This window comes from Cuculus canorus, chromosome 2 (genome assembly GCF_017976375.1).
Source record: "Cuculus canorus isolate bCucCan1 chromosome 2, bCucCan1.pri, whole genome shotgun sequence".
In the NCBI taxonomy this organism is placed as follows: domain Eukaryota; kingdom Metazoa; phylum Chordata; class Aves; order Cuculiformes; family Cuculidae; genus Cuculus; species Cuculus canorus.
The window spans coordinates 20,041,673-20,185,851 of NC_071402.1; the positions used below are offsets into that span (position 1 = coordinate 20,041,673).

The 144,179-nt window shown below is 38.6% G+C and overlaps 1 protein-coding gene across 3 annotated transcripts; it reads left to right on the forward strand.

Annotated features, from left to right (window-relative positions):
* The first annotated feature begins 7,424 nt into the window (after positions 1-7,424).
* On the forward strand, positions 7,425-117,621 carry RSPO2 (R-spondin 2). Of its 3 annotated transcripts, XM_054060400.1 has the most exons (6): positions 7,757-7,870; positions 54,446-54,623; positions 60,623-60,811; positions 74,479-74,622; positions 75,264-75,452; positions 113,354-117,618. In XM_054060400.1, exons 3-6 carry the CDS (start codon positions 60,730-60,732, stop codon positions 113,461-113,463), a joined length of 525 nt encoding a protein of 174 aa, XP_053916375.1. In that variant the 5' UTR covers positions 7,757-7,870; positions 54,446-54,623; positions 60,623-60,729; the 3' UTR covers positions 113,464-117,618. The 3 variants fall into 3 exon arrangements, with proteins under 3 accessions (XP_053916374.1, XP_053916373.1, XP_053916375.1); XM_054060399.1 differs by lacking the exon at positions 54,446-54,623 and having other exon boundaries at positions 7,425-7,870; positions 75,267-75,452; positions 113,354-117,621; XM_054060398.1 differs by lacking the exon at positions 54,446-54,623 and having other exon boundaries at positions 7,433-7,870; positions 113,354-117,616.
* The last annotated feature ends 26,558 nt before the right edge of the window (positions 117,622-144,179 follow it).

Below are 144,179 nucleotides of genomic sequence, written 5' to 3' on the forward strand. Positions count from 1 at the left end.
GTATTTCTTCCATCTGATGTACAGGTGAAAAAGAATCATGGGAAACGCAAAGTAGAAATAAAAACTAAGCATACATTTTAAGCAGAATATACCAACAATATATAAATATAACTCCATACATATATGTGTGTGTATATATATATATATATACAAACAAACCTATAAATATATACATAGATATGAGAGGGAGCATAAAAAAAAATTGGGTGCACAGAGAAAAGTCAAAGGGCAACGGTCACAGCTTGCAATTAGGAATATTCTCTCTGGATATAAGGAAAAATTTTCACTGTGAGGGTGGACAAGTACTGGGAGAGGTCATCCAGAGAGGCTGTGGAATCTTCCCATCTTGAACGTTTTCAAAACAGCTGGACAAGGCCCACAACAGCTTGACCTAACTCTGAAGACAGTTCTGCTTTGAGCAAGAGGTTAGACAGATGATCTTCCAAGGTCCCTTCCAAACTCAGTTACTCTACGATTTTGTGTGGGTGAGTTTGTATGTGTATGAGCGATAAAGCAGTGATTGCATAAATCTTAGGACAGAAGATGCAAAATCTATGTAATAGTATGTAAAAATCTGTTTAAAAAACAGTTCACATTTCTTCTTTGCATTCCACAGGTCCTTGTGAAGCCATTTTTCTGAGGCCCTATTAGAGCAAACTTAATCTCATATACACACATTGCAGACCTCTGCTCTACAGTTAGAGTATGATGAAAATTGTGAAACAGAACACATGAACTGGCCTGGCATACACTAATTTTCTGATCAATATGCTGGCAAACTGAAATCACTGTTTTCCAAAAGAAGTGGATTACCTGCAGCTGCCAAGCTGGAATTTGAACTCTTCAGAATGCAAAATCTACACAGGAGTGCACTGGCTCTTGCACACTCCAAAGGAAATATGGTATCATAGCTGGCAGGCAGGAACTGGTTTTCTTGTGCCAGTCCAAACTGAGAGAGGAGGATACACATAGTTTGAAGCGAACCTTTCTTCTTACTTTTTCTGGGTTTTTTGTTTGGTCGGTTGGTTTTGGTTTTTTTTTAATAGAAAGAACTGGAAATTAAACTCAAGAGAGCTACAACAGTTATTTTAGAGATGCTACCACTTCTTTCCACTTGCTTCCCTGACCCATTACTGAAAACATACAGCTTTAATGAATTTGCTCTTCTTCAGGCAAAATGCCCATGAATACTCCTGGAACTGTTGCATGAGCAAAGTCTTCACAAACAGGTCAAAAACTAAGAAATGTGATAGTGTTTCAAAGAGAGAGGAGAGTCAGAAGGAAGACAATCTTTGATCTCCTTCTCAGTATGAAGAACTTAGTTGGGTTTCTTCTAATCACAGTCTCTTAATATCTACAGTTGCCCTCCATAAGACAGGTTGCTGAGACAACACGTTTTTTAAAATTAGCCTAGGATTGCCACTGACAATATTGAATATTGAAATCTCTGTAGACCAACAGAACACTTTGGGATAGTTGTACTTCACTGGCTTTGCACAGGAAATAGTGTTTAAAGACCATTGTTGCTTAAAATTTCAAATAGAATTATTTCTTCAACTATTTTACTGCTTCAAAACAGAGACAATTTTATGAGAGTTTGGTTTTCTTGTGCACTGTGGATGTTGCAGAGATACCAGGCGGCCAGACAGGGTTTGAAGGGAAGCTACATGGTGTATAAAATGTGGATGGGGCAGTGTTCTCACCTTGTGGTGGGAGGTCATGGTTTCTATATCATTGCCAAATCATCCAAGTTGGCAGGGACTTTAGGAGGTTCCTAGTGCACCTTTCTGCTAAAAGAAGGATCAGCAGAGTTCAAGGCCAGTTGCTCAATGCCTCGTCCGACGAAGGTGAGTCCACACCTTCTCTGGGCAAACTTCTTCCAGTGCTTATTAATCTTTACAGGGAAAATTATTTTCGTTATACCCAGTGTGAACCTCTCCTGTTTCACTACATGACCTCTGTAGGGATCCTAACTCCACCTGCTCAGTAACCTCCTTGTAGGTATAGGAATGAGCCATGAGGTCTCCCCAAAACTGCATCTTCAGGACAAACAAACTCAGCTCCCTCAGTCTCTCCTCACAAGAGCAATGTTCCACCTCTTTAACACCTTGGTAGTCCTCCAGTGGTCTTGCTCTGGCTTTGGGAGGCCCCAAACAGGGCGTAATATTCCATTATTGTAACTTACTATTTTAGATCATATTTTGAAGAATTAATGGATAAAATACACTTTAAAAACATTAAGGAGGTAAAGAATTACTTGGAAATAAAGACTTGAAATCTGGGTTATGTATAAACTTATTTGTTTATGAAGTTTAGGTATAAAGCTCATCAGGATCACTCATTTATTTCACTGAAAATAAAGATACATCTCCTCTACTTCAGTGTAAGGCTATGCAGACTTACTATATTATTGCTGAGGCTCTGGTCATATGAAAGAGCATGACTTCAGTGCAAAATATACAAATCACCCAACTATAGGAACGTGGAGAATTTTCTTTTAAAATGAACTTCGGTATTGTTCATTTTAAGATCTCTCTCTGCTATATAATGAAGTCAGGATACTTACAGAACACATCCTATGGAGCCCAATAAAGAATGGGGAGATTCAACTACTTTATATTGCAAAAGCATCAGCATGTTGGCTTTAATACAACCGAAGTGTAGAAACTTAGATATTTTACAGTCAGTGAAACCTCTGTGAAGCACAACACATAAATCTGAATTTTCAATGAACAGTTCTATAAAATAATATGATTTTGGAACTTTATAAAATTAATCATCTCAGCAATGTTCAAAAGTGCATTAATTTGGCTGCTGAGACTTTTGAATAACTCAGTCAAAACACACCCCTTCCTAGCTATTCCCACAGCTAAAGCTGTTGCCCAGACTTTCATCACATGGTATTTCAATCATTGCCACATCATCTTCTTGGGCCTTGACTAATGTGTTATTTCTGTGACCATGTTCATTGAACATACTATTGCTCAGATAATTTTTCCAGTTTCTCACTCTTGACAAAGCCCCCCTGTAGAATGTGTGCAATGTTCATTACTGCCCCAGTGCTGCACCATCGTACACGCGCTTAGAGTGAACTCCTCTCTATTGATTTCTGTTGGACTACAAACACAAAGGTCTACCACATCCTACAGAACCCACCCCAGCACTTCCCCTTCCTCTGCTCTTTAACCTCTCAAGCCCCCTGACTCTTTTCCCTCTGACCATAAACACATTCTGACTGCTGCAGGCTCTGGTTTGGCCTCTGATCCACTGACACCAGTCTCCCTAAAATCTTTAATGACTTTTTCTCAACAATTTCTCAAGGTTACCTTCATCCTTCTGGATTTATCAACCGTCATACACAGCTAGCTATGAGCTTGAATTGCTGTGCTCCACTAGCTCTGTGGTTCTTGTTCTCCTCTGGCTTTCATCATTCCTTCAGAAGCTCACCCAAAGGTGATACTCTGGTGATCCTCATCCACCTTCCAGCTGCCTGACAGGGGCTGACTAGTTTCTTCAACGTATCTCTTCTTTCCCTCTTCTACCCTCTGTCTCTGGGTATTCTTCTCTGAAAACACAAATTCAGATATTACTTCTGTAATGGCAACTAGTCATCACCTGAAACTTACTTGGAGATTTGGCAACCAGACTATAGCTATTAAGAAGATTCTTTCCAGGCCACCTATTTAAAAACATCAATTTTCCATCCATCATAGTGTCAAAACTGTCATCCAGATTCTTCTTGCCAAATATCTGGCTTTTTGCGACATTATATTCTGTGAATTTAAATCAAATTGGGTCTGCTGTCTACCTAGTATTGTTTTCTTGGCCATTAACTTTGATCATAATGCTCTTTTTCTTGCATAGTTCCACTTATTATTAAATGCCTTTAAAGTCACCATAGCTGTGTTTCCTACTAAAGTCTTGAACATGCCACTCCAGCTCAGCTGCCTGCCTGTTACAGACCAACAGTGTTTCACTGTCTCCAGAAGTTCCCCATTGGAGTTCTCTTGAAATCACATCAAGCAACCCCAAGGAAGTAGGTTTGTCCTGTACTTAAGTGGTATGATGGGATGCTCGCCCAGGGCTAGTGCTGCCAAGCATTACCAGAGCTGCCTGAAGGTGGTCTAGCCTGCCTGCCTCGAACTGGGTGTTGAAGTCCCAGCCAGCTCCTGAACCACAGACTGCAGGCTTCTTCCACAGAATTGGCTCACACCTGGGCTACTGCTTCCCCCATTACATACAGTAAAAACTCAGTGCTGAGGCTTGCTCCTGCTCTCAAAGACTAGGAACTTCACTTGGAGGTACTTTCCTCATCTTTATTTCCTGGGTCTGGGAGACCTTCAAAGGAGGCCAGGCTGGAGAAGGGTGACAGGTCATTCTCCCTCAAGAAGTGAGGAAATGTGTGAGACCTGTTTCCCCTGAAGCCCAGTACTGCACACTGAGATACCTCAGTCATCTTCAGTGTTGGCAGGGCACCTTTCTGAAAGTCCATTTGTGCTTTTATAAATCTCAGACACATCCAGAATTTGAGCTGTATTAGCAGGAAGGTCCTGATATCACTCTTTACACAAAGGACTCTAAGTCTCATCTCCAGGTAATTGCTGTAAACTCGAAGTCCCATGACTATGGGTTTGTAGACCTGAAAACAGACAAGGAGATCAGTTCCTGGAGTCCCCTCACAGGTGTTGATAACACCTCTCCTTCATTTCCCCTTCCTCTTGTAGACTGATTTCTCTGTCCCTTGAGTTGCAGCTTGGAAGGATCTGTGGGGTGGTGGTACAATGTTATTTCTGCACCACAAAATTGTAACCATGTACTCTAAAGATACTGACAGTACAAAAAGCCTCAGTCTCAGCTGTCTGTGGCACACAATCTGTCATATGGAGTTAGGGTGGATATGGGGGCTACATGCCTTGGAGAACTCCAGTTGCCAGTAAACATCCTCTGCTAAAATAAATCATGGCCTCTGTAGAAACAAGTTTATACACACACACATATATATATCTCATTTGGAAAGTTTTGCTGCATAAGTAGATCTGGGAAAATAAAGACCACAAATCACATAGACATACGCCTTATTTTTTGCAGCCTTTTCCATAGCATCAACTCCAAATCTACTTGGAGACCCCTGACGCTGAGCTGGAATGACCTTGATTGACTTAGTTCTTAGGTCTGTGTTAATTAGTTGACAAGTCACATCTCCATAAATGGGGTCACCAGCAGGTCCAGGGAGGTTATTCTCCCTCTGTACTCGGCACTGGTGAGACCGCACCTCGAATACTGTGTTCAGTTCTGGACCCCTCACCACAAGAAGGATGTTGAGGCTCTGGAGCGTGTCCAGAGAAGAGCAACAAAGCTGGTGAGGGGGCTGGAGAACAAGTCTTACGAGGAGCGGCTGAGAGAGCTGAGGTTGTTTAGCCTGGAGAAGAGGAGGCTGAGGGGAGACCTTATTACTCTCTACAACTACCTGAAAGGAGGTTGTGGAGAGGAGGGAGCTGGCCTCTTCTCCCAGGTGACAGGGGACAGGACAAGAGGGAATGGCCTGAAGCTCCGTCAGGGGAGGTTCAGGTTGGATATCAGAAAAAAATTCTTCACAGTAAGAGTCATTGGGTACTGGAACAGGCTGCCCAGGGAGGTGGTCGAGTCACCTTCCCTGGAGGTGTTTAAGGAACGGGTGGATGAAGTGCTTAGGGACACGGTTTAGGGAGTGTTAGGAATGGTTGGACTCGATGATCCAGTGGGTCCTTTCCAACCTTGTGATTCTGTGATTCTGTGATTATTACAATACTGAAAGGTAGTGGTGCTCTGTGTAGCACAGGGGGACCTCATAAACTGCAACCCCGTAATGACTGCTATAATAAAGATTTGACATCAGAAGATATTATATACTGTAATGTGGCTTCAGAAAAATCTTTACATTTCATACTAGCAGTTAAAATATTGTCATACCACTACTGTATAGTAGATAAGTATAAAGAATGGCAGCCCAGGGGTTACACTACTGCCCAAGAACTTGGGAAACTCTGGACCAAGTTTTCACTCTGTTGCATACATCCCTTTTGATTTCAGGAAAGTTATTTAGCCTCTCTGTAACTCAGTCTTCCAATTGAAAATTGAGGATATTGGTGCTTCTCTGCTTCAGAGGAATAGCGTACTGATAAATACAGTAAAAAATTCTGAGGTCTCAGGGTGGCATGGTAAACACCATACAGTCAGGCTTGATTATCTGTGGTCAGATTGTCTGGGCCATAGTTGAGAAGCCAGCTTGGGTCTAACGTGATTGATTAGCTCAGGCACAGTGCCACATGAATGCAGTTGTGCTCTTTCCAGGGCCAGCTCTGCTCTGGAAAGAGTACATCTGCTTTTGTGAGAATCTAGCTGGCTCCATCCCGAGGCAGCTCAGGTTTTTCAGCACCACATTCTCACAACCAGAACTGTTCGTGTGGTGGAGAGGAGCAGGAACACCCAGTGCAGAGTGAGCCTGGATCCAGCTGTGTTTATGAGACCTGGCTTTGTGCCACCTGTGCCAGACCCACACGACCTCCTGAGCTTTTGCACCTGCCCCACAGTGCCCCACGTCCTCTGGGGCTCATTAGGTCAGGCACAGCATGTCCAGCACTGCAGCCAAGGAGCCACGGTCTATCAGTACCTGCGGGACTGGGAACAGGCTCTGAGTGAGGAGCAGAGGAATCAAACGGCTCTCTGAGGTCAGTGTACGATGCTATGAGGAACTGACAGTCCCTCCCGCATCAGAGGTAAATTCACCTGGAATGTCTTGCGTGCTCCCTTGTTCCATCTTCTTATCTATACTACAGGAGTCCCGTTTTATCAGCTCTTCAATACCTTTGCCAAGTAGAGATGAGGCTAGAAACAAGTAAAAATCACTTACTGAAGTTACACTGTAGGACTTCACGAGCTGTCTTCCCAGGACAATGAAAGTAGTGCTTCAAAGAAGAGGCTTTGAAATGTGCACGATCAGATTTTAGGAAGCCAGAAGAAAAGGAGGGGAAACAAATAGATCAAGGTCTTAAAACCAGGAATGGAAGGAAAAGAGTTAATTGTCAAAGACTGCGGGAAGAAAGAAAAAAAAAAAGGAAAAGGAAAAAAATAAAGGTAAGCTTCACAAAGTTTCCCAAGGCTCTGAGCAGCGCAGGGAAGCGGCGAGGGGGCTTTGCGGGGAGCGACTGCAGCCTGGCCAGGAGAAACCTCAGGCGAACGCCTCGGCGTCTCCCAGGGCGGGGGTCGCGGGGCGGGCGGCGCTAAGGCCCCGCGGCGGGGCGGGCGGCGCTAGGGCCGCGCGGCGCCACCTCCGCCCCGCGCAGCCCCGCGCAGCGCCCGGCGCCCCCCGCCCGCACGTGCCCCGCGGAGCCGCTCCTCGCGCCCGGAGCGGGCGGGGGGGGGGAGAAGGGGGGGCGGCTCCGCGACCTGAGCGGCCGTGGGCGGGGAGCGCCGCGATAAATAGCGGGTGCGCGGGGCTGACAGCCCGGACCCGGGCGCACCGCGGCGCGAGCGGCAGCGCTGCCCGTGCCCGCTCCGCTCCCCGCCCCGCCGCCACCGGTTTGTTTGTCTCTTTTTGTTTCTCGCGGACAGCCGGAGGAGGGGGAGGATCGGGGAAGCCGGCGGCCGAGCCTTTCCCTTCTCTCTCCCCGCGGCGCTCGGGAGATGCTGGAAGCGGCCGGGAGTTGGCGGCGCCCGAGACCAGGAGCGGGAGGAGCGTGAGCCCCGGCCGGTCCCTGCGGCGGCCGCCGTCCCGCTGGGGCCGCGGGAGGCTGCAGGATGCGGTTTCGCCTCTTCTCCTTTGCCTTCATCGTCCTCAACTTTATGGATTACGGCCACTGCCAAAGCGGCCGCTGGAGACGCAGCAAGAGAGGTGAGCGGCGCCGGCGGGGCAGGAGCGGGGCAGGTGATGCGGTGGCGGCGCGTGGGGACGGGGATGCTGGCCGCCACCCCTCGGGCGGCAGCGGGGACGCGACCCGCGGTGGGAACGGAGCGGGAGGAGCGGGAGACCCGACCTGAGGTGGGAACGGAGCGGGAGGAGCGGGGACCCGACCTGAAGTGGGAACGGAGCGGGAGGAGCGGGGACCCGACCTGAAGTGGGAAAGGAGCGGGGACCCGACCTGAAGTGGGAACGGAGCGGGAGGAGCGGGGACCCGACCTGAAGTGGGAAAGGAGCGGGGACCCGACCTGAAGTGGGAAAGGAGCGGGAGGAGCGGGAGACCCGACCCGCGGTGGGAACGGAGCGGGAGGAGCGGGGGACCCGACCTGAAGTGGGAAAGGAGCGGGAAGTGCGGGAGACCCGACCCGCGGTGGGAACGGAGTGGTCGGAGCGGCGCGGCTGCCGGCGGTGGGTGTGAGCATCCCGGGGGCTGCAGGGTCTGCCCGGCACTGCGAGTCGCCGTCGCCCCTCAGCGAACAGAGGGCAGAGGTTCGCCCTTCTACGCGTATCCGTAGGGCGGTCTGCGCGGTTCCTCCCGTGGAACAGCTTTAGAGACCCCGTTTCCCAGGCGGAAAGGCGGCGTCGGCCCCTCCATCCCGGCGCGGGTCCCGGGGCGCCGCAGTGCCGGCAGCGCCTGCCCGGAGCCCGCCGGCCCCTCCGAGGGAAGCGGGGCGTGAGGGCTCCGTCCCTGTTCCTGATGTGCTGGTGTCGGCACTAGCAGAGTTCAGGAGCCGGAGCGGTGGGATGTACCAGTACAGCACCCATGTGGACGGAAAGGTTACTGCAGCTACTGCTCTTCCCCGGCTGCCAGGGCTGCCTGACGGTTGTTTTTATTTCGTCCCCCCTTTTCTTTCCTCCTTTCCTCTTCCCCCCTTCTTTTTCCTCTTCCCCCCTTCTTTTTCCTCTTCCCCCCTTCTTTTTCCTCTTCCCCCCTTCTTTTTCCTCTTCCCCCCTTCTTTTTCCTCTTCCCCCCTTCTTTTTCCTCTTCCCCCCTTCTTTTTCCTCTTCCCCCCTTCTTTTTCCTCTTCCCCCCTTCTTTTTCCTCTTCCCCCCTTCTTTTTCCTCTTCCCCCCTTCTTTTTCCTCTTCCCCCCTTCTTTTTCCTCTTCCCCCCTTCTTTTTCCTCTTCCCCCCTTCTTTTTCCTCTTCCCCCCTTCTTTTTCCTCTTCCCCCCTTCTTTTTCCTCTTCCCCCTCGCTCTTTTTTTACAACTCCAGTCTAAAATGCTTTATTATCCACATATTCTACATGATTTTTCCTTCTTTTTTTCCTGTTATTTTCTGTGCCATGTCTCCCATCCCCATTTCTAAAGTTAGCTGAAAATCAGGTTGCTCAGCTTCAAAGAAATTTGTATTTCTGAAATAATTGCACTTTTAGTGCAGTTATTTTTTTGGGGGGGGGGGGTGGTGGTGAAGGGAGAGGAGAAGCTAATATCTCCAGTGATAAGCCAGTGCAGATAGTAATAGAACTAGAATAGAATAGAAAGAAAAATACCTTGCACTTTCATGCATATATCACCTTCAGAGTAGGTACAAATAAAATCGTAAAGCAAATTAGTTTTGATGGTTTTTCAAGAGAGGGTTTCCAGAATTATTTTTTTTGTGTTTGTGGCTAAAATGATAGCAGTCCTTTAAAGTGACCAGACTATCTGTGCTAACAAAGGGTATACTGTGTCTTTAATTAAATGTGGAACTACTTAGAGTGCTGGCTAGACAGTGGAGGGTGATAGTGGTATTTCTGCTTTACAACAGAGCTTAAGGATTGCATTGTGGGAGTACTGAAATGAATAGACATCTAACTGGAGTTGTGTGAATTGTTCTCCTACAAAAACTTAAGCTGGTTTTAATTGATCTCATGTTCGCTGATTGATCTTAGACCAATTGTTGTGCTTGTTGAACAGTTGGCTTTTCCAAAGAAGATTGATTTAAATTAGTTTTTGGTTTAGTTATTGGATAAATACCCTCAGTATTGATAGTTGACTTACTGGCACTGTTTTGTGCTATCACCTAAGGGTTTTGTTTTGTGCTTTGAAGAATGCAGTCTTTTTTCAGTTAATAATTCTAAAGAAGTAAGCATAGCCAGTTCTAAGCACTGAAAGCAAAATCTAAGAATGTATTCAAATTATAATAGACATTTACCATGACACATGCAGTCTGAAGTAATACTTTCATTCAGGACCCAAAATTCCAATAATTTCACAATTTTTCCATATCCCATCTGCAAATAATCAGGCATTCACTGTGGGGTACTGGCAGTTAAAATTTCTCTGGCATTCTGTTTTGTCTGTTACATGATCTCAGATGCTCCATAATATCATTTTCTTAATGAAATAAAACTTTTGGCGTGGATTAAGTCTCCTGTGCAGTAGAAATCAGTCTGGAGATTTTTTTTTTTTAAAGCAGCTAAATGTACAGTAAACCTTAAATATATATGTCTGTATTGGAGTTTGCATGGATTTGTAGCTGATTCAGAAAACTCTAGTAAACTCTAGTAAATTTGGGGGGTCATTGCCAGATTTCTTCATTCTCTTTCCACTTTCAATCTTTTCCCAAACCAAGACATGCAGTGCTGCAGTAGAAGTGGAATGAAAAATTAAGGTTTAGAATGTCATTTCTTCCTGGCATCGATTTGTGGCTTTAGATAATGTCACTTCATTAAAAATTCTTCAGTAAATTTGTTATAATCAACAGATTCCGCTAACTCCGTGGGTGCTCAGATTAGAATATTGCTTTGCCTAGGTAGCTCAGACTAGAACCTTTCTTGCATTGAAACACTCCAGCAAATTCTCCCTTTGGAAGTCTCTGTCCTGAGCAGGTGATGATAATTACCTGCCTATTCTGCAGGAGCTATTCTAAAACATATTTGAGGATTACATGGCTTAAAGGTCAGTGATGCAATCTCAGAGCTGGCTTAGCCTACTATGAAAGCATCTCCTTTCTCTTCCTTGTTTAATTGTATAACTTGATTTTTCATTTCTCTTGGATACCTACTCGTTCATTTCAATGACAATTTTTGTCTTTCCTTCAGATTTCTCTTTAGTGGTCAGTATAAGATGAGCATCTTCATATCTTATTGTTGCACTGAACATGACAGAGCACTTGAAAGACAAGTGGGTTTTCCCTTCTCTTTGAAGTGTGATAGGAACAACGTTCCCAAAGAGTTCCTCAAATCAAAATGGGAGAATGTAGAAATGAAGACTGTCAAGCTGGCTTACCTGGAGGAGTGATGATATTCTGCAAAAGCAGTGACAGAGGAGAATATAGGGTTCATTGTAACCAGCCATCAAAAATAAGATGTTAACAAAATTCCCTGAGTAGAAAAAGAAAAGTGAATGTTATAGCAGTGCCTGCATAGTTGGGAACGCTTAACTGTGGTACGGAGAGACTCTCTGGAGTTGTGACCAGTGGTGGAATAAAGAGTAGAGATGAATGGGTCGCATTCACATTGGGAAATTGGAAGTTATGAATATCCAAGAACTGCAATAAAAACTGTGGGTGTAGAAAACTTGTCCTTCCTTTAGTCCACAATTTTTCGTGTTCAAGGATTGCAATAAGGACTATGGTACATGCTCATCTCCTAGGTGCTCTTACTTTGTTTGTATTAGATGTAGCCCCTTTCTTGATGTACATCTGTGACAATGAGTCAATACCAAGCAATAGTTGTAATGGCAAAGTATCCATAGGTGGAAATAGGAGGACCTGGAAAAAGCAATTTCCCCAAGTGTGAAAGTGGCTCAGCAAAGCTCTGTGTATGGTGTTTATAGGAGTATGCACATATATGGAGAAACATAGTAGCTGAAATAAAAAAAAATGTAAATTACATCTGTATTATCTGAATGTAAGGTGAGTATCTTGACCACAAACCAGTTATTAATACAGTAAGCAGTTACATGGATTTTTGGCTACAAGATAAACCTGTTCACATACTGGGGATTGTGATTTGGCTTTCCTGACTAGACACTTACCTAACAAGGAATTATCTTGGAACCTTTCTCAGTTGGATTGTGCAGTCAGACTTGGGGAAAACCTGATGATTTAAACGTTAGGGAAAAGGAACCTGTCCTGAAAAATACTTAATTGAGGTAAATACCACATCTACTTTTACAAGGACTGTACTAACTCCAAAAGGGTAATTTACTCTTAATTTACCCCCGTCCCCTAAGGACATACCACAAAGAATGCTTTTTAATTGTCTGACAGTATTCAAATATTTTACCTATTCTACCCTCCTCTTTGCACTTGAAACATGTTTTATATTTGGAAGACAGCTAAGGTTTAGTTTGCTGGTTATGGCTTAGAATCTTACAAGGAAGTTGTACTTAGAAATATGTTTGTTTGTTTGTTTTACCAGGGGTTACATTAAATGCTTGTAACAGAATTTGTAAAAGAACTGAGACATGATAACATTTTTTTGGATTAATTTCCCAGGTACCTGTGATCAGTAGTAAAGCTTAGGAGAGTAGCTTCTGTTCCTCAGCCCCCTACTGTTTAGGATAATTAGTTATTAAACATTCTTGATATACATAACATTACTACAGCAGTAAAAGTATCCCAACACTGTAACCATGGAAAAGTTCAAACTTTTAAACTTTTGACTACTTATCCCGGGTTATCTGGTAAGTCAGAGGGAGTATCTTAAATTGAAATACCAGCAGAAGTGAAAACTTTTGTGTGAATGACTGAACCAAACTAGCTCATGATGCAGTGTCACTGACAATAATCAGTGTTGAAGTGGGGTGCAAGGATTTGCAAAAGAGATGCTGAAAACACCAAGACCAGGATTCAGCATGAAAACGGACGCCTAGGTTTACGTGTTTGGTTCACAAACAGCGATCCAGCCTGTTCAGATCCCTTTGAAGAGCCTCCCTACCCTTCCACCCAGCTTAGTGTCGTCTGCAAACTTGCTAAAGGTACACTCAATGCTTTCATCCAGATCATTGATAAAGACATTGAACAGGGCTGGACCCAGTACTGAGCCCTGGGTGACAGCATTATGACCAGCCTCCAGCTGGAGTTAACTCCATTTACCACCACCCTTTGGGCCAGGCTGTCCAACCAGTTTTCAACCCAGGAGCGTGTGTGCCTGTCCAGGCCAGAGGCAGTTTCCTAAGCAGAATGCTACGAGAAACTGTGTCAAAGGCTTTACTGAAGTCCAAGAAGACTACATCCACAGCCTTTCCCTCATCCAGTAGTCGAGTCACTTTGTCATAGAAGGCAATCAGGTTAGTTTGGCAGGACCTGCCTTTCATGAACCCGTGTTGTCTGGGCCTGATCACCTGGTTCTCTTGCATGTGCTTTATGATAGCACTCAAGATCACCTGTTCCATGACTTTCCCCAGCACTGAGATCAGACTGACAGGCCTGTAGTTTCCTGGGTCCTTCCTCCAAGCCTTCTTGAAGATGGGCATAACATCAGCCAGCCTCCAGTCCAGTGGAACTTCCCCAGTCAGCCAGGACTGATGGAAGATGATGGAAAGGAGTTTGGAAAGCATGTCTGCTAGCTCCCTCAATACTCTTGGATGGATCCCATCCGGCCCCATAGACTTGTGAGTGTCTAATTGGCCAAGCAAGTCTCTAACCACTTCCTCTTAGATTTGGTGCAACAGTGTGTTGAGCACATGAGAGACTCGAGTGAAAGAATGAGTGTGCCAGACATTCTAGTTAATGTCGCCTTTCTAGTGTACTGTTCCCTGTATCCCCACTTTCTGCAGTGGAGGTGGGGAAGAGGAAAAATTACAAGAAATTGATGTTTGTACAGAATCCAATTTCAAAATACTCAGTTGATGTGAAAGTTGATATTCTGACCTGGACTGGAGGTGATGACTGTAACTTATCTAAAATGATGGAGTATCACAATACTTTCCTCTGTAGACCTTCCTCTGAGACTAAAAGGCTCTAAGACCTTAATTGTATGTCTCTAGTTTGGGATTGCTCCCTCTTAGCACTTTGATTTCAAACGATGCCCATCTCTCATCTTTATCAAAAAGTGGTCCATGGAGCAGGTGCTAGCATTTTCTGGACATGTACAGTTCACACTGCCTTATCCTTGTGTTTGTACTTAAATACTCTTAAATGCGACATTCTAATGAATTTGTGTTCTGCTTTAATCTTACTCTATTTTAATGCAATTGCTTGTGGCTTAAATGTGAAGTTGTGCTTCAGATTTCTTTTTAGGTGATAGCATGCAAAAGATTGGTGATTAAATTTCCTGGCTTTCCTCTCATTTATGGACTTGAATATACAAGCTGTGAAGAGAAAAAGGACAAAAAAAAAGAAAAAGGACAAAAAAAGGACAAAAAAAGTGAATAAAATTGTGAGATGGGGCAGAAAGTGATTTTTTTTTTTTTAAAAAAAAGCAGGCAAGCAACTGGTAGCTTAGGAACCTTGTTATGCGGTCAAGGGAAGGCTTTTAAGATCCCATGTGTTAAGGTCTGGTGAGCTGTGAAAAAAATGCTCATGCTCTCTGTTTCACTGTGATAGGAGAAACATCTTTTGATAGCAGGCAGTTTGCAAATCTTGGCATGCAGTAATGAATCAGGTATGTGTCTTTTTGAAATACCAGTTTCAGTAGGGCCAAGTACCCGATGTATCTGTAAGACTGTCCTTCCATGAGGGAATAGAAGATACACTGTCCACTTTTTCTTTTGGTTTTGTTCAGTTTTTATGTGATGGTGTTTATGTGACTGTAACAAGGAAAGTTTAAGTAATTATGAGTAACATTTGTTGGAGACATGCAGTTCTGTAATTACATTTCAAAATAAACACTCTTTAAATGGTGATACCCCTTCATAAAGAGGGTAACAGCAAATCTGATGTATCATTAACGTAGATCCAAATATTATGATAATCCTTCTGGTATGATTTTTTCTTTCTAGGATTTAAGAAAATGAAAATCCAGATAATCCAGAGCATATGCTTTTGGAATTGAGTTTCAAATTAACCTTGCAGAAACTTTTTGTCTATTTTTTTGAGAGTTGTCGATATTTTCTCCTTGTTGATGGAAACCAGATCCAAACATAGATGCAGTGAGATAGAGGAAGAGACCTAAAAGATAAATAGCAATGCTGGCTTACGGTACTACCTAAACTGGTGCTTTTTTATTTAATCACTGGGCATTTGCCTAAACACTAACTCTCAAGTTGAACATATGTGACAGTGAAGACGTCTGAGCCTTTTTATGTATTTGGAGAAACTTGTACAAAATTTACACTGCAAAGGGACAACAGTATTTGTGTTAGTGAATTGCAATGATGTGACAAAATATAAACTTCCTGATCTAGACATGTTATTTTCTTCTTTGAATTGAAATGCTGGCTGAAATATGTTACACACAAGTTGTGCTAATGTATAGTTTCTTCAGCCGTATGGTTGCCACCTTTGAAATACCAAAGAAAGCCCCCAAACTATCCACATCAGACAAATGGCTGTTGTGCATGCAGAGATTAATCTGCACATGTATAGCAGTGCTGACAGCACCCAGCTTGTCCGTACTAAAATTTGTTGGGCGAGTTGAAAACCATTGAAGCAGCAACTATGCTTGGGAAAGATAGATGTTACAGAGCTGCTCTTGCTTCTTTCTTTAATTACTAAAAAAAAAAAAAGTTGGTAGATGTGATATGTTTTTGTTATAAACCTGCCTAATTGCCTGGTGAATCCACTGACAAGCATATAGCTATGACTCTTCCAAAGTTTCATCATCTTTCACTTTACTTATATTGAGGTAGTACTTAAGGATCCAAATTGAGGTGAGGTCGTGTAGTGCTGGTGCTGTTTAGACAATAACCTACAAATTAAGGTTGCCAGAGCAGAATTTATCCCAGTTTTCCCTGCACTAGGAGAAATGTCCTTTGGCCTTTCATTATAGCTAATTCAGGCCTGGTTTAGATCTCATTTTACGCACTACATGCTAATAATGTGAAGGACACCGATTCAATTTTGACTTACTGAGAATAACAATAACTCTGCAGGACCACTGCAGTGCATCCAAGGTGCATTAGGTTTTGCTCATAGCACACCACCACAGCATCTACTTGGTTTTAGTTTGTTTAAAGCTATGGCAAAATATTGCACGATACTTACAAATGATATCTGATCTGAGACGCCTCACTCTTGCAAGGCACCTAAAACCAAAGAACATTTTATTGAGTGTTTACTTATTTATCTGTCATTATAGAAGGACACGTTTTTATACTTCCATCAGGAGCATTCTCAGGAGGTGGTTTTACCTCTAAGTTTGATCTCCTGTCCTCTAAAAAATGGTCAATCTTCTCTCTTCTACTTTATTGAATGGTCACTTGTGAGGGGAAAGTTGACTTTCTGAGGGACATCTGAGGGAAGGCACCTTTTGGAGTAGAACTGTTGTGTGCCTTTGCTGTTGTGATCTGCTCCTGTAGCAAGAACCAATGACAGGGCAGTTCTTCAACTTAGCTCCTTGCCTGGACCATCAAAAATATACCAGGACTGCGTGCATCTCTCTTGTTGATTTTTAAGGTGTTCAGCGACCATTGATTGTACGTGGGCAGATTGCTGGTTTTGTGTCTATGTTGTCTACCTAACATGATTTAGCACTGGAAAGTCTGCCTTGTTGGTAAGAGGGTACCTTGAGGAAGTCAGAGGAATTGCTTTCATTGTTAGTCTTTTGGCATGTAAAACTTTTGGTTAATACATGTATGCATCAATGGCAGTGGAAATAGAAAATACATCCCTGTTTTATCTAAATGCTAAACAACATTTTAGTGTGAATTATTAATATTATGGGAGTATATATGTTAATAATGGAAGCATTTAATTGAAGTGGTGCTTCTCAACAGGTGCTTTGGTTTCCAACTGTTTTTCTCACAGAATTACTGCAGTATGCTGGACTGCAGTTACTTCACTGAGTCTGAGGTGACAATGGGTCATGGTTTCTCTTTTTAGCTAAAGAGACTGCAGAATTATAAGGGCTTACATAACTCTTAGTCAGTCTCACATTTTGCTGAACTTCACCTGTTGCACTTGGCCTTCAAAGGTTTTTTTTGGTGTTGAGTTTTAGGACACATTTATTGGTGTGGTTGGAAGGTAAAACGAGGAAAGTCCCCAACATTTTTGTAGTGTTTAATGTTACTATTATTTTTTCACTATAAACCTTACTTTGATTCCAGTTGATTGTGTTGTGTTTTGTGGGGGTTTTTTAATTTTTTTTTTTTTAAATGCAGATTATTGCAGAAATGGAAAACTATCAACTATTTCAATGCAATTCGTGTTCTGTGAAAATGAGAAATGAATCTTCCGGAAAACCTTGTATTTAGGTGAACAGAACCTGCAGGCCATGTAGTGTTTCACAGTGTGTATCTCTACTGCTGTATAGATATATAGTAAAAATATATACTATTTTGAAGGGTTTAAGTAAGCAAACATGTCACAAGGGAGGAGAGGAAGAGGAGCACAGAATAACCTTGTGATTAACCGTTTCAAACAAAGTTCAGTATCTGGTCTCTTGTTTTGATTCTCGGACTTGTCTGTGTTCACTGGATTATGTGGCTATTCTGTGTTGAGGGAATAGCACAAAAAAAGAAGTATTCTTTCCATTTCAAATAACAGAGTTCAGCCTCATCTGTATCTCTCTCAGCAAGACAGTCAACAATTCACCTGTTATCTTCCCAGGTTGTGCTGCGTACGCTCTATTAATCACTTTAACATAATTTCTATAATCCAATGGAGATCCTTGTTTTGTGTACAAGGGAATGCAGTTTTGCTGAATTTTGGGTACAGAAGAAGATGATATTGTCCGTTATTTTGCTAAAACTATCTTGTTATTTGCATCTTATGCCAGCAGTATTCTGGGCATGTTCCACCCCTGCCTCCCCTAAAACCTAGGGGGACATCAACAGATAGAGAACTGGACTGACATTAGCAGAAAAGGACCTGCAAGTCCTAGTGGACAACAAGTTAAACATGAGCCAGAAATGTGCCTTTACAACCAAGAAGGCCAGTGAAATCCTGAGCTGAATTGGAAGGACTTTTGCCAGCAGGTGGAGGGAAGTGATCCTTCTGTTCTGCTCCACACTGATAAGGCTACACCTGGATTAATATGTCCATCTCTGGGGTCCTCAGTACAAGAAAGACATGAACATACTGGAGAAAGTCTGATGAAAGGTAAGAAAGATAATTAAGGAACTGGACCGTTTCTCATATGACAAAAAACTGCGACAGCTAGGGATGTTCAGTCTGGGGAAGGCTGAAGGGGAATCTGCTCTGAAAGGAGGGTGCAAAGAAAACAGAGCCAGGCTCTTTTCAGTGGCTGCCCAGTGACAGGATGAGAAGCAGTGGCCTCAAACTGAAGCCCTCTGATCATGAAGAAAAACTTTTTTTTTTTTTTTTTTTTACTACTGTAAGGGTAAATAAAAATTTGCACTATTTGCCCAGGGACCTTGTGGAGACTTCCACCTTGGAGATATTCAAAAGTCATCTTGACAGGATCCTGGGCAACTGTGTCTATGGTCCCCTGCTTGAGCAGAGGCATTGAACAAAATGACTGCCTGAGGTTCCTTTCAACCTCAACCATTGCGCAGAAGGTGGTTTGGGAAAATATCTGATACCTAGCTTATGCCTGCTTGGTTTTAGTAATAGTCAGTTGTGGAGGAAACATGGAGAGTCCAATGCCTTCATGAATCCCTGGGATGTGGCCTGAATAATTTGCAACTGTGTTAACCTTAACTTTGTTGGAGTATTGAGGTCAACCCAGAGGAACTTCTTGGTATTCAGTGGTGACACAGGACTTCCCAGCTCTGTTCCATGCTCCTGAACAAGACTCCCAGTCTAGAAATTTTGCAGTAGCACTTGCTTTGCCTCTGCCTCTTACTGTCCTTCTTCCTTCTATGCATACTTCCATGCAAAAGACATTGATGTGATGCACAGTGGAAATGAAAGGTAAGAGGTGAAATCAAAGGGAAGACTAAAAACTAAATTTATCTGGGTGATCTGGGCTATTTAAAATTATCATAAAATTAAGATACGTGATCCCTGTCAGTGTAATATGCGTTCCTTTCTCATTTTTTTTCTTTCCAGATATTTACGAATACCAAAGAATCATAGAATCATTAGGCTGGAAAAGACCTTAGAGATCATCAACTCCAACCATACTTGTCTACTACTAAATCATGTCCCCAAGCACTTAATCTACCTGTTTTTTAAACACCTTCAGGGATGGTGACTCAACCACATCCCTGGGCAGCCTCTGCCAGTGCTTGACAACCCTTTCTGTGAAGAATTGTTTCCTAATATCTAATCTAAACTTCCCCTGATGCAGCTTAAGGCCATTCCCTTTTGTCCTATCACTTATCACTTGGGAGAAGAGACCAGCACCCACCTCTCTACAACCTCCTTTTAGGTAGTTGTAGAGAGCAATAAGGTCTCCCCTCAGTCTCCTCTAGGCTAAACAACCCCAGTTCCCTCAGCTGCTCCTTTTAAGAATTATTTTCCAGTCCCTTCACCAGCTTTGTCGCTCTTCTCTGGACACGCTTGAGGACCTCGATGTCTTTCTTGTAGTGAGGGGCCAAAACCAAACAGAGGATTTGAGGTGCGGCCTCACCAGTGCAGAGTACAGGGGGAGAATCACTTCCCTGGCCCTGCTGGCCATGCTATTTCTGATACAAGCCAAGATGCTGTTGGCCTTTTGGCCACCTGGGCTCATGTTCAGTTGTCTGTCAACCAACACCACCAGGTGTTTCTCTGCCAGGCGGCTTTCCAGCCACTCTTCCCCAAGTCTGTAGCGCTGCACAGGGGTTTTGTGTCCCAAGTGCAGGACTTTGCACTTGGCCTTGTTGAACCTCATCCCATTGGCCTCATCTCATTGATCCAGCCTGTTCAGACCCCTATGTAGAGCCTCCCTACCCTCCAACAGATCGACACTTTCTGCCAGTTTAGTGTTCAGGGTACACTGTGTGTGGAACAATTAAGATATTAGATCTGGGAGTAGTGTCAATCTGTCTCAGGTACAGTGTGTATTTCTGAAGTGGTGCTTGCTCTGGTATCTTGATGTCTCATGCAATATTACTGTCAGATCCTACAGAAAGACTGGAAGTCAAGTACTTCTCTTTTTTAAGAGCTCTACTTCACCTTGCTAATGCTATATTTGAGAACACAAACTCTTTTTCATTACTTTCAGTTCTTTCCATCAGACTCCTGGAAAAAGTCTTGCTGCTTCCAACTTTTATTTCAGTTATTGTAACATTAGCAGTGGCATCAATATGTAGGCCTTTTTCAGCTTTTGGAAAAGGGTTGAAATGTGACTCTATTAAGCCTGAATCTGAAGGCAGACTTGGTTTCATATTGTTTTCTCTTAATAGCTTTCCAAGCAGCCACTAAGTGAAACTACTGCATATTGAGCTTGATGTAATATGAGGCTCATTGGGTAAAATAACATTAGTCTGTGCTACTTAAACACACTCTGGAAGGCTTAAGGAGGAGAGGAAGGAAAATATTTGAAGAGATCAACTAGATGTGTTCTAATACAAGTAATGTCACCTGAGAAGGATTAGAATTCGACAAAGCTTGACCTGAACGAAAACGTCCATTTAGGGCTTGTGTTCCTACCACATCAGCTGCAGTGTTTTTTCCATGCATAGTTTTCTACCAGTAGTCATGCAATGAAAGAGTCCAGTGATTTACTCGGCTTCTGTGTCTCAGCTGCAGTAAAGGGTTTTTGTTTTGTTTTCTTTTAAAAAAATCGCACTTTAATATTCTTTCTTCTTATTAGCTGCAGCTGGCTTTTTCTAATTACTAATGTCTTAACATTTTTTTCATCTACATTCTGTTGCTTTTAACCTCAGTGTATGCACTCTGGCTGATAAACAGCTACACATGTAGTTCGTATCCTTAGATGTGGATAGCTTCAAAAAAATACATCCATTGACACTTCATAATCCAGGAGAAGACCCAGTGGAATGGTTATTAACAATGGTACTTCATCCACCATGGTCTTTGTTTTCTGCTTATGTGGGGTTAGCGAACCCAATGGCCTCACCCTTAATAACATGCCTACTGTGACAGTGTCTTTGAAAATCATTGAATTCATTGAATTCTTCTGTTTAGTGATTGTGTTTTGGAGTGCTGAGAATGCTTCCCTGAGCACCTCTCTGAGGAGAGGGGTATCTCTTATAAGTGTAGAAATTGAGTTCTGGGGTTATAAAGGCCTGAGTTCCTCCGTAGGTAAAAGAGAATGAGGAATGGGGATCATGGAATCATAGAATAGTTTGGGTTGGAAGATACCTCAAAGATCATCTAGTTCCTGCCATGGGAAGGGATACCTCCTGTTAGATCAGGCTGCCCAAGGTCCAATCCAACCTGCCCTTGAGCACCTCCAGGGATGGGACAGCCACAACTTCCGTGGGCAACCTTGTCCAGTGCCTCACCAGTCTCATAGTGAAGAAATTCTTCCTTATGTCTAGTCTATATCTGCTCCTCTTCAGTTTATACCCATTCCCCCTTGTCCTATTACTACAAGCCTTTGTGAACAGTCCCTCCCCAGCTTTCTTGTTCTCCCCCTTCAGGTATTGGAAGGAAGCTATAAGGTCTTCCTGGAGCCTTCTCTTCTCCAGGCTGAACAACCCCAACTCTCTCAGCCTGTCCTCACATGGGAGGTGCTCCAGCCCTGTGATCATTTTTGTAGCCCTCCTCTGGACTCATTCCAAGAGCTCCATATTCTTCTTGTGTTGAGGATTCCAGAAGTGGACACAGTATTCCAGATGAGGTCTCACAAGAGAGGAGTAGAGGGGCAGAGTCACCTCCCTCGACCTGCTGGCTCGCTTCTTTTGATGCAGCCCAGGATATGGTTGGCCTTCTGGGCTACGAGCACACATTGATGGCTCCTGTTGAGCTTCCCATCAACCAGCACCCCCAAATCCTTCTCTGTAAGGCTGCTCTCAATCACAGCATCCCCCATCCTGTATTGAAATCAGGGATTGCCCCCACCCAGGTGTAGGGACGCTCAGCACTTCTGAAAAAACAAGTCAAGTTATTTTTCTTAGTCAACACTGCTATGAATTGGGGTAAGGACAGAATGAAACGAAGTGATTGATTGTGCCTACATCATGTGACCAGGTGGGTGTTCACCAGAACAGGCCACTGTAGCCATTCCTGCTAAATCTGGAATTTGTTCATTGCAGGCTTAAATGGGAAATACTTTTATATGGAAATAAAAAGTAAATAAGCTTATTAAGATTAGAATTTTTCAGATGAGCTACTTAATGTTATGCATCTAGGTCTATACTTGAGTATCACAGCCTGGAAGTACTCTTATTTGCCTTTACCAACAGGAGGTTTCTTATAGCTTTCCCTATAGCTTTATTGGCTAGTGCTGGAGTGGGCAATGCTTTTGCTCAGTGTATTAATTGGCATGAAAAAATTTAATTCCAAAGCTTCTGTTTCTACAGAATATGGTGCTTGATTCTAGATTTTTGTGAGGTTAGTCCATCCTGTGCCTTTTTGGGCTTGATCCTTCTTGAAAATACCTCAAGTCACAATTAAGCCTGGCAGATATGAGAAAAAGTGCACAACAAAATGCAGTGCTGTGGAGAAACAACATGTCTCTCAAGGGGCTCGTATTGAAGTGATTTAACATCAGAACTATTTAGTGTCATCCTTCTTTTGTATTTGCATGTCACACTGCTAACTTACAAAATTGTGACTAAGCATTAACCATTTTGCTTGGCCACAAACATGGTTGACTTTTTTTTCATCGCTGTTTGTTACCGTGTTAATTTGTTTCTTGAGTTTTGTCATTCATGCTTAGTTTGTAACAGAAACACTACACCCCTCTCCTTGTAGAAGCCATGTAGAGATCCTCAAGATATTCTACTGTATGGAATAATTTCTCTTTTGTTTACATATGTTTAGCCAAGGAGAAATCTGATTAACTGAATGTTCTTGATAGTATTCAAGTACATCCTAGAGCTTTGCATTTGCTGTTTGATGTTCCATTTTACAGCTTTACTTAAATGCTCTGCATGGATTGTGGTTTAGTGGTGAGAGCATGAAATCTGAATCCAAGGTCCTGGTTCTCTTACCAACAGAGCTGGTCAGTATATTTAAAACCAGATTCTTCTACCCCACCACCCCCATAATGGATTTTTGCATATGTGTCTGCAAAGAGGCTTTTGTCTTAAATGTTGAGCATTCACATCTTAAGCAGACACTCCCAGTCATCTTTCACTTCTGTGTCTCAGTTTCTCTGATGCAGAGGGGAGCGTTTTAACACAGTGCATCGGTGACTTGCATGGCTAAGAGGACCTAAGAGTGTTGCTCTCTAGGCATGTACATGGTTACTATGAAGGATAATAAACACATAAACGAGTTTCCTGCCTCCCAAAGTTTATAGACTGAGTACACACCTGCATGTAGAACATTGCATTGGTGGCAATGATCTAAGAGATTTAGGAAGCGTTGGCTCTGTCCGATGTGAAGTCTTCTGTGTTCTCATGTCTCCCAGAGGTGAGATAGCAAAACCTTTGATTCTTTGTCAGTACTCTGTAGTGGGTAGAAATTACTGCTATTGTTTCATTACAAGATATGTATCTAGAAAGGATTTAAGTAGGGGTTTATTATCTAGAAAGGATTTAAGTAGGGGTTTATTCTGACACTTTATTGACTTTCAGATACAAATGATGGAGCTCTTATGTGCATGTAGGCATTTGCAGTAGGCTGACTTAATTGCTACAAGAACAATTTATGCATGCATAAAAAACAAATCGTGTTTTATTTTATTTCATACCAAAGTAAGATAATTATATCAGAGTTTTGAAATGACAAAAAACTTCAGACACGGGCTGTGAAAGTCAGATGTTTCAAAGAGGTCTGCATTTAGAGATTCTTCGAACACCTTACTGACGAACTTATCTGGAAGTGCAAGCATAACTTTAAAAATCTAGGCTTTCTCAAAATTAAGAAATATACATTTCTTATGTTAAGAATAAAACCCATGTATGTAGCATATTTGTTTCTACCTCCTCAGAGATGCTGGCGTCTTTCCTTTAATTCTAGAGACTCTCATTATTCATATTACAAACCTCATCTATGTAATGTGCGCCAAGTAGCTTCTAATTTTTTTTACAAACATATGACTTCTCTGTTTTTAAGACTGTATTTGCATTCCCCCAGAAAAACAAAAATAACCACAACCAGTAGCCCCTTGCCAAATACTGATTTTAATTTCTGCTTTAAATGTGCTGAATGCTAAGTACCCAGAGTACACAGGTAAATTTAATTAATTTTTATTTTTCATCCTCTTTATGAGTGAATTCTGATCTGGATTAAAAAAAGCCCTCTGGCCATTAAGTGTTGTTCTTTCTGGATGAGACCCAGTCTGCTGTGATTTAAGTGGATCTGAAATACAGAAGCTACTTCATTTATTTCCATTTTTAATGGTATTTCTGCAAGATGAGGAGATAAAGCTGTACATATCTGAACAGCAAATGAGCTCCATCTGTTCTAGCTGAAGATTTCTAAGTGTGGTCCATCATCACTGTTTGATGTCTTAAACTCTGATGCCTTGGGCTGAAAACAGGGAGGATGACAGAAGATTTGGTGGATGTTTTGAATGTGCTAAGTACATGCAGGGTATAAAGCGCAGTGCTGTTGGATTGAATTAAAGTGACATCCTGCAGCTAAGCGTGTATTTGTATAGTGTGGAAACTATACTATATTTGTTCAAACAGCTCTATAAGTTCTTTAAGGCAAAGATACATGCAGAATTCTGGCCCAATGTAATGAATAGCTCATCTTCTGTTGTCTTGAGTGGAATAAGAATGTTCACAAGTGTTTAATTGGTTCACAAGTGCCAGGTGAAATGCTGTGGCATTTGGCTACATCTGTGAACTAATGTTGCTTATCCAGTGATTTTTCCTTGGTTCTGGTAGGAATGTGCTCCTCTGCTTATTTGCCCAGTATTTTTCGTGTCTTAAGTAGATTATAATGAGGCCTTAGGTACCTTAGAAGTAGCTGAGGTGAGCTGGAAAACAGGCTGTTTCCAGTAGAGAGCCAAGCTTGTTACTAATGCTCAATAAAAAATAAGAAAATGGGATTTCCTTTAGTTGTTTGTTTTTTTTTTTTTTTTTTTTTTTCCTTTACCAGCACAGTCTTAGCATCTAATATCTTAAGGGCATGAATGAGATTTAGGAGCATATGCTCTTGTTAGCATTATTTCAGATTTGCCCTTTCCAGCCCCTCAGTAGATAAATGCTTCATATTTTATTAGAACAATTTGGCTCCTGACCTGAACTGTAGGCCCATTAATCCTGTAATATAGTGGATAATACTGGAAAAATACAGGACGTAAATATGTTCTTCATTATGGACTTCTAATACCAACCAGATATATAGTGTGCATTCTAGAACATGGTAGTCAGAGTGTACTAAGCAACTAGTAAATTGTTGACAAGGGTCATCTGCTTTTGGTTTATTTTGGGGTTAAAAGCAAAAAGCCTTAAAATATTTCAACTGTTTGACATTATATGTTGATGCCTATCACATCGTGCTGGACATAGCTTAAAGAGATCTGGCTTTCTTACCTTCAGCTCAGTAGCCTCCCTTGAATCCAGAAACAAGACATCTTACAGAAAATGTGAAGAGTTCTTCAATCAGTCTTAGAGAAGAGAAATACTCCTCAATTATGAGAGTGGTTACATTTTTTTCATTGGGGATAATAATAATAAAGTAATTATAGTCAATGAAGCAGTAAGTCCAGGCTCTTCTATTTTACCACAATCATTTGAGACTGGTTTCCTTCCTGAGTTTAATCTGAGAGTTACTCAGATCACTTAAGAATTAGGAAAGGATAAATTCCTGTTGATATTATAGCATGTACTGCTAGAATCTTGGAAGTGATGATCCAAATGGTCTCAGTGGCTGTACATTCAGTAAATTAGTTGGTATTATTCAGTGGGGAAAATGGACCTCCAAACATTGGGATCCAGTCAGGAAGGTATATTCTAGCATATAACCTGTGTATCTTAACTGTAGCTCATCCCTGAGGAGCATGCAAGTGGAAAGGAAGCTTGAAGGTCTTTGAGAACAGTTTTAATTTTCCCATGCAATCTTTTCCTCTTGGATTGGCATTAGCACTGTGAAGGTGCCAGACTTCTGCTTAAAATTTGCGAAGGGCAGAATATTGATCAAGGGCTTTCATTATATGTGATGTTTCAACAGTGTTTGAAGTCTGTAATTCCTAGAAATGGACCCACTGTGTACTGCAGAGTTTCATATTGTTTATATTGAAAGCCATTGTGTTTTTCATGACGTTTCCATTTCTTCCCCATGGAGTTCATCCTGAAGATATATCAGTGTGTTGGCTTCCAGGATGTTAGCAGACTTTCAGTACATTTGTGTGAGTGAAAGGATAGTTCCTTTATAAATGAAAAAAGAGACGTTCCTTAGGACTACCTAATTCATGCTTAATTGCTTACTTATATATTACTGCTGCAAAATTGCATTAGTGTGCTTCCATATTACTTCCTTCCTCTTCTTACAAGACAGCATAGCAGAATTTTCAGATCTTTAATAATGGTAATTGTAAGAACAAGTCAGGTTTCAGGACACTGGCAACTGAGCAGTAAAAGGTGCAGTGAAAGAGAATTTGTAGCCTTACGTTGTCCCTTCCTTAAGTGTCAGACATTTCCTTTAGGACCAAGATCACTATGCTTCCGCAGCACAGAGATGCTAATTTGGCAAAATCAGCGAAGGTACTGGTGTATTTGGTAGAGAAAAACAAATAAATGTTTTCTAGTGGTGGGGGAGGCTAGGAAGAGAACTAGGAGAAAAACCTCAACCTTTTTCATGAAAAGTAGACAGATTTCATTGAAAAGTATCATTGTAAAAAGAAAAATAATTGCCAAACAAGATGTCAGTGTAGAAGCTTACAAGCAGCCACAGAAAATGGTATCCAATTCATTAGTATGGGATTGTAGGGTGCAATTTTTATTAGATCTGAAAAAGTGCGTTGTGATCTCTTTGGAATGAGACTTCATAGAAATGTACTAACAGCCTGTGCACAGATTCAGAAAACATTCCTGTATTTGAAGTGGTTTAACAAAATTCATTTATCCATTAAATCAAGAATTGTGTTTAGGCTGCAGGAGCTGATGGGCCACATAATGTGTACCGGGCTCCTAGCAGTCATATGTAAACTGTCTAATCACTCTCAGCTGTGTTATAACAAATAATTGGAAACTTAATATCTACCAGCAGTGGTACCTGTACCTATAGCAGTAGTAGACATTACTCTTGTAGTTCCTTAAAAAAAGATGAGATCCCTCAGAAAAAGTTGTTTAGTTTTCTTTGCTTTTCTTTTTACTGCTTTTAAAAGCTGCTGTTACAGTTTGGCTGCCTGTTGGCCAAGTTGCATTATTTTCTTTGAACAAAAGCCAGTTCTTTTTTGACAAGTACTTTGCCATTTGAAAAACTGTCAGTAGGGAGAGATACATTTCTATGTTGATACAATGATGATTTTAACAGGTTGCTGATGCAATGGAGGACACTGTAGAAACATTCCTGGATATGGAGATCCTTGCTATGAACCGTGCATTGTGAATTCCAAGGCAATTCTGTCTCATCCACTGTGTTGGCTTTCGTATTGGTTAAAAGACTGGTAAACCCGGTTGGGGTAGCATTTGATATTATTCCTTGCTCGCTTTGTGGGCGTGGGATGCAAAAGCAATGAAAAAACCCTGGACCCTGTGTTCTGTAGAAAGATTGTTTCTGGTTTTGTAATGTTACCTGATCTGTTGAATTTTTCCAGATATTGAACTGAGGAACCCAAATCGGCTGAAATGTATTACAAGACCTGGGAGAGTAGCCTGAGGGTAGTGTTGCGGTAGATAGATATGATAGCTGTGCAGTCCTCTTAACAACATGAAGGATGTATTTATGTGAAAAATTGCAAATACATGAAGCAAAATTGTAATGAGGTCTCTTGAAAACTATCATTATGTATGCTTTCATTTTGACTCAAATATGAAATTTTTCCTCAAAGGCCTCGTCTGAGTAGATGTAGCAGTTTTGGTGTTCTATAGTTAGTTCAGTAATGAGCTGATCATTGCTCAGCAAAGAATACAACAAATCAAGAATATAAAGCGTACAGGGACTCATCTGAGAACATATGCTGTATGTTATATTTGATTATTAATTCTTGACTATATAATTGCTATATAAAGTATTCAAGGTTTTATAACTACAGAAAGAAACTAAAGTGTAAGAACTGGTTTTCAAAGTTTTCTTTCTCTTTCCCATTCAGAATAGAGCCAGTGAAGCCAAAATAGGATGGAAGAAGCTGCAGTGGTGTTGCTGTGCAGTTGCAGATGACAGCATCTGCTTGATTAAGATTTATCTGGGAACATTACATGCACCTAAGTCTGACTTCAGCTTTGTTTGTAAAATTTAACAGGTGCTGATTAGTACCAACATCTTCCAGCATATGATCACCTCCTCTTGGTCTCCACCTGAGCTGAACCAAATTGGTGATGAGCTCAGTGAGACACAGATCTGCTCAACAAAGAACCTTGCACATCCTCATCTTCTTGGCATTGAAACACTTCATAGACTGAAGGCTGGATGTGAGGATACGAGGCTTAAATGGACTGTCCTTTCTTTCCTCCCGTTTTCTTCAATGCATCTGCTTCTGATGGCCAGCATATGACTAGATGTTGTATTTGTGGACTATCAGATTCCCTTAGATCTTATGGCAAAAGCTCTCACCTTTTGGTGCTAAATGTCATTGTGTTAAATTGAATATGGTGGTCGTACGGACTTCAAAATTTAGTTTTCAGTAAGAAAATGGAGTTAGTTCCTTCACTGTTATTTGTGTCTTTTATAATCTTTCTTCTTAACTACTTGAGAAGCTTACTAAACCTGGTGTTTTTTGCATTTTAACTACATTTCCCAGTGATAGATATCCAAGTATAGATAAACGAGCTTTTCTGTGTTGCTTTCTTTAGTTAGTCTGTTGTGAGGTTTTTGATTGAAAATCCATATATGCATAAGTACATGTGCAAGTGCAATGCAGCTATATTTTTTAAAATCTCTGAAACTTTAATTCCTTGCTATTCTTTATGTGAGTAGAATGCTTTGCAAGAATATAGGGACTTAAATATTGAGCATGTGCTGTGATAGGTCCTTGCCTTTTGGGATCTTTTATCGTAACTTTGATCTTGAAGTAAGGAATTTTCTAGGTTCATACTGAACTCCACTGAATTCAGAAATCACATGTAAGACTAAGGCCTAATTGCTTTAATCAGGAAGTCCAAAAGAACATAGTAAAGAAAGGAAGGTGGGAAAAGATGCTGCCGCTCTAAGAGCAGAATGTGCCATGAAGAGGAAGGAATAGTGAAGAAGGCAGTATTTATTATGGAAGGAAGATCAGCTAAGTTGGTTAGTTTTGGGGGGGATGTTCTTAAAAATGTTTATTTATAAAAGTCTATGTAAATTCCTTTCTTAGAAATACAGAGGATAGCAATATATACCTTTTTTAAAAAAAAAAAAAAAAAAAAGACAAACCATTCAAAATATGAGGAGATTTATGGGAGAAACGCCTCTTCATTAAATTTCACAGCAGCTAAATTGTGTGTCCCTGATTTAACTAGTGTCAAAGTTATTTGGCTCTCATCATATTAATCTTCTATTTATTATAATTAGCTGAAATACTCTTCTTGACACTGTTTCAGTTTTAGGAGCTGATGACAAAGTTTGTGCATCTTATAAATTGCATGCAACATGTAGAACTCTTATTAATTGGTAGTGGAAGTTACAATCCATATTTTAAATAAGAAGCATAATACAGCCATTCAGAATTATACCACAAAAAAGAGAGGGGTTTAATGGATTCCATATGTCTGCTTTTAGAACTGTTGAGTAAAACTTTGCTACACCACATAATGGTAAACCATCGGTGCTATAATGTCTTTGGGGTCTTTTAAGAACCTTCTTTATAGCCACTCTTCTAACAAAGATTAATTCATTAAGAGAGTCAAGCCAGCAGTATTATGGTTTATATTGTTTAAATAGGCATGCATCAGTGTCGGTTGCATTGTCCCTTTAAATTCCTGAAAACTGAAATGCAATATCCCTGCTTTTAAGGAAAAGCTCATTTTGAAAAAAAAAATCAGCTTTTCAAGTGTATCACTTGCATTTTCCAACAACTGTTTTGAAGCGTATCTTAGTTTATCCTCTTGCAGAATAACGACTACAAAGAGTAGATGTGTGTAGGAAAATATGGATATAAGATCCAGTCTTCCTGCATCAGTGATAATTTTTTATACAGAAATGTTAAGTAGATCCTATGGCCACATCATGTGGGTGCCTCCACGCTCCTGCTGCCAAAACAGCTCTTAGGCTTGGGAGTATTTCCAAACCTCCTCACACTACATGTGTGTTACCAGGTCTAGGCACTCCTTTCTTATTGAAAACCAGATCGCTGGATTCTGCATCAACATTCCTGTGCAGGGCAGCATGTTAAAATATCTGTAGCAATCCCTCCTTCCTCCCACCTCTTCGGCACAGGCTGGTGGGGAATGTACATACCAACCTTGTGTCAGAGAATGCATTGCTTCCCCATTCAAACCTTGCTGGGTCAGCTGCTGCATGGACCAAAACCTTAGAGCAACACAGACATCTGCAAGAGGGGAGACAAACTGATGCATCCTGAGGTGGGAATTCTGGACATTTTCATAAGTGTACCCTAATGAGACAAACGTGTTTTGGTTGAAAACAAAGACCATGGCTGTATTGAAAGGGCATATGCAGATGGTCCGTATGCTTTGTCTGTCTCTCCAGAAGTTTAAATTGACCCTATTGCTGTTATTCCCATATAGCAAAAGAATACTGAGTTTGGTAAGTGATCTCCCTGTCTTTATTTTGATCCGTGAGCTTTTTCATCTGATTCTCTCCCCCTGTCCTGTTGAGGAGGGGATATGAGAGAGCAGCTGGGTGGGCGTCTGGCAGCCAGCCAAGGTCAAACCGCCACACTTTGCCCCAGGCAACAATCATGAGATCCATGTGAACCACAGAATTGGGAGATGCACCTGAACATGAGCCTGTTGCTTTGAGTAGGAAAACTAACTGCTCTGAATGTGACTTTGAGAAAGTGACCTCAAAGAGAATGGTAAAACAGCCGCTTTGACAGTCGAGCTTACCTTTTTGACTCTTGAGTGGTATCATAGCATTACCTCATGATAATGAAATAAGCAAGTTACCTCAGAACCTGCCAAATATTGTTATTTCTTTAAAGCAAGGTGTATAAAGCAAAAAAGTTAAAAGTTCTCCATGATGTGTGAAGTAGTTCATGCATTTCAGGGCTGTCATACAGACTGACTGCAGACTCAGGCACAGCTTCTCCTAGTTTTCCTTTTCAGATTTTTTTTTTCCTCCTTCAGAAGAAGGAAATCCCATTGTTTGCTTTTTTAATTATCAAAGGAATCGAAGACCTGGGTATTTGGAATCCCATTCTTGCACATCTTAACTGTTGGCAATGCCACCTTTTGGGGGCTCTGCTTTATGGCATCAGCCTTTTTATTGAATGGCAGCTGGGACTAATCAATCTACCAGGGCTCATCCACCGTTTCACCAGAAACCAGATTGCTGCTGGAAGGAAAGATACAGCTGTCAGAGAAGCAAAGAAGAGCTCTTATCTCTTGGCAGTTTATTTTTAAGTCCTCATTTCTGTTTTTTTAAAAGGCTGATAATTAATTTATTTAGTTGTTTGTCAGCTCACATTTGATAAAGAGGTGTAGTTAGTGTAGAAACAAACATCCACTCGTTATTTCAGGTGTTTGGATTTAATATATGCTTGCAGTTACCTTCAGCACATATGTAATACATTCTAGCTTTTTATAAGCCTGTTGGTTACAAATAGCTTTGAAATAACTACCATGCCTTCCAGCTATAAAATCCCATAATAATTATTCATTATATCACTATCATTTTTATTATGCTAAAAGGGATTCCTCCACACCCCCTCCCACAGCAGAATAATGATGTAGAAGGGATTTCATTTGCCTACATTAATTCAGTATTGTTCAACACAGCAATACAGATACATCATCTTTGTTTTAGGGAAAACTGAATGGAGTGAGACAGTTGCTCCATAAAACTTCAGTAATTGGATTCATGTTTAAATAATGTGTGGGCAAAAAAACCCCTTCAGCTTCCTAGTTCAATTCTTTTTATTATCTGCATGTAATCTGAGTAGGTTCTAACTAGAAGTTCTCAAAGAATTAGGCTAACTGGCTTTATAGCTATAATTTATGCATAGTTATACATACCTCTGACAATTCCCACTTCCTGTTACATATTCAGAACATAAAAGACAAGGATGTTGAGATGGTAATTTGTTTCTGAAAATGAGTTCTCGTTCTTTAACCCCTCTTCCACCAAATTTTAAAAGTATTTCTGGACCATTTATTTGTGGGTTGGTGTTTGGTTTTTTTTTCTTTTTTTTTTTTTTTTTCATTCCTTTAAATTTAACACTACTAGAAAAAGTCTGATTTTAACTTAATTTTGATGTGGTATATGCTATTATAACATCCAACTGCTTATACATATTTTAGGCTTTAAAATGCACCCATTTAAACTGCTTCAGTTCCAGAGCATCTGATTTAGATACTTGTGCATTCACTTCTTAAATAAAGTGAAAGCATATTGTGTCATACAAGACTTATTTTTTTTTTCTTCATTATCTGATCCTTATGCATTTGAACTTGGACTTCTGTGACAAAGACACAGTTGTTTGTCTGCTGATTGAATTTAACTAGAAGCTGGTGTTCTCCGAGTACGGGTGCCTCATTTCCTATAGCATAACAGTACAGTAATACTAAATGCACATATGTACAAAAACAGCATTAAGCCCCAGAAAATCCTCTTAAATCTCAAAGCTGGAAATTCAACCACTGAAAGGTAATTGTACTGAAATGTAAGCCAGAAGTAATTTTCTTATGTGGTTAAGGAGTTTTAAATGTAATAAATAAACTGTGATAAAAGGGATCCTTAGAGGCAACCTCAAGGAGATGGTATGAATTCATGTACACTGAATGGTTATAGTTTCCAGACAAATGTACAGCACAGTGATTTTCAAATCTCTTGTGAAATAATAGGCAAAATAACTCTCATCTTACTGCATCGTCTCAATTTGTTCTGTTAGATATTTATGTAAATTATATGTTTGGAGCTGCTGCCCAGTGAACAGCTACTACTGGCAAACATCTGTCTGCCTACCGGAGAGGTACAGCACCCTTGCATCACACAGGTTGTTACAGAAAGCAGAGTACAACAATGTCTTAGATAAAAGTTTAGAGAGGACCCATTTTATTGATTTTGTAACTATCTGAAGGTTAGATTCAGCCTGACCTAGCTGTTAGTGAAATGAAACTGGCATCCCAACAGCGATGTTTGGCCCACTTGGCTTTTGGGTTCTTCCATAGCCAGTGGAAGAGGATGAGCATCTCCAAATGGTAATTTGTCTTATCCCAGGGGGATAAGGAGTGAAACCTTAAGGTTTTAGCTGGTGAAGTTTGATGAGGTGAATTCCATCCTTAGCTGACTGTATATTGTAGCTAGTTACTGGGGTGTACTCATTTATGACTTGAGAATGATCCAGGAAGTCTGTGGTGGAAATTAAATCACATTACAAACTTTAGTTAAGGCAGAGCATTTGTTTTAATGCAATTGAGCAAAACAACATTCTGAGTTGTGAATTTGTGAAAATAAATACTTTTGTAAAGACTCAGAATCCCCTCAAGGTGGGCTCTGGTTTGGAAAGTTCGGGTAGAGTCTGATGACGGAATTCGCAGTGGATTTTTTTTTTGAAACATCATTCCATTATGGGATGGAATCATGATCCAGAAGGGATCTTGTTTTCTTCAGTATTGTTCGACAGATGATCCAGAAGGGATCATGGTAGGAAAACACTTTTAAGATGAATCTTAAAAAGCCTATGACAAGAACTTACATTATGCAACCTTCAAAGGTCTCTTCTCGTTCTTCATTGCTGTAGTTTCAAATCCTTGACTTCACAAAAGTAGGTGGAAGTCAATGCATCCTTCAAACCTTTGTGTGCATAAAGCTACCACAGTTCCTGTGGATGACATCCCTGTTCTCACAACTATCAATGAGTTGATGGAAATACCAAATAAAGAAATCTCTTTCTGTCCAATTCTGTTAAAGCAGGTTAACAGTTGGAAATTATACGGCAGCAGAGTCAGTGGAGAGTCTTGACATCTTAGGTTGAATTTCAGGGTTACCTAGAAAGCACGTTAGGTTGTTCTGCCAAGCTCCTAATCTTGGTATGTTCACTTGCACAAAAATATTAAACTCTCCATAGTATTCTGTATATGTAAATAAATCGTTGTTTTCCTCTGGTTCCTGTCTGGGACTACAGAGTTTCCAGCCTAGGCTTTTTGTTTGGGAGAGCGAGGAGAGCAGTGGTTTGGCTCTTAGATTGTTTTGCTTTTTGGCACTGATGCTTGACTGGCTTCTGCCTTCTGTTTAATTCCTAAACATTGTTTTCTTTACATTGTAGTTACTGATCATTATCTCTAATACTTATATTTGTAGTGATGTGTCTGTTTTAGAGTTTCCATAGAGTGCTATAATTTCTTCTTTGTATTGTCATGTATGTTCACTTACTGACTTGGAGAGCAAAAAAAGAAAAAAAAATAAAGAGGTATGTGTATGTTTTTTCCAGCATTAGTAGTCAACACAAAATACACTGTGGAAAGCACAGTTATTTCAGACTCTCAAAGCTGAGACCTGGGTAAACTTTATAGTTTCAATGGGACTCAAGGGAACATGCATTTTCTGCCAACTCTAAAAGGACCTGAAAATGTGTTGAAATCTTATATGTATTGTATTTGTTTTGTCTGTGTAGGCAAGTGCTTCTGTGTGGCCTCTGCTTTTCTTGATATTCTCTACAGCTGACCTTGTAGGTGGGTTTTATGTCTCCGGTGTCGATCAAAGGGAGTTTGTAAAGTGCTTTTTAAAAGTGCTTTAAGAGTTAGTCTGACTCATGTTTCATGGGTTTGAAGGATTTATTGAAAATATGTTCAACAAATTAATTTTTATTTCTATACGGAATTTGGATTTGGTTTCTTGAGTGTTAGATTTTTTTCCATTTTCTTCCCTCCTGATAAAAAATAGTTTTCCTATGGCATTTATGTCTTATTTAGGTAAAAAACAGAATTCTCTTTTTATGTTCTGATTCTATATAACCGAGTATAATTTTTCTCATGGTAAAGTTACTGGCAACATGCAGGTGAAAATACTTGACTTGTATGCACCTGTATGTCAAGGTAGGATTTTTTAGGTTGGTAAATATGGTCTTGTAACTTCTAACACCTCATTAGATTCATTATTTCATTTGTGCTCATTTCTTTTTTTTCTTGTATGTATTTTTATTCCAGTTCCACAAACACCTATTACTGCTGTTAGACCAGACGCAGTGCTACTGATTTTAATTATCTTGTCAAACAAGGTTGGTATTAAGACTACTTAAGCAAAGAATGCCAGTATACAACCAATATACAACTGCTTTCATAGAATTGCTTTGTGAGGTAGAAAGCTGGCAATGGATTCCTGCTACTGCAAGTAGAGCTGAGCAGATCTCATCTCTCTGTGTTGGTGTCTTCCTCAGAAAGGTTGTTTTCTTAGTCTGTGAAAATGCTCTGCACAATAAGTATGGAGATTTCACAAGAAAATGCTTGAAACTGCATTGCATTTGTAAGCAAGCAGATGTTATTTTGTTGTTTATAAAGACTAACATTTTTTTTCCCAGATGCTAAGCAGAATCTTACATTTGTGCACTTTCTGGATATGGTAGGAAGTTGATCTATCAGTTCAGCTAAAACTGTTCTGTTCTCTCATGTATTTCTGCCTAGCACTGCCAAAGACACTTATATATATTTGGATGAGCTTTTTCACTTTTGGATGCATTTTTATTCATTTATTTTAACACATCATATTTTTGAACTAGCAAGTGTCTGCGAGAGCAGCAGCTAGAAGATTAAACTAATCCTTAGTTTAAACAGTTCAAAGACTGAACTGATACAACAATTGTTTTCAGAATCTCCTAACTGCTTTGTTTCTAAAATCATATATTTAATTCTCTCCTTATTTTAATGAATGCATTTTTATTTAAATATCATCTCTGTTTGAGAGAGGGGAAAATTTGAGAAAGAAATGTTTTGGGAGATTGCAGTAGGAATTGATGTCAGTCTGGGCTGAACTCTGTTTTTTCTTCAGTCATATTGAGTCACGGTCTCTTATGAGAAGAAAATCTTATATGAGAGTATGTGTATAGCTTTCCTTTCTGGGCATTGTTTTCTGAAATTTGTATCAATTCCTGTTTCTAAGGATAGGCACTTTTCCTCAAACTCTCTTGTGTTATAGTGTGGAAACCTTCCTACCAACAGGTGGAGAACTAGTGAAAAAGGCAAATCAACTGGAGGATCACTCCTCTTTATGAAAGAGGACCTTTTCAGAAGTTTTCAGAATATTTAACTTCATTTTTTCCAGTTCTAAATCCCACTTTGGCATATCCCGTTAAATGCTGTGGGCTGGACAGTGTATGCAGAAAAAGACATTTGGAAGAATGTGTCCTGAGACACAGGAACCTTTGAGGTAAATCTCATGAATGGGCAGGAATGTTACAGCCGCCTGGGGGACTTCGTAACATTTTCTGTGCCTGGAAGAGGCTGTGACTCCCTATCTTTCCATCTGAGTGTCACCACGGGAAGCTTCTCCACAGGGATAAGAAAACACTCAAGATTTCTCTGAGCCTTGCAAAGTGTGATCTGTCCCTTTGTATATATCAAAACGACAATTTTGACTGCTGAGCGAGAGGAAAGGTTTGGGATTAGCACATCTGCCGTTTCAGTCTTTCTAGTTCAGTTCCAAAAACTTTTTTTTTTTTGTCTTCCATTTTGAGGACTTTACAGATAACACACAATAGGAGACCTGATGGTTAGTTTTTTATTTAGGCTAAGATGGTCCAGTCTTAACCACTGGACATGTGTACTAGATGACAGTTTTCAGTTTCTTCTTGGGAGGCAGCAGCAGCAGAAATTCAGGACAACCTTGAGCTGTGTTGGAGGCCAACCTCTTCTGCTCCTGTCTCCTTTCCCCCTCTGATAAGCAGCAGCTTGCAGTTCTGCTGACTCTTCTTTCTTCCATGCTTGAAGAAAACTGCAGTGCTCGGGTTTCTCCAAAGCAGTGACATTGTGGGGTGATAGATGCTTGCAGCCCAGCTGTGTGAGAGGCAGCTGGCTGGTTTGCCTCCTCCAGGGAAAAGGCACTGGGCCAGATTCAACTTGTTAACTTCCAGCTGGATTTTAATAGCTAGTCTGTCCCAGCAGCGTGCAGAACTGGCAGTTGACATCTAGGAGGTATGCATGGAACAGCAAACTGTCAGAGAACAGAAGAAATTCAAAGCAGCTCTTAAAAGATTGACTGGAGTTTTATAGTATGCAGTTTATCCAATAATTAATTGTCAGTTCTGCATCAGCAACTAAGATAGCTAAGACTTTGAATCAACCAGCACTGTCAAGCAGAGTATTAATAAACCCCTTTGCTGGCTTTACCTTAGTGTTTTATTTTCCCTTCCCTTTCCCACAAGAGCTTTGTTCTATATCCACTTCTCTGCACACCACCTTTTTCAAGAACCTTTCCTTGAAGCCTGAGGAAGTGGTTTAACATTGGATACAGACGCATGCACACAGTCACACAGAAGCATAACATCCCGTTGTTAGAAAAGGAGTGGGACTTCCTGTACACAGCAGGGTTGGTGGGGGTGGGCACGGCACAGTTGCTAAAATGCAAACAACAGAAAGACAATCCTCAAAGTATACAAAATTTCTATAACTAAATGATGAAGTCAGCTCAATGTCCCAATACATAATCCAATTTTATAACTTGCTGGCTTTCTGACACCAAACTTGGACTGTGGAGGCAAGCAAAAGGAACAAGAGGATGAATAGTGGAAGAAGATATAAGGGATGGCTTTAAGCATCTTACTACTCAAAACTACTTGCCACTGTGCTGTCAACCAGAAATAAAGATGGGGAACCTAGCTGCAACATTAATTTCTTAGTTGAAATGTAACCTAGGCTTCCTTGTTACTGTATCTCTGCTTCTCATTGTTATATATGCATCTCATACAGTAAAGAAATGAGGTAGAGAACTCAAGGTAAATGCATCCTGGTCTGCAGAAAGGTTGCTTGCGATCCTTTTTCCTCTGATAGAAAAAGTAGGTTAACATGGTGAGAATGTGATAGACTAATTTTCCTTTTTGAACTTTTTCTGGTCTATACTTCCCCTGTGTGTGTTCCCCCCCTGTAAAATTGTGTTGGTTCACTAATGGCCTTGCAAACTTGTTGGGATTTCTTCTTTATGCCCTTAATGCTCCTACATGCCCTCAGACCGGCTTTGCTTGTGGTCCTCTGTGGTAGAAAGTTGATGTGACTGGTTTCTGTGCTGCAGAACACGCTTAAAAAGAGATTTGGACACACAAATACTTCAACATCTTGGCTCCTAACTGAGATGTTCCTAATTCTCTCTGCACCTAATTAGACAATGTAGGCCTTTCCGCAGGGGTCCATGCCATGCTAGGTGGTTGTACAGGGGCTGCAGAAGCATGTGGTAAGACAGCATTTGTCTGGAACTTTCTTTTATGAGGAAAGGAAAAGGATAAACTGAGGGCAGTACAACAAAGAGTTTTCTGATGAATCAGTTGAAGGCCTTAGGGGTCTTTGTCCATGCAGCAAACTCTAGCAGTACCTGTGTCATCAGCAGAAACAAAGCTGTAAGAAAGACCACATTCATGTTTAAATAGAAAGGGAAAGGGAGATAACAGCTTGATCATGATCAGCTGGTTGAAGCCAGAAAAACACTTGAGCGCCTAGTCATTACCAACCAAGGCACTTCTTACCTCTCCACTAGCTATTTATAGGGAAGAAATCCATTCTTCAAAAGAAGTGGTGTCAAAACTACCATCTCTCTATCTGAGACCCATTCTGAGCCTTGTGGTGGAGCAAACCTCTAAGAGCACACTTGGGCTGAAAGAGTTATGACAAGCCCTTCTTTCTCTCCTAATCACCACATTCTTCAAAAACACTGCCTCAGTAAACATATTGTTCTGTATTCCTTTTCTGTCTTGTGTTTCTGAATATTATAAACTAAGTTTTACCCTTAGATAACCTTGTATTCCTATAAAATTTATTTAGACGTCCACATTCCTAAAAATAGTACATGAATGAAGTGTTCCAAAAGGCAAACCGGAGCTTCCTGAGGTAGCAGTGGCTGTAGTGTGGTTTTTAGTTCAAAGATTTTGTTTTATAAGTGATACAACATTGCAGTCTACTTCCAGTTTTACAGCATTGCTTTGCTGTGTGCTGTTTGTTTGTATTCCTTCAATGATACTTAGCGCGAAACACGTGTCATGAGTTGGCTAATGTAACAGAAGATCCCAAAGGCATATTTTGTGCTATGTATGCCCACTACACTGCTTAACAAGGCTGTTTAACCTGTATGTTGTTACTTGCCAGCAGTGATCAAACTACTGCCCACACTTTTTAGTCATATATGTTATCAATTATATACTGAAAATGCACTTACTTTCACAGAATGTATTTAAGACTGAAAGTTTGTGTTTAGTACTTTGACTCTTGGTACAAATTGTTTTCCTGGTGTCTAATGCCCTCCTTGCTCTAACAAACTCCTTGGTAAAAAGGGATCTGGCTGGGATTTGATTGCCAAATGTGTTCAGAAAAGGCATCGTAAATGATAAATAATGATTTCAAGTTCATTAGTGTGGGAGAAATCCAAGCATGGTATGTGTTATGTACCAAAATTAACTCAGCAAAATGGAGAGGGGGGAGTGAAATGGTCATTTAGCATTACCGAAGCTCTTAATTTTCTTGACAAAGTTCTTAATATCTTAAAACTTTTCCATCTTTTGGACAGAAACCTTACACTCTAATTACTGGCAATAAAACTGAGTAAAGGATTTAAGACCGATGAATGTTATAGTTGGAGGAAACTATAATTAAGCCTGGCAAGACTGTGTTTCCTTAAGGAAACAGAGAGTTCAGACAGCTTTTAAAAGGAGATGGTAATTATTTTTCCCACTGAACTTCTATGTATTGATAAATGCAAGTTCTCCAGTCTTCAACCAATGACTTAAGCAGTAAAGTATATCATGAGTAACCTCTTAATTTATGTTTCCCGGTATGCTCCGAGGTAGTTTATCTAGTAATACTTATAGTTTCTTCTGATTAGTGTAAATTAGTGTTCTTCTATTCTGTAGCTTACATCTTCTGCTGAGAAAGAGAGGTCTAGAACAAAGTCTAATTTAATGGATATGGTTAAAAAGTAAGCTGGTTCTGAAATACTGCTCAGTGTACATATTTGCGTGCACTCTTTTGTAGCCTGCGCACGTCCAGCGAGCCAGTCAGACTTCGTCCATGGAAGGATTGCCAGTTATTGGGTCATTACATGCAACTAAGTCTGGACCATGTTGGAATCACTGCAGAAAGCAGTAGCATGTTTATAAATCCTTTTGAGTTTGGTGAGCTTCCCTGGGGCAGTATTTTGTAGCCAGAGAAGATGCTGTGAAGGCTGAAGCTGGGAGTGGTGTTTGCTGCTCTTGCTGTGCTCTGGGGCTCTCTCTTTACCATGATGTTCTGTCAGAACTTTGGCTGCCCCAGTAGCTTCCCAGGCGCTGCGGGAAGAGCTGACTGGCATGACTCACTGCTCATCACTGGGGACTTCTCTTTAGCCTACCAAAAGCTATGAAAGGGCATGAGTTAGCTGGGAAGCCCTGGGGGTGCCAGTTGCCAAGTAGCTGTGTTCCTGCTCCTGATGCAATGAAATAAATACTTGTCAGGTGGGCAGCACCAGTTATCTTTGAAATATATATTCCTAACTTATTCTGCGTGGGAATGAAAGTGATTTTGAAACTGCAAGGTCTTCTGTGAAGTGGTATTTTTTTTTCTTTATAGCCCTGCAAATGAGAAGGATCATTTGTACCAGGGGATTTTGAATTATTAGGTAAAGTCAAGTGAAAAGTTCTACAGTTAGGGATCAGTATACTTAACCTCTTTGTGGAAAGTCATAATACAACTAGTGGTGTGGATGTATAGCATGACATAAAATGTCCCTCTACTTTACAATTTTTCTAATCACCTTCATTTTTTTTTTTTCACAGTTGTTATGACATTGGCAGATTGGTTGTTTGAAGAGTCAAGCATTTGTGGTGATTTTATTTGACTTTTGATAAGACAGAGTTCGTGTCTCTAGCATATAACTAGTTAAGTTTGTAAGTGTGTGATATCAGATAGTTTTGTATGTGAGTGAGTTTGTTTTTGAGACCGCTTCATTAGAAACTAGTTGTCCCTGTTAAAATTGTCTGCAGATAAATTGGTTGCTGCAAAGTTGTGAAGATGAAGTGTAATGTGTTTACGCATCCGTCTGTCTGTTTCTCCAGATATGAATTAAGTAATTTTTAAAAGCTAAATTAAAATGAATGTGTTTTACAGTGCCTGCAACAAAGCAGAGCACAGCATAGAACAACGGTTTTGCGCAGGTATATGGCACAATTATGTTTTTCTCTCCATCTTTGGAGACCAAGGAGGCAGCTGTTCAACAAGGATCTAAGTAGAGAGTGAGGGAAATCTGTGCATTTTTGGCAGCTGGGATTCTTTTTCAGTTTCTAATTTTCACTTGTAATCAACCCTAAAAATGTACACAAAATGTTAAGACATGTTGAAATGTTAAAAATTACTTTCTGGGTCATGGGTTGTTTTCAAGAAGACTCATGTTGTTATGGTTCCTGCTAATATTTCTGGAGTTAGAAACCTGTCAGTGTTGCCGTTTGGAGAGAGGGAGCTATAACTGTCTATAAAAATATGTTCCCAGCCAAAGCATGCCACATGAGGTCGTTGCTGAAAAGCAATTTAAGTCTGGCAGCTTTGAAATTAGAGGAACATCAACAAGACTGGGAAATCTGCTGCTTTCTGACTTGGCTGCACTCCTAGAAGCCAGGGAATGTACAATGATAGGTGTATGGTCTACTTTTGTGGGTCACTGTGAAGAATCAGATCTGGAGGAATGATTTTGGTCTGTGTAGAAATCTTCAGTGTTACATTTTGTTGTGCTCATATGTTATGCTCTTGATGGATATTTTAACACCTTATATCAATTTCCTAAATCTTTTGTGCTATTGGTCCTTTTCCTCTGGTTCACCACAACTTTAAGTAGCTCCAGCATGCTCTCCCAATTTATGATGTCTCCCTGACTCACCAGCTGTACTCCACACATAGCCTTGGTGCTCCAGGAAGGAAGACTTGGCATCAAGTGAGTCTGGGGTTAATGAAAGCCTGCAGTGGGAGGTTATAAAAATCAGATGGTTATAGTAATTGTAAGGGGCTATATGCTGAATTTAATAGCTCCACAGGGAATGGTGAGTGTAGAAGGAGAGAATGGGCATAGGAAGGTGCCATTACATAATCTCCCTATTCCTCTTCTTGTAATTCCCTCTTTGCAGGATATTTCATATGTTTTTGCCATAATCCTAGTCTGACCTGACTGCATTGCATCATCAAATAATCCCTACGTAAAGCTTAGAGAGAGGGGAAGCTGTTTCCAAGATCCTTTTCTCTCCTCTGGTGCAATGAAATATGTAAGTCTGATAATCATGTGTGATCATCTCTCTTGCATTTTCCATGGTGATTCTAAATCATATACTTTATCTTTTCTCTTTATCAGATATTTATCTGTTTCATTTTATGTTTCTTAAATTAAAACAGCTACAAAGTTAGCATCTCTGAGTTCAGGGTCAGAGTCACGCAGGCTAGTGCTCCTTCTCAGGGGGAAAGAGCATGTTGCTGGAGGCAGGCCTGCTGTAAAGAGTTGTCTACAATCACATAATTACCATTTCTAGCTGCCTGTGATGACCAGCGGGGAGGCAGTCGTGGTAAGCCAGGAGTTTACAGCTCCATATGGAGGCACTGGCAGTCATTGTACGGACAGGGCTTGATGCTCCCATTCCTCTCACTTCATGGAGGTGATGCCACTCCTTGGTCTTAGTGAGCTGGACCACTGTATCCCATGACCCTGACTAGAGAACACTAAAATTAGAAACTGCCTTGTGTTTAGGACCATTTTATATCTGAATGATTCTAACGTTAGTTGCTGAAAATGAGTGTGTAGTCAATCACTGTGTCTCAATGTAGTACTAGTATAATCTGAATTAAAAAAAGATAAAATATTCCTAAAAATATTAAAAGAAAAAAATAATCTTCTGTAAAATAAAGCCGTTTCTCTGGGAGGCAAGAATTATAGGTAACACATGCAAGATAGTCCCAGAGTTAAAAGGTGCTTGTTTGTTTTGTTTCAAAGCCAGCATTATGATAAAAAAAGCTTTAGATTCCAGTTTCTATGTTTAAAGAATAATGAAAGAAAATTACACTGGTAGCCTAAATTTTGCCTTTATTTACATCTCCTTTTAATTATGAAGGCCATGCTTTTTAAGTGGTTTAGCAGAAGGCAAAGTGAGTACTAAACTGAGGGAGATACAAGCACCTTCCATGTCATGAATTTATTAGTTGTTTTGTAGGGCTGGTTTTGGCAGGGAATATATGTGTATATATGTGTGGATGTACACATGTAAACATGTACAGCTCATAACTTGAGCAAACGTTTTCTGGAAGTCCTTGAGGCACAAGTGTGGGGTACCACAATGTTGGTTTTGCAGTCACATTTTGGAGTGGAACTGTACTTAGAAAAATATTCTAAATGCATCACTCATTCATTCCATTTTTTTAAAATGGTTCTGTACTTCAGATTAGGAAAGTCTGTTTTCTTTATGCTTCGCAGTGTCAGAAATGTTGAAAACAAAACCCCAGTACTGTAGAGTTACATGAGTAACTCAAGGTTTCAGTTTGAGTAGCTGTGTGTTTAAATATCAATTTAAATATCGACGTGTTTAATGATGCTTTTCTTCAGAGGCAAAGGTAAGTGTCAAAACTTCCTAAAAATTTGACTCTGGTTGTAGAGTCTGTTAAAGTACAGCAATATCAAAATTAAAAAACTATTTGAATATCAATGCATGGATTTAGCTGCCAGGCTTCAGACCCCTCATTTGAAATTTCTGTTCTGTGTTTTTCAGTAGCTGTGTTTTCAGTAGTTTACGCATTTTACCTCTGGTGATCTCTAGGATGAAGGGTTCTGAGACTTGACGGTAGAACTTTGGAGAAACAAAATTTTTCAGTTTTTTTTAAAAAATGGAATTGATCTGTCTTTTTTTTTTTTCCCCTTTACTTTTTTTTTTTTTTTTGGGAGAGGGGGAGAAATAATCCTATGCAATTTCTTACTTTAAGTCACTGACACTCCTTTTATTCTAAGATAGTGAAGTGCTGTTATCTCAATTTTATGAATGAAGATTTCAGAGTAAGAAAATTTAAGTTACTTACTCAAGTCATTGAGACAGCTGTGGCTCAAGTATTCCTTGAGCCTAGGTGTGTGTTACCCTAAGGTGAGGGCTTCCTTGAGTATTTCATTCCACCTTTCAGAGGTACAGCCTTTATAATAAAAAGGAATAACAAATAAACTGATTTATGTAGCATTACCTCATTTGGACGGGAAGGATTGTTATTGAAATATATTGCCAAGTATTATTGCCTTTTACTCAGATGTACGTAGACTCAAACTAGCACAAAGCACTTCAGTTCACAGGCTACTAAACTGCATGTTATAAACCACAACAGTGACCAAGCAGCCACAAAACACTTAAGGTCCTTGGAAAGGCAGGTCTCTAATTATAGGAAAATTGTCCAGACAGTCCCAGCAGGTGAACCATATCACATACTGCAAGTCTATGGTGATTTGATGGAAGAAAATGCTTTTCTGAACATAAACTGATAACTAGCTTGACTCTGAGTATATGGGGGGCATATACAAACTAGACACAAATTTCGATCTAGCATGTTACTTGCCCATAGTTATGACCAGTCTCTGACAATTCAGAGCAAGAAAAATACTTTTCCTCATGCTTGGGGAAACTACATCTGATAGTTGCATGTTAAAGTCAGTAACCTTTCCAGGTCAGTAAGTGTCTCCAGGGCTCTGAAGTATGAAACTGTATGTGATTAACAACTAATGTCTTAACAGGCATGAGACTACTGAGATCGGTGCGGGCATTTGTGTCCTACCTGGGGTCAGGAGGTACTCCTTAGCCATGTCTGTAATAGCAAGAAAGGAGGCCCAGTGGGATGCATTTGTAGAACTAAACTACTAGTTCTGGGGACTTGGTGCCTGTGCTTTACATGTTTCAGAGTTTTACTTTGAGCTAGATCTAATCGGGTTCTGTGAACTAGATGCATACCACTTGTTGAAAAATGTTAGGTAAGAAATTGGAGCATATTTTCCAGTTCAGGTTAATTTGAAGGAAATGCAGGTCCAGGATTGCTCTGGGACATGGAGCAAAGTTCAGTGAGTTTACTGTCCAAACCTCTTCCTGTTCCTTTCTCCCCCTCTCCAACTTACAAGTACTATGTTCCAGTATTTAGTTACATGTTGGTCACATCCTGTTTTATTTCAAGCCTAACTTCAGCTTTCAGTCATCAGCAGCAAGATGGAACTCCTCCCTATCTTCCCCTGAATAGTTACCACCATCAACTTTTGGCATCTGGAGATTGTGCCAGCAAAGGTTTGGTATATTATTTGGAGCTTTTTTGGTAAGCATTGATTCTTTCTCAATGCAGTGTACATTTAGAGATTAGTTAGTGAGATGGGTTTTAAAACAAAAATGTCATGTTGTACTACATCAGATGACTTGAAGAAATCAAAGCGTAGCTCACCAACAGTTGTTTTTTTCCATGTTCAGAGTAACATAGTTTATTTTGATCTAAAGCCATGCTTATTCTTTCTTTCTTTCTATCTATCTATCTATCTATCTATCTATCTATCTATCTACTATCGCATACGTATATATGCATAGTTAGTTTCTACTTATCAATCATGCAACGCTTCCTTTAAAATTCCGTAGTTTCTCCTTGAAATTGATGTCAGGTGAATCAGTCTGTAGTGCCCTACTTGGTATGTAGGCTGTCCTCGAAGCTGTTGGGCTTTCCTTAGTCTTCAAGCATTTATTAATAAAAGTTACAGAGGGAAACATTCAGTTAAAGCATTTAGCAGCTAACTGGCAGCGGTAGTTGATTATTTTTTTCTCTTTGGAAAACGATCTTGCATACATCTGGCTTTATTCCAAGCACTAGATGTAACTGTTAGGCTCTTTTGCCTTCACTTTGTCTGTTATCTTAAGTGCTGGAAATATAGTTTGTTATTCTGGTCCCTATTCACTGTTGAGTTTAGGGATTTAAGGGCTTAGAGGGTCATGGTTGGGTGTTTTTTTGGTGTTTTTTTTGTTCATTTAGATTATTTGTCAATTATTTCCATTTTTTAAACTTACATTATTTGCTCTTTACATCTTATTTTTCTATTCTTTGAAACTGTGCTTTGATACCACTTCCACATAGTTCTTTTTTAAAATCAGGATGGTCCTTTTTACCCTGCATTTTTTTTTGTTTTGGTATTTGTGTTACTATGGCTTGTTACTCATCTAGTAGAATATCCTTAAAAAATTACTAATTTTAACTCTTCCCAATGCCTAATTTTTGTTTCCAGGCAACTATGCCAACAAGTACTTTAAGCTTGGCAAATTTGGTCCTTGCAAAGTTTCAAATAATCACATTTGTGTCTTATGCTGTATACTGCTTGTACAATGGAAATTTAGACATGCATTGTCTAAATGTGTGTTAGAAACTCACACATGCATTGTCATTTACTGACTTTTGATTAGCAGTTACCTCTGTTTTTTTGTCTTAAAAGTTAATCTCATATTGAGTTGTCCCATAATAAGCACATTCAGGTAGTGCTTTTTGTAAATACAAAAAGACCCCACCTTATTAAAGAAATTCTAGATAAGTGTCTGCTTATATCAGATGTATCAGATTTCTCCAATGCCAAAGATTCCTGGAATGCCATTTTTCTGTTCTGATAGCTAATGGTTAAAGAACAATTTGGGAAGGCTGGATGTCCACCAGTACTAACATTTTAGTCTTGTGCATGGGTTTTAAAGGCTATGGAGTTGCAGGATATTTTCAGCTGTGAAGACAGTCTTTTCATCGCCTTATTTGTCATTACAGCACATTTCCAAATGCTTTGTTTCCATTTCTTGTTACCTCCCTCCATGGGATCTCCTGTGAAAAGGAGTATATTTGAACATCCAGAAAACTTCCAATATTCTCCTGTGTTTTGTGGCCTGTTCATCCTCCATGTAGCTCAAGCTGCCTCCTTTTAAGCAAGAAGTGAAACCTAACAGTTCAGATGCAGGTGATAGGACTGCAGTGTTAGTCAGTCTGGATGAGACCTCCTGAGCAGGAGATTGGACCTCCCTTACCAGTCTCCTGTTCAAAACAGGGCCAAGTCTGAGGCCAGACCAGGCTAGATGGGGCTTTATCCAGGTGGGGTTTTAAATGGCCATGCCTTCCTTTACCTGTTCAGGGGTGTTGTGATGCCACTTGGAGTCCTGGACTCACTGAAACTGGATAGGTGTTGGAGTAACCACAGCATCCTTCTAGCTTTGAATTTCCTTCCTGTGGAAAATGGGCAAGGGGAGAGCAGTATCTACTCTCTGCTTAGTGCTTCCATACAGAGTTGAATTGGATTCAGTCTAAGCACCCCACCTGGGATCTTGTAAATGCTATTGGTTTTCTAGTGCAAATTTAATCATTGGTTACTCTGAGCTGAAGAAATCATAGATGCGGTTCTGTGTCTAAACAGTACTCAAGTGAATTTGTCTGCAGACTTACTGTATCTACCTGGAGACTACCAGCCTGTTCCTCTGAGAAACTGTGGGAGTAAGTTTAGTTCTGTGTGGTCCAAGCTTCATTCTCAACCTAATGCCTAACCTGAAACCCAGGTTGACTCCATCAAGCTTGAACATCTGGAAAATCTGCTTGTATAGACCCCCATTGAAGCTTTGCATGGAACTTCCTTTTGCTCAGCTTAAGGACCCGCACATTTCTTCCACAAAACATATGATACTGTGAATATAAGTTTAGGTGCATTGTAAAGTTTCCTTCTCAGCCTCTTATGTCTGAGGCCATTAAATCTTCCAGACTATTCCCAGCTACCTAAATGTTACATTTCTTTATTCTTAGGTGGTACAACTTAATGTACCTTTCAATTTGATAACGTTCTTTTTTATAAAAATAAAAGCAAAAAGCTCCATTTGCATACTGTTCAACATTTCAGAAGTTTGGTATTTATGAAACACTAACCAGTGTGTTCACAGCTATATAAACTGGAGAAATAAGGCATGTTCTTCACTGTTAGAGATTTACAGTCACAGTCACATTTATTTGTTTGGCATTTCCATTAAGTGCCACTTCCTGTTTTATAATAAAAAAGTGATAGTAAACAACAGTTCAGCATGTAATCATTAGTTTAGTGTTGCCTAATGTAACAATGAAAATAACCATATAATCTTTGACTTTGTTTATTTCTGTAGGGATTGCTGTATGGATTAACTATCTCCAGAGTCCAAATTTCATATACATCACTCGTAAAATACATTGAATTTAATCTTCCAGAAAGTGAAAAGAAAGGCTTGAGCTCTTTCTCTAACTACATTTTTTCTGTTCCTCAATCTTTTCTATCTTTCTAGGAATTGTTCAGTAAAGGAATGAAATGGTAAAGTGAAATGTCATAAATCATATGTAATATGTTCTTGTATGTCATTGTAATTTGTATTTTAAGCAGAGTGTTCTGGATCTTCACCTCTTTAGCTTTAGTACTTCCAATAATGTTTTGTCTTCGGTGGTTTGGGTGGAACTGGGTTTGGAACTGTGTTTTTGTTGGAACACCTCTATGTTGGATCCCTGCAGTTTTCAGTGCTTGGAAAAGTTATAACTTACAATAGAAGACAAAGTAAACACACCATCAAAAGGGAAAAAAAAATACATCTCTGTTTATTCACCTGCATGCTAGAGATGAATATTATTCACAGCAGCTAGCTGAAATATTCTAGATATTAAAAGGCTTGGAAAAAAAAATGAATTTCTTTAAATGTCTGGAACTTTGTTCCAATAGGATTTGTGTCCCAGATGTAGATTTGCAGCAGCAATATACTGGATGAAGTTTGCTGTTGAGCGTGCCATCAGATAGTAGCACACAGAATATACATATGAGGAAAATGCATTCCTGTGCATTTCTGTGCAATTTTGTATTTAAGTAATAGGCTGTTACAGCCGGTGCGTTTCTGGATGACCATAGCACGGGAACTTGAAATGGAAAGGTCTTAGACTGGTGTCCAAATGACTTTTAACCAGCTGAGAGGTGGAATTAGCTCTGCCATGTGGACTCCCAATTACCAGACCTACCTACCAGAGGGGTGTTATGAGGAAAATAAAGGAGTTTTTCGATTTTGTTTCTTTTTGCAGCTTCCACATTAACACCATATATAAAGACTTGCTTCCAAGGTATAGTAAGCTCCCAAGCCTCATATATGGGTGAGATATAGGAGATATAAATGAAAAACACATAAAGCCTTAGCTGAGAAATGTGATTTTCAAAAGCCTGTTTGAGTGGGCCCAGCAATTGGTTTGGAAAATTCCTGATTCCTACTGTAGATGGTTTAAAGTCAGCTATGTGTAAGTGCAGAGCTCCCTGTGTTGTCTGCTTGAGAGCTGTGACTGGTGAGTAGTACATTAGTGGCCTGGTGGGAAGGGAGCTGTAGGCATCCCTCCATGGAAATCTACCTGCTGTGACATGAAGGCAGCAGAGCCTCACAACTGCATGAAGGGCGTGCTGGAGAGAGCCAGATCCTAGGGGTAGAGCAGACTGGAAGTCTGGTCTATGTCCCATTGATTGATTTATGCAGTTTTCATCAGATGTAATTAATCTTTGCTGTTGCCAAGAGTAATGATTTGTGGTGCATTGACTACACGTCTGAATTGCTGGGATTTGGGAAACAGCCCAGATGCAATTATTTTCTTCTTTTTAAGTAGTGGCTTTGGAGATTTCTGCATTTTGCCCTGTAGACCTGTAGAAAACTTTAAATATAATTAATGTAAAGTCTGAATAAGAGAAACTGGAAGGCAAGTTATCCTTCAAGTATGGCATGTTAAAAATTCTCTTGGGTTTTATGTTTGGAGTTTTTTGAGGTTACTATATATGAAACTACAATCATTTAATCAAATTATCTAGGATTTATAAAGTATCCTGGATCATAAAACTACCTGATGGAAGTTTATTTAAAGCTTATATTATGGATACTTTTACAAAGACTGAAGATGCCAGATAAGATAAAGAATTTTGAGATCTTGAGCAGACAAAGCTGCCCACAGCTGTGCAAACAGTACAGAGATGGACATGTATTGGCCATGTTTTGGTACTTCTAGACTGCAGGGTTTCTAAAAAAAGTATAATTCAAGCAACTCTTAAGCAGAAGAAACAGAGGTCACCTTGGAGGGACTCTTCTCAGTGTGATAATTGAAGCAGCCACTTTACATATCAACAACTTGAATGGATTAAAGGAAATAGCTGGTCCATTTGTTGGTATCATATAATTTCTTACTGTACCCAAAATTAATTGGCCTGTAAGTTAAAACTCAGAAATGAGATGTGCACATGAATGTGTATTGCATCAGACTTCTGAACACCAAATTTAATTATCGGGGGAGGGCTAGGCTTGAAGATAGGTGACCAGTGAGTGATATTTGTGAAGCAGTGGGTTGATAAACCCTGGTTATTGGGGTTTTTTTTCTGAAAAGGCAATGTAGCTGTTCTGTATGCATGAACATACAGGGAAGAGGGCCTTTTTTTGGTTTACTTTATTTTACCATTTTTTTTTTTTTTTAATTTTTTTTTTTGTCTCTACCATGCACTTTGCATCTGTGATGCTTGGACCCTTTGTCCCCAGTGTTTAAAGTGTGACTGTTGAATTACTCTCTGTCAGTGAGAGCAGGAAGACCTAGGATAAAACTGGTTAATCTGTGAACAACAAACAAAAATAAAAGCTAAAATTTTCTAGGACATTTGGACAGGGAGTTGGGACCCTTTCCTCGCTGTGCCTATTTCTATACTTGATTTTTAGAATTGCAGGTTATTGAGTGATATTTGTGAACTGCAAAACAGATGCTCCATAATTTTTTTTTTTTAATCCAGTAGTCAGAAAGGTCTTCCTGTGCATAAAATGTAAACTCTTGCCATTGCTGGATTTCTAGACTGGGGACTAATACCATCACTGCGGAACACTGGGGAAATAGTTGGAAGAGGTCTGAGCAGCCTAACTGAGGAGGCATTGCTGCTCCATTTTCAAGGAGAGAGGAACTGCCCCTAAGAAACCGAATAGAAAGATATTGTGGAGGAGGAAGAAGCATTTGGTAGAGTCAAAGACCAGCAATGACTGGTAGGCCAAGAACAGCAGACAGAAAAGCACAAGGGGATTTAAATGTTTCCTATTGACTGCAGGTATCTGAGAAGTCAGCTGTGAGAGAGGTCTTAGATCAGGATGGCTGAGATACCTCTGTGGCTGGCAATTCAGACCAGCTTGAAAAAAAGAAATTCAATAAGGTTCTCAAAATATCTAAGCAACCAAGGCATCCTGAAACCAACATGCAACGTGTTTATTTATTGATAAAACTCATGACTTTGATAGTCAATATTCAGCACTGATATAGTCACTAAATATCGAGGAATACTTCAACATATAGACAGTTTCTTGAGACTTCAAGACCCCCTGCTGAAGGGGGTCTTGAAGTCTTGAATACCTAGCTGATCTTAGCATAGATTCTTCCTATCGTCGTGGTGGGGAAAACAGTACAGAAAATTCTGAAATTATTCAACTGGGTAGCCATGTAGCAGTTTTCATTTATAAGTTGAATACAAGTTCACAATCTTTTGAATATAAATGGCATGAAGAAAAGTCTTCTGAGGCATAGACTAGTCTAACCAGAAGAACATGTCGATAACAAGGGCATTAAATGAGCTGACAAGTGAAAGTAGTTTAAACATAAAATTATGGTATTGAAAATATAATTAAAACCTCCGAGGGAAGTGAAGAAATGATTTCATAAAAAGCAAGCAAAATTTTTCACTTATGAGCATAAATTTGGTGACATTTATACCAAACTCAGTGAAGTGATATGCCACCCTGCAGTCAGTCTGTCTTTAGAGGAGGTGTGGGGAATGTGGGCTTTCTGAGTTGTGGACAACTTCAAAGAAAATGATCCTGAATATTTAAGGACCAGTGTCCTGAGAAAGATAGGACTGGCTGATCTGCCTAACTCCAGAAAATGGCTGCTTCCTACTCAGAGCAGCACGGTACTTGGGAATCAGCGCTTTGTGGTCAGAAGAACTTACGTAACACATGAATGTTTTGGGAGTCTAATATCTAGGAATAGTAGAGAAGTTATATCTTTTCTGTGTTTGGCACCGGTACAATAGCTTTTCCATTGCTGAGCTCTGGTTTTTGGTGTCCATAAGCCTGTTGATAAAATGGTAAGAGATTGATCAAAGAACTGGATACTTTGCTTTGCGGTGAGACATTCTGGAATCTTGCTCTGTTTATCTTACCCATGAGAAGGCTAAGACTTGACCTGATCAGAGTGTCTGCATTGGGGGAAAAACACTGAAAAACTGTTAACAGTCTGGCAGGCAAAGATATAAAAAGGTCCAGTGGTTGCTATTTGAAGTTAAAAATTCCACTGCAGATTTTCAACAGTGAGAGTGATTAGCCCTTATGATATCTTAACAAAGGTTGTGGTGGTTTCCTTACCGCTGACAATTTAAAATCAAGATTGAATGGTTTCTCAAATGATATGTTTTAGTAAAGCACAAGTTCTGTGGCTTTTTTTGTGTAGGGCATTTGGCTAATTGGTCACAAAAATCCCCTTTGACCCTGAATCTCTTAATTCTTTTAATTTAAGACAATGACTAGAGTCAAGCTAGTACATTTTTTTCCTTTTTTTTTTTTTTTTTTGTTATTGCAGTTTTTCTGTCCAAAACTTACTTATACACGGTTCTAACAAAAAATAGGCATTTTACTTGGCCAGCTCCTTTTCCATCAGATGTTTTTAAACTATAATGACCTTGCAGTCTTACAGTGTTAGGACATTGATATAGTATATAATATTGGTGTATCTCTAAGGCGAAATTCTTTGTTCCATTCTTTTGTACTCTGAAGACATATGCCTAACATTAGTTGGTTTTATTGAGATATCGTTAGGGCTTTAAATGAATTCAGGATTATTAAATCTACTCTACTCGCAATAAGAGCAGCTTGTCTTTTAGTTGCTTCCCTCCTATGAGTCCTGTCTGCACACCTCATGTTTGTGGCGATAAGCATCTTGGAGATATTCCTGTTAGATTTGAACTGAAGTCCAGTTACCAGCATTTGTGTAGTTGCAATCACAGTAGGGGCAAGAGTGCCAGTAAGCTGTCCATTGTACCAGTAAGCCTGGTTTCTGACTTCAGAGGGTCAAAAAGACCAAAGCTTGCCAAATGGTGACAGAATGACCAAGCAGTGAGTGATGCTAGAATCTTAATCAGCATGTTAGCCTGGCCCTCTAAAGAAATCATGTTTAGGTAATGACTCTTTCTACTGCTGGTTTCTCTGCCAGGCCCTCCTCTTTCTCCACTGCGTTTGGATCCATTTGTCTATTTCAGCTTGGTTTTTACAGAACTGTAAAAATACCAGGTTCTTCTGGTGAACTGGAGCACCAGGTTCAGAAGAGGTTTGTGACACCTAACAAGTGGGTATACAAGAATGACACAAATTAGTAGCAGTTGTTGTGGTATGCGCCACAAGACAGTAAGGCCATAGGAAATCAAATGCTCTTAGATCTCTTGCTTACAGAACAACTTGTATTCTTGTGGGGAACAGACTAGAGTAATTTTGTACTGTTCATTTTCTTATGATTTCAAATAGTCATAACAATTCACTTAAAACCACTTCAGCAATATGGCTTAAATACATTTCATCCAGACACGAGGTAAGTAATTAGCTGACATTTGATTTTACTTGATATGGATCCAAACCATGAGACTTTGAACACCCTTAGCGTTCAGAAGTGTTTCATTCAGTGTTTGGGTACTATTCTGTGTTTTCAAGTAACCTTTTCAAATTTAAAAATTTAATCTCAGATTTAAAATGAAAAGCAACACAGGAAATAAGTCTGTAAGTGTTTTTTCTTTAAATGTAGAGATGCTCTACAGTATAGTTGTAGAAGTAGCAAGCAGAAGGAATAGAAAACATGTTATCTGTATAAAGGTGTGTGTTTGTGTTTATTTGCAATGTTCACACCTAGGTGGATGCTTATATGGCTGTACAAAACATTGCTCCTGCTGCAAGGATTTTACAATCCTAACAGACAGCCAGGGTAATCATGTGCTTTGAGACCTGGAGGATGGTGCTAACTTTAAGCATGTGTGCATTTTCAGTTTTATGATGTGACGACAGCAGTGCTCTGACACCAGTTAACATTTGTGGGCCTTGTGAGTTTCCATGAAGTATTTGGCTGAATGAAACCTGCCTGCCTGGCACATATAGTTGAGGAAGGTGTTCCAGGCAGAGTTGAAACAGAGATGTGAGAATTGAGAATAGCGTGATGAATAGCTGGTAAGTTGAAATATAATTGACCATGTTTTGTAAGATTGTTATTTTTTTCTTTTGCAGTCTAGTACAGAAGGAAAAGTAAGAGGTTATGAAGAAATTCAAAAGGAAGTGTATAGAAATTTCTGCTGAACACAGACACTCACTTCCTCCTTCAAAGAGCTATTATATGGGAGTTGAAAAAACTGTATATGATAAGAATGCATTGTGTTTGCTACGTTAAGGAACCAAGATGGAAAGAGAAGACTTTGGGGCAGGGGGGATTTTGTACGATTTAATTAGCCTGTGTACATAGGGGCAAAGAGAGAAAGTGAATTTCCTATCTTCAGGATAGCGTGCCTATATGAATCCAAAACCAGTTCTATGGTATTTGATTCATTAAAGTATATATTGAGTGTCCAAGTAATTTAGTAGGAGAGCATATCATTATTTTCCCTGTTTTGAGACAAGTTGAACTGAGAGAAAGGTCGCTGAAGTCAGTATGCTTCCCATGAAGCTCTGAAAATAATATAAGCAACAACAACGTGGAAGAACACCAGTTCTGTGACATGCACTTCAAAATAACTTACTGTATGCAAAGTACATGGAAATTATTCAATTTGGTGCCTAAGCAGCACATTGGGAAGTTTTCATATTCTTTCATAAAGTTTGCTCTCCATACTAGAGAATATAAATCATGTTGTCTCCCCTTACTATTACATAATTCTTCAGTGATTTTTTTTTCTTAATGTGTTAAAGGAAAAAAAGAAAATTATTTCAGTTTTTTATTCTAACTTAGTAACTAGGAGAGCAACAGGGAAAGTCATCACTATATGAACTCTTACCAAAATTCAGTGTGTGAGTTTAATTCTGATCTCTGCATAGAGGCGTGGGTGGGGATGCCACAGCACAGTTGAGGTCCTGTGGAGATGAGAACAATGCTCCAGCATCCGCCCCTGTAGCAGCCAGCTCTGGATGTTGAGCTTGGTCCAGCAAGGGGGAGTGGTGCTTACTCCTGCACCTCTCCTCCATTGAACCTGGTGCCACAGACGAGGCCCTCAGGCAGTATCCCAAGCTCTGTCCTTGGCGAGGTCTGCTGCTCCGCTATTCATTACTGGTGCCACAAAACAAGCAAATGGCCAACCTTCAGACAAAATGTTTAAGGCAAAGAAAGAAGCAAAGTCGGGCCTTACGTTCCACCTTAAACATTTGTCACAGAACTCAAATCCAAAACTCAAGTCCATGCTGTGGGGACCCTTATAAGAAGGGGAGAGGATGAGGAGAATAAGACGGAGGAAGAGAGAGAAGGAAGGGAGAGTCACATGTCAGATCCACAAGCTATCAACCTGCCCAGTTGAAAAACAGGGTATTTTCCAGATCCAGGCCTCGCGCCCAGGCCTCTTTTGACTTGCCCAGTTGAAAGACAAGGGTTGTTCGGGATAGGGGTATACCGAATAGAGAAAGAAAGATGGGAAGGAAAAGACAACCAGGATGGCATGCGTGGTTATACAAGGATCAGGATTAATATAACAATAGCCATGTGAACCAGCATGAGTATAACTCTAAGAATCAGAAAATAACATTTTAACAAATAGAGTTGAAACTACATTTCTTATCCTTGGTTTTCTGTCCCTTAGATTAATAAAAATTGTAAATAAACAACTCCAATCTGAATGCATAACACACAAGCAATAATAATTTTGGAGAACTCAAAGGGATGCCACTTATTTTCCCCAACATTTTAATGTTCAAGGAGCCACTCTCTATGATATTTAAAAAGTCATGGCAGTCAGAAGTCCTTGGTGACTGGAAGACGGGCAATGTTGTGCCCATTTTTAAAAAGGGTATAAAGGATGACCCTGGGAGCTATCAACCTGTCAGCCTGGGAAGATCATGGAACAGATACCCCTAAAAGCTATGCTAAAGCACATGGAGGATGAGGAGGTGGCAGCCAGCATGGCTTCACCAAGGGCCAGTCTTATTTTACCAACCTAGTGGCTTTCTATGATGGAGTAACCACATCAGTGGTCAGGGGAAAAGCCATGTCTGGACTTCTGTAAAGCCTTTCACATGGTCTCCCACAACATCTTCCTCTCTAAATTGGAGAGATATGTATTTGATGGGTGGACCATTTGATGGATAAGGAATTGGTTGGATGATCACATTCAGAGAGTAGTGGTCCACGGCTCAATGTCCAGATGGAGATACGTGGCAAGTGGTGTCCCTCAGGGGTCCATACTGGAATCAGTGCTGTTTACTATCTTCATCAATGATATAGACAGTGAGGTCAAGGGCACCCTCAGGAAGTTTGCAGAGAACACTAAGCTGAGTGGTGCTGAAGGACAGGATGTCATCCAGAGGGACCCGGACAAGCTGGAGAAGTGGGCCTGTGTGAATCTTAGGAAGCTGAACAAGGCCAAGTGCAAGATCCTACACTTGACTTGCGGACAACTGTGGTTTCAATACAGGGTGGGAGATGATGTGACTGAGAGCAGCCCTGCAGAGAAGGACTTGAGATTGCTGATTGATGAGAAGCTTGACATGATCTGGTAGTGTGTGCTAGCAGCCCAGAAAGCCAAACGTATCCTCAGTTGCATCAAAGGAAGCATGGCCAGCAGGTCGAGGGATTCCGCCTCTCTGTTCCTCTCTTGTGAGACCTCTCCTGGAGTACTGTGTCCAGTTCTGGAATCCTCAACGTAAGAAGGATGTGGAACTGTTGGAACGGGTCTAGAGGAGGGCTACAAAGATGATCAGAGGTCTGGAGCACCTCCAATGTGAGGACAGGCCGAGAGAGTTGGGGTTGTTCAGCCTGGAGAAGAGAAGACTCCAGGGAGACCTTATAGCAACTGTCTGATACCTGAAGGAGGTGTACAAGAAAGCTGGGGAGGGACTTTTTACAAAGACATCGTGTGATAGGATGAGGGAGAATGGCTATAAATTGGAGAGGAGAGGATTTAGACTAGACACAAGGATGAAATTCTTCCTTATGAGCTTGGTGAGGCACTGGAACAGGTTGCCTCGGGAGGCTGTGGATGCCCATCCCTGGAGAATTGTTCAAGGCGAGGTTCGATGGGGCCTTGAGCAGCCTGATCCTGGTGGAAGGTGTCCCTGCCCATGACAGGGGAGTTGGAATTCAATGATCTTTAAGTTCCTTTCCAACTCAAACCATTCTATGGTTCTATAAATAGTCATTAATTTAAGTAACAATACATATGTCACATCTATAATATTTTGCATCTGAGGATGTAAGAGCAGTTTACAAGTTTTGATTAACTGAATTTCACAGAGTTCCTATAAACAGGAAAAATATACAAGAAGAGAAACTACAAATCATTTGTTAAGGCTGCTCAGGAGATGAAGAAGGAAAGCCTAGATATCATAGTTCAGGAAACCCATACACAAATTAAAATTTTCTTATATATATATAACTTAAAATTACTATATTATTGAACTCTTTCATTTATCTTCTGTTGACCTTACCCTGTGAAAGGTATGCTGTCCATCTACTAGAAAAAGGGACAGCACAGGATACTAGAGGATCTTTTTATGCTGCTTGCTCCTTGTCATACGAGAGTATGTTAGGACAGATGTATGGCTGGAGCCCAGGAAGGTTATCGACAAAGACATCTTACCAGATATGAAAAAAAGAGGTGCTTTAGGAGAGTAACAAGTAGATTGTCCTAAATGGAAGCTGGACAGTAGAGTCAAACTGAGACACATTTGTAGCCAAGATATTTGAATTTTAATGGGGGTCAATGAAGGAAGGTGTACATGAAACCTACACAGACACTACAAATGTGTCTCCTTCAGAACCTAAGCCCTGCTCCCCAAGCCACACTATTGAGAATAGTAGTCTTTAGCTATATCCATGCTGTTCAGCAATTGACCAGCCCTAAGTCATAGTCATATACATGCTGATATACAGCTGAATCAAACTCCAAACCCCACTTTGAGAATAAATTCAGGCATCTTGTATCTTACCTTTGTTAAAGTACAGGCTTCTCTGAGGAACCTTAAACAATCTGGAGGTACAGATTTACAGGGAGTGAGATGCAAGGAGACTAAAAGCGCATTCAAAAGTCTACAGGAGCCTGCCATATGTTAAGCAACAATTGCTTTGGAGTACATGGTCACATATTATTTGATGTGGTTGCAGATAGGCGATCCCTGTCGACAGTGAGATGAGGGATGCATCCAGGCCTAGCTCATCATCTGTTTGTTTTGGTTCTTGTATGTCTTTGAAGATGTGGATTATGAATGAGAATAGTTGATTGATGGACTGTAGGAAAAGTTCTATCTGAAGTCTTGTGGGCAGCAGGATATAGGAACTGCTTTAGGAGCGTAAGGCAATTAGTCTGGTAGGGTGTGTCATTACAAAGGGGTTCCCAGAAAGCCAAAGATTTGTATATATACCACAGAGGGTAAGGATGCTCTTCCTATCAAGAGGATCTCATCAGGTGAGCCTGATTCCAGAAGACTCCCAACACTCAAAGTTTCCCACTGGCTGAACGGTTTCATACTGGATCACTTGGCTTCTTGTCCTGCCTGCTACCTGCTAGTAATATGTTGTACAAGGTTGGAATTAAATGCTGTTGTGCTGAACTTGCTGAGGCATGGGGGTGGGGACAGGACGAGGGAGGGAATGGGAGTGTGGTGTGCAGATGTGTCAAGGTGAGAGTGAAGCTTATCAGCTACTGGTTCCAGAGGGTGGTGGGCTTTTCCTTTTTTTTTTTTTAATTCTTGACTCTGCTGGTGAAGTCATCCATTGAACAACATCATTTATCCACCCATATGAGATAAAGGCAGTTTAGTACTATGTTTGGGTGTGAATACTTATACATATTGAAAAATATGACAAACATGGTCCTTGCCCTCTTGGCCAGCTGTGCTTGAGGCAGACTCTATTAAAGCTCTAGAAACCTCAAAGATACTTTGCTTCTGTTACATAGTGGTTTTCTTTTGTTTCCGCTAAAACAGGTTTGAACTGGCAAACTTCTGTGAAGCCCTGTAGCCAATTTAATATTTAGAACAGACCTGTTAAGTTAAACTGGTTCCAGGAATGCCTTGAGCCATCCTCCCTCTGCTAACCTGCTGTGCTGACTCGATGCCTTGAAAGGAGTTGACAGCCTATGGGGACATGGGAGTGTTCTGTGACTCTGCAGAAAAGCAGGATAATAAGCGCTCATAAGGGCAAAAAGTGATGCAGATAAGGTTTGTGTTGGACTTATCAGCCAAATAATTTGAAAGAAAAAGAATAAAAAAACCCCAACAACAAGACCAAGAAAGAAGAGAAGAGAAGAGAAGAGAAGAGAAGAGAAGAGAAGAGAAGAGAAGAGAAGAGAACCTAAAATGGTGATCTGTTCTACTCATTTTGGGTAGAAACTTGTAGAAAAAGGCTCTTAGAAGTTAAAACTACTACTCTTGGTCTTTGAAATAATTGTCTTGGCATTCTCATTAGAAAGAGCAAGAAGAAACTGCAAGAAGACAGCTATTCTGGGACTGAGAGCCATGGAACAGCACACATGCCTAGTGCTGTATGCTTTCTGCAGAGTTTGCTGCTGTTAATATTGCTCTCTTCCTAAGTTGGAAATTGTATTAGTGTGGTTGGATTTCCATGTTTCCATGAAGATAACGTTCCAGATCTATATATCAGGGTGCTGATTTTCTTATATTTTGTTGCTGTTGTGTGCTTATATCCCCAGTTTCAGACTAGAATTCAGCAGCTGGATTTTACTTACGTTATGCTTGTGAACTCTAGATAGCTTAGCCTTTGCTCGCATGTACCTTTATTTTAAAAGTGTGTAAATTTGTTAAAGTGCCTTACATGCAATTGCACATACGGAGGCTGCATTTCTTTTTATTCACTTGCCAGTGCAGATGTATGAGATTGAGCGCACTTTCAGAACCTTCCTTTCAAATCTACTTGTAATCATGCAGTAGATAAGAAAACTTTAGAGGCAAGACAACCTCCAGCCAAAGTAATTTCTAAATGATCCTAAAGTGTAATTTATCTTCTTATTTTGCAGCTAACTATGGGCCAAATCCAATTTGCAAAGGCTGTTTATCTTGTTCAAAGGATAATGGGTGCATCAGATGCCAACACAAGCTATTCTTCTTCCTACGAAGAGAAGGAATGAGACAGTATGGTGAATGCTTGCATTCCTGCCCATCAGGGTACTATGGACTCCGAACGCCAGATATGAACAGATGTTCAAGTGAGTTTTTTTTTTTAACTCTTACATTCACTTTTATAGGAAGGCTATAATTCACGCTCAGTTTTTAAGATGATATGTTGTGGAACATGGTGATATTTTCACAGATGTCTCAAGATCATCATAAAAATTCTTTGCTAAGGAACATCCCAGATCATTGCAAGATTTGTAGCATTCAGCAGATGAAATAGTTGATGTATTAACCTAGTTTTTATTGTTGTTTTTATGACTTTAGTCAGAAGGGAAATTTAGGGCAGAATGATTTAAGCAGATATTCATAGTTTTTGCAAACAAATTCCCATTATATGAAAATAAAAATGATTAAACATTAATTTAATAGTGCCTTATGCAGGTGCTAGTCTGTGAATGCACTGATATATGGGTGGGCTTCTCGTCATGCTTTTTGTTCCCACACAAATTTCAGATGACCAGACACCTCACACCAGACATGCTTTAATATGTATGTGTTGCTATTTTAATAAAACAGATGTGCTTTAAAACAAACAAACAAACAACCTCTCACTTTTAGGACTGCATTTTATTTGGAAATTTACAACCTGCTAATGTGCAACAAGATTCGCTGTTTGCATGTCTGTGCCTGGAAGCACAACTGTTAAAACCCATAAGTGCTCTGGTATCTCTACACATTATTTCACCGCTGTCTGGCAATTGTGCTGATTCATATAGATTTTTTCCATATGCTCATATGTGGAGTATTACCCATATGGATTATTAATCATTGCTACTACCTCAAATTCATCTTTATGGGTGTTTTTTTGTATGTGTGTCATAGTCTAACCAGAACTAGGTCACCGAACTTCAGAACCTGGAGTGAGAAATGCCCTTTCCTTGCTTCTTGGAATAATCAGGAATCTGTTAAATGCACAGCATTCTTCCCATTAGTACTGTGGTTTGTCACTGGGATGCACCCCATTGCAAAAGCTATCACCTGCCTTCTCACATCAGACGTAATCTTGAAACTCGTGAGGTCACTCTGTGGCAGTCTGGGCTGGTGAGGGGCACTTGTGGCCATGCTTAGACCCATCTCAGCCCAAACAATGACATCCCATCGCTTTCTCCATGTTCCCTGCACAAGCTCCATGGGTATGGTATTTTCCACGTTGTGTTCCCAACTGGTGTGTAATATTGCCAAGTGCTGCCTAATCTATACCAGGTGGTTAGGTTTTGATGAAAAGTTAAATGAGACCAGTATATGGTTTATGTATCCCTTCCATAAAGTAATTTAGGATCTGGGCCTTAATTTTCGTAACACGTTTGTGAACTCAGCATTTCATCCACTTTAAACCTTTTCAAAACTCTGGTGTAAAAACTTGACATGTAATCATGTTTTTAAACATAGCTACGTTTTTGGGGAAACAGATGAATTTATCTATATTAGCCTTTACTGTGCTTGTGAGATGGGAAAAGTAGTCTGTACTGGCAGTTTTACTTCACTTTCTTAAAAAGAAAATGAAGTTATTTGCAGAAAGTAGATGGTGAATTCAATACAACTTTTTTTTTTTTTCTCTCATTATTTTTACCACTTACAGAAAGTGGCCTTTTTCCTGAATTATGGGATTGGTTTTGAAAAGCATAAATGGGAGTTGTGTCCAACCCCATACTGGCATGTGCTGAGCACTAGATGTTTAACTCTCCTCATGTATTTGACAGTCTCACACTGTGCAAGTAGTGATGCAGTCGCGTTTACTGACCAGTCCTGGTTTCCTTCCAATGAATTTTGTATTATATATTTTTATTTTAGTGTAATTGCCATCTAATGTATTTATAAATCACATCTTCATTTTTGTTCTTGGTTGGGTGGTCTGACATGGCACATACATTCAATTGTGGACACACAGACATTTTGTGGATTGAAATTGACTTAAAATAAACATTCTTAAAAATAGAATAGGTTTCTTCCTACTTACGTTAGATACTTTCAGGTACACTTATTTGCAGGCTCTATTGCTCAGATAGTATTATCTCAGCTAAAAGTACTAAAAATTCTGGCTATGTTAAAATCCTTTCTGCAAGTTACAGGGCTTGAATTACATAAGTTGAAATGATTTCTGCCCTATTAATGTCTTTATAAGCACAAAAGCTGTTTAACATTTTATTACTGAACCACTTGCCCATTTTTGTTAGAGAAACTATAGAACATATTTTGATGGAAAATGTTGACATGAAATTAAAAGCCAAACATAGTGCCAAATGTAACACAATAAATACCACAGCCAAATACCAGCTCTAAAATGATGGAAATTTGGAATTTCAAGACAAATTTTCTTTTCTATTTGTAAGCAGTGTGTGTGTCTTAAATTTGCTAAGTGGTTCTAGACTGTTTTTTTAGTAACAGTGATTCATGTAATTTTGAGGGTGCTTGTCTCTTGAAATTGATGTAGTTTCCTGCTGGAGATGATTTTCGTCTTGAACACTGCAGAATTAGAATGCAGTACATTTGGACACAAAATTGGAAAGTATCGAGTCTCTTCTGTAGAAGAATGCCCAAGAGAAGAGCTACAATTTGCTAATTTTAAAATATTCTTTTATAATTAATTACTTTGAATTGAACTGCTCCAATAAGAAATAATCTCCCGAGGAAAAAAACGAAGTGATGTTAAAGAGTAAGATGAAATATGTCACCTGGGTGGTAGGTGTCATTAATGGATCAAAACTATCCTGAACATTTCAACTTATTCTTTATCCATGGTAACCTTTACAATTTTAGGAGGAGGAAGCACTCTGTTTGGAAATTACAGCTCCCTTCAGCTTTGGTTGGCTACTCCATTTGTTTGGTTGCCTTCTTTCTCATAAGAGGGCCCAACATTGCTAAAATTGTAATTTTCCCTTCCATGAGCCTAAGTAAAACCAAAATAAAGAGAAGCTTATTAACAAATTGAGTATGTCTTAAACACATAGTTAATTCAGTGTCTTAAGAAAGGCATTGTGTTTTTTTGAACTTCATTACAAAATAACAAGACATCATTAATATATCTTGTGGCTTGAATATTTCTGGTGCAGTATAGAAAAGCTATGACTCTGTTGTAACCAATGCAATTGTAACTGTCTGTCAGAGTGTTCAATTGCCACAAAGACAGTACTATTTGCTTTAAATAAAACATTTTTTTATTACTCTTTAGGAATAGCTTTTATTAGGTTTGTGTTTATTTCCTTCAAATATGACTTTATCTTTTATAAACAAGCTTAATATAGCATTTGGGAATTTGAAAATGAAATTGGATGGTCAGAAACTGAGGTCTTCCTATTATTATTTCATAGGCATTTTTTTTCCCTTATCTCTTCCACTCTCTTTTCCTCCTTCAAATGAGCTTGGATTTTATTTATTTTTTTTTTATTTTGGAATTTTTTGCCTTAGTTTTTATTTTCATGAAAGAATTTTGTTCCATTCATCTGGCAACAAAAAAAATCATCATAATGCTTTGAATTAAAAATCTATTAAATCTGTAGTCAGCTTTGATTTGTAAAGTACTAATTGAAGACACTTTGGTTTGCCACTTATTTGAAAGATCTCTACAATAATGAAATAAGATTAGCACATATTGGAAGTGAATCTCTAAGTGTTTATTAAGTGAATTTATTTTAGATATCCTTACTATAGTATTTTGTAATTAAGATATTTTATTTCAGACATTGCCTGAAGTGATAAACCTGTGGCAAGCTTCAGGACCTCTTAGTTCAAGTGACTGTATATCATTCCCTAGCAGTCATGCTCAGCACCTGCCAAAGTTTTATCTTGAATATCTTTATTTGTGTAATAATAAACAACCTGAAACTATCTCTAAGCTACATCTGCTTAGAAGGTTAAATAGCTAGCTATTATAGATATTCCCCTGTAGGCTAAAGCTCTTTTGCTTATGATTTTCCTCCTTTTCCTACTGCCTCCTCAGTGACTTTTCTGAAATTTTGGTCTCCTCTTTCCATTGGTTGTTCAACTGATACTCCATCTACGATAAGAAATGCTCACATCATAGCTTTCTGCAGCATCTTGCCTCTGTCTCCCGCTCTTGTGAGCCCTAGCCACTCTTTCCTCCCCCTTGTGCCCTTGTATCCTGAGTTAAGTTGTGTCGTCTGTCTGGATTTTTGAAGTCTCTCCCTACTCGAGAAATTAGCACAGAAGATGGTGCTAGTCAATGACAGATCGATGTGGAGTGCCGATGGACATGCCAGGATGGCAGCGTGAAGTTGTAGCACCAAATCTGTTCTTCTGAGCAGCAGAGGGATGGGAGCAGGAGTTTGAAGGGCTGGCTCTGATGGGCATGGGACAGTCTGGGGACAGGTGAATTTAGCAGGATCTAGACTAGAGGAGGCAGACGGATCTGAAGCAAGAAGAGTACGATGCTCAGAGCTCGGTGTGAAAGACAAAAATATTAGGTGCTTTGGACCAAACAACTGTTTTCACTCCTTAGGATAATGAACCTCACAGTTTATGGGCCCAGAAGTTCCTCTTGAATAATGCCCAATGGAAAGACTGAGTTTGACCTTCAAAAGGAAAACACTAATTGTAGTAAATCATCATCTATTAGTTGGACTTTTTACGCACAGGGGGGATGCTGCAAGCAAGGACCCAATTCCAGTGCAAAGGCTACCAAGCCTTTCAGTTTACACATGCCACGTTTACTTAGCCAGCTTCAGTCTTCCACTTGCAAAATATGATCATCTTTTGTGTCGAAAGTGTTCAGTACAATTCTCTTTTTTACACTAGTCGTTGCTGGTTCTACTCATATAAATCCCCTCATGTGTTCTCACTTCCCTTTCCCATACTGCATTTCGTGTGGAGCAGAACGGGCTGTGAATCGCTGTCATTATTAACATTAATAGGAATTGACCAGCAGTCTTTTCCACTATGGGTACTGAAAAATACCTTCATTATGAAGGGATTTATGGATGGATAGTCAATCACATTGATTATGTTTAGAAAGGGAAAATGTGACAATGAAACTGCTGAAGAATATGAATCTTTCACAAAGGCAAAATAAGGCTAGTGTAAAATTCCCAAGATTATGCATATCAATAAAAATACTTTAAAAATAAGTAAATATTTTTTTACGGTTGAAATAAGACATCATTTGACATTAAAATTTGTTGTATTGCACTTAGTATGAGAAACCAATTTAGTGAACTTTCTTCTTTTTAAAGTTAAAATAGAAAGGTTGTGCATCTCAATATGCAGTATTTTATGTTTTATTTTGAGCTTTATAAGCATTATATTTGGTGCGGACACACCTTGAGTAGTGTGTTCAACTTTGGGGCCCTTGCTGCAAGAAGGACATTGAGGCACTGGAGCATTTCCAGAGAGGGCCACAAAGCTGGTGAAGAAGCTGGTGAACAAGTCTTAAGATGAGCAGCTGAGGGAACTGGCGTTGTTTAGTCATGAGAAGAGGAGGCTGAGGGGAAACCTTATCACTGTCTACAGCTGCCTGAAAGAAGGTTGTAGTGAGGTGGGTGTTTGGCTCTTCTCCCAAACAAGTGCTAGGATGAGAGGAAATGGCCTCAAGTTGCTCTGGGGAGATCCAGATGAGGTATTAGGAAGAATTTCTTCACTGAAGGGGTTATGAGGCACCGGAACAGTCTGCCCAGGGAAACGGTTGAGTCACCAGCCCCAGAGGTATTTAAAAAGACAGGTAGATGAAGTGCTCACGAGTGGTTTAGTAGTGGACTGGTACAGTTGGGCTTGATGGTCTTTTCCAACCAAATGATTTTATGATTCTGTATTTCCCTACATTTCAGCTTATTCTGCATCACCTTATAAGCTGATGATAAATTTACTATGGAAGGACAGTACTTGTTTTGATAATGTTATGCTATCTGTAATTATAGAAAAGAAAGGAGCTGCTTACAGGAGCACATACTTTTTTTTTTAAAAAAAATAACAAGCATATGCATCAAAGACTAAAATTAACTTGATATCAGAATTTGTATTTTGAACTCCTGGGCTTTGGATTCCTTCTCTAAAATGCAAGTCTGTCAGTTCTTTAATGTTTATTTTAAAAGAAGAATGACAAGAGGCAGCTTATCATGACTCTCAGGAAGCCAAAGCAGGTCATGAAAGTCTTTTAATATCACTATGAATCATCTGTTTAAAATGTATCTCTAATTTGGGCATGATTTGTAATATGAGCTTTCTCCTTCCAGAGTTCTTTAATGCACCATTTGTGTAGTTTTCTATAAATATTGTTTCATCCATGTCAGTCAGATTTGGGTATTCTATGATATTCAAGTAAATGGCAGAGGTACGTTTGGGTCTATATAAATGAAATTATAAAGGTTAAATACAAATGTTTTATTGCTGGCTAGCTAAATTGCCCTAACCTTGAATGAAATGTGGCGTGTAACTATTATGATTTTAAAAAATCTGCTGTATCTGCAAAAACACTTCAGAAGAAAATTACTTCATAAGCGTTGTGGGGTGTTAGGACTCACTGAAAATTAAGGAGAAGAAGATTTTTGCTTCTAAATCCTGTACATAATTTATCTTTTGACACTCTATTCCAGTGCGCAAAGTGAAAAATGTTTGAAATGTTTGTCTTCAGATTCTTTTCTGACAATGGCCATCTTTTAGGGAGATTTTACGATGCTTTTCCTTCTTGGTAGAACAAAATAATATGGTCCTTGAGTTCGGTGGTTTTCCTGGCTGTTGACTGAGGAGTGGCACAGTATTAGCTCATGGGGTTATGTTTCTTTCTTGAGCATACTCTGTAACTGCTCTCAAGTAAAATCTACTATAATCTACCCTTGTGCTCTACTGAAATGTCAGTCATTCAAGTTCTTACTCTCCTACCAGCCTAAATTAAGAGACTGTACATTACCAATAGCCTTTCCATTGGAGAAGTTATATATTAATATCTTGATCCATAAATCAACATTTCAGAGCTCTGTGGAAGGGATGAGTTTTTGTTTTGCTTTGTTTTGTCTAAACACTGAAGATACTTGAGCAAAGCACTTCTGTCTAATTTCAGCCCAGTTTAGCTTGACCAGACAAAATAGTGACTTCTCTTCTTCCCTTTCTCCTGGGGGGGTGAAGTCATGGAGCTGTGGATTTATAACCACTTCTGATACAGCTTATGATTGAAAATAGACTTCTAGAAAGTTAGTTCTTATAACTTTTGGAGTATACCTTTTCTTCAGTTCTCACTTTTCGCTTTATAAATACATAATTATCATGAAAGATTCTCTCTCTTTAGGGTTTTTAATGTTATTTTTGCCCATTAAAGTCATTGCTATGGACTCTGGTCTATCTGATGGTATAAGAACGCTAGTAGGTTAAAACTGCTCTTGCTGAAGCAATTAGGACCTTTGCCATGGATTTCAGTGAGGTCAGAATATTGTTCTTGTACCATTTACATACAACTTTTGTGGGAGGTATGGTGTAACATTTATGAAAAATGTCATCTGTTTATAAATAGTCTGTGCTAATCAGACATACCAGCAGATTTCTCTGGGCCTCCCAGGGTGCTTTTTGAAGTCCAGTTATGACAGAGTGGTACCAGGAGAAGATGCATGGTCTTCGCATAGAAGTGGCTTTCAAGGGTGTTTTATACCTTTCATGTGGAAAGATGGAAGCAAGTATTTGACTTTCTGATTTTCTGAAGATAGGAACACTGGAAATAAAATACGAGATTGTGCTAGAAGAGCTGCAGTAAGAGTGTTGGCTATGTAGAGGATGCTAGAGCCAGTGGATTATAAGAAAGTATGAAGGGGGCCTACAGAAAAGCTGGAGAGGGGCTATTCATAAAGGTTTGTGGTGATAGGATGAGGGGGAATGGGTACAAACTGGAGAGGGGCAGATTTAGACTGGACATTAGGAAGAATGTCTTCACCATGAGAATAGTGAGACACTGGCACAGGTTGCCCAGGGAAGTTGTGGCTGCCCCATCCCTGGAGGTGTTCAAGGCCAGGTTGGATGGGGCCGTGGGCAGCCTGACCTAGTGGGAATTCCCTGCCCATGGCAGGAGACTTGGAACTAGATGATCTTTAAAGTCCCTTCCAACCCAAACTATTGTATGATTCTGTGATTCTATGATTCTGTGATGCTGAGCAGGAATAGAAGGCATTTGAGGTCTTGTAGGAAGAAGGCCCTTGATGAGATGCTGCAAATTGAATACAAGGGAAAGAAGACATAGGAGCTCCCAAGTGTCTGCCCTTAACCCACAGTCTTGTTGCTGGCTGAATAAGAACAGCAACAATGAAGCACCCTTTACTTCTTCACTCTCACGTTCTGAAGGTTAGTTTTTGAACCTTGTCACTGTTGCTCTGCAAGAATGGTAGGCCTGGCAAAGGTGTGTGATTGTTTTTTGGGGTTCATCTGCACAACTGTATTTATCATTTTTTTCTCTCTCAAAACTGATCTTATCTTTCCCTGTACTTCCAAAGCTTCTGCTTCTAGGCTCCCTCTTCTTACTGCTTCTGAAATCTCCCAGGCAGTTACCGTTGTCTGTCTAGAAATCTCTAGTGGGCACCATTTTCTGTTCATTTTTAAAGAAAAGAATTCAAAGCATTTCTGAAGAATATTGTGGGTTATGCAATATCTATTTCTTTCCCCTAAAGATTTCCTTGGGTTTAAAATCTTAGCTATGCTGAAGTGTTTTAGTCTTATTTCATTTGGAGTTTTGAAAGAAGGAAAGATTTTGCTTTCTTTCTCCAGAGTTAGGCATAGGATGCTGTGATCAGGAAGTTTAAAAGGTTGAAAACTGTGGCAAATGGAAGAAAGCAGGTTCAGGTCATTAACTTTAAATAATATTTTGTTTTTTATTATATTGAGTAAAGGCAAAACCAATTTTTTTTAAATGCTGGTTTTCTTAGTTGTTGTATATTATATCAAAGAGCTCTCCTGTAGATTATTCGTTATTCAATTTATTATTTAAATAGTAGCATAAAAAAACCCCAAACTCTAAGATATACTTCCATTAAGACTTCTATTTAATCATAGATAATGATGCTGATTACAATGGGAAACACAAAATTTGACACAGTTTATATTTCGTTCCAAACCAATGTATCTTAATATTCATAATGGAGGATCAACATTCTTTAGAAGCCCAACTAGAAATGTTCCCTCTCTGTGTTGGCAAATTTAGCTGTAAAAGTAAAAGAAAGTAAAGAATTCATTTATTCTAACTTACTAACTTACTAACTTACTCAGTCACAGTTAAAATAATTTATTAATATCACTTTTATTTTTTAAAAAAGACAATTATCTCTATAATATTTAAACAATAGTTAGAGGAGCAGAATGAGGCTCCCATGATCCAAGAGGAGGCAGTTACAGACTTGCTTGCCCAGCTGGACACCCACAAGTCTATGGGGCCGGATGGGATCCATCCAAGAGTATTGAAGGAGCTGGCGGATGTCCTTACCAAACTCCTTTCCATCATCTTCCAGCGGTCCTGGCTGACTGGGGAAGTTCCACTGGACTGGAGGCTGGCTAATGTTGTGCCCATCTACAAGAGGGTTGTAGGGAGGATCCGGGGAACTACAGGCCTGTCAGTCTGACCTCAGTGCTGGGGAAAGTCATGGAACAGGTGATCTTGAGTGCTATCATGAAGCACATGCAAGAGAACTGGGTGATCAGACCCAGGCAACACGAGTATGGATGTAGCCTTCTTGGACTTCAGTAAAGCCTTTGACACAGTTTCTCACACCATTCTGCTTCAGAAGCTGTCAGCCTCTGGCCTGGATGGGCGCACACTCTCCTGGGTTGAAAACTGGTTGGACAGCCTGGCCCAAAGGGTGGTGGTAAATGGAGTTAACTCCAGCTGGAGGCCAATTACAAGTGGGGATCCTCAGGGCTCGGTACTGGGTCCAGCCCCGTTCAATGTCTTTATCAATGATCTGGATGAAGTCATTGAGTGTACCTTTAGCAAGTTTGCAGATGAAACTAAGCTGGGAGGAAGTGTGCATCTGCTGGAGAGTAGGGAGGCTCTGCAAAGGGATCTGAACAGGCTGGACCACTGGGCTGAGACCAATGGCATGAGGTTTAACAAGGCCAAATGCTGAGTCCTGCACTTGGGGCACAACAACCCTATGCAGTGCTACAGACTGGGGGAAGAGTGGCTGGAGAGCTGCACGGAGGAGAGGGACCTGGCGGTGATATTTGACAGCCGACTGAACATGAGCCAGCAGTGTGCCCAGGTGGCCAAGAAGGCCAATGGCATCTTGGCTTGTATCAAAAACGGTGTGACCAGCAGGTCCAGGGAGGTGATTCTCCCTCAGTACTCGGCACTGGTGAGACCGCACCTTGAGTACTGTGTTCATTTCTGGGCCCCTCACCACATGAAGGATGTTGAGGCTCTGGAGCGTGTCCAGAGAAGAGCAACGAAGCTGGTGAGGGGGCTGGAGAACAAGTCTTACGAGGAGCGGCTGAGAGAGCTGGGGTTGTTTAGCCTGGAGAAGAGGAGTCTGAGGGGAGACCTTATTGCTCTCTACAACTACCTAAAAGGAGATTGTGGAGAGGGGGTAGCTGGCCTCTTCTCCCAAGTGACAGAGGACAGGACAAGGGGGAATGGCCTGAAGCTCCGCCAGGGGAGGTTCAGGCTGGATATTAGAAAAAAATTCTTCACGGAAAGAGTCATCGGGCACTGGAACAGGCTGCCCAGGTAGATGGTCGAGTCGCCTTCCCTGGAGGTGTTTAAGGAAAGGGTGGATGAAGTGCTGAGGGACATGGTTTAGGGAGTGTTAGGAATGGTTGGACTCGATGATCCAGCGGGTCCTTTCCAACCTGGTGATTCTATGATTCTATGATTCAATATAATATAGTATTTAAACAATATAATAAAATGAAGCTAGGCACTGAAAATAATAAATTCTTTAACAATGTCTTTATTTTATAATCAGTTTATGGCAGTCTGACTTTTGGGGTATGGCTTTTCTTTACTTCTTTAGTTTATATAAATTTTAGTTAAAATAATCCTTGCAAGACTTTTCATTATTTGAAACAAAGTATATGGAGAATGTCAAAAAGGAGTAGCTGTCAATCCCAAGTACCATGTGGTCTGTTACTGATTTAAATTATCATTGCAATTAGCACCCAGTAAACTCAAGCTGAGTGTCTTAGTATTGCTCTGGTGAATCAATGTTTTAATTTCAGAATTCTTGAAGTATTCCTAATACTTTTCCAGTATTTTCCCTAAATTGCATGCGGTACAGATTCAATAATAGGCATTTCATGTTTGGACTAATTTATCTTCATAGGAAAAAGTAGAAAATAAACTGCCTTGGTGGAAAACTCCACCCAACCTTAACCCAGAAGCGGCTACTAATGCTTCCAAATTATAATATATTATCTTGGCAAGGACTCTTCTGTGGCAGAAAAGAAAACTGGCATAGAAGGCAAAGCAATAGATATAAATAGTATGGGAATTTTGAAGTATGACCAGGAAACTGAAAAAAGGTTGATTAATTTCTTTAATGTTTAAGTATGGGATATTCACATATTGTACTTTAAAATATCAACAGTTATATGGGAGGTATCCCCAGCGTAAGGTGAAGCAGGCGTTAGCCTGCTAAGTGTGTTTATACATCAAAGGGCAGCTTGTACCAAAAGTTTTTAATTTAGTTCTTCCTCCACCTAAAAAAGTTAAAATGGACTAAACTTCAAATTTCACTCCTCAACATGTTTTGAAAGCAATATTAAAAATGTTATGTGAAAAATACACTGGCATCCCTTGGATGGGAGGGAGGATTCACATGATGCTAATTTTTCTTTTAATGTTCTGCTTTGCACCTCATCATTTGACTAAATGATTTGGAAAAACCTTGATGTCTTTTCAAACTGTCTTGTGTGGGTGGGCAAGAGGCAAATGTTTTTCCTGAATATTTAAACACACTGGATGTTTGATTCAAGCATGACAATTAATGAAAGAGTTGCAGTACGTCTTGAGTGTAACAAACCAAATTTGCAATTAACTGTGTTGTTAACATCTCCACAGCAGTCACTTTATCATTTTGCCTTACAAATTCAGTCATCTGGGGAAGTGATTTTACAGGGTCAATGCATGGACATCAATCTCCTATTCTTTGGAGATTGCTTTAACCTTTGCGTAAAAGAAATTATTGTTCTTGGGAATTTCCTATAAACTAAACTGTAGATAAGAAGCTGGACTTGTGCTGCTTCTAAGAACGCAAGTTCTGAAAGCCCCTTTGAGAGATGCCGGACACAGGCCCTGGTAGCATGCAGATTATGAGTGTTTCATCTAAATAGAGCTTACTTTTGGCAGTGCAAAAAGTAAAACTGATTTTTACATTCCTTCTAACCAAAGAAAAGTGTACCAGGTTTTGAAATACTTAGTTTTACTTTCATGCAATCTGCCTAATTTATTGTCCAACACCACAAGAAATCTGATCTAAAAAGCCTTCTATTTCCCCAATATTTCCCACCACCCCAGTGTATGTGTTATGGTATGCCCTGTTTTGACCTGCTAAAGTTCAAGAATAAATATTAAAATCTCTTTTATTAGGGCTGGTTAAATTTGAAGTGTTTTTAAGGGCTATTTACCGATAGCCTTGTCAGAAGTCGTTATGGTTTGTGTTATTTTTTTTTCTTTAGAATAGAACAAAGAATAACTGAATGACGTAAGTGACCAAAAAGACTGGTATATTATTGCATGGCACAAATAACAAATGCTTCCTGCTGTAACTTCAGATAGCTCAAGACAGGATACCATTAATGAAGGTTATATAATTAAGTGTGTTAGCTGAGGGGTTAGATTATTTAAACTACTTTTAAAGTGTTTATTACAGTTCCAAATATAATGGCTTTTACTTTTTAATCTTTAGAACATTTTTCCCTGGCAATTTTTGTAGGCATGTATGACTGACTTTCATAAGCCTCGATTAAGTATTTCTGCTTTTCAGTTGCGCATATAACTTTTGATACCTAGTTCATGTCCATGTTGCCATGTTTTTGTATGTAATAGAATGTTTCTAAACAGTCTACTTTGGGTTCTGTGATCTGTTGTGGACAATACTTATCTTGAGTTTTAAGAGAAATCCAATATTTCAAAAGGCAATAGTAGTGTTGGGGTTTTTTTTACCTGTTGATTATAGCTTTATGTCTTTTAGTCATTTAATAATGGCTATTTTTTATGGATTGACTTCATTAATAATGGAGAGGAGTTATATCCAGAAAAACTGAAGTTTTTTGGCATGGTAGCTCAAGCCTATGTGTAGACATAGAAATCATACATAACCCGTGAAAACATTCTTTCAGCTGTTCATTGTATCAACTCATAGAAAAAAAAATGTATCCTGCTTGTAAGAACAAATAATAAACAGAATACTGTATATATAATACATACACACTTCCCAAAATCATCTGTCACATCTTATGTTCCTCAAAATTACTGAAACATGAGAATAACTTTCATTGAAAAATTTTCCTCCAGAAAACAATGTTAATTCAAGTATCATTTAATTCGAGTTTTTTTCCTACAGTTTAGGTTTAAAAAAAAAAAAAGGATTAAAAGGATGTGGGGGAAAATGTGGTAATTAATTACAGTTAACTGTAATTTCTTTTATAGAGCACATTTCAGAAAGACAGTATTTCTCCTTATAGCAATTCTGGTTTTGTTATTTTGTGGCTTTATAAGTCCTTTCAATTTTAGTTTTACCTTAATGTAGCTGTCTCATTGTTCCTTATGATCCTTTTGACTCAGGATGCAGAATAGAAAACTGCGACTCCTGCTTTAGCAGAGACTTTTGTACCAAATGCAAAACTGGCTTCTACTCGCACAGAGGCCGCTGCTTCCGAGGATGTCCCCCTGGATTTGCAGCCTTGGAAGAGCTTATGGAATGTGTGGGTGAGTCTTCTAGCACAACAGTGCTGTTGAAGGAGCTCTGTTGAGGTGGCTGGGTTCAAATGCTCATGACACCATTTTTAAGCTGATACTTCATATTTTGGTTTTTTTTAAATCAGGAAATATTCACTAATGGTTTGTGTCTGGATCTCTACAAATAGTGGTAGTAATAATAACAACAATAAATAATTTCCAAACTTTGAAATATTGCATTATTGAGAGTGCTACTCTGTTGTTCTGCATCAGAACATTCTGTCCTCTTAACTGTAAATCACCTTGTATGGAGATTTATAAGTGAAAATTTGTAAGAGTTGATGAAGGCTGATTTTTGCATTGGACCTTTAAGTCAGTGATGTACCTGTTAGATTCTCGTCCTCATAAAACTACCCACCCATTTTGCCTTTTACCAAGGCATTATATATGTTCAGGTTCCTCGGGTGGTCATGTTCAGGGTGATGGAAGCTCAAAAGGTTCTTTCAAGTTCATTAAAATATTTTTCGTTTCTACATTTTTGCCTGTTACCAGTGAAGCTTGTAAGAGGTGTTTTCTACTACTGTGTTCTTACTAATAAAAACAATATAAAAGAAAAAAGATATATTAGAAATGGAAGAATTGCTAACTTGCGTTTTCTTTTGCTTTATCAGAAGGCTGTGAAGTGGGTCAGTGGAGTGAGTGGGGAACTTGCAGCAGAAATAACAAAACATGTGGATTTAAGTGGGGCCTGGAAACAAGAACAAGACAAATTGTGAAGAAGCCAGCAAAAGACACGATACCGTGTCCAACCATTGCAGAATCCAGACGGTGTAAAATGGCCATGAGGCATTGTCCAGGAGGTAAGCATAGTCCATGCCACAAAAATCTTTATGAGCTTTTCTTAACTGAAATCCTATTTCTAACTTGAAAAAAGAGCTATTTCATCCCAGCTGAAGGGGAAATCCTGTCTCTTCTCTGCCAGATAAGGCTGAAAGGCAGCAGTACTATGACGGCCCTAATTTGTGCAGCAAGACTCCAGGGAGCAGCTCAGCATGGAAGTGATTAGTCTCTCTGATCTGTAAAACTGTGCTTTTCCTGCTATGGTACTGAGGCTTTTTCAAAGAGGTGCTTTGTGGAAGAACCATAACTGGTTGCAGTTTGAACTTCAGAATGAAAATGATAATGATGGTGGAATAACTAATTACTCTGCGCATGGCAGGACTCTTTCTGCAGATAGCACACTCGGTACTGATATGATGGGTATTTAAATTAAATTAACTTAGTTACACATGGCATTGCTGGAACTAGTAGCTGGAGTGCGTTACTTGTTCTGAATATTGTAGGTCAGGGCCAAACTAAGATAGGTGTGGTTCAAGCAGAATAATGATAGTTACCACGCTTTTCAGCGTGAGATCAGCTCACGGTAATTGGCACAAGTAGATAAAAGAAATAACATTGCTTTATCATGGTGTTCTAAGACCTAAGTAGTGATGATGATTTGAAAAAGCAAATGGAGTGTCAAATTTGTGTTCAGTTTTGTAGAGCCTTAAGTGGAGACACGTTGCTGGTAGGGAGGAGTTATTGTTATCTTTTAAATATTTAACCTTTCAGTTGTGAAGACTGAACACTTCCAGAGTTTGCAGAATTTGTAGGAGAGTTTGGTGATCAACGGGTCCATAACTTCCATACCATTTGGAATCATAGGATTAAAGAAAGGTCTCTAGTCCAAAATCCTGCTGCAAGAAGGGTCAGCTGTGAGATCAGACAAATAAAAAGGAATAAAGGGTTGCAGAATCCTGAGGAAAGCCATAGCCTGATGAATAAGCTAGAAGTGAAATAATCTTAGAATACGTACGCAAATAAGTTTACTCTGTGTTCTGGGATTACTGATTATGCCTCTTGGCTTGAACACACTGCCCATCGGTATGTGTGAAAATTATACATAAAGTTTTAGCTTACAGATTAAATCTGTGCAAGCTTCATTTTTGCATCTAGGATGTTGACACTATCTGGAAGAGAATATAAAGTTGGTTATCTGTTATGCAGGTTAACTGGTTGTTATGCACCCCTTGTCCCACTCCCTATTCTTATATGTGCATAGTGCATAGTCATAGTGGTACTGGGATGCATTGTATAACGCTGTTAATCTGCAACCTAAATAAGCTTCTCAAAGCCATTGAAGAGTGGAACCTACAAAATAAACGTTTTGGAACATGTGGGAAGGAAGAATAAAAGGTAAAAATCAAGGCTGATTTTGGCTGCCATGGTTTGTGTCTCATGGTATCTTTGAATGCAAGTCAGCTGCATCTCCATCAAGGTAGCTACGCTTACTAATGCTTGCAGCCTGCTGAGGTGGATGAGTTACTTCTAACAAACTATAAAGCACAAATGGTGTTAATGATCAGATCAGCTGGGGAAATACTTTACTGCTAAAATACAAGGAAGAAAAATGAACTTGTGTGAGATTCTACGAAATCTCCAATCAATATTTCCTTTTTTTGCTGTTCAGGTCCATGAAGTTTATCTTGTAGTGGAAAATTTGAGAAAATGGCAGAATATTTTCTGTTCTACTCCATGTGGTGGAGACTTAGTTTTTTATATAACCTGTATGTGTAGAGGGAAATATTTAATGGATGCACCAGCCAGCTTCTGTACAAACTGGCAAATAGAAGTGGATTTAGTCTTGATAAATTAGTCAGATTGCAAATTATTCAAACTGTTGTAAATAGTTTGAGAAATGTGCTGAGGTGGACCGAAACATTTATGAATGCTGTAGTCACTGTGGTGATCTGGAACGATTGACATTCAAACCTTCTTGTAGCAGATTCTCTTAAGTTGTTTCAAATTTTCTTGTCCAGCAATGTAGGTCCCTTATTAAAGATTTCGAGATTTACCTCTTGAATTTTATCCTTTCAAAGGCACAGCAGTGGGCTTTCCTAAGAGTTAGGAAATTTATTATCTATATCAAGATCTTTTATCAAATCTCTGCATTGTTTCCACTACATATCAGGAAAGTTGTTGCTGCAAATACAAATTCAGTGTGAAAGGCTTGTAGTACTCCTTTGTAACTATGGGCTCCAGTAAATACTAAAGATTACAGTCTTCTCCTGTCCTCCCATGGTGCGGAATTCACTGCCTGTGTTTTCAAAGATAAAAATAAATATGTACAAAACAACAGGTTTGAACTCTCCACACTGAATGCTGATGCTTAATACTGCTTCTGTGTCATCTTATAAAAAAATATCCAGTCTATAAACTCCTTTTCATCTCCTAAGAAACTCCTGGGAGGGAGTGTCAGTGGTGTATTAAGTGCCTAGGGTAAGTCTTCCCCAGGCCTGGATACCGCTGCGGGTGAGGAAGCCACAGAGACTGTCCTTTTTGAAACTGCTGCTTCATAGTATGTTTTAATTATGATTATATTCAGAGCTGGTCTAAGATCCCGTTCCTTCCTCATATTTAATTGAGCTAGCCAGTTTCCCAGTTCAACACTCGGAATGTTTTATTGCTTATTTAATCACTATGAAGTAGCGGGAGTCAGAGGTGCTTGTTGCAGGGAAGCTCAGACCAAGCAGGTTCTGGCTGCTAAGGAAGAGATTCTGTGTTCTAAGAACACGGCGTTTTCAATTACAGAATTTTTTAATTGAACTTCTAAACTCAAGAAATAAGAGAAAAATGTAAGGCTAGCTGTACTAGTGTATTGAAGAACTGTAATCCCTGTAAACATCAGTTGTGCGTCTGTTAATAAATCCTTTCTTCAAAGTTCTCAGCACATAAAGTCACGCAAACATGTAGGGTAAGATTTGGATTATATAGCTAAGATTGTTGTAGATTATGATGGATTAAACTGAGCAGAGGAAGTAAGGATACATTTGGTAGAACAGGATCAAATAAAGTGCTTTTGACACATGCTTTCTGCTTCTGTATGTTTTACACTTACTATTTATGGTCTACGGAAAAATTTCTGAAACAGAGTTTTAATTGCCTGCAGAAGAAGTGGGGTGAAATTCGGTTTTCCTATTAAGTACTTCAGTTTCATATTTATCAGGGATTGAGCTGTTATCCTTCTGACCATGTGGCTGTGGTACAAATCTAGTTGATGAAGAATTATCACTTTCTAGTGATAATTTGCAGAGTTGTAGAGATACAAACTGGAATGCAAGTGAAAGATTATTTCACTTCTTTCCTACTGAAGCCAGCAATATAAGAGGATACTCTAATTAATTTCAAGTATGTCACTCAGTGATGTTTTCTTATTGTCAGTACTAATTGATTTAACTGTTATTACCAGACAGGAATGTCACATTTGTGTATCTGTCCATGTTTTGTATGTTAAGCTGTGGCTTGGGTGTAACATGACTGATACTATGAGAAGTTAGATTTAGAAAAACATGCCTTGGATCATTTAGGCCACCTCCAACCTATGCTATTCTTTTCCTGATAAGAAATTTTCTCTTCAGCTAAAAAAAAAAATTTAAAAAAATTAAAAACAGTTATTGCGTTAAAAGCAATAGGACACACAACAGGCAGAAGTGTTATATGGACTGATAAATCTTGCTCTCTTGAAGTTTTCACATATATTTATTATAATTATTCTCTTTTTACTTCTTATTTTTACATGTTCCCCATGTTCACCTCAGTAATCAGTCTTCTTTTGTTTGTTCCCTTGAAGAACTTGCGGATTCCCATCATGTTTCATATTAGGTATTACACAGGCAAGCAACGCAGCTCTCTAATTCTTTTAGTCTTTCATCAGATTGCAGTTCTTGAAACGCTCTGTTACATGAATATTACTCTATGCCAAACTCTGTTATTTCTAGTACATTCACAATACTATTATGAAAGAGAGATGAAGATGAGATGTATGTCTTCAATAAATTCCTGAGCTCAAAAGGGGCAAGGTAGCAGGGTGCATCATGAAGCTACAGTGGGAGGGAGCTCTTCCCTTGACACAAGCATGTAAATGGGTAGACTTCATGCTGGTTGATTGGGTTTTGAGAGCTTTTTATGCACTAACCTTTTTTGTATTGCTGCAATAGAATTTAATACTTCTGGTAGAGCAACAGTAAAATGACCCAGTCAGACTTTCTGTCCTTACACTGCAATTATGCATTATTAATACTGCGGTATTATGACTGAAAAGACTGAAAGATAAAAGAATACATATTTAAATACATAACTATAACAAATATGCAAAGCTGCAAAATGCATGTTAACTAAGCAGTGTGAGGTTTTTTAGGCTGGTAAATTACTAGTGATATGGAAATGAGTGAGTGATGATCCTGGTTTGCAAAAAAAAAATACTTAAGGTAGGATAGACAATATTTAGAATAAAACTGTACATAAGCTTTGACAAACATCCCTATACACCTAGGGTGTACTAAAATAGCATTATTTCTAATAGAAGCCATATTACAAGTGTAGTGATGTCTAGTAGCTGTGTATTTTCCCTTTCTTTAAAAAGATATATTTTGTCCGAGAGTGAATGTTTCAAAATTTCTGGCTTTAACTTGACAACCTGCAGTAAAAAGGATCAAAACTGTTTTTATGTCCTCCACTGCCACTGGAAGTTTAGAACTACATGCATTTGTTTTCTTTTGAAACCTGTCAAAGGAAATTTGGAATTACATCTAAATATAAACAAAGGTTCATTTAGAAGAGGCTAAATGAGGGATTTTTAGTTGTGCAACAAACAAAATCATAGAATTGTTGAATAATACACGTTGAAAGGGACTTAGGGACGTTTTATAGTCCAAACTCCTGCTCAAAGTAGGGTCAGGCAAGGTGGTCTGGGTCTATATCCAGTCTGGATTTGAAGTCTGCTCAGCCTTTCTACAGAAATGTGTTGCAGTGCTTCATGGTCCGCATGATGAAAAAGTGTTTCTTTATATGCAATCTGAGCTACTGTTTTTTTTCAATTCGTCTGATGTCTGTCATCCTCCCACCATCCACCACCATGCAGAGCCTGACACTCTCTTCTTTATGACCTCCTCATAGGTAGTGTAAAGATCCATAAAACTTCTGTACTCCACACTCAATAAACCCAGTTCCTTTCGTCTCTCTTTACAGGACAAGTGCTCCATCTCCCAACCATGTTTGTGGCTTTGTGCTGAAGTCTTTGATATTTTCTTCTAACTGGGGAACCCAAAGCTGTATAAGGTAGTCTAGATGTGGTCTGATGAATGTCAAAGAAAGGAACATGATCACTTCTCTTTCTCTGCTGTCAGGCTGTATTAACAAATCAGCAGATTGAGGGAAGTGATCGTTGCTGCCAGGGCACACAGCTGGCTACGGTTTAGTTCAAGTTTTTAAGCAGAACTCCTCAGGTCCTTCCCAGCAGAGCTGGTCCCCAGCCAGTCAGTGCCCAGCCCATATTTTTTCAGGGAGTACTTCCTTCCCAGACGCAGGACTTTGTACTTGTCTTTGTTGAACTTCATGGGGTTCCTTTTAGCAACAATGAACCTCTTCTTCTTAAGCGTGAAATAATTAAAAGCAAAACCAAAATACAAACACCTCAAAACAAATGTAACACCAGGACTCAGTGAGCGATGTTTGTGGTCAGACAATTAATTTTGAGCTTTTTGACTACATCTCCACTATAGTGTTGAAAAGTTTGTAAGCCAGGATGCTTTTGAGACCTTCATTTATGCATTGCACTGGTAGTCACTATCAGTGCACAATACCTACAAACACCAGCTGCCCTTTGAGAGTCAGTGCTAGGGCTTTCTCTTGGTCTCAGTAAACATAACCACCATATTTTCTGCCTCTTGTTGGTCATGTTACGTTGCCACAAGAACATATAACCTAAGTGGCAAAGACTTATCCAGGAACAGCAAGAGGTGTGCCTTCTCCATGAAGACAGTGGAGCACTTGGCTACATTGGTCCAGTAGACTGAGCAGTCACCATCCTTGGAAGTTTCCAAGACATGACTCCCCAAAGCCCTGGACAATGTAGTCTGAATGGCCTTGATTCTGCTGAGACCAGGAAGTTGAACAGGAGACCAGCCTAGATGGGTCTGTGGCTGTGAACAGCAGAATGTGCTGTGGGTTTAGGCTGAAAGAACACTATTCTACCTGTTTGGGCTTTGCAAAATTTCTGTTATCTTCTACTGCCAATTAGAGAGAAGCTTGAGTGACAGGTCATAGGAAAAAAGAACAAAACATGTTTGTTACAGTGCTGAGATCTCTTAATTTGGCCTATTTTATTGACGTTTAAATACATGAAATTCATTTGAAATTATTCAAATTCATATTTATATGAAATATGAATATGCAGAGTATGTCTAATTTGTATAGAATACAAACTATTGTTTCATGCATTTCCAAGTTTAGCTTTAGGATTTCTTACGATGAAAGCTTAGCTGGTAGTGCTGATTTTTTAATTAACTTTATGGTTATTTCACCTGTTCACTTAATTGTTTTAATTGTCTGTGCTGAGTGCTGCTCCCTTGTAATTTTGACATCTTGCATAGGATCTGAAACATACGTAGCTTTATTTTAGGTTAATCCACTATGGCAGTCTAAGGAAACATTGAAAGATGCAGATATAGTGCTGTATTTAGTTTTTAGAGTTGCTTTAACTTTTTGAATCTTAAAGAAAATTCCAGTCTTAACTCGTTGACATTTTTGTAATTTGAGGATTTAATTCCAATTTTAGTTAAGTCATGACATAAATGTATATGACAAGTTATAGATAGAATTATCTTATTTAGAAAAGATTGTAAGTTGAGGCATGGTCTGAAGAAGGATGGTAGCAAGCAGAAAGCATTGTGGTTTTGGGAAAGATGACAAGATTTATCAACAGAAAGTTCTTACTGCTTTGGTTGGTTTTGCATGAATCCTGAAGAACTGGAATATTATTTATCACTGTAATACTGAAAACTAGGGTTTGTAAGTCTTATGAGTATTTTAAATGAGATGATACTACATAGAATTTAAAAGATCATGCAATATTTTTGGTCCTCAGTAGGCAGGTAGAAGCTGCATTAATTGTAGCTCCACTGAGAACTGGCTGTGCTGGAATATTGGTATCACCAAGAATGCTTGCGTCCTTGTCATATTTTGTGAGCACCAGTTACACTCTGTCCAAGAAGACTCGGCCTTAGCTTGTCTGAAAATGCAACCTGTAATTTTCAGTTACAAAACATAACTTAAAGCTTCTGATGGAAGAAAGGAAAAAGAAATTCAGTATCGGTAGAGAGCTTAGAAGAAGTAAACTCCACCAAAGACACTCCTTTGCACAGTGCAGACTGGGAAAGTAATAGTAATGAGCAAATATTTTTGTCAGTATTTTAGAAGGATCTAGCAAGTGGGAGCAAGAAGGGACAAGAAGAATGTATAACAGTTTAGAGGCTTTCCAGAAAACAAGAACTGTTTTATAGTGTGTCTTAACCCCTGGAGCCTGGCATGCTTGTAGTAAGTTCATTCAGGAAACAAGGTTTTGTCAACTGCATAATCTGCTGCTCTGGATTGTCAACATCTACTTCATACAGAAAATGTTGTGCTAAAAGTGTTGATTTTTTTTTCTACCCTTTAGCTGATCACATTCTGAAAGGACTGCTGCAGGTGAAAACTAGTAGTATAGGAAATCTAAATCCTAAGGAAAATGAAACTAGTAATAGTGCTCATTTCAGTGAGAATGCCTACAAGTAAACTTTAAGTATTTTAAATTAAAGCACATAGGAAAGAGGTACAGTTGTACTATCACTAGTCAATGAGTTTTTTGCCAGCATCTAAAAGAGTGCAAAAGTTGTCACCTCTGGAAATAATAAAAAAAAAATTCAGGTTGGAAAGGACTGCAAAAGATGAACCAGTCCAGCTTCCTGCTCAAATCAGGTCAACTGTGAGAAAACAAGGATTAGCTATTACTCTGACAGTCCTCAGTGATTAAATATTTTCTTTTTTTTCGGTGTAGCTCTGTTCTTCTTCATATGCTTATTTGTGAGATAACAACTGATAAATTATAGAAGAAATGGTGTTGCTTTTAATTACTTTGAAGTAAATAATATAGAAGCGCACAGCAAATTTTCATGATATTTGCATTCATTTGCACTTTGTCTGCATGCACGTACATACCTGTGTTGGAGCCCTTCTATACCTGATGCCTCTTAGATTTGGGAACAAAAGTTTGGCAGTGTACCTCTCAGCCAGTAGGTTACTTTAACTGAAATATAGCAAGAAAGTCTGATTTTTCTTTTCTGCATTAAAATATAGTATTTTTTTCTTAGAAACAAAACTCCTAAAGTGATATTTCTTGTGTGTTTGTCATCTTTCCTTCCTGCAGCAGGCATAGGAAAATCAGGAATCTGTTGTTGGAGGAGTATTCTTCTCCATGCTTTTGTATCAAAGCAGTAAGGCAAACTAAGGCATGTTGATGATGAAACATGAATAGACTATGTTCTTGCCTTAAGGCTGATGGATAACATATCTCTTAGCTCCTGACAACCCATTATGACTTGTGGGTCTTCACAGCAATAGGACAGAGATGCAGAAAGGCTACTATAAATATTATTTTTCATACAGTGTAATTTGTGTGTTATTTGGTCATATGAATGAGTATATACATGATTGAACAAACCTTTGAAATCCTGTTCTGAAACTTCCCTTGCACAGAAAATGTTTCAGCTTAATTTGATTTTTTTTTTAAAAAAATCCCCCACCAGAGCAACAAAACCCCTGAATATATGCAGAAAAGAAATTGCCTACATGTGTGCTAAGAGATTTAATAACTGTTACACATGCATTTGATTCATATTCATTAAAATGAGCTCAAGCATAAACTTCGTGTGACTTTTAAAAAATTGCTGTTATTTTTCTATAAAGTTGTTGGAAGCAGTCCATTCCTTAGTTATTTTTCTAAAGGGAAAATGGAATCCAGTTAGACTTGTATCTGAAAACTAGTTAGAAATACTTTTTATAACCTCTGTAGACTTGAACATCAGTTTGAGTAGCAGTGACTTTTAATTCTTAAACAAACTACTATCTGGCAAGGATCAACATACAGGTTTCCTTTGAAGATTTTATGGGAATGACTCGTCCTCATTGTTATTAAATTACGTCACATTGCTTGATGATCTAGATGGCTCTCAGAGCTCTATGAACACAATACGGCTGTTGAGTCATCCTCCTCTATTTTCTGTGTGTTTGAAATAAGGTCAGTTAAATTAAGCAGCTAAGCTGTTAGTTTGTTTCCTTAAAATGGGTATGGTGGATCTTGCACAGGAGGTGGGCAGCTTCATTTTAAGTCACAATGCTCTTACAAAACTCTTATGCTGTTTCAGTCCAGATAAATATTACTACAGGTTACCACTGCAATTATTAAAATTTGTGGGTTTGTGTGAATATAGTGAAATAATACATTATTTATACTGAAACTTGTAACTTAGCTTAGATAGATATAAGTAGGCTAAATTTCCTTGGAGTACTGTTGTAGTGAAGTGTGGTTTTGGTTTGATTGCTTATTTAATGGATGGGTCTGTTTTTTAAAGGTTTTAAGAGGCTTAGTTCTCTTTGACTTAAGCGGAATTTTAAAAGCATGTTTCTTTTTTAGGGCTAGAAATAAAATCTGCTAAAAGTGACCTTTAGAGGGTGCCTTTCACGACATTAGCAAAACACTTTTGTGGAAAAGGGTTGTTGTCATTCAATTTCTCTTTCAGTTTTCCTTCTTCAGTACCACTGCCTAAAACAAATCTTATAATGGACTATATGTAGCTAAGTGCAAGGTTTTAGCACAATGTATGTTATTCAGGACAATTCCAAGCCTGTGGAATTTTATGTATTGTTTCATCATGATAAGGATTATCAGGGAATTGCTGGCATTGCAGAAGAGCCAACTCAAGTGCATTTTCCTTTCCTTCTGAATATAAATTATCCTTCAGTCCTCCTTTTTAGTTAAAGTAATAGGAAATATTTTCTTGGGGAGACTTTCACATAGTTTTCCCAATCATTAAAAGGTTGAATGCACAATTTATCTATTGCCATTATTATATCTTAGACCAGATAAGTACTTTCAATGTGTGTTTCCTTGAGCCTATTGTATTTCAGAAGTAGCATGTGTATCATGTGATTCAGTATCTCCTATGTAAATTTTCTGGTTTTTAATGAATAACCGAGTAGGTACCAGAGTGTAAATCCTCATAAATGACCAGAGTGTGAGTTAGAAATGTCCCATGGCAATTATACAGTTCAGAGTTGTTTAAAAATGCTGAAAGAGAGCCAGCTGCTAATCTACATGGAAATGCAAATACTGAAAAGAGCTGTAGCTGATCCATGTGCACAGATTGAATTTGTCCATAAAACATGCTTGACAAATTTTATTGCACATGCCCTTATGAAGTAACTCCTGTTGGTTTTTGTCTTTTCCTCATTCTGAAACTACAATCCACCTGTAGGAGGAAAAGCCATATACTTACTCATTTCTGATCTCAACCAGAAGGCTGTTCTTGCACATTATAGCGTCAGCCATTTCAGTCACAGCAGAGAAGCCAGCAAACACTCACCTACCTGAGATTATGTTTTCCTCCCTGAGGATCAATCAGTAAGGCACAGTTTTATGTGTATCCTCACTCACACTGCAGGCCTGGATGTGGCAGGTCTGGAGAGCCATCTGCTTCAGGTGCAGTATGACTAGAGAACAATCAGCCTTACTCATTTTTAAGGATTCACGAAGACTTTCCTTGCACAGAAGTCTCTTCTTAAATAATAAACTATTAGGCTATACAGGTATTATTTGTTTTTACAACATCAATACAAGGGCCACATCCTGACATACTCTTGGCAGAGTTTTTGGCTGAGTGTTTCTAATACTCCTGATGCTTTGTACAGTTTATTGCTCCCACAGAACATGTACTAACAGTGTGTGTTTATATCCTGGGGTTATTTCATAAATAAAGGCAATTGTGGCTAAAGTAGAAAGATTTCAGCATACTATAATATTTAGAAAATACAGAGGATTTGTTTGCAATATTTAGATTCTGTCCGCCTCATCATCCTTGAGGATGCTATAAGAAAACACATATATGACTCTGAAGGACTGGCTTGGTGATCTCTAACCAATTAGATTCTTTGGATGTATATGTGATTACCAACTCTTAAATTATCAGTTTAAGTAGATAAATGTTTTCAGCTGAGACACAACTGGGTGCATACTCCTTCCACAGTACAATGCAAACTAAATTATCTTCTGACTTGCAGTAGTTTAGCAGTGTACATGCAGCTAATTGCAGCTGCTTGGCTGTTAAGCTAGAAACTCATTACACTGCTGTAACTTGATTGATTATGATGGCCTGTCTGTACCCTTTATAATAGCTTTCTTCTGGAGAGTCATTTTGAGTGCTCTACAGCCGGCTTGCATGATAACTGCTGGCAACCTAAGGCAGCCTAAGACGGGAGCCTCATGAATTCAGGCTGAATTTAGCAGAAATTGTTTGCTCCTGCCCCACAACCAGACATGGCAAAACTGGAAAGTAAAGACTCTTGCAAAAAAGAGGAGAAAGGAAAAAAATCTGAGAAGTAAACAGTTATGAGTTCTTCCTGTTCTTTGTCTCCAGTGGTATGTAGTTCAAGGACTCTGAAGGTGATGCCACATAAGGTAGCTTAAGAAAAGGAAACAGGTGAAGAGTTTCAGCATAAGGCTGTGCAAGAGTTAATTACCCCTGCTTTATTTATTTATTTTTTAGGATTAATTAGATCTGAGTGCTGTGCAGGTATTATGTTTTCGGGCCATGAGGTTCTCTGTGATAAAGAACTGTGTTTTGCTGGTTGGGTCCATAGCTCATGAGTGCTATCTTGGGGGATTTTTTTCTCTCCAGGGTTTTATTCTTGTCAGATAGTTATCAGAGGAGGGCTCACAAAAATTCTTGAAATGGACACTGCTCAATTCATAAATACAGCAGCTTCCAGTACTCTGTAGTAGGCCAGATTTAATTTAATTAACTTGCACCAGCTGGCTACAGGAGTCCATGGGGAATGCCAACAGAGAATGCCAACAGGGAATAGTTGGAGGAACAATCTCCCCAGCTGCTCTCGCTTGATCAAGTCACTGCCAGTGTTAGAACTAGGCTGGGGTCACCTGCACACTGTTTTTTAAGGATATGTTGTAGAAATCCTTCACAGGCAATTTCTAGATATACCGGCATCCTCACCTCTCATGGGCAACAAAGAAGGAGGCAAATGGAGAAAAAGATTTGCTGCTTTTTTAATAATATGTTTTGCTTTTGTAAGAAAGTTTTTAGAGCTGTTAGAGATAATTTTGTCTTAGATTGGAAACTTTTCACACCACTCATTCCCATGTTACTTTTTGCTTTGCATCTCAAAGGTGAATAAAAAGAACTTCCTCTTGAACAATTTGAATTCCAAGTTCATTCTGAAGAACTACAAATGTGACTGTAGATAATGTTTGGAAAAGGAGTGGGAACACAAACAGATAAAAAAAGCAGTAGAAAACAAGAACTGCTCATGATGAACAGGGCATCCCTACTCTGCATTGATGTTAAATGATATTATAGCCTCACACGGAAAATTGGTAGTTTTAGGTAATTTTCTGGGCACAGTCTTAAGAGTGAATTAGCCTAAAATGAGTGGTAACGTGTAAAATAGCTGTGCAATACCACAGAGTTAACTCAGTAATGTACTTGTGTCAGTATAACATTCTGTACCACATGATTAAGCATAAAAGTAATATTAACACAATACTGCACCAGTATATTTGGTTCCCAAAGGAGGTCCTTTATGTCTTTATCCCGTAAGTCATCTCTGTTAAACATATTTATTTTGTATGTCGAAACTGGTACAGCTTAAATTCTGAAGGGGCCCCCAAAGTCCAATATAAAGTTTCTTCCACTAAATTGGGATTTTACAGAATCTTTGCCATTTAGGGTGAGAGTTTATCAGTTTGTTTCTTTATGCAGCATGAACCAGGAAGAAGGCTATTTGAGCTCAAATGAAGGCTGAGTTTATACAGCCTTACATATCATCTCCAAGTGTGACATTTTAATCTTGTGTTGCGTACATCTATTTGCTGCATATAAATATTGCAGGCACAGTAGCAAACTGTTAGCTCATCTTTTAAGACTATTCCTTTGAGATCTTTCTTCTTGTAAAACCTGATTAGCTTGGCTGTTCATATATTTGTGTATTTTAAGTCTTTTTACTCAAATTATAATTTATTTGTTTCCTATGAACATTCCGCAACATTCTTAGCTGATCAGACATGTAAGTCCAACATGTAAGTTCTGCGAACCTGGTACTAAGTCAGACTGCTGGAAAGCAGAGAAGCTTTCAGGTATCCAGTTACAAAGAGCAGCAGCAGCAGGACACTGATAAGAGCAGATGCTTTACAGCACATCATATTTATGAAGAACCTTGTTTAAGGAGCTCGAACAAGGGGCATGACTTTTGAGCACCTATGTTTGAGTTGCACTTATCATGTAGCATAAACGTCACGGGTATTTCCAATGACATTAATATCCTATGATAACACCATGACGCACATAATAGTTAACTCCTGATGAAAATGGCAGTGAGCCCTTAAATTATTCTGCTTCTCCGTCAGATACAAATGTGAACATCTTGAATGGGTAGCCAATTGTACTTTTTGTAGAGTTCATCACAGTAGAAAGAGTACTGTAAAAACTGTCAAATTTTTGCTTAATTCATTGCTTTTAAAGTTGCACAAGGAAACCTTAGCTTTTGACTAGATGCAAGTGCCAGGCAGCTTTGATTAGATCTAGTGTAGAATAGGAGTCACAGAATGTTTGGGTTGGAAGGGACCTTAAAGATCATGGTAGACAGCTTAACTGTCTTGAAGCTTGATTGCATTTAGCTGTAATACTATAGTATCTTCAATATTGACAAAAGTGCTACAGTTATCTTCTATTTAAAATGACAAATGCCTGAAGGGTTTCTAAAACAAAGCTGGTTAAAAACTACCACAAAGAGGTTTAAACTCCAGCTTTGTATATTTGCTCTTGTTTTGTGGACCACATTATTTTGTTACCTTCTGATTTACCATCTGTTCCTTATAACATCTAAACTAGAAGAAACGACTTTTGTGAGACCTAACAAAGAAAACCCACAGTTTGGCAAAATATAGAGAATACATTTTAAGCTTTGAAAAAGATTGTACAGGAGAGACAGTAAAAATCAATTTACAACTCTGCCATGTAGCATTAGGAATGACATAGAAGAAGGACTGAGTGTATTTATAATGGAAGAAAAGAGATTATATCTGTTAACCAATGGCTGAAGACATTTCTGGGCTGTAAAAACTCCCTGGGTAAAAACTACCTACTGGGTAAGTCCTGCAGCAGACTTCAAATCATGCTGGTTAGAACATTCTGGTTCAAATCAGCTCTGGTTAGACAACTAAAATAGTTGTTAAAATTTCAAGCTCTAAAAAAAGCTGAGTCATATGTCTTTTCAGAATAATGATTTTCAGGTGAAGTATGTTACGAAATAATAATGTATTGATTTTTTCTTAATTTTCTTCCAGCCATCTGAATTATATTTTTCAGGGAGATAATAAAGGAAATTCCCTTTCTTTGGAGGGGAAGACCCCCTTTTATTATAATGTCATAGGTTCACAGTATCTTAAACTGTGAATTAAGCTTACAAAGCGTTCACATCTTGTTTTTTTGGGGTGAGATACTTCTCTGGAATAAGTCAGTGTTGTTCTACAGGTGAGTTCCTATTGATCTCTCATAGAACTGATGAGTGTGAGCTAGTTGATGGTTATTGCCAAAAGCCAGCCATTCCATCAAAGCCAGCAAATTTTGTTGCTTTATTGTTTTAAATGAGAAGGAATTCTGGCTGTTTTGTGATCGTGACTTGTTCCACAAAGTAATGAGATCTCAGAACTTAAAAGTGAATCTAAAATAGGAGCCGAAATATAACTACAGTCCTTCTCTTTTCATTGAGCAATTTTGGAACCTCTCTAATTCAGGGATAGTTGTCCTAGAAAAATGATTGAAAAGAAAAAAAAAAGATAAAACCAGCTGATTTTTTTTTTTATGCCAGACAGTTGTCATCATCTCTGTATTGTCTTTCAGGTCTACTAATACAGGGTGTGAATATATTGATAGGGGCGTGTTTTTGTTTTATCATGTGAATCAGAATTTCATCTAATTATGCAATTAACTGTGTAAACTCCTTAGAACTATTCAGTATGTGGTAAAGACATCACATCAGCTCACTAGCAATTTAATTATTTTGTCTCTGTGCCACTTATACCAGCTTTTCTAATGGTTTTCTTCTAAGACAATAATAAATGAGTAGGGGAAGGCCTTTTTACTGATAACAGTGTGATGTGGAAAATTTTGGCTCTTCCCTCAATCAAAAATGACGGATTTTTGAAAGGCACTTTTTTCAGAAGGTGAAACTGGTACTGTCAGCATTGCAGTGCTTCAGCTGCCAAAGGAAACGTACCAATCCTTTATATGTATAATAAATACATCCTTCAGCAGAATTTTTTGAACTGTGGAAGTTACCATGCATTACTTGCATGAATTGTTATAAAAAGGGCTTTGTCTTATTGCTTCCTAAGACAATTAAGTAATGAGAGCAATGTAGTAATGTAGTAATGTGGACATTAATGGGAATTCCTTGTAATGCTTTCCTGTGTGATTTTTGTCACTAGTTTCCTCATTTCTTAAAGCTCAGCTGCTGGAATTGCTCCTTTCATGTTTTAGCTGTTTTTCCAGTCTTTGTAGCTGCAGGCAAAAGACTGAAAACACAAATACCTGTACACCTCAACACTTCAAATGAAATAAAAAGCATTGCAAATCAATTATTGTTTAAAACCTAGTGGTTTTAAATTTTACTTGTGGCTGACTCATGATTTGTAACTCATTGGGGTTGTCAAACTTATACCTGACGTCCAGCCCCAAAACGAACACTTCTAAAGGTGCAGGTTTAGATTTTTCAATATTTGCTAAAATACTGTGTCTCACTTAGGCATTTTTGTGAAAATTCTGGTGTATTTCTGTATGAAAACATTTGGCATTTAATATGTGAAGAAGAGAATGTTGTTCTGTAAGCCTATAGATTGAGAACATTTCCATAAATCTAGCTTTCACGGTATTTACGTAAAACCTAGTCAGCAGCAAAAAATATCAAGTGTTATTGGCGAAGGAGAACTTCAATGCAATGATCTAGCATGCTAATTTGAGGAGATTAGAAATTCATATTCTAGTTTAGGCTCTGAAAAAATGAGCTAATGCAATGCATTGTGACTGAGTGAAATGAAATAATAGCTGGTAATTCACGTCCTTGGTTCCTGTCAGCAGTTTCACTTGAGTTGAATAGGTATAATTGTATGTCCTTAAAGAGATTGCACTAGACCCGGTTATGATGCAGTCTAACTTTCCAAATCCTTTATTAAGCACAGCAATTTCCTGCTACAGATAAAAATACGCCAGTCTTCAGTTATATTTACATTCTGCTAATATAAAGTAACCTTTTAAAAAACATGTCGTTTGTAGTCTTCAAATTTGAGTTGATTGAAGTTATCCTATTACCATAGTGTCTGTGTAAATTTGAGCTTTAGCTGAGCCAAATTTGAAATAAAAAAGGCACATTTTCAAAGGCCATTGAACAGTATTGATGCCACCATACTATCACACCTATTAATTTTTGAAAACAGGCATTTTCCAGTTGTTTGACAGTGCAGAGTAGTCACAAGGAGAAAATGTGGGAGGTTTCAAGCCAAAGTCATTTTACAGAAATTGAAGTGATAGTAGTTACTGCCATTAGCCGTATGACTTAGTAGTAATTCAGAGAAAATTTGTTTACATTTGGCAGAACTTAATACTAAAGCTTCATAATCTAGCAAACATATTTTCCCATTAAAAAGGAACTGAAATATACTTATGGTGATATTACACTTTTGAAGATATGTACTTTGTCTAGTTTGGAAGTTTTGGAGTGTTTTTCTGCTGAATTTAAAAAATAATCATAATCAGATCTAGATCTTTCTTGTTTGAAGCTTCGTACAGTGTTTATTACAGTCTAGCTTTATTTGGAAAGGAAAAATAGCGGGAAATTGAGTATTTAATTGTGTATGTAATATTAAAATTTGGAAACATTTTTGAGTTACTGTAGGTGTAGAGCTAAACTATTAATTGTTATTCTGCCTTGATTTTTATAACTCTCAAGAAATTTGGCTAAGATATGGAAACATAGATTTTGTGTGTGCTTAATTTTTTTTTTCTAAATAGGTTTCACATCTCTCATCTTTTTAATTTATACCTTAGACTTACCATGTTATCTCCAAAAGCTAATGCTCCACATCAGAGATTGGGACAATAGTTTCTTTATATATAGCACAAATATTAACATGTATGCATATATGCATGGAAATAAAAAGTGTTTGGATGCTTCTAGGCTTGCTAGTATTTCGTAAATCCAGAGTATACTTGCAGCTAGAATAATTTGAAACTTTAGCTATTTGTATTTTAATACACAGCTGTTGTTTAGGCATTAAAAATTTTGTCCAATAACAATTTTGTTATAAGCAGGCACTACTGAGTGCTGACCACTTTTAAACATTACTATTAGTCATCATTTCAGAGGGATGAGTGTTTTAAGAGATTCCTCTGGATTTTTTCAAAATTCATTGCTGACTTGCTGTTCTGAATCCCTCAGTGATTTGTGAAAATGTGCATTGTAAAGTGAGTATTTTGCTGCCCAAAGTAATGGTGTTGTAGGGCATGCTGTGGGATTTTTTCTGTCTTGTATTTCTCCACACTAAAATTCAAGACTGTAAAACGCTAGATTACGAGTAGTCCCATACAATAATTGTCCTTTTTTTTTTCAGAAGCATTGACCTAATCTATGAAATATTTCTGACTAGGTTGCAGTTATTAGCCCAAAAGGGACAAAATGATCTAGTGGTCGCATGTGCTGAACGCCCCTCAAGGGATTCTCCATGACTTTGGTTTAGAAATAGAGTTTGAAACACTGGCATTAGAACTTTTTCTGCACTATTCTTGGAATTGCCTCGTATTAGTAAAAATATATTCAATTTATTATATTTTCAAGCATTTAAAAAACATTTTTACAAGAGCTAAATCAGTGAGTGGAACAGTGAAAGGAAGAGTGGGAAATAGAGATTTCTTTAGTATAGCTACCAGTGTATTACTTATTATTTTGGAATAATATTAGCACAATATGTCTTTGAATAGAGTCATGATATTAACCCACATCCCTAGAATCCTAGCAGTTACCTCAAAAATATTTAGCTTTCTATATTACTGTAAAAATTATGACCATCTCCTCATTTATCTTACCCTTATAAAGGGATATAAAATCTCTCCTTGAAATCATGCCATAAGAACAATCTTTCTTCCAGTCTTTTGGAGCTTCCAGTACTGGCTAAAAGTAAGAAGTATAGAAGCATATGAAAATATTCAAATTGTGGTTAACAGATTGTGTTTTGTTTTGTATGATTATATTGTTATTGTACTGTGTATAATTGTGTTATTTGATATACAGCTATTTTTCTAAATGTCAAGATGTGGCTGGTAAAGAACCTTAAAACTTCATTTCAATGTTACTACAATAAATAAGTTTCAATTGAATAATGCAATCTGGTGAAGAGAAATATCTTTTGCACACACTGTGCATTTTTGTTGGGACATTCCTACTAGCTCTCTAACATAGCCAAAAAAAATTGATATGTTTTTCCAAGCCACTTGAGAGGAGAAAAAATGTCCGATAGTATTTCTTAATATTCTGTTCAAATCTTATGCATAATTTGTCAGTCCTGTATTGAGACAAGATTTGCTATTCTTGTTTGAGGGAGCAACTCCTGCACTCAGGATACTCGTACGGAGACAGAATCACTCTTGTGAAGGCGCTTGCATGGCGCGTATTGAAAATAACAAATCCAGGTATACATCATACTGTAGTAGCTTTACCAAAAACTGAATTTCCAAAGTTGCTGAACTTAGCAGACACACATAATGGTATCAGTTTTCTACTCTCCTATAAAATAATTACAATACTTTATTTTAAAACTAAAGTATTAAATAAGCAATTACTTTATTTTGAAGGTGATTACAAAAAGCATCAATTAACATAAATTCACCAAAATGTCTACATCTCATTCCCTCTCCCTTTGCCCTGACTATCAAGCTCCTAGCACATTTCAAAACTATTTCTGAAAGTCTCCAGCTCTCCTGCCTGGTTTCTTCTTCCTTCTGTGTCATTGACACAGTTTTCCATTTTTAACTATATTCCTCCCTACTTCCCTGGTTTCCTTCTGGTTCCTATGCTTGCACTTTATTGTTCTTACTAACCAGAGGTTTCCACTCTGTATGCTCTCCTATTTACTCATTAATGCTATAATTCACTCTTTCAATTTTACAAGCTATCTTTCATTCTGTGGGAAATAAATTCATTGATGTAATTAACCTAGACTGATAATATCCTTATTATCAGCCTACCAGATAATTTTGATGTTTGATGATGATACCATTTTGTGTTTAATAGGTAATCTAAGTAAATGGGATATATTTGTGTAACCTTTAAACTCTCAATATTTTATATATATTTGAGCCAGCAATGTGCCGTTACAGCAAAGGCAGCTGCTGGTGTCTTAGGCTGCATTAGAAGGAGTGTTGCCAGCAGATTGGGGGATTCTTGTCCTCTGTTCAGCATGGGAGAGGCCACGCCTGGAATGCTGTGTCAACCTCTGGGCTCCTCAGTATAAGAAAGACATGGACATACTGAAGAGAGTAGGGGGACAAAGATGATTAGAGGAACTGAAGAATATCTCCTATGAGGAAAAGCTGAGAGAGCTTGGGCTGTTCAGCTTGAAAAAGAGAAGGCTTGGAGATCTTATTAATGTGTATAAATATATGAAGGGAGGATGCAAAGTATGCAAGGCTTGTCTCTTTTCAGTGGTGCCCAGGGACAGGACAAGAGGCAGTGGTCACACACTCACTCACTGAAGCACAGGAGGTTCCCTCTGAGTATCAGGGAACACTTTTTCACTGTGAAGGTGACCAAGCACTGTCACAGTTTGCCCGGGGAGGCTGTGGAGTCTCTCACTTTGGAGATACTCAAAAGCTGTCTGGCCATAGTAGAAAGAGGTAGGAAGTTCAAGTTTTTATTATAAATTATATGGTCCTCCATTAGTAAAGCAAGTGATGCAACATGTGATCTGGTGCTATGAGGTTTAGAGCACCTGATGTTTTAGTCCAGATGCGGGCATTGCTGTACTGGGGAAAGGCAATTTATGTGACTAGCTGAGTGATGGGAGGCTGTACAACTCACTGAAACATTGAAGGCGATTATGTAGAATATGTCTAAAACCTCTGGAACACTGCAAAAAAAATTAGTAAAAGAGCTCACCTAAGATATAGTATTGACAGCAAATTATCAGCAGCTTGTTTGATGTATCTGAAGGTAGAATGTCAATCTCTGTTACACTGTGGATGCTCTTTCCTTGGAACTGAGACATTGGGACCTTTTTTGTCTCTTTTTTACTATTCTAAATTATATCCTCTATTTTACAGTCACTTTACTAATCTCTGTTTTTCCGCTACAATAATAATAGTATAATAATAAATATAATAGGTGGCTGTAGAACCTAAAAAGATTCCTTCTCACTTGGATTGTCAATATTAAAGCCTGAAATCCATTAATCACTTGTACTTTGATTTCTGAGTCCCCCTACATCTTAATCTTCTCAAAATAACATGTACAACGGAAAGTCTGAAGTTTTGGTGGTTGAGGCAGGAGGCATTGACAGGAACCACTGTGCTTAAAATTATTTTTTAAAAATGCTTATTGAACCCACCATTGTCTTCTGTGTGTAGTTCCTTACTGCAAAAGACCCAAATGCTTTACCTGCATTATATTCAGCTGCACATCTGCAACAAAATATTATCATTTGCATTCACACAGTAGTTAGCTGAGTAAGCTCTTCTCCATACAGGATATTAACGTATGCCTTTCACTTTTCTGACCTCATTTAAGCACAGGAAAAATAATTTTCTGTTTCCTTTCCCAAAAATGATAGAGCTCTTACTTCAGAGTGTTGTCTGATACAGTTAGCTTACAAGAGGAAATCTTAACCAGCAGTTTTATCAGACTTTAGTGTCTCTGTATGCTTTCATCTCTTGTAACTGTCATTATGGGCCTGTCTGGAAACTGTGAAACCAGAAGCCATCTGCAAAAATATGCAGTTGCTTTCTATAGTAGTAAATCCAGGATAAATGAAATACAGGCATTATGTGTCTGATTTGTAAGGCTTTTAAATTAGAGTGATACACACATTTTGGGAAGATATTAATTCTTTGTATGACTACAGGATGCTGGAGGCTGGCATGGCAAAAGAGGTAGATTTGTGCCCTATCATCAAGGAATGGACTTGGTGTACAGGGCTGTAAGATAACAAATATCTTTATTTTAGCATGGAAGAAGTATTAAGGTCATCTGTAGCTTCACTTTCTTTCACTCTCTATTAGTCTTATCTCATACAGCAGTTCAGATTTTCCTTTATTGTTTCTCGTCTTCCATGTCTCAGGCTGTACATGTGACTTGCACATTCAATGCCTGTCTTTTTCCCTTGATAAACCTAGATTTTTTGCATTTTCAGTGTCATGCAAATTCTGCTGTCCCTTCTGTGCAAAAGAAATTTGGCGTGATCTATTATCAACTGAAAAAAATGTAAGCCAAAATGCCATAGTTGCATGATCTTAACTGGCTTTGCAAGGTTAGGCTCCTGAGGTGGTAAAGTTACTGAGTGACAGAAGGGCAGACAGCAGGGCTTTCACTGACAAGGATTCTACCAGAAAATACATTCCCCAGCAAATCCTGTTAGCAAGCCCTTCCACAGTAAGTGTCTGTGTATGACCATTGGTGTACATGTCCTACTCTTGTACTACTACCGACATGTTAGTGTTGGGCTGCTCTTACAGTAGTGGTTTTGGTGGATGCTTGGTTGACCCAGAACAGCTGCTTTCATGTTTTTGTATTAACTGACTGTATCAGCCTCTAACATTATGCAAATAGGACTTTAAGAATTTGTGAAATTTGAGTGTCTGCACATTTGAGGGTCAACAATTATGTCCAGTATTTAATGAAAAAAAACGTGCAAGTGATAGTAACTTATATCTGATCTGTTGTTTGACAGCTCAGTAGTGTTCCCAAGCACTAATTCTTGCATGTAAGAGCAGAATAAATCAGTTCTTCAAAGATGACCATATTTTCACTACCCGATGGAATTTCTGAACAGAAGCACTTATATGGACAGTGGTTTTGAGAAATTATGAGATCAGGCCAGTTAATTTCTTCATTTTGTAAAATATGTATTGAAATCAGTCCCATCTATTATGATTTAGACAAGAAAAAAACCTAGCTTCCCACTTTGTAACATATTGTATTATCCAGTGTTAGTTTTAGCTTCTGTTCTTGGCCTGTTCATAGATCTGCAGCCCATTATAGTGGCGCCTTTTAGAACAAATACTGTGAAAGATTTGCCAGTTTTTCTATGATAAACCATGTTTTCCAGGAATTCATACTTGATCATGAAAATTCCCTCGCAGCTGAAACTTGGCATGGAAAGTCTTGATTCACGTGGATTTCATCTGTATATTTATCCAGATTTTCAAAAATAAATCAGTCATCTAATTTATTAAGTCAGGAGTATTTCAAAATAATGTATTGTTTAAAGATCATAGAATTGTATTTGTTGGAAACAAATAATATTATGATCACTTAATCTAAATAGACACATTTCCTGACAATGAATAATTGCTTTGTTGCTCTTACCTCACAAATCACTCTTAAATGTTTCTGTGTGTTTTCTCTGTTTGTTGATCCATGGAGGAACTGGTAAGTAGTTGAAATGGTCACATTACTTTCAGTATTCTAGAATTCTTCAAATGGCAAAGATATTTTCTTTCGAAAAGCTAACAGAGTATCAGTGAAAATTCAACTGTATAAATAACTCTAACTTTTGGTATGATGTTGCATTGTAATGTGCCTTTTAATTTTTTTTTTTTATATGGCATGATTGTTTTATATGTGGCAGGATTTTTCCATTCACTTGCTTACATGTAAATAACTATTAATTCACATTATGAATGTATGTCATGGAGATACAAGAGTCAAGTTGCGTTGTGACTCTTACCTTGGATGGTTCCATAGTTCTGATAATGAAAAAGCACTTTCTGATAATGAAAATAGCACTGTCTATATCTACCTACCAATCCATATGATTGTGCAGATTTTATTCTTCAGCATAGACAGGCAAACCAGAGAGAAATGCTTATTCTGTGTTACAAACATTTATTTTTGGCTGCACATTAGTACTTGTTTCCTATTGAGAGGAAAGAGCTATTACCTTATTTACACAGAAATTAACAGCAATGGAAATGACATGTCTGAAGCCTGTATGTGTAGGAAAAAGTTTTAATAAGAATAGCTGGATAACACTAGGAACTAAGTAGTTATTCAGCTACACAGAAGGAAAATGAAAGATGATAAGCATAACTGGAAGGAGAATAAATTCAAACAGGATTTTGAAAGGAATCTCTTGAAGCCAGCAAATAAGAAGAAAATGTTACCTTTCCATCTGAGTTAGCAAGAAGGAAAGTAGCTGTAATAGTGGATTGATTGTCTCAACAGAGAAAATAAACAGCTGAGCGGGTATTTGTAACTAATTTGATGCTTGTTACCCTCTAAATGATCCAGTTACCACCGACTATTAATCTTATAGGCCAGTTTAAATCAACACATGGAACAGATTCTGATGAAGGCACTAGCCAAGAAGTGAGTATTTGCTGACATGATGAAATAATTAGCATTCAGTAGAGATCATCTATACTTCAATGTGAGAAGCTGATAATTACTTAGTTGAGCTTGGTTCAAGTAAATACTTCCTTTCAGCATCCAAACCAGTATCAGCCCAGTCTGAGTATGTAGCCAAAGTTATACGCTTGTATGTCTGGTTTTTAGGTCCATTTATTCCAGTCCAGAGGCTTATCACATATACATCTAAAATCAGAACTGTAAAAATTGTTCAGCTTGAAAAACAGATGTTAATTTGGAATTAGTGAAGTCTAAAGAGTTTGGAGAAATGTTCCTTTAATCATGTTTTGATCTTCTGCAAAGAATCTACAGACAGGAAAGTACCATTCTTGGGAGAGTTGGCACAAGTCTGAAACCTGCTGGGAAACCTGCTAGTGTTTCAGGACTGCATTCAAACCTGTGCTCTGGCTCTTTTTATTTTATCAGATGTGGCCCTCGCAGCTGGCCACCACTTTAGAAAGGATAGTGGTTTCTGCTGCTGTACCCATCGTACTGTACTGCAGGATGGGGTCTCTGTGATTGCCAGCCTCAGTATCTACTGGTGGAAGTACCTCTGCTCCACAAAGAATTATTAGCATCAGGTACTTCTAAGCAAAAAAAAAAAAAAAAAAATCTTGAAAAAAGATCTTGAACAATTTCAGTTATGCAATGTCTTTAAGCTAATACTGACACAAAAATAATGCAGCCGAGATCTCATATCCATCAGAAACTCACTCGAAATAGTCATAACAAAGTGGTGATGTGGAGCAGGAATAGAGTATACATTTAAATTTTTCATATGGTTAATTAAACCCATGGAATCATTCTGTACATACTAAGGTTTTATTGGTATTAGAATAAAGAATTTCTTTTTTGAAAAAATTAACTGATAATTACTTCTCTCTGTGGTTCTAATCAACAGTCTTTGATGTACATCTGTTTAAGTACATCTGTAACTTCCAGTCAGGAAAAGCCTTTTATGGCAAGCAGTCTTTAAGCTACATGCTGTGTTTATTTCATATATTCTCTTTCCTTTTCTTCTTAAAAAAGTATTCACACATTTTTTTCTTCAGCTTTATCAGTGAATATATACTTTAAAACATTTTATGCAGGAAAAAACTTTAGTTTTCCATTTAGTTTAGGCTGGTTGTTTAAACTGATGGTGAAGATTTTGTTGCCTTTGTTGCAGATGTATATCAGAATAAGAGGAGAACTTCTTTCTTCCACTCCACATGTATTATTAGACACCACATTACACTCCTCCTTATACTATGTGATGCCAAGGCTGTATCCAGCTGCTACATATGCAGAGGGGGAAGACAGTCCTGTATGATGCTGAGAGCAGCTGCAGCAATAATCTGGCATAACAGAGATGGTGTAGACCATTCATTCCCCTAGCAAATCAATGTCTCTTACCTCTGGGAGGGGAAAAAGGGTATCTTTGTTGTTGTTTTTCAGTTAGGCACTAAATATGAAAAATGCATAGTTTTAAATACAACATGTTCAAACACTGATGCGCTTAGGGTTGAAATATGTATTTTTTTATTCAGTCTTTTAAGCATGTGGAAAAAACTCATATGGATAAATTTATTGTCAAGGCCTTACTTCCGTTTAGTAAAATAATTCTAAAATAAGCCTTTGTTCAGTTTTTCATAGTTGGTGAAGCCAGTGTTGCCCCACTGTAGGTGCTCCTACAGCTGTGCCGGAGGAAGAAGCATGCACATGCTCCTCATCCATCCCTGCACAGTCTCCCAGCTGGCATTCAGCACCAAGGGAGATGGTCTGAGCCTTCCTGCAGGCACAATTTTGTACTTCGGTGGATTAGGGATTGTTAATACAGGCTCTTGTGCCTGCAAAGCTGTGAGAGTGGTAATTGCCAGGTGGTGGGCACTGAAGAACAGCTGCGACAAAAGTGTCCTCAACTGCTCCAGCTGGATCCAGATAAGGTGCATTCCCCGTGACTGCAGTAATACTGGTTTCATTCTGGAAATACACTCTATTCAGGCTCTTTCTAGACATAAGACTTTCTTTTATGGTGAAAGTGAATAAAGTCTAGGTTCTATTGCACTCCCCTGACAGATCACGTTTTGTTATTTGCTTATGGCAACTTCAGATGTAAAATTTGTTAGAGGCGTATGGTGAAGTCCAGCCCAGGTTGGGAGGATTTTTTTTTTGTTTGTTTTTGTCATACCACCAGCAGCTAAGTTTATCCAAATGGAATTGCTTTCAAAGTAAAATTTGTGTGAGGACTAAGCCTATATGTTCATATTTGGAAAGCTTCTGCAAAGTCAGTTCCTTTTGGATTAATATTTGCAGCTGTAGATATGAGCTAACGGAAGTATCACAGAAGTCATGGGCAGGACTGACTACCATACTTGAAAATGTTCAGACTTGGGAATTTTATAGCTCTATAAATGTTTTCATGTCTTTACCACAAAATGAAATTAAAGCACATGTTGACTGGATGTCTAAGAAAAAAATGACAATGCCCTTAATATGGTTCTGTAAGCGTTGCTATTTTTTTTAATCAATTATATAAGCATTTCTTTTTAAAAAGAAATATTCTGAGGATGGTAAAGGTAAATGGTAACGGTAAGCAGTACTCAAGAGAGGACCTAAAGAAAAATCCATGTTGCTTTGTAAAGCAATCCCGTTCAAACAGAATTATTTTTCATTTACTTAAATGTAAAGTTATTCTGGGGGGGTCAAAATGTTACAGAACAGGGAATGCATACCTGTAGGATGAGGAATGGCATCTAAAAAAGTGTTTCTCAGAAAAAAAAATATGAGTCCACTACAACGTAGACAGAAAAATTTCAAATGCAATTCTTGGCTATGTAACTTCAACAATAAGGAAAAAGTACAATCAATCAATTTTATCCTATGTATGAGCAGAACTCATCCAATCTGAGCTGCATATTTTATAGAAGATACTGGAAAACTGAGCAGAAAATTCAGATGGAAACTGTGCAGATAAGAGTAAAAAACTTTCTTTGAGGGCTATGAAATAAGCTTTAAAGAAAGGTCCACAAAAACTGCCATATGTTTGACTTCTCAGGAAGGTGATGAACAGAGCTTTATCTACGGTGCATAAAGGGAAAAGTCTGATCTAGGACAGAAACACATAACGAGAAGTAATATCTGGATATTAAAATTTAAGTTAGGAATTGGGCAATATTCCTGGTGGTGGAATGATTAACTGCTGGGACAATTACCAGAGGAAGTGGTGGATCCTCCGTCTCCTCTTGTCTTCAGATCTAGGCCGGATGCATTTCCCCCAAAATTATTATCCTCAACAGCATATGAGAGTAATGTTTGATTTCTCATGTTTATATAAGAGATCTTGGTTGAGGTTCTCTTGACCCCACTTCTCACATGCAATCACTACATCATAAGTTTTAAGGAACAAAACATATTTTCAGTTCTATTATTAGAAAGTGCAAGCATTCTTGGAGACATGCATAATTTAATTTTCCTATCTGGACGCTTGTTATTTAAGCTACAGACTTTGAAAAGGTATGGAGGTTTGACATAATATCGATGTAGTGAACTTCAGATAACAACAGATTCAAGTGGTTTTGAGGTAAACAAGACACTTTAAGTTATTGAGTCTAACAGTAAACTTTGAGAAATTGCAGGTTACTTGGCTTGTGGTTTGTCCTTACTATGCTCCCTTGTGCATCTGCAGTAAAATTTAATATAGGATACTTTATATCTAATGCTGCTATTACATGTGGACTTGAGTGTATTTGGAAATGTTGTAGAGCATAATTTAAGGAAAGTACAGCATAAGTTGTTTATTTCTGTGTGAATTTCTGTTCTAAGTAACCCTAAGTTTGAAACCACCTCGTTTATTTCCTTCAAATGTGACTCTTTCATTGTGAAAATCTCCAAGCATATCAGATTGAATTTTCTGCTTTTTGCTGTTTTACATTATATTCTGATTAACGACAACAACAACAACAAAAGCGGGGGTGGAGGTAGCAGGGAGAACCTTTCAATAACTCAACATCTGCAACACACAAAAAAATGATACTAAATATTTTACAACCTATACATTGAAACCCATTAACTGTCGTACTTTTAAAGGTTTACAATACCTTGAGCAAAATTATTTTTCCAGGGCACAAGAATTTCACAAGTGGTATAAACCAGTTCAGAACCTTAGGGGCAAAAGAAGGTAGGTGGTCCCATGGTCTGTTTATCCACTACTTTAGAGAAAGCCTACCAGAAATATTTTTAAGCTCACTTTATCTTAGCTCCTTGATCCTAAGTTACTAATATTTTCTCCCGTCCTCAGCCAGCTTATGTGCAAGTCTAGTTAACACTGAAGTTCAGTTAACACTTCATAGCAATGTGGGGACATTTAAAGAGGTTGTTGTGCTTTTTTTTTTTGTGGGGATGCTGGTGCAAGGTTTTTCCTGTTGCAAGAATTATGCAGCAGTTGAATAAGCATTGCTCAAATGCTCACAAGAAAATCCTGGAGGAAGTTTGAAGGAAATTGCTTCAGTAGCTTTAAATTAGTGAAGAATGTTTTTACAGTTTCATGATCTGGAGTTTGAGGTGGCCCCCACAGACACTGTCCATGTGCCAGAAACACAGACAGGCTAGGAGATGGGGATACAGTAAAGTTCTAGGCATGTGGTGTGTGAAAAAGAAAATAGACTTAATGGTAATTATTATGAAATAAAATAGGCAATAACTGAAATAGCTGATGGAACTTCTCTTTCTTTCACATTCCCGGCCAAATCTGTCAGGCAGCATGGAACAGTGTCTGATATTTTAGTCTGAATAAATCTGCTTGAAAATCAAGGAGTTACACACTGTGTATGTGCTGATAAATGTACAGTAGTTGTGTACCTGTTTGAAGTACCAGTTTTGAGGTAGGAAGGGAACGGAGTTTTTCCCTGGAGTGCTGAAACTCGCCCTTTAGTTGAGCTGTTCCATTCTATGGCTTTCTCTGTGACATGTTTGCAGCAAAAAAAAATAGCACCAACATCCTGAGAGAGCTGCGCTGCAACTTTCCATAGAAGCCACAGGCTCAGGGGCAGTGAGACCATGTTATGGAGTGACCATCGTCCTGATGCTTTTTTGCTTTCTTGCAGAACTCCTCATGGACTCTTGTCCCAAAGATAAAATCACAGTTTCAAAAGTTAAATATAAATTATTAAGTATGAAGAGTGTGTTACACTGCATCAACAGAGGGGAAATGTCAGAAAAGATGATGTCTTAACAAGAAGACCAAGTCAGCGACTCCATCGTGACCATAGTACATAGTAGTAAAAGCTAGAAGGGATGAAGTGAAGTTCTAGTTGTGGGTTTGGTGAAGAAAATAAGTGTGTGTGCTTCATCTCACTGCTCCAGAAAATTGTCTGAGGAGAAGGGGAAAGTTTACACAGTACATACTGATGAAGTTACAAATAAACAGAGAGAGATGAACCTGACCAAATTTATGTAGGAGTATGAATACCTTCTGTTTCAGCATCTTGTGGAGTATAAAACAAATTAATATCAGCAATGCAGATACAGCAGTTAGTCTAGTAGATCACTCTTGATGAGCAGACTGAGTTAATAATTTTACGTCATATTATTAGAAATAATACATTAGTCTTCACTGATAGGTTTCTGTTCTTATTCAGTAGAAGTATTCCTCCTGGGCAGTACTTTATTCAGTCATCAATTTAGCACTGAAAATTTATTGAAATTCAATAGGGTTACCTGGGTTTTACTTGAACAGAGGCTGAAGTGATAATTAAAACTACGTTTTGAACTGTTTCATTTAGACAAAAAGGAAAAAAAGGAAAAAAGGAAAAGGTCCTGGAACAAAATCGTTCCTCAGTCCTTGACCAGAATCCCTAAAAGGAATTTAAAAAGACAAACCCCTCAAAATTAAGTAGTATTTCACAGAAGAAAAAAATCTTAAAAAAACCCCCAGCTTTTCAGTATGATATCTCTCTCTCTACAAGAAACCCTTAATTGAAAAAAATGTAATTTACAGTATGAAATTAAGCCTCGTAAGTGCTACAAATAAATGTTGTTTCAATAGAATTTCTTTTCTATTCTCTATACAATGACATAAATTTGAAGTTCATTAGATCAGCTAGAAAAAAGAGAAACAGAAGAAAAACAAGCAATCTATTTTGAAACACTGGATGGAGGGAGTTTTAAGACAGATTAGTGTCCAACTAAGCCTGGAGAAGTTCAAGGCCAATTAGTTGTTAGCTATAATTGTTGCCTATAGATTTAAAGTATATTTACACATGTATGTGTACTCTTGACTATGAATAAATATTTTTATTACTTTGAAATTTGCTTTATTGCACTGTGAAAGGAAAACAAACAAACCCAAACCTTTCATTAGAAATGTTTTGCTTGGCTCTGCTTGCAAAACATCAGATCTGACATGGTGTTGACTAAGATAAGAACAGTGAGTACCCTGCAGGCAACTGATGTTCATATTTGAATTCTGAGCTGAATCTACATTATGTAAACATTTTGGCTGCATTGAAGACCCACATTTTTCATACAGCTGTGACTGAAAGGAGGAACAGACCCAACATTTAAGGTTCTGTACTATTCAGTTTAACATAGGTCTTCTATCAGAGTTTTCTGAGAGTTTCCATGTCACCTTGAATTTGGTAGTTTTACTCTTCCCCTGCTGTGCTTTCTTTTGCTTTTACTCTGAATCTGTATGTGTAAATTTTAATTTTTTGTACTTTTATTATTCATTAATGAATAGAATGACTTCTCTTCCAGGCAAAGAAATGGCTACTTCTACAGACAAAAATATATATTCTTTGAAATGATGGACGGGGAAGCCAGTTTTCCGTTAATATCCCACTGCCATCTACTGTACACTTTGGAAAACTGCACTGTGGGAAAAGCATTGCATCTTAGCAATGTACGATGACTCTTTTACCACTGAATTTGCCTTAAAGTTGAGGAAAAATCCACTGAATTCTCAGTAGGCTGTTGCATGTAAATTCGTACTTTGTGGAGGAATCAGTATTTCTTAAACAGATGTCTATGCCTGATGATACTAAATATTGTCTAGAAGGAAAGAACATCAAATTTTAGTTTTGCTTCAATTTTACTCAGTTAAATATGAATTCATATGAAAAGTATATATGTACTTTAGGAGGAAAAGTGTTCCCCACTCTGCTTATGCTTACTCTAAGGAGTAAAGCCTTTAATTTCTTAGTGGATGTGTTGAAACAAGAAACGCTAGTAGGATTAAGATATAGAACCTTGGGGTAGCTTGGTATTTTGTTTAGTTGAAGAATAATTCTTTGATTCTTTTCAATTAGCTTTCATCTCAATAGCTGATGTCTGGTGTTATTATAAAAGCACCAAGTATGTGCAGTCTTAAGTATTTGTTGGGATACAATAATTTATCCAAAGTGATGAAATTATTAAATTGAAAATAAAATACCAGGATTCTGTCTGTCAGGAGTTGAGTGAGATGTCACACAGGTTAACTCTGCACTACTAATGCTTTCGTAATGATTTGTGTAGAAATTTCCCTGGTTTTCATCAAGGATGTTGACATCAAGTAGAAAAGCGTGTGTGAAGAACAGCAAACTGTGCATTTTACATAAGGGAACTAATTTCTTAGTCTATAGTTGTTATAGCTTTGTTAATTTCAGTAGACTGGGAATACATATAACTTATACCATTATATATTAATACATCAAAAAGTACAAAAGACCAGTAAGCTTGCAAGCTCAAGCACTTCATATCTGAAGAAATGCCTTCATTCACTTCTCCTTTGTATTCTTATTTAGTAATTGTTCTAAGGCCTCATTTGCACATTTTTCAAATGAAGAATGCATATGCAAATGAAGAATGATAAAATAATCTATGATTTTTCTGTGTTGTCGAGTGTTAACCGTATTTCAGGCCTTTGCAAACATGAGTTAACCTACCTTTACAAATCCTGTTTGGGGATTTTCAATGAATTTGTGGGCAGCTGATGTACTCTATATGATCATAGCATCTTTTCTGTTGTCTTCAGAAGCAAACGCGTCTGTGCAGGACTTCTTCAAATGACATCAGAGATTCATCCAGGAAAACAATGAACTGGTTTCTGACACTTGACACTTTCTGTCTCATCTCCTCAACCTTCTCATTTCTTTTCCAATGTTGCCATCCAAGTCCGATCTCAATCTTTGTTCAAAAAAAGCTATATTCATGTGGCTGATTTCTGCCAAGTCATATTCCTCTGCTAGCACACATTCAGCATAGCCAATTTCAGCCTAAATTTGATCATATTAAAAAAAGCAACTGCATTAGGAAAGTGGTCATGGATTTGGTAGCAGGTGACATTGGTAATGATGTCTGCAGCTTGCAGTTTGCTCATTGATTAAATCTCTTTGTGTTGTCTTCCCGTAGGCCACTTGTCAGCGCTGCTTTGTAAAACATACTTTAGGAAGAGATTGAGTCTGTAGCAGTAGAGGAATATTTTCTTTCGTTGACTGTGTGTTTATATTTCCCAACAATTTGTGCATTTCTCTGGCAGTTCCGATATCCAATAGTTTTAGCCTGACTGAAAACCCCTGGGAATAAATAACCGCTGGGGAGTACTTTCTGGACTGAATCCTTTGTTTGCTTGATTGTTGGGATTTTACCATTGCTGTTTATGTGAGCGTTGATGTGTGCTGCGAATGCAGAGTAAACAATGAGCCATCCACAGGTTTGTGCAGGACAGAAGTTGTCCTGCCAGAGAGGGCTTCTCCAGAAGCTCACATCTGCCGTTCTTTGTCTTGATTTGATCTGACTGGTTAATCATCGAGTATGTCTATCATCTTTCCACTGTTGTCATTAGTTCCCCTGGTGCCTGCCAGTGATACCACTTTGGGTGTAATAATTTTTCTATCTTATCATGCAGAGAAGATGCTGCTCCACATGAGGTCTATGACAGAATTGCAGCTGCAGGAGAATAATGTTCAAGTACTCAACATTTAGCTCCTAAAAGAACAAATAGAAGGGAAGAAATATCAAAAGTTGTATTTAGCAAGGTCTGCCATTATCCCAGGACACCATTTTACCTTTACTGTTAGCAGTGAAAGTTCTGCATTTGAAAATCCAGGGAAGGGAAGCAGACAGACATTTTTAAGTCCCATTATTAAGCGGTTATGTACACAAGGGAAAAATGTGTTAAATAAATAATGGAGTGTTTCAAATTTTGATATCTCTAAAATAATAATTTTTATGGGAAAATGCTGAGAGTCTGTGAGAGAATCACGCTGTGAAGTAAAGCTGCAGATAGTTGTTGCTTTTTATTTTTTTTAATTAAATGTTTTAAATTTAAATTCTCGCTGCCCTCATGTGGATGTATACCGCATTTTGTCTGTCTGGTGAAACTAGCAGTGGACAGATTTTTTTAGAAGAGCAGTGCATACAATATTTATACAGCTGATGAAGGACAATTTTTATACTGAACTGATACTGTCTCTCTGAGCTGAGGACCTTGAGCAATGTGCCTGGGAGTTCCTGTGAATACATTCACTGCATCCTAATTTTGGAGAACCAGGAGTGCCCTGAGTGTTAGAAATCTACTGGCCAAACTCTATCAGCCTTTGCAGCTGATAGGGGGTGATGTGTATCCTTAATAGAGCAGCTGAGTTCATTCAGAAGGAACATTCAGTATTTCCAAACCTTTCAGCTCAGGTTATGAGACAAGCCAGAGAACTGAGCACAAGCCTCTAAGATACCAGCATGCAGCAGCTGTACGAGCAACACTGATAAAATGGTATAAAAACAACAGAAAGGAAAGAAAATAATCCAGCTTGAGCCAAGTTACATAATTGTTTTCATAGCTGTTACTCTCTGGTGTATGGAAAGTTGCTGTGTGTAGTGGAATTAATAATGTTTTTTCAGGAGTTCATGTTGAAATTGCATTATACCTATATATTATTGTACCATTACCTATGTGTTATCATGTCACTAGAAGTTGTGGTACATTGTTAGTTAACAACTGTATTTCATTGCGTAGTGTAGTCTACCTCCAGAACCAAGTGATCCAAACCCAAGTTTAATGAATAACACTGTAAAGATACTAACCGTTGGGATAAGGTACTTAGAAAATGAGGACTTACTGTTTGTTTATAAAGCAAATAACAAAACAGAATTTTATAATACTGCAATAAAAGGTTTGAATAAATGGATTTGCTGATCTTGCTTCTGTAAAATAATCTGTGCAGAGTGATATATAAGCTTTTAAGGCTTTTATTTGCTAGATAATTAACGACTGAATCCGGCTAAGTTTCAGATCTTAAGCCTTTCAGTGTATACACATGACTTGAGAGAGTATTAAAAAAATTCTGTAAATATGTTCAGAGCTTACTCTGACAATAAAAGCTGAAGAGCCTCTTTTTAAGACTGTTAGAGATAAATCATGCTTTTCAAGGAAAAGTTAGTTAGCTAGTTAGTAAGCAACAGAAAATGCAACTAAAATAAAAAAATAGGAATAGAGTAACCTGAACAGTACTCAGATATCCTGCTGTTTGCATGAATTATTTGTATTTACTCCTATTGTTCTTAACACCAAAGGCTTTCAAAAATAGATTGTCTGCAGTCAGAAGATAAAGATTGAAGATGATAGCTGATGTGGAGTCCTGCGCAATTTTCTTGCTAGGGTGCTGTTTCTGATCATGAAAGGTTTGTAGGCTTAGTGGATGAGGCTTGACTTAAAATCTTAGATACTGTCGCTTTCTGTCCTGTGCAGTAATACTATAACCTGTTATTGACAACACTAAAATACCCATAGAGAGAAAGAGTTCTTTTGCTCTCCCTCCTCATTTGCTTCAGCCAGGAATTGCCTTCTGTATGCAACAGCAAGTTATGGACTGCAATACCGCGTTGCTAAAAATTCAGTCCTTTTCTACTGCACTAGCAAAGACAAGCACGGCAGATCCCTGCTGCTTCCGATGGAGAGAGGGACTTGGGGTCAGAGCTCCTGCTTTCAGGAGCAGTGAGCTTAGAGAGAAGTAGGTGACGCTGTGCATGGGTTCCTGTGGATGAAGTTCTCCACACCTTACTCTCAACACAGAGTGGAGGGAGTCGCTGCCATCCAGGCCCCAAGGGAGCACTTCCTCCATCACTGTCCTTGCCCCACCACCCTCCAGTTGGGCATCTGGGAGAGTTCGAATCCCAGATCCTCTTTGAGGATCTGCTTTCCATATCATGAACATCATGGTCTTAAAAAGATATCTGTAGCAAGATATAAAGAAATTACTTCTGTTCACTGTGTTTCTGTGGACAAAATAGGCAATGTAATTGAAATCTAATTGAATTTAATGAAAGTTCTCGTGTGGGGACTTCAGCAGCATACTTTGTATGAACTCTATATAGTCACTTTTTTCTTTCTAACCTCTAATCTCAGTTGCATTCTAGCAACAATGTGGGAACCAATACTTAGCCACGAGATACCTTTTATGTTCAGTTTTCTGGTAAACACAACATTTGGAATCTGGGACTCAACATCACCAGCCATCTGAAGTTTCTCTGTGTGGTTTAATATTGTCCTGAAAATAATGAAACTTGCTCTGTACAACAGCACTTGGAAATACAGTGAGCTGCCAGTGAGCTCACTAACAGAACAAGTTACCAGGTATCAGTGGCTCCGTGGTACTGCCTCTGCATGGGTTACTAATCCGTGGCACATGTAAAAGAAGGTGTGATGTGGGACAAAAGCAAGTATGGAATGATTCTATGATCAGAAGCACTATAATGTGTTTGTTGCACAATGACATGTCAAGTAACTGATATCTAGTTCAGTTTATTTCTATTTTAAGGACATTGTACGAGGAACGTGCTGGCAATTTGATTTGATACTTGAGTTACAGGAGCTATTTTGTAAGGTGTAGGCAGGGTTATTAGACGGCTTGTGTGTCATTTCATCTATGCATCTCAAAGTTCTCTGAGGAAAAATACTAGGATCTTTCACTGCCTTAAACTTACCATAAGCATCTGCCCTAGTTCTCTGGAGGAGGTCATAGATAAAACTGGATGGGGCACTGACTGGAGTTTATGTTTCTTTTACTAGTGTACAGTGAAAGAAAGCAAGATCACTGAGCAAACAGGATAGCAAAACTCTAGCAAAACTCCAATAAAGCTCTGATAGATTCTGCTGGTCTTCTGAGAATCAATTGACCAGCAGCACTGGTCACTCGTTTCAAATTGTTTCCCCTCATCTATTTCTTCCTTAAAATGTCTTTCAAGGATTTGGGTAAAAAAAAATAGAATATTTGAAGTGCAAGTTAGAATATGGTTCTGAAGTATACATCCATCCAAGTTCTGATGCCTTACAATATATAAACTAGTACAATCATGTAATAAAATTTTGATATTGAAATTTCTATAATGCAAGCCATCTTGTTTTAATAGAAATTTGTGTCAAGTATTCCTTGCCTCGACCTCATTAGGTTTGCCTAGTCTTTAGATATAGTGTTACTAAAGAGTTTTAACTTAAAAGCTCCTTTGATTAATGATTGGTTGGACTGAGGTTTTACTGTGTAGGATTAACTGATTTAAAAATGGCAAAATGCCATAGTAGCATTAATGCCAGAATTTAATGAGAAGCAGAAGTAAACTCCAGGGACCCTTATGATTTTAATATGGACTAAACTCATGTGCTTATTAACTTGATGTCCTGTCCTATTTATATACAAGTATTCCAATAATTCCCTGAGAATACTAGCCTAGACAGCATATTACAAATATGTAATCTGAAGTATATAATCTATATTTTTAATGAATCATAAATTTTGATAATTTTTTAAGAATCAAATTTATTCAGTGTTATTATCAAATAAAGAAAACAATTTCATACTTGTTTGAACTCTTTAATTAAGAAACAATATGGGAGTAAGACAAACCAGATAGGCACACATTTCTCCCAATTAATAATGTACTGACAACATGGATGAAAAAGCATTTTCACATTTTTTTGTCATCTGCTACTTGAATTTTCTTTTACTGTCTTCTTAAGTTCATTTAGTTTTCCTGAAAGTTTACAAAGTTGGCACCTGTAGAGATTAATAACCTTTTTTTTTTAAGATTTATCACATATTACTTTCTATGATACTGCCAAGAAAACCCAGACAGTTCTTACTCCAGACAGAACTTGGTCATCTCCTTAAATCCTTCTAGACTTGGTAGGCTTTAAGCATATAATTAAAAGGTGGTGCATTGCTGAATGAAGGCCTTTGTATCTAGCTTTTTTTCTTTCTGTGGTATCTTTGCTGAGATAATCAAAGAGCACTGATTATTATTAGAGCTGAATAGAAAAAAAACTTTCCCACCCCAGTAGCCTGAGAATTGTTCCTGATTTCTGGTTTTGGTTGTTTTTCAGTGAACTTACAATAGTGAGATGTGTGTAATGAAATTTTTGTTTCTGCACGATAATATACTGTGAGAATTAGGCGCAGTCTACTAATAATCAATAACAACAGTTCTCTTCAGAGGCAACACTGTTTCTGCTAAAGCATGTAGAACAAAATCCAAACAAATACTTGGGCTGTTATGCCTAATTTCTCATTGAAATCACAGATATATTGGACTTGACTTAAATAGGATTACTCACTCAAGCAAATTTACGCAAGGGTCTAAGGCATGTGTCCAGCTTTCAGTGAGTTAGGAGTCTACGTACTCCTGTGGCTCTGGGCTCCAAGCACTTGCATAACATTGCGTACGTGAGTTACCCTGATGAAAGTGAGACCTACATCAAAATGGTTAGTCATACCAGCAAAATTGTGCTTATGGACAAGTGATGACATCAAGGATCCTGCTTCCTCTTGTGCCACATTAAAAACCTCTGTTTTCAGCGATGATTATAGCTCATTAGTCAGCATTACCTTTGCAGTACCCATCAATAATTTCAGTGCCACTGAGTTTTTTGACAACAATCTACTATTATTCTGTATTCTTTACTTAATTGACTCATGATATTGTTTTTTCTTATTTTCAGGAAGAAGGCCAACAAAAACAGAGGACAAGAAAAAGAAGAAAAAGAATTTGATGGAAAGGGCTCAGAAACAGCACAGCATCTTTTTAGCAACAGATAAAACAAGCCAGTAAAGACTTGATTTTCTTTAATATATTTTTTTTTTGCAAAGTGCACAAAAGCTGCTATATTCTCCTGCCCCTGAATGCACTACGATTCAGCTGCTTCGACAGTATTGGTGACAAATAACTTGTGAAAAAAGCCCACAAGCTTGTTTGGTTTATTTATATTTTTTTTTTATTTTATTTTTTTCCTTTGATTTTTAGCCTGAAGACTTCAAGGTCAGGAGCACACTGGGTTGAATCAGTGGAAGTGGTGCTGAAGTGTGTCAAAGATTTTGCTCTGAGTGCCTGGTCAATGTGTTGACACAGAAGGGAAGCAGGAAAGGGACCTGTGTGTCACCATTAGGCGGACTTGTGCATATTTAAATTAAAAAAGGAAGTCTTGGAGTTGTAGGTACTATTGCATTTACGGCCTTTGTTTCCTATATTTGTACATTTAAAGAGTAAATGGGAATGATTTACCTACTTAGTGTTGATGTACATTGTTCTCAGCACCTGCTACATTGAAACAGTTAACTGCTATAAGAAAATATACCACAGGAATTACTGCTTAGACTTACAGAAGCACAGCAGTTCCTATGTGTACATATTACTCTGTCTACCTATAAATGAACATATTTACTGTACATCTATGCATTTTTATGTATGATACTTTACACATGTCTAAAGTTATGTCCTGTTGGTTCTAGTAATATTCGTTAAAATAATCCAGTAAATGTTTACTTTTTACTATGTTTTAAGTATCTTCTCATATTTCTCAATACTTACAAACTGGATTTTTTTCATGTTTGTAAAGCACATTCAGATGGCTAAACTACCTTATACTGACCCTCAGTGCAGCATCAGCTCTGAAGAATACTTGACAGACTAGTAAACTGCAAGTCTTTTCTGGTATTCTAGCTCAGCCCTGGTGTATGTTGTCTCAGAAAAAGAAGTGTGACTTTTGTAAGATGAGGCACAGTGATAGATGTTTTGAGTGTCAGGAGAGAAATTATATGAAAAGCTCTTGGTATCTAGATTGTATGTGTAGTTTTTTTCCAATATAATGTACAATATTTTATTTCTGCTAGTCCTGATCCAGTCAGATACAGCAAACAAACACCTGAATAGAGGAGAAATAAAGGAGAAAACTACGTAAATTTAGTAATTTGAAAGTATAGCAAGTCCCCATCAATGTCCCAGTATTATTATATTGCCAGTAGAAGTTTAACAAATTTAATCTGCATCTGGTGGGTTTTTTGAAGTTTTTTTTGGGAAAGGTGGAGGGAACTTTCTGTGTAGGAATTTAAAATGGCTCAGGGTGTGTAATTCAGTAATCTAATATTATTTGACTTGCATTCAAGATTTTTTAGTATCTGCTGGGAAAAGCCCACACTGAAATGACTGTCATTTATGCTCTCACATGGAGAAGTTATTCCAGTTCTAGGACTAAAACTTGCATGTGACTTAAACAAAGCCAAGGAAAAGGTAAAACAGACCCCAGATCCCTATTTTGACATACACTTTAGAAAAATCCCACATATCTGTTTTAGTTTTATGTGTTACATACTTTACAAATAAATTAGGGAAATAAAACATCTATAAGCACAAATATATCCATATTTAGGTAGGACAAGTGTTGCTACAAAAATGTGCGGTAGTTAGGCACATATGAATGTTCCATGAAACCGCTTGTGGACTTTGACTTAACCATGATGTTTGCACCATCTTTCATTGACTGTTTTCATCTTGGTCTGCTATTTTGGACATTATTTTCTCACTTAAAAAAAAAAATAAGGACAATAAAAGCTATAGCTGCCTGTTTTCTTACTGGTTATCAAATTTGGCTGTAAGTGCATTGAATGCACTCATACAATCCTTTTAGTAGTCATTACAAAGCTTGTATTAGGCATGTCATGGAAAGAATGCTACAAAAATACAATAAAATGATGTCACAAGCCTTGAATACAATATTTTTGGTCCTTTTTTATTCAAAGACTGTATTTCTTCAGAATAGCATACACAGAAGAATTGGAGAAGGTGTGTGGATGCAGATTTTCTCCCACTGGAGTGGAAAACATTTTTTGAACATCTACTTTGTTGATACTTAACATGTTTGAAAAGACCACCTGCATTAGATATACATTGATTTCTCTTGTTCCAGTCACTATCATATTCAGGGTTTCCTTGAGAGTGTATCTACAAGAATCTCATCCCTAAGTAGGAAGTGCTCTCGTATATAATTTCTATTTTGTCCTAGACATCTGTTTTTATCCTGCCTTTGCATGGTAGATCCTATCAATGTATTCACAGCACTGGGGTTTTTTCAGGATCAGACTTCTCCTGGGGTTAGAAAAGACTGTTACTTGGACATTAAGAAAAGGTTCTTCACTGAGAGGGTGGTCATACACTGGAACAGGCTGCTCAGGAAAGTGGTCATGGCACCAAGCCTGTCAGAATTCAAGAAACATCTGGACAATGCTCTTAGACATATTGTTTAGTTTTAGATGGTACTGCAAGGGAGTTGGGCTTTATGATCCTTATGGGTCTCTTCTGACTGGAGATATTCTATGGATCTATGATACTATGACCTTGAGAGATCATCTAGTATCAATCTCTGCTTCAAACAGGGCTACCCTTGAAGTTATATCACATCTGTCTGGAGTATTTTACAACCTCTGTAAAGGTGTAAAGGTCATGTTTGACCACCTTCACAGCAATACTTTTTGTTGCTGCAATTTATGCAGATTACCCCGTGTCCTTTTGCTGTGCACTTCTGAGAAGTGTTGAGTTCAGTCTTCTCTTTAAGCCTTGATCAGGTAGCTGAAGACTGCTGCTAGATTTCCTTTTAGCCTCCTCTTCTCCAGGTGAAACACCCAAAGTGTCTTTGGCCTCTCTTCATGTGTTTTGTGCTCCAGTACCCCGATTTCAGTGACCCCCTGGTAGACTTCATTCCTCTCTCATACCGACTACCCCAAACCAGGCACAGCATCTCACTTGCTGAGTGCTGAGCACAGGAGGTCCAACCTCTCCTGAGCTACTTCCTTTCAGGATTGCAGAGAAGATCCTCACGGCAGTGGCCTTCATGCTTCTTCTGGGATGCTTGCAGAGCGAGGCACAGCTCCGGAAGAGGACTAGTTTATGCTGTTGCTTCAGAATCTTCAAAAGGAGACTTGTTTCTTGATGAAGTGAAGGAGATCAGGCTTTCAAAGCTGTAAATCATGAAAACGGCTTGTGCCCACTCTGCCTCTTATTTCCTTTAAATTTGATCAGAAGCAGGCTTGTATAGGTCTTGCTTCTTTTCTGGTAAGCAGCTGACAAGGTACAGATGCTGCCTTTTCTTTCAGCCTTTTCTTTCTTCCAGAGCTGTCATTACTTTTTGAATCTAGCTGCTTCTCTCAAAAAGTGGAAGGATTCAGGACAGTGGGTTTTATGTCCCCGGTTTAATGATTAGCTATTGGAAATCTGTTTAAAACCAGAAAAGACTCCAGTTAGTAGGATAAAGAACTTTCCATCCTGCAGGCATTGGTTAACAATAGTGTTACTTTTTTATTTCGCTATGATGTGCAAAAAGTTCTTTTTTTTTTTTTTTTTTTTAAAGAATACATTTCTTTCTGTCCCAGAAAAGGCAATTGCCCAGCCCCACTCTGCATTTAGGATCTCTTTGTACTCAATATACCTTACCTTATCCTGACCTCCTAGCAGCTGTCTCTTTAAATTAAAAAAAAACAAACAACAAAACAACAACAGACCCACTCCCAAACCCCAGGTGCAAGTTTAAAGTAATTATTTTCTGGCTGGTTGATCTTTACTGCATCTCAGCTGTTCTTGCTAGTAAGAAATGATTGTTTCATGTCTCTTATTCCTGTGGGAGAAAAAATTTTACAGTCCACGTTATGGAAATACAAACCTTCCTTATTGCAATATCAGTATTAGGAAATAGTTCTCCTCTTAGACCTTTATACTTAAAATAAAGATGTCTGTGAAAGAAAAGTGAATACTTGTATAACTTATATGATGTGTCTGCCTTTATGAATCTGTAGTGCAGAAAACTGCAGGGCAGAAAAAAAATATTGATACAATGTTGATTGAAATCTTCTAAATTGAGAAGACTTTTCCAGACAGATTAAGATCAAAGTGCATGCTTCAACTTTGTTATGCTGATAAAATAGAATATAGAATAAAAATGACTGGATACTACTGTCACAAGTGCCACGCTTTTTTAAATGGGTGATGCTACTGATGACTGATGCTACCATTTACCAGAGGGTGGGAGAGATTTTTTAATTAAAAATGTGCATCTCTTTCCCTTTGTCAGCAAAATGCGCTGGTCTCTTGACACTAGTTCACCTTCACTTCTGATGGTGTGAGCCAGCATAAATTCCAGTAAACTTTAGACTGATGTTATTTTGGACTGACATCAACGAGAACAAAATGTACCCTTCTGAAAGTGTAACCCAGAAACCACTGTCAGCTTTTTGTTTAGTTCTTTACCAAAAGCTCTGCACTGAATCTGGCACCATTTCTTTCATGAGAAGACTCTGTCCAGGAGTGAGGAAGGACATTAACTTCAGGAAGTGCCAGAGCAGCCTGACCTACAGGACATGTAAGGGAAGGCAGACCATTGTATTAAGCACAGTTCCCCACAGGAGTGAAAAGTGCTGTAAGGAAAACATGACCAATAAGAGCATCCTGAGTGAACCCAGCCTTTAACTCATTGTCCAACTCTTCTAGACTTCAGTTGATATTTTTTAAGGAAAACTAACTCCGTTTCTGTCTGATGAATATATGTCCTTGTATTGGGTTCTCATGGCAACATTTTCGTAGGACAGAGGCTACAGGAGTGACTTCTGTGAGAAGCTGCTAGAAGCTTCCCCCATGTCCAATATAGACAATGCCACCTGGCTCCAAGACAGACCTGCTGCTAGTCAAGGCTGAGCCCATCAGTGGTGGTGTTAGGATTTCTGGGATAACAGATTTAAGAAGAGGGGGAAAAATACCCTGTGCAACAGCAATCAAAAGAGACGAGTGCAAATAAGTGAGAGAAACAATTCTGCAGACAACAAGGTCAGTGAAGATTGAGGGGAAGAAGTGCTCCAGGTGCTGGAATAGAGATTCCCCTGCATCCCTTAGTGAGACTATGATGAGGAAGGCTGTTCCTTGCAGCCCATGGAGGTAAACAATGGAGCAGATATCCACCTGCAGCCCATGGGGGACCCCATGCTGGAAGACGACACTGGAGCAGGCTCTTGGCAGGACCTATGGACCAGTGGAGAGAGAGGAGCCCATAATGGAACAGAGTTGCTGTCAGGACTTGTGACCTCAGGGGAGACCCGTGCTGGAGCATGCTGTTCCTGAAGGACTGCACTATATGGAAAGGACCCAGTCCTTTCTGAAGCAGTTCATGAAGAACTACAACTTATGGGAATGAGTCTCATTGGAGAAGTTCACAGAGGACTGTCTCCCATGGGAGGGACCCCTTACTAAATCAAGTTGAAAATGTGAGGAGTCTTGAAAATGTGTGGAAGGAGAGACAGAAACAAAATTTGATGAACTAACTACAACCTGCATTACTCATCCCCCTGCGCTGCTGGCAGGGAGGAGGAAGAGAATATCAGGAGTAGAGTTAAGCCAGGGAAGAAGGGAGGGGTGGGGAGAATGTGTATATAAGATTTGGTTTTATTTTTCTCATTATCCTGCTCTGATTTGATTGGCAATAAACTAATTTCCCCAAGTCGAGTCTGTTCTGCCTAGAAGTAGTTGCTGAGTGATGTCTTCCTGCCCTCATTTCGAACGACAAACATGTCTTTGTATTTTCTCTCCCCTGTCTAATTGAGGGGGAGTGATAAAGCGTCTTCAATGGGCATGTGGTGTCCAGCCAGGGTCAACTCGTCATAGTCCTCAACCAAAGTGAAGTTGGATCCTTACTTAAATTGTCTGGTAGTGTATCTATGGTCATGCAAGCTTTCAGAGAGCTACCCACCCTCCTTGTTTTCAAACTGTGTCTTCAGTGACACTCATCTTGTTGATTTTATTTGGACAATACCAATGAAACTAATAGTTTGTAGACCACAAACGAATAAACACTGGAAATGAGGCTGATTTGTTTTTCCTCAGTAACTTCTCAAAATAGAAATTCAGCTCAAGAGACCAAACAGTCTCAGTTACAGAATATGTCATGCCTTGGCTTACAACTATGTCTTAGCTTCCCTGTCAGGATTTCAGAGGTCTTTATGGGAAAGATAAGAGCTTCTTTTTTTTTTTTTCTTTTTCTCCTGAGTCTGCTTTTTATAAAAACCTTCGGTGAGAAGTTATGTTTCATTTCTCTTTCTGACTGGACTTGGAGGTATTGGTTGCCGTGTATGGTATATTAAGGCCCTCAGATGCAGGTGTCTCCTGATCTTTGCTCCAGAACTGTTTCATTTTTTTTTTATCTAGTTGCTGTCTAGTGATAGGCACACAAAAAATCTCAAGGACATGCAGCGCAGCCACAGGTTTTCTCTGTCACTGTTTTACACTCTCCTTTTGGCCTCACGTTCCTTGTTACCCTGAGGCCTGGCTTCGTCAGGAGCAGTGAACAGCCCTTCTACCTCAAATGTTTTATAGTCTGCTTATTTTTTTGAATAGCGCATGTAGATTCAAACTCTAAGGCTGATCCTAGTAATTTATTTTGTGTTCAGATATTTTTTCTCTAGAGGGTGAAAGAGAAACTCATGGACTAAAGGTCTATAAACAGATGGTGAGAGAAACAGGCAAGTGCATGTCCTCATATCCATAATATAAAGCAGGAGTAGGTAAGTATATAGGTAGGTATAATGACCATCCTTGATCCAACAATTACAAATACTGAGAGAGTATGACATTAACGGACTGCAAATAATAGCTCATTTGTTCACCTTACATAGTATTGCCTATTGCTGCTACTGGAGGGAGAATATTGAACTATTACTTTAAAGCATTAGAACCTCTCTTTAGGTTTGGGTTTTTTTGTTGTTTTTTTTTTTTTTCTTCGTTATGCATTCATCATGAATTTGTAAATTCAGATCAGTTTAATCCCGGTTAAATGAGTCTATTCAAAATCGAAGCCTTCGATCAGTTCTGTTGGGACAGTTGATAAAGACGGTCAATGACTTTGGCAAGGAAGATGCAAGGTTATCATCTTAAGGCATACTTAACTGAACTGAGGTCATTAAAAATTTTCCAGAATTATGCAGTTAATTCTGCATGAAATGAATAGTGCATGTCCAAATAAGACTTAATAGAAAATCCACTTCAGTCTATATAAAACCCTGACTTATTAGAACATTGCTTAGCCTGACTTAGTCTGTTAACAACACTTTTGCAATCCATGGGCTGTAGAAACCCAGCTAATTGTGACATAAGCCATTTGCAAGGGAGATTAGTTACCTGAAACAAATACATGATGTAATTCTCACATAAATGTGTCTGTATAGTTGAAGTGGTACTGCTGATGGCCGACTCAGAAGCCTTCTTTAACTTAACTGTGGCAGTCAGCCACTTTGAAGTTCCTACCTGTCTTCTTCATAGACTGCCAGAGGTCATCACCACCAGCCTTTTTCCTCAGCTATTCTTGCTAAGAGCCTTGCGTATACGTCTAAATCAAAATAGATGGAAATATGCCTGTGATTAGGAGTCTATAAATCACAGCAGCCCAGAAACAAGCATGTAACATACTGCTATGTCATATTAGTCTTCAGACTAATTGAGAACTCTCAGTTTGGAACTGAGACAGACATATAGGTGCAGAAGTTTCATCAATTGTAGGCATTTCTGAAGTGAAGCTATCAGACACCACTGTGTTCATTGTATTTGTGAGATCCCAGAAGGCCCATAGAGACTTCAGTGAATCACCATGGGTTTGAGGAGGCACAAATCTGTAAAAACACAGTCCTGGCTGATATCTAAAATGTCATCCCATTTTTTTTGAGGAAATTCATATTGGTATTCAGTCAGATACAGATAAAGACAAAAACAAACACATTCCAAAAAATATGCTGCCCAAGCTGAAGAACAGCAAGAATCTGAAACTGGCAAGAATCCTTCCCTTAAACCTTTTGGACGTTAACATCAGATGTAATCAGAAGCACAAGCTCACAAATGCTGTTTGTCAGTGAAGTGTCTCTATGGGTAGATATTATTCAGCTTTGTGTGTTCGAAGTAAAGTATGTTATAAATGTGTGTTGCACTTTAATTTTTAATAATTTTAATAGTAACAGTAATAAAGACATAATATTAATTAGTTTCACAGGACATTGAGATCTTAAGAGGAAAGGAGGCCATCCAGTATCTCACAGGCTGTGACCATCTGTATCTGTAGAGTTGTTCAAAACTGTATGCCGTATGGGTAGCATTTAGCACATGTAAATAAGTATTTGCTTTTTAAATGGGAACTCAAAAATACTACTCAGTTTTTTAAAACTAGCCTTGTATTCCTTCAAACTTCCCATTCAGTATATGTAGGTAAACCTGTTGCCTTCTGAGGTAGTAAATCCTTTTTCTGATCTTTGTGGTAAAATATAGTTGCAAAGGTAGTTTCAGTCACTGGGGACAGCAACAACTGAAGAACTTGTATAAGTTTAATAAACCCTCAAAAATCTGAAAATGGCCTCATTTCTTTCAAAAATATTATTTTAACCAAACCTGGTATCTCTGGATCATGGGAGAGATAGAAAGCATGTGTGCAAATATGAACTCCTGAACAGCATGGGAAGCCATTGGCATGGACCCAATGACTTACATATTCAATACCAGTTCAATGCCAGCTATGCAAACTGCTTTTTAGAAGACTGTGAGTTTCATAATTATTGCTTAGCTGTTTAGAGAAAATGTCAGGTCTTTAATTTTTGCTCTTTGTTAGAAAAAAAAGAAGAAAATATCAATTTTTTTCCATGGCTTACTTCAGTAAATGTTTCAAGGGAAGATGACTGCAAGTTGCCAACAAGAACTGGGTATGATTGGTATCTGACAGTTGGTAAAACTGCTTTTTAAATAAAATCCCCAAACTTAAAAACCTGCTTTATATAAAAATCAAAAGTTCAAGGATTTTTTTGATGAGAAATACTTGGTAATGTGAAGCATAAGAATGTAACTTAAATATCTGAGGGATTAGAAATTCAGTGCTATTTTCACAAATATGCTGTCACACGTGACCATTTTATAATTCACACAGTAATTATATCTGAATTTATATTCATCATACAGGCACAAATAGGCATAAGATACAGGTTTTAAGCCATGAGAGGGGATAGTGGTGTTCAGCAATGGGAGGCCAGGAACTGTTTCTAGCTGGCTCTGAACAAGTGTTGTCAGTAGTGGGAAAGCCTGACCCTCGTCAAAATTTTACCTGAACGCAGAAGTCCCTAATTCTGCTATTCAAAAATATTTTAGAGGGACAATATCAGCTGCTGAGGTCTGGAGATGCACTCTTGGAGGAGGAGACTCTTAGCTGAAGGGAGTATGGACATTCTAACAGGCCTGTGAGCAACCCAGACCAGGGCAGGGACACCCCTAATGGACCATGGCACACCATTTCAATGGATTAGTTTTGATGGCTTTAGTGTAATCTACAGCAGAAAGAAGGAAAATAGAGACTGAGGATAGAGAAGGATGGCTTTATGGAGTTTACGTAAAGGGTTGGGGTTTTTTGTGTGTGTGTGTTCTTTTTCTCATAACCAAAATTGGTAAGCAGAGGTTACCAAATCTGGACTGCTTTGCCCACTACAGGACAGACTGAAGAAGACTGGTAAAGCTGATAGTGCTGACATCCCAGTTTTATATGCAAAATTCTGCTTTTTGCATGCATTTGTTTTGCAATATTCCCCAAAACTGTTTTTCAAATTTGTTCAGTCATTGTGGAAAATGCTGAAGGCCGTCTATGTGAAAAATTAGTGTCCATCAGATGAAAAGTGATTCATAAACCTCTGGCTTGTGGTGTTGTGCCAGACTTGAAGAGATTTCAAGATTGGTAGTATGGTGCATGGTCTCTTGCTTAGAATCAAAGAAACAGAAATACATATCAAAAAGGCTCTAGTAGGAGAAAAAAGTTAAGTTGAGCTCACATTGTGATGCTATAGACACAATCATGGCAGAATGATTTAGTCATATTTCAAATGAATTGCAGTTTCATTTTAAAAAGTCTCCATACTCTGAGATGTTTGGCATGACAAATAGTGCCAATCTAAGGGAATAGTTCACAAAATTCAGGATAGAGAAGTAATAAAAAGGTCCTGAATGGATTCAAACATCAGACAAGACAATATTTTTTTTTCAATCTGAAAAAAACCCATAAAGCTACCCCATAAGGAGGCAGTAAAGGAAATTAACTGTGTTGGGCTTTGTTGGGAAATATTTATTTTGGTTCTTTGCTTGAAATTATATCAGATTTTGTGTTCAAATATTTCCAGGTAATTTGCAGTCTAAAATGATGCATTTGGCGAGAGTGTTGCAGAAACAAATGAGATCAATTCTGTGATTGGAAATGTAACAGCAGTACTTACAAAATAAAAAAAAAGAAAGTGTTTTTACAAGGAACCAATTTAGTAGTTCCATTTCATTGTCTCATACTTTGTGTCAAGTGGTAGCTGGTAATATTTTTTGCAGACAGTAACAGAAACCTAGAATAGAAACAGATGCTTCACTTCACAAAAAAAAAAAAAAATGATGTTCTCAAGATCTCTGATGTTACTCCTCTGTCTCTTAGGTAAGAGTCAATTCAAATCCATTTAATCTATAAGCCTGGGTTTTTAAGTGGGCCTTGGCCGAACATGCTGTACTTGAGGCGTATGCAACAGTGAAGCCAGTCCAAATCAGTGCTTCTGCAGTCAGCGAACACTCACTTGAACAGATCAACGGATACTTCAGGTTTTGCTGGCTCAACAAGGAGGAATTACTGTAAGTTGTCGCAGCTGTGGGATATTGCAGTGTTAATCCCCTTCCCGAGAAAAAGTCATTCAGATGAGCACTGAGGCCACAGTGTTCCGCAAGGAAACCCATTTGCACAGGGCTGGCATTTTATTTAACAACCTGCATTAGAAAACAGTTGGAGAGAGGTATGTCGTTAGAGGGAAACATATGAGGAAGGTGGTTTTCCCATCAAGAAGATTTTCACGATTGGCTTTCTTCCTCGGCTCTGTGGGTGAGATTTTGCAATAAGCAGGGGCCTAAAGATTCGCGTAAGTCCTTCCCAGGCATTGTTCTCTAGCACTATTCCAGTCGCTTGCTTGGCCTCTGTGCCTGGATCACTGAATAAATGTCATCATTCTGATTCCTCTTCTTGATATTAAGCAATGGTAACACCCCACAACTAGTAGTGTGGTCATTCTCTTCTGTTGCTTCTGTTGGGAATTCTTCAAAGATTCTGAGCCTAGTGCCTTTGAGGGAGAGACATGTGTTCAACTCTAGCTGTAGAACAGATAAAGAATGCAAATATCTAAACTAAAATCACCTTCTTGTCATGAACTTGCAAAGGGAAAGGGCAGAGACAAACTGTTCCCAGCACTAAAACAAACGAAAGGATTTCCTTCAGGAATACCTTCATGAGAAAAAGTCATAGCAAGACCTTTTGTTATGCCACTGTTTGCATATAGAACAATAAACTGAAGTGCATCCTTGAGTGCTTGTGGGAAGGAAGCAGATGGTCATCAAAATGTCCCAGACAATACTTTTCATAACTGGATCTCCACCACTCTCCACTATACTGGCGATCTGGACAGGATGAAATTTGCCAAAGCAGCCAGGTACATTTGAGCAGACTGCCACTTGGGCACCAGTGCTGTGCACCCTGTAAAGGAAGAGTTCAACCACTCCGGAAATGCTGGAGAGAGAATCCTCTGTTGTGTTTACTTCTGCAGAGGAGACACCAAAATTACCCTCTTCTGTATATCAGCTGCCTACTGCAACATTTATTAAAGCTGGGATCCTTCCTTAGGATGAATGCCACTTGTTGAAACAGCTGCCAAATTTGAAGAATATAAAATTTTTGAAATATTTGTTTCTGTATGAAATCTCCAATCATGGCTCATGCTTATTGCCTTCATGCATCTTCTTTTTGCTGTCTGCTCATAAAAGCCTCCTACCCCGTGCTGTCTTTTAATTCAAGCTCTCTGCACAAAACAAGTGGAAATATTCAGACGTTGCATAATAAAAATATTTATAATAGTGGAAGATACCACAAGTGTTACTAAAACAATAGGAAAGATGTGTTAGATCAAAGATGCATTAATAAATTTAATATTAAGTAAGGCTGAACCTCCAAGAGGTAAATATTTAAATCGAGCCACAGAAACGGTTGAATTGTATGAAGCTTTAAGGAATTATGGAAAGTTTTGTTGAACACAGTTCTGCAGTGAGAATACTAGAATTTGCATTAAACTTTAAGGAGATTTCTGCATATCATGAGACTGAATAGAAGCCAAAGAGGATGTTTTGCTTTGTTGTGTAAATAGGAAGTCTAAGCAGCACTCAGAGGGCCTGACTGTTTTTTGCCCTCTATGCCTATAATAAATGTTGCCAAGAGAATAGTAGCACTTCATTTCTTTCTAGTTTGTCCAGGCATTTCTGGACAAGACCCTTGAAAGGAAAGCCACCTCGGAGGCGGAAGACAACAGCATTCCAAAGTTCTGAGCAGAACATTTTCATCCTAGCTAGCATTAAAACTAAAAGCAGCCAAACATGTTCTTGGGCTTTTTGTCATTTCACTTGGCAACTGTGGAACTACAGCCCATATGAAGGTGGGAACTGTCACCTAGAGGACGGCTGACAAGTCATCAAAGAAAACTGAAGAGAAAACAGGCTTCAGCTCCATCTCTGTGAAAGTCCACAAACTGCCCAAGGTCTTCAGCAGAGCATGTGGCTGGAGAACGGCATGATGCAGATGGTGCAGCTGTAAACAGTTATGCTAGAAATCTTTCCGTTACAAATGGATTACCTCCAAGAAATGTAGAAAAGGATTAATTTTTAGTAATGGTCCTTGCCACAATGGTCTCCTCTGATGCATTCAGAGAGGTGGAGAAGGGGAATGCTTTGGGCACATCAACCTCCTAGGACTTTATGCACATCCCTTCATCTGACTGTGCCTCAGTTCCTCTGTTCTTAATTTTTACCATTATTTTTTATAATTACCATGCTTTTATTTCAAAAGTAATATGATGCCTTCTGGTTTTGTATTAATTTAACAGTATTGCACTGCTGAAAGTGTTTGAAAAGCTTAATATTTTAGTATTATTTTCCAGTTTGAACAGGCAGTTTTCCATACAGGATGTTCTTTACATATAGGCATCTCTGCTTAGATATAAAACCACTCAAGTTTTTAGGTTGCATGGGATTTCTTCTTTTACAGTCTCAAGCTCTATGAAAAATACTACTGTATCCATTTATCATGCAAGGCTCATAACTAGAAACATATTATCTTTTAATAAGATATTATCATCTATCTATTAATCACTCCATTGTTTTTCTGGAAAACCACACAGTGTTCCATTGCCTTGCCTAGATTTTCAGCAGAAAGCTTCATAAACTGTGTATTCCAGAACAAAAGCTGTGCTAATATTTATGGTCATCATAACAGTAAGCTTAGATTTTGCCAACACTGTACATTGGGTGACGGGGCAAAGTAATGCCGGGCACTTTTCCTGGCCACATCTAACTTTGAACATCATCAGGATCTAGGACACTGCAATGTGTTAGCATATGAGGAGTCAGCTTGATTGCTGTTATATCCTAATGAGGGAACATTTGTACAGGGCCCCTCCTCTTATCTACCTGCCACAAAATTTTATGCAATCATGAGTGCTAAATACAGTGATAAACTGTCTTTAACACAATGTGATTCATGCACTTGTGCGTTCTTGACAACGGACAAAGCTTACCAACCTTTCTTTTCCTTGAATATTATCAAGGTTGCCAAAAATTTCTGGTCTGTGACTTAAGTGCATGCTGTGTAGGCTTTGGCCTTTAACACCAGCTCTGAGTTGCTCTCAAAACACCATGTTATTAGATTCATTTCCAGTTAACTACCCTGCTCTTCTAAATATTCTTTCATCATGCACTTTACTGGATCAATTGACATCCAGCCTCATTGCTTTGATTTGCTCTTATCTTCCACAAGAATAAATCAGGACTATCAGCTGTATGGAGAAAGACTATTGCTAGTCTTTCAGGCTTAGTCAAGAGGAATCAATTGTTTTATCATCTTCAGCCCATCTGTAATCTCTAAATAGTCTGACACTGCTTAGCAGAGTATAGTACAACATTAATTTCAAACAACTATTATATTCAAGTATGACTCCTTGCTAACAGCTTAAACCGTTTTGCATCAGAGGAAGATTAACAGATCAGATTTCACAAAGAACCCACATCACATAAATCTTCAAAAGATTTTCTCTTAGAAACAAGAATTAAAATAAATATTTTTTGGAAATAGGACAGTTGATCAAAATTGACCACTGCTTCCTTTGAAAGTAATCAAATGAAGATTTGTGGGTAAAAGGCATCCTCTAGAGGCAGCAAGATTGATTTTTTTATTTTTATGAAAATCTACCTATTAATAAAGAATACGAAGTACTTTGTTCTGCCTAACTTCAAATTGGAAAAGACCCTTCATACGCAAGCAATAACAAGTACAGATTTTTTTCCCCCTTGTTCTTCACATTATAAAAGACACTGTAAAGATAGCAGCTACATATGCCAAAAGTATTTCAGACTTTAGATTTTTTCTAATTCAGATTCCGTTTATGCACAAAATAAAGGACAGTTTCTACTTCCCTCATATTAAACATTCCCTGGGTAATGAAGAGCTAGTTGATTGAAGAAAAATGGTTTGCAGCTTGAATAAAGATGAGAGATTTTGCCGTCATAGCTTTCAGTAACAAAACAATGTCTCATCCCCAAAACCACTCTGATGCAAAACTATGAGGGAAATGTCAGATCCATTAAACCTAGAAAAGTTCTTGAAGAGATCCTAATGGATTTTGGTTTATTGCCTGAAAAGCATTTTTATAAATAAAAAAAAAAAACAACAAAACAAACAACTATCTGAGAAACCAACTTGTATATTCATATGTTACACATTCTTTTTTCTGTGGATAAGAGTAAGAGGATTTTTATTAAAAAGAAGCCTGACCTTCCAGATTAATGTCAAAAAAAAAAAAAAAAAAAAAAATCAGAACAGCAATGAATGAGCCAGCAGTGTGCCCAGGTGGCCAAGAAGGCCAATGGCATCTTGGCTTGTATCAGAAACAGTGTGACCAGCAGGTCCAGGGAGGTGATTCTCCCTCTGTACTCAGCACTGGTGAGACCGCACCTTGAGTACTGTGTTCAGTTCTGGGCCCCTCACCACAAGAAGGATGTTGAGGCTCTGGAGTGTGTCCAGAGAAGAGCAACGAAGCTGGTGAGGGGGCTGGAGAACAAGTCTTATGAGAAGCATCTAAAGGAACTGAGGTTGTTTAGCCTGGAGAAGAGGAAGCTGAGGGGAGACCTTATTGCTCTCTACAGTTACCCGAAAGGAAATTGTAGAGAGGTGGGTTTTGGTCTCTTCTCCCAAGTGATAGGTGAGAGGACAAGGGGGAATGGCCTCAAGCTCCGCCAGGGGAGGTTTAGGCTGCACATTAGGAAAAACATTTTCCACCAAAAGGGTTATTGGGCACTGGCACAGGCTGCCCAGGGAGGTGGGTGAGTCGCCATCCCTGGAAGTATTTAAAAGATGGATAGACGAGGTACTTTAGGGTATGGTTTAGTGGCAGATAGGAATGGTTGGACTCGGTGATCCTAGAGGTCTTTCCCAATCCAGTGATTCTATGATTGGCTAGAACCAAATGTAAGAAGAAATGTATAGATTCTGGACAGCTCTCCTGTTTTCCTTTAGTTTTCTATGGACGTTTGTAAGAAGCATGTAGATTTAAAACCGGCATTTGATGGGAAATGGCCCTGCAGAGTAGGAGTAAACTAGCCGCAAAGCTCGGGAGCGCCCGGCGGCGGAGCGCGAGTGCCGCCCCGAGGCCGCGGAGAGGGGCTGCCGCTGCTGCAGCTGCAGCGGCAGCTGCTCGTGCTGCTGCTGCTGCTGCTACTGCTGGTGCTGCTGGTGTTGGTGCTGTTACTGCTGGTGCTGCTGGTGTCGGTGCTGGTGCTGGTGCTGCTGCCTCTGCTCCTGCTGTTGCTGTTGCTGCTGCCGCAGGAACCTGGCCACGGTTCTCCATGCTCTCCCACTGTCTGCGGCTCCTGAGGGTATCGATGGAGACCTTTTTATCCCTTATGATCCCAGTGTCTGCTTTATATGGGTAATATGAAAAGGACACGACTCAAACTTTTCACGTCTCCATGTTATTAGCCAATGAAACTGGGGTTGTTTAGTCTTGAGAAGAGGAGGCTGAGGGGAGACTTTATTGCTCTCTACGTTTGCCTGAAAGGAGGTTGTGAAGAGGTGCGTTTTGGTCTCTTCTCCCAAGTGACAGGGGACAGGACAAGGGGGAATGGCCTCAAACTGTGCCAGAGGAGGTTCAGGCTGGACATCAGGAAAAAATTTTTCACAGAAAGGGTCATTGGACACTGGAACAGCTGCCCAGGGAGGTGGTGGAGTCACCATCCCTGGAGGTGTTTAAAAGACAGATGGATGAGGTACTTAAGGATATGATTTAGTGGCAGATATGAATGGTTGGACGCAATGATCTAAGAGGTCTTTCCCAACCTAGTTATTCTATGATTCTATGGTTCTATGAACTCATAGAGCAGCATTTCTGCAGGGTGGGGTGAAGGACTCTTTAGAGCAACTTAAGGCAACATAAAAAGCCACACCATTCTATATGAATCATAGAATAGTTTGCCTTGGAAGGCACCTTAAAGATCATCTAGTTCCAACCCCCCTGCCATGGCCAGAGACGCTAGATCAGGCTGCCCAATGTCCCATCCAACTTCCCTGGGCATCCTGTCCTGGTGCCTCACCACCCTCATCATTAAGAAATTCCCCCTTATGTCTAGTCTAAATCTGCCCCCTCCAGTTTTTAGATGAAGTGTGAAACACTTCATATCAAAACAAGAAAATTATATCTTCCATAAACCGTGGCTTCCTGATTTCTAAACTGTTGCTTTCCAAACCTGGCAGCACAGCAGAAACTAACAAAGTAAATATCCAGAGCAGGTTCCTCACAATTTGCGTTTACAGATGTGCCTCTCCATTTTATGCACTAGATGCCGACCCCCGCTTCTCAAAATGCCCTTTCTTAGCTGAACAATATAAAAATATGTGTGCAAATATTTCTACTAAACGTTTATAAATAGCTGATAATACATGTAAGAAAACATAAACAGACAATGCAATCCTAAAAGGAGGCAATATTTCACACGAGGATATTTTTCAATACTCTGTGTGATTTTTTTAGAGTCCTGCAGAAAGCACTTGGAAATTTTCATTGGGCAACATTGCAGAGCTGTGATCCTGCCTTGTACCTTTCTCTACTATGAAACAGAACAAGCTTGGAACAGAGATTAGATGGATCTCACGCTAGTTACTGGATAAGTATATGGTAACAGATTAATATTATTTCCATTTTTTGGTCAAATCCATCTGTCTTTGATTCATCTGCAGTCCTCCTACCTTATTTCAAGATGAGACTACTTTATGTAATTTTTTAGTTAAAGAAACAAAAGAAGTTTATATCCATAGTAAATCATAAATGAAGGAAAGACCTTTTACATATTTTTGCATAGCATTTGCTTGAATCTCAATTCCATTTCAAAAGTCAAACCTCAAACACAGGGGTAAAAGAAAAAAGATTGTTTTTCTCTTTGAAGTGTTGAGTTTATTCTTGGCAGCCTGAGAGTGAGAGAGATGTGCAGAAAGCTGAAGTTGATGCTTTTTCCTCACCCATTGCCTTCTTGACTTTTGCCCATACCTGCAGTATGTTCATAGAAGTAACTCAGGGTGAGTCCAGAGAGGACCCCTACTATACATACTGGATAAACTTCTCCCCTCAACTTAGGCCAGAGCAGGAGGATTTGGCTGTGCTTAGCGGTTGACGATACGCAGTCATGCACCCGAAGATAACAGTAAAGATGTTTTCTTTCACATTCATCAGATTTCTTTCACTCTTGTTTTGACAGGTATGTGTCAATGTATGTAAGGAAACAGAAAAGAGCCAGAGGAAAGTTTAAAAATCCTTTTCTTTCCTCTCTTTTTTAATGTCAAGGACAAAGCCAACAGGGAAGAAAAGTCTGGCTTCAGATAATGAAAAAAACGTTGTTTAAGGATGCTTCTTTTGTATTTTCCCTTTCAAAATCTTTCGTAAAGCTGCAGACAGAATGTCATTCCTCCAATCACATGTCAGAGAGAGGAATAATCAAAAGCCAGAACCCAGGGAATTCAGGAGTTTCAGAGCAGCTGGCCAAGGAGGTTGTTAACAAAGTCACACAAAAAGAAGAGGTTTTCCAGAGCTATGGCAATTTGCTCTCAGGTTTTCTTAGATGTCAGGATAAAACAGATGGTCCAAATACACCATCTCCTTCAGAGACAAGCTTAGATATGACCTGGGTGAAAGGATAGTGATAAAATTTGACGATCCTTACAGCCATACAGTTCATGGGATGTGACATTTCCAGAGAGGAAAAAAATGGCTAATGCATAGCACCAAGATGTAAAATCAAAGGACGTTTTTAATCCCAGTTTTCAGTGTAGGAGGAAACAGTTTGAAAGATGGAAGGTGTATTTGCTGCACATTTTGGTCCATGTTTCATGCCAAGCAAAAAACCTCACTAGATATACTGGCTAGCTTCAACGAGGAACTGGGCTAAGTCAAAAGAGAGCCCGTGAGACATCCTCTCATTAGAAAGTAGAGTCATAACTATTCCTTCCTCCTTTTTATTATTTTTATAGATTGACAAGGGAAGTTCTTCCTATATCTTTTGGAAGGTTGTCTGGGACAAATGAGAGAGGTCAGATTCTGAAATGATAGCCTTCCATTAGTTACAGGCAGGTGAGAGTCTCAGAGCACAGAACCTGAAGGAAGATATGTGTTACAAGACTCAGGCAGGGTTGTTGTCCCTGTGAGGAATGCAGGGGACAAACTTCATAGGACAGCAAAGAGAAATGCAATCTGACTCTGTAATGGTAAAGGTGGAGTAGGAGAGGGGGCAGACGTCTTGCAGACCCTTTGTGGAAGAGGCTAAAAGCTTGTCTTAGGTCATCAAAGAAAGGAAATAAACATCCCCAGGTCCCGACGCTCACCAGAATTATAGCATGCTCCTACAATTCAGGAAGTGAGCTCTCTGGCATACTGGCCATAAAATCATTGAGAGGTTTGTAGACCATTGGGTACTGTGCTTGTTTCATCTCTCTTGCGCAGGTAGTTTTCTGAAATATTCCAGAAAACCTGAAGAGACCACCTCCAGGGAGCACTGCAGACTGCTGTATCAGAAGCACTCCACAGCATAACCCTTAGTCAGTAACACGGAGTCAGATACTGCAGGGCAAGGGAAGGTCTTATCCTGCAGCAAGCACCAGTCCTGCTGTCTTACTTCGACAGAGCTGCATGTTGTCAAACTGCCACGTAGGGCAAGAGGCATACCTGCTAAGTACGAAATAATACACTGCTGGAAGTTACAAGGAGAAAGAGAAGTTATATGGTGAGAGCAGGATTATTGGAGGTCATACATGTGAAAAGTCTTGAGCTTAGCTGGCTAGTGCCTTTATACAGCCAAGTAAGACAGACGCTGCTGCAGGCCTGGCCTCGTTGACGGCTTGAAGATACATGTTTTGAGAAGATGACCTCATTGCTAATATGGAGCTAGTATCGGTACGTACTCTGCTATGATTACCAGATTTTACTTGCAAATATTTTGTCAATGATGCAGCTACATGCAGAGCATCCTAGCCAAAGGCAACTAAAATAAACTGCATTTGTTTTGTCTAATTTTGTTTTCAATGACTTAAAGAGCTTTGCGTTCTACTGTGTTTTCATTTTAAAAGCACATCTGGTGTCACAAAACATTACTAAGTTGGGCTTTTCTTGAGAGAAAAATCAAGACAAGCGAGAAGATCTCAGAATAATCAGTTAGAATGGTAGAATTATAGTTTAAACACAAGATGAAGAAAGATGTATAATTCCCAATAATAATGAATTATATTTAAATTGGTTTAGATTCTGTTATATTACAGGATTTTATATCAGCTTTAGAGACAAAGTGATGATTCAATAGATGTGATGGTTTGGGGTGGGATAATTCGTATCTGCCAGAATGAGCTGTATGAAAAATAAAACAATATATGCTGCATCTTAGCTGTGGTTGCATTAAATGATTTCGGTTTGTACATTTGCGGTAAATCTTCTACAAAATCTTCAAGGCATAACTTGAGGCTTCTTTCTTTAATTAAAAAGTAATCTGTTTTCAATTGTAACATTAAAATGATACTCATCCTTTTAATTTCAACTAAACTGACAGCTGACTCCAATTTTTGTGTTTATAGAAGTAGATGAAAAGAACACAAAATGTGCTCTTCAACAGGCCTTCATGGTATAAAGTGCTACTCTACTTGGAATACTCCTTAGAAAAGAAAGTTCTTACAGAAACAATATTTTACTTATCATATAATTGAGGCATCTCTGATGTTAGAGCAGACACCAAATTAACAAAGGAAGAAAGTGACATTTCTAGTGTTCCAGCCCAAGTGCAAATGCTGTTGACTTAATATGGCTCTCACAAAACTAACGTAAGATCCATTTCCAATGGTGCACTCTGGCTGCTCTGGCTGCCGGGTTTTGTGAGTCCTTGTTGACATGCTGACTATCAGATCTCAAATCTCTTGCTGGTCTGCTGGGGTCTGGCTCTTCTGGCTTAGGATTGTGTTCAGCTCTGGTAATTTGCTTAATCTTTTTTCTTTCTTTTTTCTCATTTATAAAAGTCAGCAGAACTTCTCAAGGACATCTCACTTTAATGAGATGTTACTCATAGGAAATCTTTTTTTCTTAGGTAATTTATTTAACAGTGGAAAAAGTTGGAAATGTCATATGCTAAATGAAAAGCATTTGACATTTTTTGCACAGTGGTTAAAGGCACAGTTACACAATTTTTCCTCCTATTTATTCTTGTTAGTTTTAGGAGAAAATAGAGAAATACGCAATTATTTTGCTACAAGGGGTTTCTTTCCTGAGTTCTGTGAGTGACTTAATACCCAAATGGGAAAACTCACTTTTTTTTTTCAGACTGTCTTTTCAGACCCTGCAAACATTGGCAGATATAGCGTCCAAAACATGATTCTGATGTAAAACATGCAGTGATCTTTCCCATTACATGATTTTTTTTTTCAAAGCAAAACCATTGTTCTTCTGGAGCATAATATGGAATACTGGAAAAGACCCTTTGTTCCAAAAACTTGTTATCCTGAAGTTCAAAATTATTATCAGAATTTCAGACCAGACAAAAGACTAAGTTAAAACAAGTTGCTGTGACTTCTCATCTTGACTTACCATGGACTTAGAACTTAGCTAGCTTTTTGAAATTTCTGCTATATGTTCCTGTTTAAAAAATCCATCCATCCATCCATCCATCCATCCATCCATCCATCCATCCCAAGATGCAGTGAGGTGGGTGTTGGTCTCTTCACCCAAGTAGCAAGTGATAAGGCAAGAAGAAATGGCTTGGTGAGAAAAAATGCTCAAGTGTCTGTTATGCCCTTGCCTCTGCTGCAGATCCCTCCATTTTTCCTTGTGTTAGGTCTTTGGAAACAGACTGGTAACATATGATGCTAATACTCAGGGGTGAGAAGAAGAAAAAATTCTTTCTGTCCACAACGTATCTTGAAGCAGCAGTTGTTTGAGAGTTTTGTGGGCAGTTTCTTTGCTCCCTATATACCAGCTAATATTTGGACAAATTGTTCGAGGCTCAGATCTACTCTTAAAGTGAATGGAAACTTTTAATGAGGAAATGAAAATCTCTCTTTTTGTTTCTTAGATTACGGTTTTAAACTCCTTAGGGAAAATATGAAGACAAATTGTTATACAAGTGAAGAATTAAAAGGGTTAGAATATAGAGCACATTTTAAAACTGCTTTAATCATAGATTTTTTATTACCAGCTGCATGTTTTATATAATTCTTCAAGTAGTATTAATCTCACAAAAAGTACAAAGAGTTGGGAGACAACAGGGAATACAATACTTACATACAACACTGACAGCAATGAAGAGCAAGAATTGTTAAATGTCAAGTAACAAGATCATGCAGTTAACTCCAACATCCTTAGACTCTTTTAATTCCCTTCATGAAGCAAAAATATGCATTCTTTTTGACATAAAGCTGTATGAATGAGACTCTAATTTCTCCACATGGTCTAATAAGAAAATATACTTGACTTATTTAAAACACATACAGAATTGTTAGAAAAGTGCATTTTAGAGGGAAGTTGGCCCCCAAAAGGAAAAGAATACAATTCAGAATACATTCTAGACTGACACAGGGGAAGATCTTTATTAGTGGTGCTTTTCATCCATGTATGTTCTTTAAGTATCCATAAAAATTTAGAATTAAAGAAGTAAAACACAGCGACAGTTTTATGATTACTCATAAAATCACCAAAACCACTTCAGCATTTCGATTTCCAGGGTTAAGACTTCCAACAGTTGGCTTGGGATCCCCTAGTGTACAGTTTTGTCCAAGATACTTTATAGGTCATGAAAGATTCAAGTCAACTCTTCTTAAGCCAGTATTGGTACACCCTTGAAACTTTTACTAGCTGCTGAATGATGTAGCATCTAAACACATTCTGGTCTTCTTATATTCCTCCATAATGTCAATGAACTTTCATGGAGAGACAGACACACATTAATGTAGCCAGCCATTGGGATTTCTAAACATTTTTTTCCAGATTAGTGTTTTCTGAATCCAGAATAGTTGCATAAGCATGACTATGTGTAGAGACTTTTTCCCTCTCACAACTTCCCAACTTTTGAATAATTAGTTGGTTTTGTAGGTGCCTGACTAAACAAGATTAGGTTGGTACAGCTATGTGAACCTTTCTGCAAATATAGATCTTCAGGCTTTTCTATATCCCTTTCCTTTTGTTAGTATTGATAGGTATCAATACTGTGACCTAAACTAACTTTCTAGTAAGTTATTGAAATTATTGTGCTCTTTCTTTGGTTTACAGAACAGCAGATCAAGGTTTTGATTTACCATGACTTTTCAGGCCCCATGACTCCTGCTTGACAAAAAGAATCAAAATGCTAAATACTTTGGTAATTTTGCAGTGCAAATTGCTGCTCCACACTTCCAGGAGCAATACAGGGACCTGTTCAATACAAGGAACAGGACGATTTTCAGACATTTTAGGAAAAATTCTGTAAAGAGTGCCCACATAAATTGTAAGAAAACTCTCAAGTAATTCAGTAAAGATACTGCTAAGATGTTTTACACTACTGATGAAAATAAATTTTTGCTTAGTCATCTATATTTTGCTCTTTTACAAGTTAAGGGGACTGGGGATGGAAAAGTTGTTAAATTTACCACAGATTTTAATCATTCCAGTAAATGGTATATTTATTATATAATTCACTGCTTCTATTCAACTTGGGCCTTGTTAACTACAGCTCTGTGATTAAAATCATGTTTGGGACAAAATATGACGATTTTGAGAAACAATGAGACCTAATCTTACTTACAAAGAAGTTCAATTCTAAGAATTGATCAATATTTGGGAAAAAAAGTCCAAACAAACCAATAGGAGTTTTCTACAGTTAAAGCCATTTTGAATCGAGAAAAAAAATCAAAGCATTTATTTAAAAAATTAAGAATAGATGGCCTTTTTGAAATGCTTTTCCTTTATTTCCTGCATGAGACAAATTATTTTTCTTGTTGGCACCATAAATGCTGTGCTGATAAAACCTCATTTAGTTCTACTGTTGTTGCATATTAGAGTTCACCAACAGCGAAAATCATCAAAATGAATGACTTTGTTTCAAGAGCTGTAACCATGTCCAGAGTAGATGATGCAGCATGTTTGAGAGATGCCTGTGTTCATTTAAGAAAACTTATCCTACTGCTTCTGGGCTCAGGTGTCAGGAAGAATGATTCCCCAAACTTACCAAACCACTGAAAAGTTCGGTTAATTTTCCAGGAAATATCTTTGGACATTGCAGGACCAGCTGGTGATTTCTAAGACAATTATTAGTGTAACGTAGGTGTATCATGTCCAGTTAGAGATATCTAGAGGAATTGCATTGCAATTTTTAATGTAAATTTAGTGTAAACTAGGTGTAAGTTTCTTACTTCCAATGAAATAATAAAATTCCAGTCACCAGGATTTGCAACAGAAAGCAAGTGTGAAATTGCCAGAAGTTTTTTTTCTGATATACGTCATGTCAACTTTGTGAATTACAAGTCTTAAGAGAGTTTCCTTTGCTTATGGATTTTTTCAGCTTTTTCTGGCATAAGAGAGGAGTTAAGCTGTCACACTACAAGAACAGAAAACCCCCACATGATTTACAAAAAAATCTAAATAAAACAGTATGCCTATAAATCACAGCTCTTAGAAAGTGTTATTCTGTACTTCAAAGACTGTTGAAACACCAAAGGAACTTTACAAAATAATTTAAGTTGTTGTTTTTGTGGCAAATTGTTCAGGGACATCTAATGTAACATCTTCTAATAATAATACTTTGTATTTCTCCAGTAGTTCCTCCAAAGATCTAAACATGCTTTATAGATAGATACCTAAGAGGTTAATCCTATGAGTGAACAGTGTATATTGCTGATGTCTATCACTACAAAGTTATTTTTTCACATTGTTTTACTATATAGATACAGTATTTTTAAGGGGGAGTTGTGTATGGCTCCAGAGTTGGAACACAGGTAAGAATTCCATTAAAGGAGCACAGAACAAAAAAAAAATCTGAGACAGAATAGTTTACTATAATAGGGACTATCACTGCAATATATGAAGATCATCTTGTGAATAAATCCAACATTAGTTTTCTTTTTTTTTTTTTTGTTAGTTTGGCCCTCTAATTGTTTTGATTTGTTTGTTTGTCTGTTTGTTTTGTTTTTAATCACTAACATAGATATATGGAAGAGGGGCTGAGTTATTTTATGGTTATGGACAAGTTCAAATGAAGAAGTGAGCAGTGAATTTAGCAACATTATTGGAAGAAATTTGCTTATCGGTTGGGTATTCTTCTCTGGGACAAATTTTTGTAGTTTTACCTAATGCTTCAAAAGATCCTTTGTCTTGCTTTTCTAGTTTCCTGCTTTCCATTTCTCCAAGGAATGTGGGTATGAAGTAGTTTGAGAAGAGATGGTCTAACATCTAGCATGAACTTCAAAAGTACTAAAAAGCTCTCTTTTACAAGATGAGGAACACTTTGTGCTGAGTAGTTGACATTTGTTTCTGGTTCCATTTCACATAAGCAAATAATGATTAAAATCCTGGTTACAAAGAATATTAGTGAAGCTTCACTGTAAGTAAATCCATGTATTCTTCTAAACTCATTCCACTAAGGGTTTGCTCATACAAATAAAAACATTAGTGTTATATTTACTGCTTTATTCCTGAGTAAGTAATACATGTCTGTGTCTCCTATGATTTCATTAAATGCCTAGATTTTGTTTCTCTTATTGTAATTTTTTTTTAAATCAGTGATTTTTTTTTTAAATACCCAGCATCCCTTTGCTCAGCATGGGAGCCCCAGCTTTCATTTGTAAAAAAAATAGAAAGGGTGGGTTTTTTCATTTTCGAGGTAGTAGAGTACATGAGATTGAAGGCTATTTTTACTAATTTCATTATTGCTTGTGTCTCAATAAATTTGTACTTACTGAATATTTTTGAGCTGGCAGTTGTCTGGGTCAGTTTAATGTATATGCTCTCTTAGTCTCAAAACTTGTTCCTGATAAGGAAAGAGAATGTCTGATGCTTATTTTCCATGAACTTTTATTACACTAGTCTAAAATTCCAAAATAACTTTGTTGTCACAATACAACAGTATGGGCAACTCTTTTCAACTAATAGCAATGAAAGAGAGCAAAAATCAGACTATCAGACACTCTGGTCTATTTCAAAAGGGCTATCTTTGCCATATGAGGATTTAATCCTGTTACACATTTAATGTATACGCTCCTATGCATAATATCCCTTTGCCGTGTTGAGTTTGTGACTCTCTGTCTCTGGTCTTAAACTTAGTGGTCAGTGATGCAATCTAGATGTGCTGTCAGATGGTTCATAGGATAAGTAGATAGACCTATTTCATTGGGATGGCTGGCTCTGCGATATAGTTGGGGGTTTTTAGATTGAATTTCTCTGTGTATACACGTAAAGACTTTCTTATATTCCTCCATAGTATGTGAATGACATGAAAAATATGAAATTAAAAGTAGCCTTACAGATCTGGTATGATGCAAGATATCATAGAGTCAGTGAGCATAATATTGCAAGTCTTTCATTCTTGATCCATCCCTAATCTCTTTTGAGGAGAATTAGAATATTCTTCAAGGTGACAAGATTATTTTTTTTTGTAGTCCGGAATTCAATATGACAATAGAAAGAGACTGATTGAAAATTCCTTTTTATGTTTAGATGGCCTTTTTAAACTGGATATCTGTAAGTGTACATAGCGCAAGTTTTAATATAACAATCTCTGTTGAATGTCTGTAAATAGGTGCTGCCGGGAGACAGAGTTGAGTGGAAATGGTAAGAGAAATCATAGACTGTGGAAGTTCTGCATAAAAACAAAACTATACCAAAATGGAAGACACATAAGTGGCTTTTTGGGAGTGACTTGGTTGTTTTGGTTTTTTTTTTTCAAATTTGGAAATTTATTAGGAGTTTGTAGCATTAAAGCCCACCTCCACAAGATACCAGTTAAATATAGGGTTAAGAGTGATCTGAACCTAAAGCAAAAGAAACAAAAATTATAATGCTAAAGTTGCTTTCTAAAATCCCGTTTCATCAAACCAAATAACTTGCCTGTAAAACCAGGTCTTCATTAAGGTGGTTTACTCCCTGTTATCCTTGGTTTATGGAATTCTTTAATAATTATAGTTCCTTATAGCTACTTAAGTATGTTTAAATCTTAAGAACATTCCCAGATACTGTTAAATTTTTATCTGCAAAATGAAAGCCAAAGCTCTCGTTGACAAGTAGACCCCACTCCTCCTCTCCCTTCATATCATTAATTTTTCTTGTCTCTGTGTCCAAATGTCCCGTAACAGGCCCTGGTTTGGAGGGCCAAATGGAATGCTGGGGCCATCCAGCAGTTTATAAATGGACATTTAGTACAGAATGGTGCTTACTTTTATCTTGAAATTGTGGAATTTCCTATGCTTCCAATTTGAAGCACTTCAGTCCCCTAGTGAACTTAACTAATACAGATTGTAAATACACAAAGATGGTCACCATCTATATACAGTGACGGAGATGATGTTGAGTGTTAAGTCATGTTGAAATTAAACCCGTACAAGAGGAAATTCTTGTATCCATTTGTAGTATTCCCCTCTTCCACAGGAAGGGAACAGATGAAATACTTAGCAATGCTGTGCTTGGGGATTCTCAGCCTTTTCTTGATACAGACAATTTTATTATCAGCTCTAAAACAGAAGAAGCTTTTAAATGTCCGCCTGAAAGAAACAGCTTTTGTATGTCCCTGATCTGTTGTACATAATTTCATCACAGCAGTCATTGTTCTGTCTGTAATAACGTTGTGTTCTGAATGATTCTATCCTCCTGTAAGAACAGTATCTGCACTCCTCAGATGAAGTGCATAGCCTGTGTCAGTTCATCTTTCAGCACTCATCCTATTTTTGTCTAGATGCCTTGAACTTGTCATCATTAGTGAAATAAATCCACATTCTTTGGCTCTCATCTAAAGTTTTGTTGAGGAATTTCTACTCCTGTGTTTCTGACAAGATGCCTAGCTAGCTGCATGCTCCTAGTATTATCACTGTTTTCTTTATTGCTGAAATGTATTTCTTGAAATCCATGTAATATTCAGCAGTTTGTAACTTTCTCTCACTTAAAGCACTGTCTAGTAATGTCTGTAGGAGCCTTTCTGCTGGCTGTAGTGGGTATTGCACAGGGATCTTTCTAATATTTGTATAGTATAACTAGTCTGCCATAGAATTTTACATTACTATAGTATTACCAGGCAGTTTGACTAGTTGTGTCTAAGTCCTGCTTTCCGCATTAAAGAAGAGGTATGGATAAATGCATAGGCACAGTTCAAAAGCTGTTCAGTCATGTTTTACTTGTTTTTCTATCCGTAATTTGGATGACTACAAGTTATATCCAGGAAAGGAGGTAGGAGCCTAAGGGTTAGAATCCTTGTTTGCATCTGCGCATGTAATTAAAACAGGCTGTTAGGGAATGTGTCATGGCACAATTGTTCATATAGCTGAATGCTCTTTCTCCTATACCCCATACTATCCCCAGACTGTTCACAGATGTGGTCTGAGAGAGTGCTCTTTGGCATGAGAAAAGAAACTTGCCAGGAGGCTTGTTAAAAATTAAACATCGTGAAGAGTTGTATTTTCCATCCATAATACCAATTCTTACACAAAGTAAGCAACTTTGGTAAATGAGATGCAGAACCAACATGCATCCTCATGCAAGGCACTGGAGAGTTTAGAACTTCTAAAGGATGGTCCAGAAATCTTGAGTTTTGAGGAATGATTGATTTCTAGAGCTTGCAAAAACTTTTGTAAGGGCCATTGACGGGCATTATGGTCTATGAGGTTATGCATTTGTTCTTTGACTGAAAAAAGTGCTTAATTTATTGTAGAACAGGTAATAGAGGTTGTATTTCTTGACTTCTACGTAATACTAAAGCCATCAGAGATCTTGCCAGAAAGCGGGAGCCTTACAATCAATATACTTTCACAGCCTATTAGGATTAAATCCACAGGAATATATCTAGGTTCTCAAACAATGACAATGTGAGTAGATGAATAATATCACCCCCTCGGTCACAGAATCACAAAAAAATTTATGCCAGAAGGGCCCTACAGAGTTCATACAGTCTGAGCCCTTGCTCAAAGCAGGTCTACTGAGACCAGAAGGCTCAGGTCTGTATCCAGAACATCTCCAAGGATGGAGATTTTACAACCTCTACGGGCAACCTGTTCTGATATTTAGAGGAAAAGCAAGTTTTATAATGTATAATAAGCATTTTCTATGTTCCTAACTTTGTCTTTTGCATTTCTTCCTATGATGGTGCATTTCCAAAAGTCTGTCCCCATCTTCATTGTATCTATCCACTAATGGAGCAGTTGTAGAAGGTAGTAAGGTCTTCCCTTAATCTCTTCATGAAGGTGAGTAGGTCCAATTTTCTCTGCTTTACCCCACACATCATGTCCTCTGGCCTACTCGCTATCTTAGTGGCTCTCACCATTCCAGTTCATCCTTCTTGTACTGCAGAGCCTGAAACCAGACACAATACTCCGGATGTGATCTTGCTGTTGGACATACGATAAGGACATGTACTTTAGTTTGTATTTACATATGTAAGCTCTATTTCAGAAGTCTCAATATTTAGAAACTTAACAGATCAGTGAGATTTTCTCTCCTATGAAGTTTGAAACAAACTTCATAATTTGTTCATAGAAGTCCACAAATTTCTAAGAGTTGCTGTTGCCATGGTGTTTGTTCTATTTCCTGAGAATCAAAAAAGTAACATAGTTATATGGGTATAATCTGTTTTCTTAATATCTCTGAACCACATTTAAAAGCTGGTTTCCTTTGTCTTCATCTTGGAAGACTGAGAAGTGTCTGTCTTCCTGTTTGCAAAATGATTGAAAACACAGAGCGTCAGTTGGAATAATGAATAACATTTCAAGGAATCTGTTGTGGCAGGAATAGATGCACTTCTAAGTAGTCATGAAACAAACTCTGAAGTGCCTTACATCATAAAAACATGTGACAATATCCAGATTTAACTGTTGTAAAGAAGTACATAGAGTGGTTCTGAAGGATCAGGGTCTGCTTTACACTTTAGTCTTTGTACTGATTTCTACTCTGTCATTTTTGGGGAAATGGTCTAAATTCATTGCTTTCTTATCTACTTGATAGACTTACTTTGAGAAGTCTGAATCAGTCTATAAATAATACTAAAGAAGCTACTTATTTACACTTTTTCCTTCAGATTTTCCAGTAGTATGAATAAGAACTGGAGATCCAATGGACATCTGTCTGTATTTCTTATTTTTGTAAGTGACAGGGACACTGTGGACAGGATTTAAATGTGTTGGAATTTTATTGTGTTAGACTAGTGCATTAATGGAAAAACTTTCACTTTTCCAAAGTGACTCACTTAAACAGTCACTCTGTAGGTCTATAGCTCTTTACAACCCTGAATTTGCCATCATACAGAGCTGAGCTGTGTGTTGAGGAGTCCGGGATACCAGTGTCACACGTGTCAGAGCTTTTAGATTTTCTTTTTAAATAAATCAAACATTAAAATAAAAAGAGCTTCCACGTGCCCTTCCTGTTCAGTCTGTCAGCAAATAAGGATGTGTGAACTTCTCTTTTCAGAAAGGCAGTGCTTTGAAGATGTTTAGAAAAGAAATGGGGAGGCTAAGATCAAAGGATCCCAGAACCTGTTCTATGAGTATTGTTCTTGCACATCTGGGTCAATTCACATTGTTTTTTTTAGAGGCAGAAAATATTCTCCCTAAAGGCAATGAGAACTCTCTAAACACTACATTCTCTTGAATTTATTATGTGAATTCAATGTTATATTGAAGTTAATTGGTAGTGACCTTAAATACA

What these genes read in the sequence shown, in the direction of transcription:
- RSPO2 (XM_054060398.1), top strand. Translation starts at nt 7,777, where the DNA reads ATGCGGTTTCGCCTCTTCTCCTTTGCCTTCATCGTCCTCAACTTTATG. An exon ending in CTGGAGACGCAGCAAGAGAG is followed by an intron (nt 7,871 to 60,622) that starts GTGAGCGGCGCC and finishes CTTATTTTGCAG; the next exon opens with CTAACTATGGGCCAAATCCA. An exon ending in AGAGCTTATGGAATGTGTGG is followed by an intron (nt 74,623 to 75,263) that starts GTGAGTCTTCTA and finishes TTGCTTTATCAG; the next exon opens with AAGGCTGTGAAGTGGGTCAG.